This window comes from Pan paniscus, chromosome 6 (assembly GCF_029289425.2).
Source record: "Pan paniscus chromosome 6, NHGRI_mPanPan1-v2.0_pri, whole genome shotgun sequence".
Taxonomy (NCBI): domain Eukaryota; kingdom Metazoa; phylum Chordata; class Mammalia; order Primates; family Hominidae; genus Pan; species Pan paniscus.
In genome coordinates, this window is record NC_073255.2 from 79,665,595 (window position 1) to 79,809,773 (window position 144,179).

At 41.1% G+C, this 144,179-nt stretch overlaps 2 protein-coding genes and 2 pseudogenes across 7 annotated transcripts; 2 read left to right on the forward strand and 2 right to left on the reverse strand.

Moving 5' to 3' along the window:
• Window positions 1-17,880: 17,880 nt before the first annotated feature.
• On the forward strand, window positions 17,881-18,800 carry LOC134730781 (heterogeneous nuclear ribonucleoproteins C1/C2-like; annotated as a pseudogene).
• Window positions 18,082-80,492, reverse strand: ZNF680 (zinc finger protein 680). 6 transcript variants are annotated; one of them, XM_055114979.2, is made up of 6 exons: window positions 80,138-80,304; window positions 61,558-61,684; window positions 60,959-61,054; window positions 53,066-53,183; window positions 41,999-42,027; window positions 39,630-39,759 (listed from the first exon to the last, which is right to left on the reverse strand). In XM_055114979.2, the coding sequence occupies exons 1-5, from the start codon at window positions 80,165-80,167 to the stop codon at window positions 42,000-42,002; spliced, it is 399 nt and encodes a 132-aa protein (XP_054970954.1). In that variant the 5' UTR covers window positions 80,168-80,304; the 3' UTR covers window positions 39,630-39,759; window position 41,999. The 6 variants fall into 6 exon arrangements, 4 of the variants coding, with proteins under 4 accessions (XP_054970955.1, XP_014201162.3, XP_054970953.1 ...); XR_004672503.3 differs by lacking the exons at window positions 41,999-42,027; window positions 53,066-53,183 and adding an exon at window positions 18,082-18,444 and having other exon boundaries at window positions 38,323-39,759; XM_055114980.1 differs by lacking the exon at window positions 41,999-42,027 and having other exon boundaries at window positions 37,141-39,759; window positions 80,138-80,316.
• Window positions 80,493-86,506: 6,014 nt separating this feature from the next.
• LOC103785453 (igLON family member 5-like) lies at window positions 86,507-87,678 on the reverse strand. Its single transcript, XM_008967734.3, is given in 2 exon segments — window positions 86,507-86,935; window positions 86,938-87,678. Coding segments are annotated over 2 exon segments (1,008 nt in total). The 5' UTR covers window positions 87,635-87,678; the 3' UTR covers window positions 86,507-86,624.
• Window positions 87,679-98,661: 10,983 nt separating this feature from the next.
• On the forward strand, window positions 98,662-105,597 carry LOC103785448 (glycine cleavage system H protein, mitochondrial-like; annotated as a pseudogene).
• The last annotated feature ends 38,582 nt before the right edge of the window (window positions 105,598-144,179 follow it).

The following is a 144,179-nucleotide window of genomic DNA, read 5'->3' on the forward strand; positions in this document are numbered from 1 at the left end:
TGGAGGCAAATTTAAGCCTTGTCAGTTGATATTGGGCACTAAGCAGAGTAGCTTATGTCTGTGTTTTATCACACGTATTTTGCTCTGGCCAGAATGAAAAAAAATAATTTTCCTTTATGATGTGACTTGGCCCCCAGGGCAATGGTGCCACAAGCCTGATCACTGGGGCCACTCAGGGTAAAGGAACCCAGAAGCCTGGCATGCCGTCAAAAGGGTAAAAATTTCTTAGTAGTCAGATTTCTGGCTTCTCTCTCTCTGCGCAAATGGTTGAATGAATGGTTAAAAATAAAAATTAAAAATAAGTGTGGCCAGGTGCGGTGGCTCATGCCTGTAATCCCAGCACTTAGGGAGGTTAAGGCCGGTGGATCACCTGAGGTTGGGAGTTCAAGACCAGCCTGATCAACATGGAGAAACCCTGTCTCTACTAAAAATACAAAATTAGCCAGGCGTGGTGGCGCATGCCTGTAATCCCAGCTACTCAGGAGGCTGAGGCAGGAGAATAGCTTGAACCCACAGGCAGAGGTTGCAGCGAGCCGAGATTGCGCCATTGCACTCCAGCCTGGGCAACAAGAGCAAAACTCCGTCTCAAAAAAATAAATAAATAAGATAAGTGTTTATCTTCTCTGTAAAGCTTTGACTAATGCAAAAAAGAATTCTAAGGGTAGTCTTAAGCTGGTATATTTTGTGCTACAAATTCATTTTTCTGTGTCAAGGGGTACTTCAGGATAAAACAGGCTTAGAACACCTGGAAGCTGCCTTTTTTTTTTTTTTTTTTCTTTTTGAGATGGAGTTTCACTCTGTCTCCCAGGCTGGAGTGCAGTGGCACAATCTCAGCTCGCTGCAGCCTCCACCTCCCGGGTTCAAGCAATTCTCCTGCCTTAGCCTCCTGAGTAGCTGGGATTACAGGCGCCCGCCACCATGCCCAGCTAATTTTTTTTTTTAGTAGAGATGGAGTTTCACCAACTTGGCCAGGCTGGTCTTGAACTTCTGACCTCGTGATCCACCTGCCTCGGCCTTTCAAAGTCCGTGAGCCACCACGCCTGGACTGTAAGCTGCTTCTCAAGACATCCCAGCAAGCTGGTTAGTAACAAACTTGGCTGCAGGTCCCTGAAACAAACAAAAAACTGGATGAAGTCTCCAACTTGTTTTATGTCCTTGGGAGCTTGACCTTTTAATCACGTGGTGGTACTTTCTCTTGATCTCAACCTTCCAGGGAACAGGAATTTTAGGGTTCATGTCATAGTTAGCTCTAAAAATCATATTAAATAGTTAAAAAGCCTTTGCAAGCTCAAAATTAACTACTCTAGGCTCCTAGGAAAGGAAATGAAGACTGTCTTATGCTGTAGCTCAGTAGCTAAGGTTTTTGCACTTTCACAGTGGCGGTCCAGGTTTGATTCCCCACTTAGGAAGTAAGTCGTTTTTGGTTTAATATCTGCGTGACCTTGTCTATTCTCTTCTTCTCTGCAGACTGTCTTAAATTTTTCTTTCTCTAAGCACCTGGGCAGTTATCTTTGGTTCAGTTTAAAAAGCCAGAAATATCAGCCATTTGGCATAAAAAATCCTAAAAGGACTTTATTAAAGAGTACTATGATTAAAATCAGTTTAATTAAAAGTGAATGTTCAAGCTTTAACAGCCTGGACTCCTTGGGAAAAACAGGAGGCACCAGAGACCCCTTTCCTGGCCCTGTTCTTCCAAGGGCTCCACCCTAAAGTCAGTAATCCAATTAAGACTTAAAAACTGGCAAATGAAAAATCTTACAACTACTGTAGTAATCTTCTTCTGTCCTTCTGGGTAGCTATAGATGTGTTGTGTATAATGTTTATATAAAAGGGCTCTAATTAAGTGGTTGAAACAAAAATAAGTGCTTAAATGCAATATTATAAAAGCAAAATAAAAACTGTAATGTCTTTTAGTTCATGTAACTTTAGTAATCTTTGGGAAATAAAAATTTCCCAAATTTTTGTTTTTGTTTTTGTTTTTTGAGACAGAGTTTCATTCTTGTTGCCCAGGCTGGAGTGCAATGGAGCGATCTCCACTCACTGCAACCTACACCTCCCTGGTTCAAGCAATTCTCCTGCCTCAGCCTCCTGAGTAGTTGGGACTACAGGCATGCACCACCATGCCCAGCTGATTTTTGGGATTTTAGTAGAGACAGAGTTTCACCATGTTGGCCAGGCTGGTCTCAAACTTCTGACCTCAGGTGATCCACCCACCTCAGCCTCCCAAAGTGCTGGGATTACAGGCGTGAACCACCATGCCTGGCCTCAAATTTTTTTGGGGAAAAAAAATTATTGATAAATAAAAGTTATTGATAAGATAAAAACATTTAGACTAAATTATGCCGGTCAGATATTAAGTTTGTTAAATGCTTTAAGGTTATCAACTGCTTCTTTAACTTTTAAAAATTGTTCAATTTACTTACCCTAAAGCCACTAGATTCTAGATAAGGCCTGGGAACATGTTCTAGATAAGGCCTGGGAACATGTGGAATTACCCATTCCTCCTAGCTATACAAAGAAGATTATAAAGAAAGAGATTTTATAAGAAAGGATCTTGTATAGTAAATTCTTGTCCTAAAGTAAAATGACTGGTTGTTTAAAAGGAGGGATGTTTAGGGCAAGTCAAAAAATCCAAGAATGCCTCAAATGGTCTGTGTAACTCGTGAAAGGATTTGTGAAAGGGAATTTATGCAAAAAAATGTTGTACAATTCAAAGGTTGTTAGGCCTCCTAAATGCTTCATAAAATGCCAGTATAACTCTTACTGTACAACTTGCCTGCTTAATTGAGATAAGGCCTAGGGACATGTGGAGTTAGCCACGCCCCCTAGCTATGCTGGAGAGTCAACCCTTATTTGCACTTCTGCCTGGTGTGTCCTAGGCTAGGATCCACACCTAGTACACAATTAAAATCCCTTACTTACGAAGGTTTTCACCAAAAATAAAAGTTCCTAAGAGTTAACATTATAACATGTAATTGAAACTACTAAAGAAACAATTCTACATACAAGGTGTTTTTGGTGAAAGATTATAAGAGGTCATGGAAATGTGGATTTTTTTCTGCCTAGATTGAAGTGTTAAAAGATTGTTTTAAGTAAGAAAAAAATCTAAAGGTTTAAACAAGTTGTGGAAGGTTTATAAAATTAATTGTAAGAGATCCTGTGTGTGGACATATTGGCTAAAGTTAAAGGGGTATTGTTCAGTTTTCCATAAATTAAACATTGGAATAAAAGCACAATAGGTTTTTCTAAAAGTACTGATCTGCTCTTTCACACCAATCAATGTAAAGGTTTATAAAAGGTTTATAAGAATCTTACCTTATGGTTAAACATTAAAATTGGGTAAATATGTCTATTAGGTTTTATTGAGTTTGACATTAATAGTACATTAATGTAAAGATGAAATTTGGCTTATGTGGTATAAAAATCTTACAGGACGCATCAAATTTGAAATGGTGTTTTCCTTTTTTTGGACTATATTTGCATAAATTTGTTATTGGTATATGTTCCAAAGTTATGGGAAACTTCTATTCTAATATGACAGTGTATGTTATTAATAATTATCATTGTTATGTAAAATTTTGTGTGCCACAGAGGTAACCAAATTTCCTTATCAATTGTGGCTTTAATAGTGGCTATCCTAAAACTTTTTATTACCCATAGATAGTTGTTTAATCCTCTTTAGAAGATGGCTTATAATCAACTATAGAACTAGCAGGTGTTCTTAAATGCAGGTTTCTAATAACTTTGGAAATTGTAACATTGGAATAAAGGAAACAACTTTTAGAACTCTCATTAAGAGGTGGAGTGTTCATGAATGGAATGTTGAGTTAACAGGAGTTAACTGAATTAACTGAACCAATAGAAAACTGAAGTAATCTTTTTAACGTTGATTAAAACACTTCTGATCTTTTGTTTTGTTTTTCAGAGTCAAGGAAACTTTTCTTTTGAGCTAGTTACAGCTTTTAACAGTTGAGGTACTCGTATGAACAAAATTTGGAACATATTTATTTCTCTCTACCTGATTTCTTCAGAATTTGGAAACTAGTTTTGAATGTTCTTAACTTACAGCAATATAGTTATCTGCATAAGGGCAATAAGAATCTGTTTTCTTTTACAACAGGACACAATTGGAGAAACTGGTTATTTTACCAAGGCTTTGACTGGAATGTTGTGCTTTCCTTTAAGGAATCAAACTTGACTTGTAGAGCCAGTAAAAGCCCTTTGGGGAACTGGGCTCATACCTTGCCTACAACAGTCCCTGTACATGGTTTCTTATCTGTGGTAAGTAAATAATGTCACTTTCTGACAGGTCCAGAAGCCCCAAGTTATCTTGGGACCCCAAGAGGAGAAGAATTTACTCAACTCATAGTTATTGGAGGGTACAAACTGATGGCTGAGCTTGGCTTTAAAAAGTCTTATATAAGATTCCTTCTATGGAACAGAATTCCATCAAAGCCAATTTAAAAAGAGCTGATGTGAAAAATAATTATTCTTACTGCACTTTATACAAATAATCAGGCCAAGTATAATAAAGAAATTTGTCTTACCATGATTTGCCATTAGTAAAAATGGGAAACTGGAGAGAGGGATATTATGTTTCAAAAACTACAGTATACTTGTTATTAGATTCTAGTCTCATTAGTTGTTTTTAAGTTTGTTTCTGCAATTTAGGCTAACCCTGCTTATTCCTGTGAACCAACCAGTGATCTCTGACTGCTGCTCAGAAGAAACAAGAGGGATAGGTAATATAAAAATCTGGATCAATATTCTTATTCTGGGCACATTGCAATCAGCTAGCAACCCCATATCATCTTGGTTTCAACAGTTGCCCAGTTCACAGAAAGCCTTCTAATTTAGTTTACTTTGAATAACTTTACTTATTTTGTCTCACTCTTGTGAAATGTATTGCTGTTATACTCTGTGTAGAAATACAGGACAAGCTTACTGAATGTTTCCTTAAACTAAACACTCCTTAATGTTCCAGATACCACCTTTTGTTGAAACTCAAGAGTTATAAAGGGACCTTACCATACTGATACTTTCTTACTGAGCTCCTCTCTACCCTGAATGCAAGAGACCCTCATAGCTAGGCAGGAATATTATCACCCCTATTCATCCTGAAGAAGTTACAGAAGATGGCTCTTCATCCCTCTGAAACTCTTAGGGCTAATGGTTCTCTTATAAAAGGGAGGGGGGAAATATCAGAGGTGTGTGAACCAGAGCAACTCCATCTTGAATAGGAGCTGGGTAAAATGAGGCTGAAACCTACTGGGCTGTATTCCCAGATGGTTAAGGCATTCTAAGTCACAGGATGAGATAGGAGGTCACCACAAAATACAGGTCATACATACCTTGCTGGTAAAACAGATTGCAGTAAAGGAGCCAGCCATAATTCACCAAAACCAAAATAGCAACAAGAGTGACCTCTGGTCCTCACTGCTACACTCCCACCAGTGCCATTACAGTTTACAAATGCCATAGCAACATCAGGAAGTTACCCTATATGGTCTAAAAAGGGGAGGCATGAATAATCCACCCCTTGTTTAGCATATCATCAAGAAATAACCATAAAAATGGACAACCAGCAGCCCTCAGGGCTGCTCTATGGAGTAGCCATTCTTTTATTCCTTTACTTTTTTAATAAACTTGCTTTCACTTTGCATTGCAGACTCTCCCTTAATCCTTTCTTGCGCGAGATCCAAGAACCCTGTTTCAGGATCTGGATCAGGACACCTTTCCTGTAACAGTTTTAAGCTCATGGTTTATTAAATTAATCTCTCTCAATTTGTTCGTCAGGATAGAATATTTGGAGAGGTGAAACTTCTGTACTTCCTCAGAGCACCCCTAGTCTTCCTGAATTGCATTTTCCTGCCTTTTCTTTCATTTCAGCCTGAGAGAATCCCTTTTAAGGTGTCCTGATCCTTTACAGTAATAACAGACTGGGAGGGAAAGAGTTCTCAGACCAAGGGAGCTTAAAACCTTTCTACGGCTGACAGGTTTGAGAACTTAATTGCTTTAGCTGTAAGTGGGCACTCTTCTGCTTTTCTTTTTTTATCATAGTGTAGGATAATTGGTCAGCTAAGTTAACTAGTTTACTAGTTCTTACTGTGGCCCAGTTTGTTATGTGGCATTTTACAAGGCTGGCTAAATCATCATCTACTCCATTTAAGAAATTTACATTTAATAATGTATCATTTTATTGTTTTCAAAGCAATCAGCTCACATCCCACAATATTGTCTTAAAGTTTTATCAAAATGTGTGAAATAATCTAAAACTGATTTATTTGGGTTCTGGTGGCATTGTTGGATTTTTTTCCAATCCACAACCCTTTGGAACACTGAAGGAATAACATTTAACAGAGCAATCGCTCATTCCCATGCATCTTTACACCTGTCTTCTGGATTTTGGGGGCTGATTGTTGTGGCTCTATTGGACCTTCAGGGGCTAAATCAGCTATAGGGTCTGACCATTGTGCTTTTTTCCAGCCATTCTTTACCTTTAGCTTCTGAGACCAACATGTGAACTAGCAGATAAAGGTCTGAATGACCTGGGTCATAGGTTCTGATAATGAGCTCAAATTCTTGGGTACACCTGATTGGAACTTTATGGGAGTCAGGACTTTTTTTTTTTTTTTTTTTTTTTTTTTTTGAGATGGAGTCTTACTCTATAGCCCAAGCAGGAGTGCAGTGGAGCGATCTCAGCTCACTGCCACCTCCACCTCCTGGGCTCAAGCGATTCTCATGCCTCAGCCTCCTGAGCAGCTGGGACTACAGGCACACACCACCAAGCCCAGCTAATTTTTTGTATTTTAGTAGAGATAAGATTTCACCATGTTGCCTAGGGTGGTCTCGAACTCCCGAGCTCAGGTGATCCACCCATCTCAGCCTCCCAAAGTGCTGGGATTACAGGCATGAACCACCACACCCTAGCAGGAATTTTTTAAATTATGCTTCATAATTCAGTCTTTGACCAAGGTTAGTAGAAAATAACCTGGGTTCCCCTACCTGTTACTTTTTGTTCCTGAAATGGGGCAATCATGAGAGATGGTCCTTCTTTTTTACATCTTCCAGATGAGACACTGCCATTGGGGCTTTAAGGGAACTGTCAGTGGGTGAGGCCTTTTTTAAGTCAGATTCTGGACTGTCTTCTGTTGAGCGAGTGTGAAAGGGCACAGGTCTGGTCTGGGAAGTTCAGAGAGGACAGGGTAGAGTGGTGCTGTAGGTGGAGGTGAGGGTGGTGCGAAGGGGGAAGTAAGGGATTTTGAGTATTTTTTGAGAGATATAAGATTAGAGAGTTCCTGATGAGTAGTTCTAAGTTGCTTGTTCACCTCCTGTAGGGAGGTGAGGCAGTCTTTGCCCCGTTTGCTACTCTCCAAATACCGCTAAAAATAACTCTCCCATTCTGGCCGCTTAGATTTGTGCCTGAATTTTTCATCCTGGTTCACAGGTACACTAATTTAGGCATCTCAAAAGATCCCAATTTAGGCCATTGGAATTTAGAATCTGCTTTAGTTATAGTGGTCCACTTAGTTAAATATTTGCATGATGATTTACCATAAGCATTTTGCATATACCCAGCGGAGTTTCCAAAGGCAGAACCTTATTTTCTGCAGCACCCGGGGTCTTAGAGGCCTTGTTCCCCATAATTTAGAGCTCCTCTTCAGATGTGATCAAGTAGGGACATGTGTCAAACCCAAAATGTGCTGCTTTCAGACCTAGCTTTTCAGGGCCGTTACCCCCTGAACCGGTTCAATCCACCTGTGTCGAAGCTACTTGGCACAAATGTGTCAGGGGCTCAAGGTGCAGTAGGGTTTGGCTCGTTATATGCCCCTGCTAGATGAGATTGGATTCTAAATATGTTCTTCTGAAAGGGGAAACCTATTTAGAACATCTGCACGTTTTAGGGAGCATTTCTCCTAGACACCCTCACATGATTCCCAGTCATCTGAGAATGCCCCAAAAGGCTGAGGGGAGCAAGGTGCTGTATTTCTTCAGAGTGGAAGATTACAAACTCATGAGCTACAGGGTTCAAAGTTGGTCAAATCTGATAAGGGAAAGGACCAAAACACACACATACACAACACACACACACACCAAAAAACAAAAACAAAAACGTTAAGCATAACAACAATCACACAAAATATACAGTTTCTGAGTGCTCTAAGTGTAGGCAGGAAATTAACAACAGCTAGTTAATGCTATTATGCTATTTCAGTCATTTAAAAGAATTTGCACGTGGGTGTGGTGGCTCATGACTGTAATCCCAGCAGTTTGGGAGGCTGAGGTGGGCAGATTACGAGGTCAAGAGATTGAGACCATCCTGGTCAACATGGTGAAACCCCATCTCTACTAAAAATACAAAAATTAGGCCGGGTGCAGTGGCTTACGCCTGTAATCCCAGCACTTTGAGAGGCTGAGGCGGGCAGATCACAGGGTCGGGCGTTTGAGACCAGCTTGACCAACATGGTGAAACCTGTCTCTACTAAAAAAAAATACAAAAATTATCCGGGCATGGTGTTGTGCGCCTGTAATCCCAGCTACTCGGGAGGCTGAAGCAGGAGAATTGCTTGAACCTGGGAGGCGGAGGTTGCAGTTAGCCAAGATTGCACCACTGCACTCCAGGCTGGGCAACAGAGCGAGACTCCGTCTCAAAAAAAAAAAAGAAAAATTAGCCAGGCGTGATGGCATGCACCTGTAATTCCAGCTACTGGGGGGGTTGAGGCAGGAGAATCTCTTGAACCTGGGAGGCGGAGATTGCAGTGAGCCCAGATTGCCCCACTGCACTCAAGCCTGGGCAATAGAGTGAGACTCAGTCTCAAAAACAAGAACAACAACAACAACAAAAAAAAAAAAAAGGAAAGAGAAGAATTTGCAAGGCAGAATCCCAAACCAGTTTCTTACCTACTGATGGGGCCCATGCTGGAGAAGACTCTCTGCCGACGCAGAAGCAAAAGAGTCTTTTTAACAGCAAATAAACCTCCGACCCCCAGCTGAAAAACGCGGAAAATCAGGGATCCCTGGAGAAAAGGGGTCCCAGACTTCCGTAAATTTCCTGTCGGTTCAGGCCATAAGGTGCCCAAGCCGGTACCAAGCACTGAAAGGTGAACTGCCACAAGCCAGGTAAGTCACTTTCAGTCAGGATCCCTCTGTGGTTACCAGATGTCAGTCGAAGTAAACAACGAGACACATCTCAGTCATTTTAGGAAATTTATTTGCCAAAGTTAAGGACACACCCAGGAGACAGGTCTATGCCTTTTTCTGAAGATGATTTTGAGGGCTCCAAATTTAAAGGGGAAAGGGTGGGATATTGAGAAGCACACAGTTTTTACATAAAAGGGGGCAGAAGAAAAATGTGGGGAATCTGCATTTTACATAACAGACAAAATGGGGTAGGAAAAAAATCAGATATGCATTTGTGTCCGGCGGGCCAGGGTGACTGCACCTGTAAAGATAAGCTATCAAGTTGCATTGCCATGGTGAAGTTTTAACATCTCACCAGGAATTTTCTTGTGTGCAAAATATGGGGGAGGTGTGTAGCCTTTCATCTTGTAACCATCTTATTTAGGAACCAAAAGGGGGAGACAGATTTGTGAGACCCAGTTTCCAGCTTGACATTTCCCTTCAACTAAATGAGTTTGGGGTCCCAAAATTTAATTTCCTTTCACATTCTGTATAAAATAAGTAAAACCATGACTAAGATTATCTCAGGAGTACAGGATAAGTTGAACACTAAAATCTATACGTGTATATAAAATAGGCACAGAAAAGAGCTCGGTAAAAGCCTTCCAGCAAACTAGAAATAAAAGATGTTATTTTATATTGTAAATATACAAGGTATCTAAAATAAACTACAGCAAATACACATAATAAACTATTAAAAGCTTGCTTTTTAATGTCATAAACATGATAATGATGCTGCTGTAAACATTTTTGTTAACTATTGCATCTGTGGTTCCAGTCAACAGATTAAAATGAGAAATGAGATATACAATTATACTTGCAAAGAAGAATTAGTCAATAAACTAGTACCTAAACAATTGGTTCTACCTAGGTAGATTGGATACCTGAAAAGCAACTCACACAAAAAACTTGTTCACATAGATTAAGAAATTAAAACTTTTAGGAGAAAATACAGGAAAATATTATAACTGGGGTAAAAATTTTCTAAACATGGCACAAGATAAAAATAATGCATAAAAATATTTATAAATTAGACTATCAATTTTAAACTTTTGATTATTAATAATGTATAAAAACATGTTTTACTACAGATAATGCAAAGGCAAAGCAAAATTGGGAGAAAATGTTTTTAAAAGACATACTACAAAAGATTGATATTTAAAAATATATATATTACAGACCGGCGCTGTGGCTTACACCTGTAATCCCAGCACTTTGGGAGGCTGAGGCGAGTGGATCACCTGAAATCAGGAGTTCAAGACCAGCTGGCCAACATGTTGAAACCCCATCTCTACTAAAAATACAAAAAAATTAGCCAGGTGTGGTGGTGCGTGTCTGTAATCCCAGCTACTTGGGAGGCTGAGGCAGAAGAATCACTTGAACCCAGGAGGCTGAGGTTGCAGTGAGCCAAGATCACACCATTGCACTCCAGCCTGGGCAACAGGAGAGAAACTTCATCTCAAAAAAAAAAAAAGTTTATATATATATATATATATATATATATAACTATTATTTATTAGACTATTATGAATAAATAAGAAAAAGACATTAAATATAGGAGAGATGGAAAGTCTTAGATCTTATTAGATCAATAAACATGAAAAATTCCAACTTCATTAGTAACTATGAAAATGCTAATTAAAACTATAAATGATACACTTTTCTAATTCACCATTTTGTCAAAAATTATGTCTAGTAATTCTAAGTTGGTAAAAATATGGAGTAATTGGAATTCACAAATATCCACTGGCAATAAGATTGATTTATAAATTGATGTATATTTACACTATGCAGCAGTGAAAATGGACAACTACAGCTATGCTAAGCAACATGAAATAATAAAAAAATTATAAATAAAAAAGCAAGTCCCAGATATAAAATGGTAAAATTTATATAAACGCAAAAAACAGGCAACACTAAAATGTATATGGTTTATAGATAAAATTGCATAAATTAAAGAATAACACAAAATTCAGATGGTGGTTACTTTGGGTAGGAGGTTAATAAGAGACTTCAGAGGTATCCACTTCTCAGGAGTGTGTGAGAGTTTCATGAAGCCAGACTGAAAGTTTTATGAGAGTAGAGACCAATACTTTCTTTTCTTCATTTTATTTCCTAAGCCTAGCAAAAAGTATGGCACATTGTGTATGCTCAACACACATTTATTGGTTAAATGAATAAATACATGCCCTTTGTAAACTGTCAAGGTATGCAAATTGAGACTTTATTATTAGTTACTATAGCTTAGTTAATAGAATCAAATAAAAGGTAATAAACTGTAGCATTCAGAAAGCACTATTAAAAGTTTAAAGTTAACCCAGCACTGTTGGGTAAAATAAATTAAAATTTTTCTGTAATCCTAGCACTTTGGGAGGCCAAGCTGGGCGGCTCACTTGAGGCCAGGAATTTGAGACCAGCCTGAACAACATGGCAAAACCCCATCTCTACTAAAAATACAAAAATTAGCCGGGCGTGGTGGCGCATGCCTGTAATCCCAGCTACTCAGGAGGCTGAAGCCTGAGAATTGCTTGAACCCGGGAGTCGGAGGTTGCAGTGAGCTGAGATCGCGACACTGTACACCAGGCTGGGCGACAGTGTGAGACTCCGTCTCCAAATTAAAAAAACAAAAAAAGTTTTTAAAGTTGTGACCATTATGATTACATGTAAATTGCCACATGAAGATGGAACATGAAATCTGACTTCAGGTGAGCATAATTTGAAAGGAAAAGGCAAAACAAGAGAAAAGAGTTAAAAAGGACGAAAACTTAATTGGGTCAGATCTGCAGGTTCTACCCTGTGCTGCTTTTTAGGAAAGTTGTCTCCTCTCCTGGCACAGTAGGAAGGCTGGCTGGGGGAGCCTGGGCCCCTCTGTCCTCCCCGCGGTGACAGTGGCTGATGTTTGCTCAGGCCTGAGGCGCGCCGCAATGCCCTGGGCCTGAGACTGACGGGCCCCGCCCCTCCTCCTTCCCCTGGACACTTCCACGATGTCTCTGTGCCCCTGTGCCTTCCTGTGCGTCCCTCTAATGAAAGGGGGCAGTGGCAGCATGAAGCTGGTGGCAGGAACTGGCTCCGCAGGCTGAGGAGGGCTCGCCCAGCTGTGGGAAATGCTCCACTTGACATCGGCTTTCTGTGCACCGATCTGGGCCTCGACCCAGGGTTAGAGCCGTGGCGTCCCTGGCCTGGGCGACCCCGGGGGCTGGCACTCCGGCTGCTGCTGCCGTTCCCGCTGTGCTTGGCTGGGCCGCGGCTGGGACTAGCGCCCACTAGACGTGCAGGAGCCACCCCGCAGGAGGGAGGAGGTGGTATCCATGTTCCCTGAAAAACAGGCTCTGCTGACAAATCTCAGACGCCAGGAACAGAAGAACCGAAAGAAACTGCAAGAGTTTGAGCCAAAGGGATGGAATGTTGGAGTAGCTGAGGGTGAAGCTGCCGGAACTCCTCAAAGTGGAACAGCAAAGCCAGCACCAGAGATGGACAAGAAAAACAAACTATCAACGAAAATTAGCAGAAATCAAAGTTAGATGCTAAAGCAGCGAAAAACCGTTCACGCCACGATAGAAACAGAGTTGATGATGGAGTCTGAGAAACGAATCTTAGGGAGAGAAAGGACAGCAGTGAACATGGTCAGGTGCTGAGGATTCTGGTCCACTGGACCCCACCATCCCTAGGATAGTAAATACCATCCCAGTCATCACCCAGCAAGTTACCACCACAGCATTTCCTGTGTGTTTCAAAAAAATAAATAAAGGTGATTCTTAACATAAGTGCAAATAAAAAGTCATTCATCATAATCTAAACTGTCATAGTTTAGTTTACATTTTAACGTTCTTTATCGTGCTAAAACCTTTGTTTTTTTTTAATTTAATTTAATTTGGGATGGAGTTGTTGCCCTATTGCCCTGGCTGGACTGCAGTGATGCGATCTCGGCTCACTGCAACCTCGCCTCTCGGGTTCAAGCGATTCTCCTGCCTCAGCCTTCCGAGTAGGTGGGATTACTGGTGCTTGCCACCACTCCCAGCTAATTTTTGTACTTTTAGTAGACACAGGGTTTCATCATGTTGGCCAGGCTGGTCTCAAACTACTGACCTCAAGTGATCCGCCTGCCTCGGCCTTCCAAAGTGCTGGGCTTACAGGCATGAGCCACCATGGCCAGACAAACATTGTTTTTTAAAGTGGCAGCCACAATTTTTGTCTGTCTGGATATATTTTGGACTTTTGTATATTAAATATAACGTAAAATAGAAACTTTATTATGTTTTAGGTAATCTAACATTGATGTACACAAACAAACTTTACAGATTACTGTAGGATTCAGTAAACGATGTATATGACATTTATGTCTCTAGTTTTTGATGTATTAATTTTATTTTAGAAAAGATTGGCTTCTTTAAAAATGTCTCCAAAAATGTAGGCTTATTTTATAAAATGCCAAAATAGTCAAAAAATGTAAAATACCATATTGCATTTTACAAAAAGTAAAATACTATTTTGCCATTTTATACAATAAGCCTGAATTTGCCATACTGTATGAATACTGGTACTCAATTAAAACACCAAATATTTTAATCAAAATTATTTAAACTATGTTTATATAATATCTCAATTTTTAACTACAGCGATAGACATAAACAAATATTTCATAAATCAAACCTATTAGTATTAGGTTTATTTAGAAGTAATATATATAAAAGATCTGTTCAAAATGAATATTTTTCATAATAATTTGGTGTTTTCAAATATGCCGAAGTCTTATTTTGATCAGAGTAAGCCTGGGGATAGTTGACTTATTTCATTTTTTTTGTATAGTGTGTTCCAAATTTTCTAGTTTAACTTAATATCAACTGATGATGGGTAAACATTTTTTTAAATATTATAGGCCTATTATATTGTCAATGTTTTTAATTTAAAAATTCTGTCTTTTAATATTGTTTCAGGGATTTAGGTCTAGTTGAATCCGCACAACCTGTTAATCATTGTCACCTGCCAGATTACAATTCACTGTCAGTGTGCCTGTATGACTCTTCTTTCCATATTCTTTGAATTTGTATTACTTATTTGAAAGTTATATAATACAGCTCATACATTTCAAATCAAATCACCAGGTAAAATGAATTCGGGCTTAGTGTAAAGGAGCTGTTACAATCTTAGTGTTACATATATAGATGGATGTGGCTCAACGATTTAAACAAAAATATTGAACTATAACATGTGTTGCCATGAGTCAGCCTCTAATGAGTTTATAGATAAATCCAGATTTCACCACATTTATCCAGTGTGTTCAATACCTCTAAAGGTGGTAAATCAACAATTCTTATGCTACTGTCTGAGAAAACAGATTCTGCTGTTACCTAAGAAATCAGCTGGAAGGCATTTTTATAATCTTGCACCACATAAGGAAAAACTGAAAGGTAGTACTAATAAATGCAAACTACATCACCTGGAAAATGGGAATCCAGAATGTCACTTTAAATATTTAAGTGTTGTAACTTTGGGTAAAAAATAAATATGATAAAATAAATCTTTTGGTAAGCTTTGTGTAGCTTAACATCAGCATAAAGTAGAAAAAAAAATCTTAAAAACAATAGCCTACACTAAAAAACAAAACAAAACTAACATCCAATTCATACATATTGATCTTTGCATTGGGAGAGTCTAAAGCAGAACATTTGATGGACTTGATACAGTTATTTTTACCATATGGGCATACTGATAAAATCATCTGTATTTAATTTGAATAAAACATGTTGGCAGGGCGCGGTGGCTCACGCCTATAATATCAGCACTTTGGGAGGCCGAGGTGGGCGGATCACCTGAGGTCAGGAGATCAAGAACAGCCTGGCTAACATGGTGAAAACCTGTCTCTACTAAAAAAAAAAAAAATACAAAAATTAGCCAGGCATGGTGGTGCGCGCCTGTAATCCCAGCTAGTCTACTCGGGAGACTGAGGCAGGAGAATCGCTGGAACCCAGGAGGCAAAGGCTGCAGTGAGCCGAGATCATGCCAATGCACTCCAGCGTGGGCGACAGAGCAAGACTCCGCCTCAAAAAAACAAAAACAACATGTCTGCATCTTAAAAATTCTACTTTGTACTATGAGTAATAAATGTCAGTCTTTATCCTCAAGAGGATCCTGATTCTCAACCCAACATATATAGCAACCCATTCCCTGGTTTCTCCAAACTGAGGCCTCATTAAGGCTCAAATATGGAGTGAGAGAAATACAACAACAGAGCACGTGAAATAAGGATGAGGTAGGATGGTCAGCTCTGAGGCTCAGGAATTGCCTGGGGCATCCCAGTATAATGATGCCAACTGTGAAGTTTACTATGTAAAAATAAACATAAAATGAACATTGGTGAAAGTCTCTGGAATTATAAACAGTTGTGCCAAAAGGACTGAGCCAGAATGACATGTATTTAAGAAGTAAGGCAAATGTTTACTAGCACATAAATATTTGTTCCAAAGTTTATTACAGTAGCAATATTCTTTTCAGTAATGTCAGCTTTCTCAAGCTAAGGATGCCACAGACAAACTAAGTGCCTAATATATTGTAGGCAATTAGTTTCTAAATTCAACAAACTTGCAATAATTTTATAAATTTCACTGAACTCTGTTGCATGTATATATCTCACTGAAAGGCACTATCCAGTAGCTGTGTCCTTCACTTTTTTCTGGGATTTTCTGTTGCTGGATTCCAAACCAACTTTATTTGAATCCTAGTAATTTCTAAAATTCCAGATTTAATAACAGAAAGAAAGCAGAAATTAAGCCCAGAAATTAGGTTACCCCAAACAGTCCATATCTAATATATTTGATTCCCCAAAAGAAACAAATATTACACAAAGTAAACAAGTGGGTTTAAAATTCAACCTAAATTCAAAGGTAGCAGTTAACACCATATGCAAAAATTAGCAAAGTCACAATGTAGAAACTCTTAGTCTGTTATTCCAGAAAAAATAATAACATTTTTATTTCGGCATTTTTTGGAAAGAATAAATACATTAAATATAACAAAATATACCCACTAAACTATAATAAAGGATCTTTGAAATATAAATGATTTTGTTCTTATTTTTAAATATTTACTGTACTATATTCAGACAAGGCTTTCAGTGAAAAATACTTACAGCTACCATGTATGAATTAAAACAGCCCTGGGGGAAATAGTATTTTTTATTAATAATGAAGATTGAAGCTCCAAGTGATAGAGCAGGAGCACCATCAACTCAGACAAACACTGCCACTTTAAGTTCTAGCTCCCTTTCTAGCCTCATGCATTTCAAGGAAATCACTTCTCTTCTAATTACAAGCATCCAGAAAGAGCAGACAGTAAAATACAGGTAAGACAGCTCAGGTGGGCACGGTGGCTCACGCCTGTAATCCCAACATTTTGGGAGGCCGAAGCGGGCAGATCACGAGGTCAGGAGTTCGAGACCAGCCTGGCCATCATAGCGAAACCCCATCTCTACCAAAAACACAAAAAATTAACCAGGTGTGGTGCGCGTGCCTGCTCGGGAGGCTGAGGCAGGGGAATTGCTTGAACCAAGGAGGTGGAGGTTGCAGTGAGCGGAGACCACGCCATTGCACTCCAGCCTGGGTGACACAGCGAGACTCCGTCTCAAAAAAACAAAACAAACAAAAAACAGCCAGCTCGGGCACAGAGGGAGGTGGAAGGAAAGTCTCTTGAGTAACTGCCAATCTTCACCCTCATACAATGGGCCCCAGTAAAACAGTGGGCCTTAATAGGCACATTCTTTTCCCTTCGGGTGCACTAAGATTGGGAAGCTAAAAGCAGACTGGGGGGCTGTGCCTGCAGCTGCAGAAAGATGTATGGGAACAGACACACAACTCTCCCTCCCAGATAAGCACAACGAAGAGACACAGAAGCAGTCCAAGCCTCCGATAAACTCTCCCACCCTGAATCCTTAAAAATTTTTAGTCTGTAAAAGAGTGTGGCTCTGACCTAACTCGGCCAGCTGCCCCCCTAGGTTTATTCAAAATAAACCTGTCCCTGTTGACTGTCAAGCCACCCTTCGTGTTTCTCTTCTCTTTAATTCTTATACCAAGGATGTAAAATAATTTCCCCTGGGAACACAGCTAATGACCCAAATGAAGCTCAAATGAAGGCATTTAACATTCATAATTTATATTTTAAAAATAAAATACTCCTGGATATAAAAAAAGGAAAAAAGATATAAAAACAAATGAGAGAAAAGGAAGGAAATGGATTACTCACAATATCTAAGGTATGGAAGCAACCTAAGTGTCCATCAACAGGTTAATAAATAAAGAAAATGTGATATATTTACACAATGGAATGCTACTCAGCCCTATGGGGAAAAAAAAGGAACTCTTGTTATTTGCAACAACATTGATGAAACTGGAGGACATGATGCTAAATAAGACGGCACAGAAAAAAACTTTCATAATATCATTTCTATGTAGAGTATGAAAAGGTTTAAACTCATAGAAGCATAGAGTAGAATGATGATTGTCTGGGGCTGGGAGTGGAGGAGATGTTGGTCAGAAGTAATGGGGCTGATTTTGTGAAGAGACGAAGACTGAGCGGTTGTGGCCACGTTGCCGACCTCGAGCAGCAGTTGGCTTCTCCACGTAGAACCTGGGAGTAGGAGACTCAGAATCGAATCTCTTCTCCCTCCTTCCTCCTGTTTTTGGCTTTGTGGAAACCTTATCAAACACAATGGCCAGCAATGTTACCAACAGAACAGATCCTCGCTCCATGAACTCCCATGTGTTCACTGGAAATCTCAACACTCTTGTGGTCAAGAAGTGTGATGTGGAGGCAATCTTTTCGATGTGCAGCAAAATTGTGGGTTGCTCGGTTCATAAGGGCTTTGCCTTTGTTCAACAGGTGAATGAGAGAAATGCCCCGGCTGCTGTAGAAGAGAGAAGGGCAGAATAATTGCTGGCCAGGTTTTAGATATTAACCTGGCTGCAGAGCCAAAAGTGAACGGAGGAAAAGCAGGTGTGAAATGATCTGCAGCGATGTATGGGTCAGTAACAGAACACCCTTCTCCATCGCCTCTATTCAGCTCCTCTCTTGACTTGGACTATGACTTTCAACGGGATTATTGTGAAAGGATGTACAGTTGCCCCGCACATTTTCCTCCTCCTCCTCCTCATCCTCCTCCTCCTATTGCTTAGGCTGTAGTGCCCTCGAAACGTCAGCATGTTTCAGAAAACACCTCATGAAGGGGCAAAAGTGGCTTCAATTCTAAGAGTGGACAGCAGGGATCTTCCAAGTCTGGAAAGTTGAAAGGAGATGACCTTTAGGCCATTAAGAAGGAACTGACCCAGATAAAACAAAAGGTGGATTCAACCCTGGAAAACCTGGAAAAATTTAAAAGGAACAGAGCAAACAAGCAGTAGAGATGAAGAATGGTAAGTGAGAAGAGGAACAGAGCAGGAGCTCAGTGAAGAAAAATGAGATTAATGTGAAGTCTGAGGGGGGCGCAGATGACTCTGCTGAGGAGGGGGATCTACTGGATGATGATGATAATGAAGGTGGGGGATGGCCAGCTGGAGCTGACCAAGGATGAAAAAGAGGCTGAGGAAGGAGAGGATGACAGAGACAGCGCCAATGGCAAAAATGACTGTTAAGCACATAGTGGGGGTTAGAAATCTTATCCCAATATTTGTTTACCTAGGTGCTTCTCTAAGATCACATTTTTTTTACCTTCTTCTCTAGTATCTTCAGCACATGCTCATTGTCCTTGTCTTTCCCATGTTAATTCATATTGCCCTGCACCTAGGTCCCATTTCACCTCCTTTGACACTCCTAGTAGTTTTGTTAAGTCTTACCCTGTAGTTTTTGCTTTTAATTTTGAAACCTCTTTATGACTTAACAATAAAAAGGATGTATTTCTTTTTTTTTTTTTTTTTTTTCTGAGATGGAGTCTTGCTCTGTTGCCCAGGCTGGAGTGCAGTGGTGCAATCTTGCTTCACTGCAACCTCCACTTCCCGGATTAAGTAATTCTCCTGCCTCAGCCTCCGGAGTAGCTAGGATTGCAGGCGCGTGCCACCACGCCCGGGTAATTTTATTTATTTTTGTATTTTAAGTAGAGACGGTGTTTCACCATGTTGGCCAGGCTGGTCTTGAACTTCTGACCTCGTGATCCACCCGCCTCGGCCTCTCAAAGTGCTTAGATTACAGGCATGAGCCACCGTGCCCGGCCGGATATACGGTTTTTATCAACCGTCTCCAAAATTCTCTCATTGTGCAGAAAGTACAGTTTTTTTATTCATACATAGTTTCAGTAGTCGCCTCCCTAAAATCTCATTTAGTTGCATAGCTCCTAAAAGCAGCTGAGTTAGAAGTATGTGTGTTACACCCCCACATAGGTGTGATTTGTGGGGCAGTTCAACACAAATATAACAACGTATTTTTGTGAATGAGTTGCCATGTTAAATGCATCCTCTAGAAAAAGAGTGTTATAGTGTTAAGATTTGCTTTTTAAGGTTGATACTGTGGGTTATTTTGTTAACAGCCTGATGTTTGGGACCTATTTTTCTCAAAATAAACAAGTCTTTATTAAACCAGAAATTTGGAGGAAAAAAACAGTGTCTTCCCTACATTTCCCACCTTAACACATAAGTTATTCTCCTCTCAGTTTTGATTCACCAGAGGATTGAATCATATCCTGAAGAATCAAAACCGAATAATATATCTGTTAAGGCAATGCAGGTTGTACACTAAAATTTCACATGCTTAGAATAATATAGTTTTTGCTCACATCCCCATCGTCTGTGAACTTTTTTTTTTTTGAGATGGAGTCTCGCTCTGTCTCCCAGGCTGGAGTGCAGTGGCACTAGGTCTAGTTGAATCTGCTCAACCTGTTAATCAGTGTCAGGTGCCAGATTCCAATTCACTATCAGTGTGCCTGTATGACTCTTCTTTCCATAGTCGTTGAATTAAATTATTACTTATTTGAATGTTACATAATACGGCTCATACATTTCAAATGAAACCACCAGGTAAAATGAGTTGTGGCTTAGTATAAAGAAGCTGTTAGCAACTTAGTATTATATATAGATGGATGCGGCTCAACAAGAATTTAGACAAAAATAATGAACTATAATGTGTTGCCATGACTTAGTCTCTAATGAGCTTATAAATAAATCCATATTTCAGCACACATATACAGTTTTGTTCAGTACCTCTAAAAGTGGTAAATCAAGAATTCTTAAGCTACAGAAAAAACAGATTCTGCTATTACCTAAGAAATCAACTGGAAGGCTTTTTTTTTTTTTTTTTTTTTTGAGAAGGAGTTTCACCTGTCACCCAGGCTGGAGTGCAACAGCGCGATCTCGGCTCACTGTAACCTCTGCCTCCTGGGTTCAAGCGATTCTCCTGCCTCAGCCTCCTGAGTAGCTGGGATTATAGGCACACGCTACCACACCCAGCTAATTTTTGTATTTTTAGGAGAGATGGGGTTTCACCATGTTGGTCAGGCTGGTCTCGAACTCCCGACCTCAGGCGATCCGCCTACCTTGCCTTGCAAAGTGCTGGGATTACAGGCGTGAGCCACTGCACCTGGCCATCTGTGAGTCTTTTGTCTGCTTAAGAAGACTTAATCTTTCAGGGATTGTATCTTCTTTCATTTTCTATCTGCATCCTCCTTTTTCTTTAGCCAATGGATGAAAACAAGATGCAGAGAAGACATATTTGCGTCTTATCCACACATCACTTCCACTCACTACTAGTCAATGTGGGTAGAGCTGAGAATAGCAGTTTCCTGGCAGGACAGCCACTTCCTAGCAATAAAAACACACTAAAAAAATTATAAATCTTCTTTAAAAAGCTAACATATTTTAAACAAAATAAGTATATGCATCAATAATAAAGTGCTTGTGGTAAAATATTACTTTTATTTCTATTGAGCTCGGGTAATATTTGGCCAAAAGATAGCAAATATACAGCACAAAAATATTATTTTAAATAAGAATATTGTGAAGTTATTCTGTCAATAGAATACTATTATGACCTCATACTAATAGTCTCATCTATAGTTATGCAATACCAAATGCTTTTTATTAAAAGTTGCATTTTATATAATTATTCCATTTATATTACCCTCTTTCACTATTTCAATGCCTTCTTCCGTTTATATCAGTGGAAAACAGGCTAGCTGGTGCCAGGAAAGAACGTGCTGCTATCGCTATTTAACGATGATGATGAAGAGCACTTGTTTGGGTGGTATTCACGTGCCAAACACTGTTATTTGGCTTAAAGTACTGGTTTTCTATTTTTCCCTAAATTTATTGATAATATACAATTTTTTAGCTAAGAAGATTTTATCTCATTCATATGTTTTATGGAATTTGGTTTACGTTTAACTGTTTCTGATTTATCTGGAATGTGAAAATTTGCCATGAATCCAAATTGAGTACTATAAACAATCTTTTACTAAAAGCCTTTGTGAGGCAGAGTAAGATTCATACTTTTTATAATATGGAAGAAATGTGTTAACCATGTTCACAGTAATGACTCTGAATACAGCATTCTCAGTGCCCAGTATTCACCCTGAGTCACTCAGAAAAAACTGGTATCTCTGCAAAGACACAGAAAAAGGTGCCAAGAGGAAGTACACCACATTGCACATAAATGCTTTCCACATGCACCTATTAGGGTCTTAATTTAATCGGCTGTTATTTGCATGTCCAGATGCTTCCTGAATCTAGTCATACAAGTTTTTGGCAGCTAATGGCATCTTTTACCCATTAGTTTTATATGATGATTTGTGTGGCTGGGAAATAAATTTTTTGTCAATTTACTCTAAATTGAGAGACTAGATTTGCAATCTTCAATCTTTCAGTGTTAAGGCAAATCAGATAAGAGCAATGTGTTATGTAGCATGCATTTTTCTGCCTATCAAAATTCTTGTATTGCCTTGGAAACCCGAGGGAGCCATCTAAATAATACTCCCTTTGAAAATCCTTTAGCCAGAATTTTAGATTTTAAAAGGTCAAGAACATAATGATCGAGCAAAGCCAAAATCATGTCTTTGCTCCGTGTTAGTAATCAGGCCATTTCAAAAAAGCATGGCAATTATGCCAAGCCATTGAAAAAATGTGGTTTTGATTAATTTTATTCTACTTCAAATGTTTCATCTAATTGTTACTTTTATCATGTTAAACTAAGAAAAACTACATATATAACTCCATGCATTCTAGACATAATCATACTGTTTAAAGCTCAATATTGTATTACAGTATAGTAAAACCCTCTGTAATTAGATGTCAATTATTAATAAATTTATTATGTCTTCAAGGTATTTCAATTGTAAAAACAAATAATTAGGTATGCTTTTTCATAATAAGTTCAATTCTAGGAGGGTACACACTAGTCTCCATGGTATTTTTGTAATGAGTAGTGTAAAACTGGGCTACCAGAATGGTGCAGACATGCTGATTTAATTATAGTAAGAATGAGATCCCTTGTTGGTAGGCTATTGATGCTCCAGAGGCTGATCATTCACTACGGCTAAATGTCATTCCATAGTGCCAGTGACCCTTTCATCCAGGTTGTTTCTTCCTCCCATTGACGTCATCAGTGTTGTCTCCTCTGTTTATCTTAGGCTATCTCAGATGAGAGGTGATTTTTTTTCTTTTTGCATAAATTAGACTCCTTTTTTTTTTTCCTCTGCCATGAGATCCTTCTGTCCTCTCTACTGGAAGCACCATGTGGGAGGCAGGAATGATGACAATATACAAATATATTTCCTGCCATGTGGCCACCATAAGCAGCTTACAGCATGGCCCACGTAGAAATCACTTACTTCCAGGCCAGCTGAAGTGTTTTTGTGTCCCTTTCTCTTAAAAGCACCTCTGATTCAGTTTAGCCCAATCAGGATAATCTCCCTTTTGATGGCCACAAAGGCAACACATTAGTGACCTAATTTTATGAGTAATTTCACACCACAGTTACAGTTTTTTTACACTCAAGAGGAAAGGATTACACAGCAGGTGTGAAACAGGCTTGGAATCTTGAGGATCATGTTAGAATTTTGCCCACCCACCTGAATAGACTTTTAAAATAGTCTTTTAGATTTTTTTTTTTTTTTTTTTTTTTGAGACGGAGTCTCGCTCTGTTGCCCAGGCTTGAGTGCAGTGGCGCCGGCGCCATCTCGGCTACTGCAAGCTCCGCCTCCCGGGTTCACGCCATTCTCCTGCCTCGGCCTCCCCAGTAGCTGGGACTACAGGTGCCCAGCTATTTTTCGTATTTTTAGTAGAGACAGGGTTTCACCGTGTTAGCCAGGATGGTCTCGATCTCCTGACCTTGTAATCCACCTGCCTCGGCCTCCCAAAGTGCTGGGATTACAGGCGTGAGCCACCACACCCAGCCTAGTCTTTTAGTTTCTTTTGTTATCTAAGTAAACAAAGATAATACCTGCAAATAATAATTACTTTCCAATTTTATTCACAACAAATATTAACTAATTTTTTTTCTGGCTTAAATTATTTCTCTTTAATATACCATTTTATACATTCATGCACAGATATAACAATGCAAATGTATCCAATTATTCAATTTCTAAAAATTTTTTATTTAAAATGAGTTTAAAATAATTATTTTCTGTTTGAAGTTTTTTATTGTTGTACTCAAGAGTGTTACCTCTGTGCAGACAAAGTTGCCTGTGGTTTAATATTGGCTCTGCTATTGTGAGCAAGTCATTTCTCTCAGTAGCTCTGTTTCTTCCTCTGGTAAAATGAGGGTAATAATGATACCTATGTTATTAAGTTACTGTGAGAATTAAATTTATTAACACATATATAGTGTTATGGTCAGTACTCAGTAGAAATTAGGTAATTTTAATAAGATAATTATATGCTGAATTACATTAATACATGCTTTAACACAGAAATATTTTTCCCTAAGACATGACTTTTTCAACCAATAGACAAATATATATTTATATTAATTCTTTTAAAAATGTGGTATAAACAATGAAATACTATTCAGCGTCAAGAAAGGGTAAATCCCATTATTTGAAACAAGATAAATTTAGAAGACACTATGCTAGATGAAATAAGCCAGACACAGAAAGACAAATAGTGCATAATCTCGTTTATATGTAGAATTTAATAAAGTTTAACTCAAAAAAGTAGGAAGTGGAGTAATGGTTACCAGAGACTGGGGGTGGTTGGAAGGAAATAGAGAGTTGTTCATCAAAGGGTACAAAGTTTCAAATAGGGTAAATAGGTTTTGAGATCTATCGCACAGCAGGGACTATAGTAAACAATAATATATTGTGTATCATAAACAACAATATATTGTGTATTTCAAAATAACAGAGTAAATTTCAAATGTCTCACCACAAAGGATAGGTGAGTTGATATACATATGTTATTCAACTCAACTTAATTATTCTATTTTTTTTTTTTTGAGACGGAGTTTCGCTCTTGTCACCCAGGCTGGAGTGCAATGGCTCACCGCAACCTCTGTCTCCCGGGTTCACGTGATTCTCCTGCCTCAGCCTCCCGAGTAGCTGGGATTACAGGCGTGAGCCATCCATATTATATAGGTATATTAAAATATCACATTGTACCCCATAAATGTATACAACTCTGATTTGCCATTTAAAAATACTATTAATACTTTTCTTAGAAAAAAAGAGAGCAATAAACTTTAAGAACTGGGCCAGAGAAAAACGTGTTTTCATCTTAAAATTCCAGGAAACACACACACACACACACATATTTTTTTTTTATTTCGACTGGTTTGCTAATTTAGTGATGTAGGTTAGTAAACTTTTAATGTTATGAAAAGTATGAACCCAACACTCAAGAATAAATTTTCTTGATTTTTAATGTTCAAAATAATAAAATACTTTAAAAGGCTCTAAAGCTACTGTTTTGAGTAAAATTCTCTCTAAATGTCTAAGTAAATTATTTCCTTCACTTGTTAGAGAAACAAGTTATTTGAATATATATATATTTAAAAATGTGTATATATATATATATATACACATACTTTTTTTTTTTTTTTTTGAGACAGAGTCTTGCTCTGTTGCCCAGGCTGGAGTGCAGTCATGCAATCTCAGCTCACTGCAAACTCCGCCTCCTGGGTTCAAGCATGAATATGTATTTTTAAACTACATTTAAATTTACTGGAGTGCTAAAGAACAGTACTCAATGAGAAATGTTACCATAATATTTATATTTATGCTGTATGTGAATCTGCCAAGGATAGTATTAAAAACATTTAACTACTATTATAGCCCCAGATTGACTGATTAGAATTAACATGGGTTACGAACTACTGATGTGGCCAGCTTGTTTTCAGGCTTAACACTAATCATGATCTAACAGAATAAAAAATGAGAGCTAATAAATTTCCTGTACACTCGCTACGTGACTAAAAATGAAACAGACGGGAATTACTAATCAGTCACTTACAACGTGGTTTAACTTGAACCCTTTACTTTCACTTTTAGGACTTCTTGTCTATTCCAATCTAGCTACTTTTCACAGAGGACCTAAGCCATCACATGGAATTAAAAGGGGGTCCTAGGGCAACTAAAATTTTCTGGCTTGGGCTATACCTCAGTGTTATCTAAAGGCCTTTGGACTAACTCTAGTCCCCAACAGCCTGTCAGGGTGTCAGCACAAGGACTTCCAGTCTTTTCCTATTGCATTTTCCTTTTCTATGGTGGCTATTATGCCTCCTATCCCTTCTTTGTATACAATGTCATGGATGTTTCTGCAACCTAAAGATATAATCTTGTTGGGTAGAGTTAGTCAGTGTCTTAGGAATGTAACTTAAAAAAAATGCCATTTTTGTGATTCCTTGAGATAGGGGGACTTTGGGATTTCAGTCTAAATTTTCTAGTAAGGGCGTTTTGTCCCCAGTAATAGACATTTATGGCACTGTATAGGGGAAGGTCACCTCATGTAAATACCCTCCCCCTCTCCATTTGTTTCTTCCCTCCATGTAAAAGTTCAGCATTGTCCAATGAGTTTGAACAGTTGATTTTCTTATGCTGGGGGGCATACTATAATAATAGCCTATCCAAACCCAAACCTAACTTTTGCCTAAAAAGAATTTGGAGTCAGAGTTTTTACCTAACACTTCTAATCCTGCAGTGCCACATAATGGAATAGAATTTTTCTCCATGGGGAGCCTTGTCAGCCCTTTGCCCAAAACCTCTCATCTTCCATTCTTTTCCCTTTTATGTCTATCAGTAATCAGGCCCCACATCCTACGTGTAAACAGAAAAACTCCACTTTCAACAGCCAGGAGGAAGCCATCCTAATAAGACAAATCTTAGCTTCAATACTGTCCCCAACAAAGAAAGGCAGCCATTCAATTTTTACACTTTTAAGGCATCTGTTCTGCATTCAATTACATTGGCATTCAAACGAGACAGAAATTTTATGTATAAAAGTTAATCAGTCTTACTTTGTGCTTTTTTAATTCTTCACTGGGGCCATAGCAAGGAAAGCCAAAAATAGTATTAAAACCTTCCCTTCATTAAAAAATCTTGCCCAAATCCAACTACTACATACTTTCTTCCAACATCTGGGGTACCCTGGGAGCCTTTTGGGCTGAGTGGGTCTAGAAATCCAGCAGGGCAAAAGGCTAGAATTTTAAGCAGGTAAGTGTAACTAAATCCTGCCGACTAGCTTCTCCAGGAACATGGGTAAAGGTCATGCTTGTATCCATGTTGCAGCACCTATCATGGTAGCCTGAACCCAAAGGAGAGAGAGAAGGAGGAGAAAGAGGATGCCCCTTCTCTCTTGCTCTCCACCCTGGGTCACACAAAAGGGAGAAAAGGAACTAAGGAAAGCTTTGTTTCTCCCTCTTGTTCTAGATGGGCAACAGACCATCTGCAGTCTATACTCCCCTCAAGTGTATTCTAAATTACTAAAGCTCCTTTAACCGTAAAACTCTAAAAAAAAAAAAAAAAAAAAAAAAAGACATATTCTCTTTCATAAGGGCACAGCCATCTTACAAATTGGAGACCTAGCCAGTCAAAAAACAACAACAACAAAAAAGCCCCAAGGAAAAAAGGGTAGAACAAGATCCCCATTCCCAATTAAAATAAAACAATGCCCCTTAAAAACCTAATTAAAGTCTTGGTGATCCCATAAATACATAATAAAAAAAAAACTTTCTAATATGCATTTTAAAAAGCTTGCAAAAAACCAAAACCAAACCTCTTAGTAACTCTAAACTGTCCTTGCTAAATCAAAAACCAAATAACACACCCCCGCCCCGCCACCTTTTTAAATAGCCTAAAAAAAGCTTTAGTAAAAACACCTACCTGTATCCCAACTCAATAAAAAAAACAGGTTTATTATTCAGGCAGCCCTTAATATTAAAAAAAAAAAAAAAAAGTTGCAAAAACAGGCTGTTTCCAAAAATCTAATTTTGCTCAGCCTCAATTTAAAACTTTGCAGTATGTAAATAACACTCTCCTCTGTGCCCCAACTGAGGGGGTCTTTCAAAAAGGCACTAAGGTTCTTTTTAATTTTCTAGCAGGTAAAAAATATAAAATATCCAAATCTAAAGCTCAGTTCAAACTTCAGTAAGGTACTTAAGTCCAGTCTTGTAAAAAAAAAAACTAAAGCAGACAGGCGCGGTGGCTCACGCCTATAATCCCAGCACTTTGACAGGCCGAGGCGGGCGGATCACAAGGTCAGGAGTTCGAGACCAGCCTGACCAACATAGTCAAACCCTGTCTCTACTAAAATACAAAAATTAGCCTGGCATGGTGGTGTGTGCCTGTAGTCCCAGCTACTCGGGAGGCTGAGGCAGGAGAATTGCTTGAACCTGGGAGGTGGAGTTGTGGTGAGCCAAGATCACGCGACTGCACTCCAGCCTAGGCAACAGAGTGAGACTCCATCTCAAAGAAAAAAAAACAAAAAACAAAAACTAAAGCATGAAGCAAAATAAATAAATAAATAAGCCTATTTCCTTCTTTCCTCTTTCCCAAAACCCTCAAAGAGCTAAAAGAATTTTAAGGCATTACAGGTTTTTGTAAATTATAAATACCTGGGTATGGTAAAATAGCTCATCCTTTGTATCACCTCATAAAAAACAAACAAACAAACAAAAATGTAAACAGCTAAAACTCACTTCCTAACTTAAAAACCTAAAACACAGGCCAGGCACGGTGGCTCATGCCTGTAATCCCAGCACTTTGGGAGGCCAAGGCGGGTGGATCATGAGGTCAGGAGTTCGAGACCAGCCTGGTCAATGCAGTGAAACCCCATCTCTACTAAAAATACAAAAATTACCTAGGCACTGTGGCAGGTGCCTGTAATCCCAGCTACTTGGGAGGCTAAGGCAGGAGAATTGCTGAAACGCAGGAGGCAGAGGTTGCAGTGAGCCAAGATTGGGCCACTGCACTCTAGCCTGGGTGACAGAGCAAGACACCGTCTCAAAAAAATAAAATAAAACCTAAAACACAAAAACTTTTAACCTAAAACACAAAACACAAAACCTAAAACACAAAAACTTTTAAAGCACAGTCTCTATGGGAAGACTGAGGGCTGATGCCCTCAGGTATTTAATTTCTATGTATCAAAAGAAAAAAGAAAATAGCCCTAAAAGTTTTGGCTAAGGCTCAAGGTCTGACTCAACAGCAAGTGGGCTAACCATGGAAAATAACTTAACTGTTTACACCTCACACAGTACTGCAAAACTGTTGTCCTCTAAAAAATAGTCTCTGGCCATCACTGCCTCAAATATCAAGCTTTGCTGCTAAAAAAAATCTTTAGTAAAACAAACAAACAAAAAAAAACACCTTGCCCTTGCCCAAACCCAGACACTTTCTTCAAAAAAACCCTCTAAAAAAACCTAAACATAATTGTAAACAGGTAGTGGTGCAAACTAGGGAAAAAATGGTAAAATTACTGTTTATATTCTCTGTGAAGTTTTAATTAATAAAAAAAAAATTCTTAAAAAGCATTATTGGCTAGGCACAGCGGCTCACGCCTGTAATCCCAGCACTTTGGGAGGCCAAGGCAGGCAGATCACCTGAGGTCAGTAGTTTGAGACCAGCCTGGCCAACATGGTGAAACCCCGTCTCTACTAAAAATACAAAAATTAGCCAGGCATGGTGGTGGGCACCTGTAATCCCAGCTACTCGGGAGGCTGAGGCAGGAGAATCACTTGACCCTGGGAGGCGGAGGTTGCAGTGAGCCAAGATCGCGCCATTGCACTTCAGCCCAGAAGACAAGAGCAAGACTTGGTCTCCAAAAAAAAGAAAGCACTATTAAAAATAAATATCCAAGCTATAAATATATTTTAAAAGGCTTCATGTTTTTCTCTTCATAAATCTTTTCTAAAAAAAGTTTCTTAAGGGGCTGGGCACAGTGGCTCATGCCTGTAATCCCAGCACTTTGGGAGGTCAAGGCAGGTGGATCACAAGGTCAAGAGATCGAGATCATCCTGGCCAAGATGGTGAAACCCCTTCTCTACTAAAAAAAAAATACAAAAATTAGCTGGGCTTGGTGGCGTGCGCCTGTAGTCCCAGCTACTCAGGAGGCTGAGGCAGGAAAATCGTTTGAACCCGGGAGGCAGAGGTTGCAGTGAGCCGAGATCGCACCATTGCACTCCAGCCTGGGCAACAAGAGCAAAACTCCGTCTCCAACAAAAAAAAAAAAAAAAAAAAATTTCTTCTCAGTCAACTAAATGACTTTTCTCCACTGTGCCTTGCCATTCTTGGTCCATTCATAAAAGGTCCTAAAATAATTTCTGGTGGCCCAAAACTTCTTAAAAACAAGAACACCACAAATCTCATTTAAAAAAAATTTTTCTCATAAAATCCCTAAAAACTGTATTCCTAGCCCTGTAAATAAAAACTGTATTTCTAGCCTTGTTCCTAAAGGGCTTTACCCAGAGGCCAATAATCCAGTTAAAAACTGGCAAGTAAAAAATCTTGTAACTACTAAATCTTTTTTTTTCTGTGTGGTTATACATGTGTTGTGTGTGTAATGTCTATTTTAAAAAGCTCTAATTAAAAATAAGTGCTTAAATCAATTTTTTTTAAATGAAGGCTGTGGTACCTTTCAGTTTATGTAACTTTAATCTTTAAAAAATAAAATCAGCCTTAAAACTTATTAATAAAGTATAAATGTCTTCAAAATGTAAATAGGTAATCAAAATTATTCTGGCCAAATATTAAATTTGCGAAATGTTTTAAGGTTGTAAACTGCTCCTTTGGCCTTTAAAAATCGTTCTATTTGCCTGCTTCACAATGAGTAAGGCCAAAAAGCGTATGTGCCCCTAACTATGCTAAAAAAAGTCAAAATTCATCTGCACCTAGAACATAACTAAAACAATTTACCAGGTTTTACATTCAAGTTAAAAATTGCTGAAAGTTATCATTATAACATATAATTAAAACTACTAAAAAAAAATTTACATGCAAGATAGGCAAAAGCAGTAAAATGTGTTTTTAGTAAAATCTTTTTTAAAAGTACGTTTTGCCTAAAATAAAAAAAGTCTTAAGGCAAAAACTTTAAGCAAATTGTAAAAAAAATTGTAAAAATTAATCTTGCAAAAAAATTCTGTATGTAAACATATCAACTAAAATTCAAAAGGATATTATATAGTTTTTCAAATTAAGCATTAAAATACAAACACAAGGTTTTATTAAAGCACTAATCAACTCTTAGCAAAATTTGTAAAGGGTTATAAAAGGTTTATAAAACTCTCACCTCATGGTCTAATTAGTTAAAATTGAAGAAAATTGTTTATAAGGTTTCATTAAAATTGGGGTTAACATTAACAGTATGCAAAAGTAAAATTTAGCTTTCTTTCTTTTAATTAAAGACAATTATTATATATATATTTTAAGATAGAGTCTCGCTCTGTCACCCAGGCTGGAGTGCAGTGGCGTGATCTCAGCTCACTGCAACCTCCACCTCCTGGGTTCAAGCTATTCTCCTGCCTCAGCCTCCTGCGTAGCTGGGACTACAGGTGCTTGCCACCACACCCAGCTACTTTTTTTATTTTTAGTAGAGACGGGATTTCACCATGTTTGCTAGGATGGTCTTGATTTCCTGACCTCATGATCCACCCTCCTAGGCCTCCCAAAGTGCTGGGATTACAGGCGTGAGCCACCACACCTGGCCAATCAAAATTTTTATGTAATAATAAGAGCTAGTAAAAGGTTTTGCTTTTTCAAATTTTAAGTCATCATTTTAGCAAAACAAATAACTTACGGTAATTTAAAATTTTATTTCAGAATATCAAGTGTTTTAAACCTCCAACATCTTCAACAAACTTCACAAAATCAAATTTCAGTTTCAAAGTTGTCTTTTCTAATGTCTAGCTCTTGAGTTCTGCAAGGGGCTCCTGGGGCATCCAAAACAGAGGTTAACAAAATTATTTAACAAGTTTAGGCAATATAAAATTGCCAAATTAATATCTAATCTTCTTCAGGTTATATTTTAGTAAGTATCATTAACATATGTTCCAAAACCATATAAAATATCTAAGATTCTAATGTCTAAATGTGCACCATCAATCACAATTAAGGTTATGTTATTATAAGCCACAAAAATAACCACATTTCTTTGTCAGTTGTGCTGCTAACTGTAACCACCCTAAACATTTTGTCATTTATAAACAATTGTTATTTTAATTTTCTTCAAAAAATGGTTTACAATTAGCTGTAAAACTTTAACAAATGTTCTCCAATGCAGGTTTCTCATAACAAAACAAAACTCATAAATAGCTCATAATAAAAAAATTCTATAATAATAAAACTCATAATAAAAACTCATATTTATAAATATCAAGCAAAACAAAAGTTAACAAAATAAACTAAACTAATAAAAAACAAAAGCAATGTTTTTAACTTTTGCTTAAACCATTGCTAATCTTGGCTGGGTGTGGTGGCTCATGCCTATAATCCCAGCACTTTGGGAGGCCATGGCAGATGGATCACCTGAGGTCGGGAATTCAAGACCAGTCTGACCAACATGGAGAAACCCAGTTTCTACTAAAAATACAAAATTAGCCGGGCGTGGTCGCGCATGCTTGTAATACTAGCTACTTGGGAGGTTGAGGCAGGAGAATCGCTTGAACCTGGGAGGCGGAGGTTGCAGTGAGCCAAGATCGCGCCATTGCACTCCAGCCTGGGCAACAAGAGCAAAACTCTGTCACACACACACACACACACACACACACACCCCCACACACAAATTGCTAATCTTTATTTTGCTTTTCAAAGTAAGTAAGAATTTCTTAAAACCTTTTAACAAGCAAGGTACACTCCTGTAAATAAAATTTAAAATGCATTTCTTTCTCTCAGCCTAGCTCCTCTAAAATCTAAAAACTAGTTAAATTATTCTTGACTTACAACAATATAGTTGTTTGCATCAGTGCAACACACACACACACACACATAAATGTGCACCTCTTCCAAAAACCCTTAAACTAGCACCCCACCCCCCAAAAAATCCTAGCTACTGTTCCCTACACAATGCCCCTTTCAAGCAAAAAGCAGTCCAAAAAAATCCAATGCCTAATCTCTATAAAAATAGTTAGGGTTTCCACTCCTGAGTGGAGACTGAAAGAAGTTTGCTTGCCTTAGGTAAATAGCAACAGAAAGGTCCCTGAAAAGTCCCCAGCCCATGAGTCATTGCCTCCACCCCACATAATGTAAAACGCAGCCTGGAAAAAAAAATTCAAGCTGCAGGCACCAATAAAAAAACAGGCACAAAGTATTGTGCCTAAAAACATGCCCACAACTGCACAAATAAAAAAACCCTCCAGCCTATTTACATAAAAACTTGCACAAACCTCTAGCTCACTCAAATAAAAAACAAGGCCTGGTATAAAATGCCTTTATCCTTTATATAATCAGAGGGCTCCACAAAAAGTTTCTTCTCCTTTTGTGGGCATAAACACAGTGGGCTCCAGTGGGCACTCACCTTTATTTAAACTACACAGTGGCTCCTATAAATCATCATTTCAGACCCTAATTGGTCCCAGGCCAAGCTTTCACTTCAGCTTCTAATAGGTCCTGGGCCAAGCTAAGCAGCATCTATATATCATCATTTCAGCTTCTAATTGGTCCTGGGCCAAGATCTCAGCCCAAGCTTTCTAATTAGTCCCAGGCCAAGCTAAGTCACAAGATCTCCAAAACAGCCCACAAACTAAGCACATTTCTTTTTATTCCTAGTCCATAATAACCCTGAACCCCAGCCTCACAGGGGGAACTCCTATTCAGAAACCCCTCTCTGCTAGCAAAAAGCTTTCTTCTTTTGCTTATTAAACTTTCACTCCAACCTCACTTTTGTGTTCATACTTTTTAATTTTCATAAAAATAAAACAAAAAACTCTAAGTGTTATCTCAAACAAAAGAAAACCTGTTAAATCTTGTTGCATTGCTAAAACTACATAGAACTACTCTAGGAATATACCAGGAAAGGCAGGATAATTCACAGTCCCTTTAAAAGAAGCAAATAGCTCCTGTAGGACCTGGGAGACAGCCCAAATATTCTGAGTGCCCAAACTGTAAAAGTGGAAAATGGGGCTTTATAAGCTCCCAAATTTATAAAACAATAACTATTAGACCTAAGAAATTAAATAGACAGAAACATAAAAATAGTGTGGGGGACTTCAATACTCCACTGACAGTACTAGACAGGTCATCAAGATAGAAAGTCAATAAAGAAAAAATGGATTTAAACTACACCCTGGAACAAATGGGCTTAACAGCTGTTTACAGAACATTCTAGCCAAAAACCACAAACTATGCATTTTATTAATCAGGACATGAAACTTTCTCCAAGACAGAACATATGATAGGCCAAAAAACAAGTCTCAATAAATTTAAGAAAATTGAAATGATATCAAGTACTTTCTCTGAACACAGTGGAATAAAATTGAAAGTTAACAACAAAAACCTTTAAAACCATTCAAATACATGGAAATTAAATAAACTGCTTCTGAATGATCATTGGGTCAGCAATAAAATCAAGACAAAAATATTTAAAAATTTTAATGGAATGATATAGTGACAAAACCTATCAAAACCTCTGAGATACAGCAAAGGCCGTGCTAAGAGGAAAGTCCATAGCTTTAAATGTCTACATCAAAAAGTCTGAAAGAGCACAATATACTAAGGTCACACCTCAAGGAACTAGAGAAACAAGAACAAACCAAACCCAAACCCAGCAGAAGAAAGGAAACAACCAAGATCAGTGCAGAACTAAATAAGATTAAAAAGAAAAAAGACAAATGAAACATAAACCTGGTTTTTTAAAGGATAAATAACATTGATGGATCATTAGCAAGATTAAGAAAAAAAGAGAGAATATTCAATTAAGCTTAATTAGAAACAAAACAGGAAATATTACAACTGACATCACAGAAATACAAAAGATCATTCAAGGCTACTATGAACACCTTTACACACATAAACACGAAAATCTAGAGGAGATAAATTAATTCCTGCAAATGTACAACCCTCCTAGCTTAAATCGGGAAAAATCAGAAACCCTGAACAGACCAATAACAAGCAGTGAGATTAAAATCGTAATTTAAAAAATTAACAACAAAAGAAGTCCAAGACCAGACAGACTCACAGCAGAATTCTACCCAACATTAAAAGGAAAATTGGTACCAATCCTATTGACACTATTCCACACGACAGGGTAAGAGGGAACCTCCATAATTCATTGTATGAAGCTAGCATCACCCTAATACCAAAACCAGAAAAGGACATAGCCAAAAAAGAAGACTACAGACTGACCTAATGAACACAGAGGCTAAAATCCTTTAAAAAAAAAAATTAGCTAACTGAATCCAACAACGTATCAAAAAGGTAATCCACTATGATCAAGTGGGTTTTGTATCAGGGATGCAGGGATGATTTAACATATACAAGTCAATAAATGTGATACACCAATAAACAGAATTATAAACAATGATCATCTCAATAAACACAGAAAAAGCATTTGACACAATCCGGCATTCCTTTATAATTAAAACCCTCAGCAAAATCTGCATACAAAGGACATATCTCAATGTAATAAAAGCCATCTATGTCAAACACACAGCCTACATAACACTGAACAGGGAAAAGTTGAAAGCATTCTCTCTGAAAACAGGAACAAGACCAGGATGTGTACTTTCACCATTTTTATTTAACATAGCACTGAAGTCCTAGCCAGAGCACTCAAATAGGAGAAAGAAATAAAGGGCATCCAAAGAGGAATTTAAGCTGTCACTATTTGTTGATGATATGATTGTATACCTAAAGAACCATAAAGACTCCTCCAAAAATCTCCCAGAACTGACAAGTGAATTCAGCAAAGTTTCTAGATACAAAATTTATGTACACAAATCAGTCACTCTGCTATACACCAACAGTGACTGGGTTGAGAATTAAATCAAGAATGCAACTTTTTTTTACAATAGCTGGAAAAAAAAATACTTAAAAATATACCTAAACAATGACATGAAAGACCTCTACAAGGAAAACCACAAAACACTGCTAAAAGAAATCACGGACGACACAAACGAATGGAAACACATCCCATACTCATGGATTGGTAGAATCACTATTGTGAAAATGACTACATTGCCAAAAGCAATCTAGAAATTCAATGTAGCTCCCATCAAAATAGCAACATCATTCTTCACAGAATGAGAAAAGACAATCCTAAAGTTTACATAACTTTATACTATAAAGCCATAGTCACAAAAACAGCATGGTACTGATATAAAAATAGGCATATAGACCAATGGAACAGAATAGAGAACCCAGAAATAAAACCAAATACTTACAGCCAACAGATTTTTGACAAAGCAAACAAAAACATAAAGTAGGGAAAGGAAACCCTATTGAACAAATAATGGAGGGATGTTTAGCAAGCCACATGTAGAAGAATAAAACTGGAAACTCATCTCACAACTTATACAAAAATAAACTCAAGATAGACATAAGACATAAATCTAAGACCTAAAACAGTAAAAATTCTAGAAGATAACATTGGAAAAATGTTTCTAGACATTTGCTTAGGCAAAGACTTCATGAATAAGAACCCAAAAGTAAATGCAACGAAAACAAATATAAACAGATGGGGCTTAATTAAACTACAAAGCTTCTGCAGAGCAAAAATAATCAGCAGAGTTAACAGACAACACACAGAGTGAGATAAAATATTCACAATCCATACATCTGTCAAAGGACTAAGATCCAGAATCTACAAAAAACTCATACAAACCAGCAAGAAATAAAAACAATCTCATTTAAAAGTAGGCTAAGGATATGAATAGACAATTCTCAAAAGAAGATATACGAATGGCCAAGAAACATATGGAAACTTGCTCAACATCTCTAATTATCAGAGTAATGCAAATGAAAATCACAATATGATACCACCTCACTCCTGCAAGAATGGCCATAATTAAAAAATAAAAAAAAAATAAGAGGTGTTGGTGGGGATGTGGTGCAAAGGGAACAATTTTACACTTCTGGTGTGAATGTAAATTAGCACCATTATGAAAAATAGTGTGGAGATTTTTTTAAAGAACTAAAAGTTGATCTATCATTTGATCTAGCAATCCCACTACTGGGTATCTATCCAGAGGAAAAAAAGGCATTATATGAAAAAAGATACTTGCACACACGTTTATAGTCTATGTGCCTATTTGTATACCAGCACCATGCTGTTTCAATGACTAAAGCTTTATAGTATAGTTTAAAGTCAGGTAATGTGATGCCTCCAGATTTGTTCTTTTCTCTTACTCTTGCTTTTGCTATGTGGAATCTAAAAGAAAATTTTATTATTTTTGATCACATCAGTTAACCTGGAGGACAGCATATTAGTTGAAATAAGCCAGGCACAGAAAGATTAACATCTCATGACCAAATAACATATTGTTACTCTCTTTTACCTCCCTCCTTGAGTAAAGTGAAAAAGGTTAAAGTTAATGGCATAATAACGCTTCATTGAATGCACAATAGTCTTAAAATGTTAAAGAAATGTTTAATTACAAAATTAAGCTTATACATAATCTAAAAATTTTCAAATGTACTGTATTTATAGCATAAAAGTACAATTAGTAAAATGATTCACTAGTAATTTAATTACATTTAATTTAAAGTTAAAAATGCTTTTCTCTATGATGCAGAACATTACTCTGAACACCTACCTCATGCATCACTTAATATGAAAAGTAAACTAACAAGGGCCTCTCCACTTAGATTTTCATCATAAACCTTACATTTTAATACCCATACTCTTCCACAGAAAAAACCATAAATAATGCCCATCTAATAAAAAAGAATCTCTCCTATATCTGACACAGCAACAATTTATCACATGCTTTCACATGTGAATACAATAGGAATGAAATAAAGTAATTTGAGAGTTGAATTTCATCATTATTTACTTTTCAAATAAGCTATAATTTTTTCAAGAAAAAAAGTATACTTTCAATGTAATTATAACTCTCCAAAGAATCTTCTACTCCTTTTAAAGTTCTTTACAAATAATCTAACAACTTATAGATTTTTTTATACTCAACACTCTGTTTTAGTGTAATGTCTAAAGTGTCAGTGCCTTACTTATTTCTACTGTAAATTATTTAATATTTACATAGACTCAATTTTGGATTAAATATTTTTCATACTTACTGCATCTGCAAAAACACATTTCAATATAAACTCGTGTTTTCTACGCCGTAGTTTTTGAAAAAAAATGTTTTTCCAAATTCATTACATTTGCAGGATTTTTCTCCAATATAAATTCCCTGATGTTGAACAAAGTTTGAGCAACTGCTTCGGTGTTTTTCTCTAGTACAAAATGTGTACAATAAGATTTGTAATACAAGTAAAGGTACTACAACCCTCCTATGCTCCTTATATTTGTTATGTTTGTCTTCAAAATAAACATGCTTCTTCACTTTAAAGTGTTATATTTTCTGAAATTTCTTTTGACAGTAATTGCATTTATAATGCTTTTAATAAGTATAAACTCTGGTGTTGAGTAAGATGTGAAAAGATATCAATGACTTTTTCACATTCTTTATACTTGTACAATCTTTCTCAAGTAAAAATGCTTTCCTGTGCAATAAGATGTGAGTATTGGTTAAGTTTTGTCACATTCTTTACACTTATAAAGTTTTCTCCAATATAAATTATCTTACCTACAAGCAAGTGTAACAATCATTGGAAGGCTTTGTCAAATTCTTCACATTTTTAGGGTTTCTCAACAGGATGGTGTCTTTTATGTTTAGAAAAGTTTTAGGTGTTATCAAAATTACTGTCGCATTTTTCAGGTTTGTAGAGTTTCCCACCAGTATGAATTTTCTTATGTCTAGTAAGGTGTGAGGACCGGTTAAAAGCTTTGCCACATTCTTCACATTTGTAGGGTTTCTCTCTAGCATGAATTCTCTTATGATTAGCAAGAGTTGCAGGCCAGTTAAAAACATTGCCACATTCATCACATTTGTAGGATTTCTCTCCAGTATGAATTACTTTATGGTTAGTAAGGGTTGAAAATAAAGTAAAGCCTTTGCCACATTCTTCACATTTGTAGGTATTCTCTCTAGTGTGAATTCTCTTATGTCGAGTAAGGCTGGAGCACCCATTAAAAGCTTTGCCACATTCTTCACATTTGTAGGGTTTCTCTCCAGTATGAATTCTCATATGTTCAGTAAGGTTTGAGGACTGTATAAAAGCTTTGCCGCATTCTTCACATTTGTAGGATTTCTCTCCAGTATGAATTTTCTTATGTCTAGTAAGGTTTGCAAACTGGTTAAAAGCTTTGCCACATTCTTCACATTTGTAGGGTTTCTCTCCAGTATGAATTTTCTTATGTTTAGTAAGGTTTGAAAACTGGTTAAAGTCTTTGCCACATTCTTCACATTTGAAGGGTTTCTCTCCAGTATGAATTCTCTTATGGTTAGTAAGGGTTGCAAACCAGTTAAAGGCTTTGTGACATTCATCACATTTGTAAGGTTTGTCTCCAGTATGAATTATCTTATGTTTACTAAGGATTGAGAATAAACTAAAGGCTTTGCCACATTCTTCACATTTGAAGGGTTTCTCTTCAATATGAATTTTCTTATGTTTAATAAGGGTTGAGGATTGGTTAAAGGCTTTGCCACATTCCTCACATTTGTAGGGTTTCTCTCCCATATGAATTCCCTTATGTTTAATAAGCTCTGAGAACCAGTTAAGAACTTTGCCACATTCCTCACATTTGTAAGAATTCTCTCTAGTGTGAATTCTTATATGTTGTGTTAGATGTGAAAGCATGCAAAATGATTTGCCACATTCTTTACATTTGAAAAACTTCTTTCCAGTATTTCTTTTCTTATGACTGTTTGAATTTGAAAATTTATGAAAGACTTTCACGTATTTATCACATTGAAATATTTTGCTCTGGGTAGTTGTCAAACATTGGTTAAGTTCATTATAACCTTCTTTGAACACCTTAGACTCATCCACACTTTTACAACTTATTCTTAATTGTAAATTCTCATGTCCACATTTTCCGTATCCTCTCAGTATCACTTTTTGAAAAGAATCTTTTATGCTATGCTCTGGCCAAAGGTCTTCAGTGAAATAAGAATATATAACTGAAAGACACAAAAGTAACAAATTACGCCACTTCCTAGACTCAGATGAATATATTTTACAAATCAAATTTATAAAATTACACAAACTACATAAGCAAAATACAAAAATAAATAACTAAAAAATCCTAAAAGTAAAAAAAAAAAAAGTTATGTACAAATGAAGAAGCTCAACAAATTAGGATACACACAATGATATTTATAACAAACACATATATAAACACAATTTCAAAAGTCACAGACAAGAAGATAATCTTGTGAATTGCAGTATAAAAATGATATGTCATTTACAAGCATAGTCTTTTTAAATAACCAGTGAATTTGTCAAGAAAATTTTGTAGGCAAGAAAAGAAGTGTGTGATATAGTCAAAGTCATGAAAAAAATAGATATCAAATGAGAATAATACCATCAGCAAATCTGTCCTACAAAATGGAAAAAAAAAAGAAAAAACTTCCAAAATAACCAAATTCTGAAAAAGTATATTGGCACTGCAAATTCCCTACATATAAAAGATGCTGAAAGCAGTTTCTTCCACTGAAAATAACATGACAGAAAACAACACATTATTATATAAAAATACATAACTTTATGAAAAAGATATGCACATACAAATAGAATTCCTTAACATTATAATGGTGCACAAAATGTTAATTATTCTCTAAAATTTGAAAGATAAAATCATAGAAAGTATTATAAATGTCTATTAATAAATATACAACATAAAAAGAAATAATTAGCAACATTAATAACAAAGTTCAGGGCAGATGTAATGAAATAGAACTTTTATATGCAAGGGAAGTTAATTTTTCTACCAGATTATAATGTATTATTGTATCCTTTAGAGGTTTTATGTAATCCCCAAGGTACCACAAAGAAAGTATTTTGTATATCTGTATAGATATACAAAAGAAAATAGGAAGGAAGTGAAAGCATTTCAATACAAAAATCAACAAGACACCAAGGATGACAGAGAGAAAATCAGAGACAAAAGTAAAAGAATCAAATAAAACATAAAATAACATTCTTTCTCTTTCAGAAAATTATCCAAATATATATATATGTAAAATATATATGTAAAATTAACTTTCCAATCAAGAGATATACTTTCATTAAAGGGATTTATTAAAAGAATTTTAAGGCCGGGCGCGGTGGCTCACACCTATAATCCCAGCACTTTGGGAGGCCGAGGCGGGCGGATCACGAGGTCAGAAGATTGAGACCATCCTGGCTAACATGGTGAAACCCTGTCTCTACTAAAAATACAAAAAATTAGCTGGGCATGGTGGTGGGCGCCTGTAGTCCCAGCTACTTGGGAGGCTGAGGCAGGAGAATGGTGTGAACCCAAGAGGCGGAGCTGGCAGTGAGCTGAGATCGCGCCACTGCGCTCCAGACTGGGCGACAGAGCGAGACTCCATCTCAAAAAAAAAAAAAAGAATTTTAAAAACCAAGATCCAACATGCCTTTTTACAAGGGCCAGGATAGATCTAATGATAAACAGACTGAAAGTAGCAAGACAAAAGTACACATTTCATGTAAATATTAATCAAATGAGAGAAGAAGAGGTCAAAATATTACACAAAATACATCTTAAGTCAAAAACTGTCATATTTTATGAAATATACTTGAAGTCAAACTCCAAAGAGACAAAGAAGAATTTTTTTTTTTGAGATGGAGTTTCGCTCTTGTTGCCTAGGCTGGAGTGCAATGGTGAGATGTCAGCTCACTGCAACCTCTGCCTTCCGGGTTCAAGCGATTCTCCTGCCTCAGCCTCCCTAGTAGCTGGGATTACAGGCACCCACCACCATACCCAGCTAATTTTTTGTATTTTTAGTAGAGACGAGGTTTCACTCAAACTCCTGACCTCAGGCAATCCACCCACCTCAGCCTCCCTAAGTGCTGGGATTATAGGCATGAGCCACCACGCCTGGCTCACAAAGAAGAATATTAAACAGTAATAGATTCATTTACTGGGAACCAATGACAAATTTGTATATAGCAGTGTGTGTGTATCTCACATTAAGTTTCCAAATATATAAAGCAAATACTGTCAGAATGAAAGAAACACATACAGAGCAATATAACTATAGTAGAATATTTTAATGCTTCACTTTCTGTAATAAAGATTTTAAAAAGACAAAATATTGGTGAAGAAACTGGACTTGAAGGGAGTATAAAACAATTATTAATAACAGAGGCATAAAGAACACTCAACAACATAATGATAAACAGCCTTCTCAATACCTCATACGAAATTCTCCTTGATAGAAAACCTGGTAAACCAAAAAAGAAGTCTTAACAAATTATTTAAAACTAAATTTTTATGGATTACTTTCTATGACCAAAATGAAATGAGTATAGAACAGTAAGAAGAAAAAACTGAAAAATTCACAAATATATAGAAATTAAAACAATACACTCTTGAGCATGCTTGTTGAAATGTTAAAATAATTAATCTTGTGAAGATGTCCATCCTGCTCAATGTAATTTACAGATTTAAGGCAATGTTGTTCAAATTTCTCACGCATTTTTGAAGAAATAGAAACAGCAACCCCCAAAGTATATAAAGTCTTAAGAGATAATAAAGTACCCAAAAATCTGCAATAAAATAAACAATTTTGAAGGCATTACAGTTTCTGATTTTGAAACACATTACAGAGCTACAGAATTGTAACAATTTGGTATGAGTACAAAGGCAAAAACGTACACTAGTAGAACAGAATGCGGCACATATATAAACTTACACATATATGATCATATAGGTCATTTGCATACCTGTAATTATAGCAGCATTGTTACTGAAAGCCAATAGGTAAAAGCAGTGCAAATTTGTCACCAAATTACTCAGTAGATATAATCTAAAATACAAAATACTTAAATATCACCCAGTATTTAAAAAGCAGAAAATATTCTAACAACTATAAAGCTTGATGATATTGTGCAAAATAAAATGAGCCAGTCACAAAAAGACACAGATTGTATGAGATATATGAAGCAGTTACACTCTTAGAGAAAACAGAGTGGTGTTTGAAAAGTGCCAGGAAATACCCAGTTTTTCAATGGGTATTGATATTTAGCTTTGCAAGATAAAAACATTTTAGGAATATGTTGCATAACAATGTCAATATAATAGGACTAAAATAAACATTTTAAAATATTCTATTGTAAATATTATGTGTTTTTGACAAGTAAAAATAGACATACCTAAAAGAGATTATGATCGTTTGTAAATTATCTTTAAATAGAAAAGTTTTTCTCCCACACAAAAATAATATAGATCCATGAATAAATAGATGTTGAAATTAGGAGAATTTCTATGACTTCTCACCTAGTCAAGATTAAATAACCATTCGCAATAAACCTATACCAGAAATATACAAGTCATAAAAAGAACAGGGAAAAGATTTATACAGGTAAACACACAGATCGTTATATTGGTAGTAGACATATGGCTGATTAATATTTGACTTTGTTCCACACTGTCTTAAATTTTACAGAGTTAAATACTGGCATACTCAATTATAATATAAACTAAAAAACCAAAACAATTAACTCATGTGAGGTGGCATATCCTAAAATATATAACACAAAAATATAAAATTCCAAAAGAAAATTAAAACATGAAATGTAAAACTTATTGGACACCATCAAGTACATCAATATATTCATTAAAAAACTCTTAGAAGAAGAATGTAGGGAAAAAGTAATGTAGAGGTTACTTGTAGATGAAAAAGGCTAAGAACTTCCTAAATTTTGATGTAGTAATAAAATTCCTAACCAAGAATACTTGATTCAAGATTAGTGTACTTTAAAAACAGATAAAAATAAAGACTTTTCAAAATAAAAGGTGACAGTGTTACGATTCATTATGACTAGCACAGTTCTACATGAAGGGCTACATAGTAGCCTGGTAAAGTGGATTATTTCTGTAATCCCACATCTTTAGGGAGGCTAAGGCAGTAAGATAACTTGAGACCAGGAGTTCAAGATCAGCCTGAGCAACATAGTAAGACTCTGCATATAAACAAACAGAAATGCTAAAATGAGTCCATTATTTAAAAAAAAAAAAATGATGCTGGACAGCATCATAAAACTATATATAAATATAAAGCTATTAAATGTAAATATACACACACACATACAATTCTTTGCTCTCATAATGATGGAGCATAAAACCTTTAAAGTTATTCTATATGAGAAACTAAAAATAAATCTGCATAAATCTGTCGATACCCAATAAAAAATAATAGTTTTTAACATCAACAAAAAACTGGAAAACATATTAGTTTTTGCATTAAATTGAAGTTGTTATGAAATTAAAATATATTGTTTTAACTTTAAGATGTTTTATGTAATCTCCACTTTTCAAGATAATTACATTGTATTTCCAGAAAGTATGTGAAACAAATTTTAAAATAATCAAAGTATGTCACAACAAACTTAAACAAAAATTGGCAGGGCAAGGTGGCTCACACCTGTAATCCCTGCATTTTGGGAGGCCGAGGTGGGCCGATCACCTGAGGTCGGGAGTTCGAGGCCATCCTGGCCAACATGGCGAAACCCCTTCTCTACTAAAAGTACAAAAATTAACTGGGTGTGGTGGCAGGTGCCGGTAATTCCAGCTACTCAGGAGGTTGGGGCAGGAGAATCACTTGAACCCAGGAGGCGGAGGCTGCAGTGAGCCGAGATCACGCCATTGCACTCCAGCCTGGGCAATAAGAGCAAGATTCTGTCTCAAATGAATAAATAAATAAACAAACAAAAATAAGCACTAAAATGAACAATGAAAAAGAAAACATATCTACAAGAAACACATAAAACAATAACAATAAACTGATAATAGTAACTTTCTTTAAGCAATCATTTAAAAAATACATTAATTAAACTAATTAATAAAAAAAGGTGCTGGGCACAGTGGCTCACGCCTGTAATCCCAGCAGTTTGGGAGGCCGAGGAGGGTGGATCACCTGAGGTCAGAAGTTCGAGACCAGCCTGACCAACATGGAGAATCCCCGTCTCTACTAAAAATACAAAATTAGCCGGGCATGGTGGCACAGGCCTATAATCCCAGCTACCAGGGCAGCTGAGGCAGGAGAATCACTTGAACCCAGGAGGCGGAGGTTGTGGTGAGCCGAGATGGCACCATTGCACTCCGGCCTGAGCAACAACAGCAAAACTCTGTCTCAAAAAAAAAAAAAAAAAAGTGATCCCAGGACTTTGAGAAGCCAAGGTGGGCTGATCAGTTGATCTCAAGAATTTGAGGACAAATCTGGGGGCATCATGGTGGATGGGAGGCAGGACTAGATTGCAGCTCCAACTCAGGCGAACAAAGCAGTGTGTGAAGGCTTGCGTCATAAATTTTAGCTTCAGAATAACTGCAGGAATAAATCAGGAAACCTGAAATGACCCACAGATCCTCTGAATGAAGCAGACTGCTCCTACAGGACTCAGGAGACACCCCAAATACTGTGAGTATCCAAACTGCAGAAGTGGAAAAGGGAGATCCTTCACCTCTGAACATGCACCCCCACTGGGGAAACTGAAGGTCTAGTTTGTGGGAGAAGATGCCGACCTTACCTGGAGGTGAGTCAATTGAGAGCCAAGTGAAATATGGGGGTGGAAGAAGCAGCAGAAAAGGCCCTAGGAGCTCACTGGGTCCCCAAGCAGGCCATTCCTTCCTGGCATCACAAGGATCTTTTTGGAGGGCAGCTACAGGCATGAGAAAAACACCACAGGGAGAAGAAAACCTCCAGCTGAACTTTGTGACAATTTGAACCAGCTGAGAAGCCTCCGGGCCAGAACTCGGCAAAGGGCGAGAATCCATCAAATCCATCCTGCAGACTCCACAGGTCACAGGTCACAGGTCACAGGTCACAGGGCCGGGGAAGAACTAATGCCCTTTTCTTTCACAGCTAGGAGGTGGGTAGCCTGGGGCAAGTTCTTAGCCCTGCTTGCTAACTGCGTGAAAACAGTCTTGGTGCTGTTAGGTGGGGCACAGTAGGAGTAAAGACCAGCCCTTTGGATTGTGTAGAAGTTGGGTGAGGCAGGTGACTGCCAGCTTTTCCCCACTTCCCTGACAACCTGCATGACTTGGCAGAAGCAGCCATTATCCTCCTAGGTACATAAATCCATTGACCTGGGAACTTCACCCCCCATCCTCAAAAGCAGCCAAAGCAGTATGTACCCAAGGAGAGTCTGAGTTCAGACACACCTAGCCCTGCCCCTACCCAGTGGTCCTTCCCTACCCACCCTCGTATCTGAACACAAAGGGCATATACTCTAAGAAGTTGTAAGGCCCCACCCACTGGGTTCTTCTCCACACTACCACAGCTGATGCTCTCTGGAAAGCACCACTTCCCAGAAGGAGGCAAATCAGCACAATAAGAGAGCATTAAATCACCAGTGCTAAGAACACTGGAAGAGTCCATTTCACCCCCGCTACCACCTCCACTGAAACAGGTGCTGGTATCCACAGCTGAGAAACCCATAAACAGTTCACAACACAGAACTCTGGGCAGACAACCCTTAGTTCCAGCCCAAAGTTTGGTAGATTTGCTGGGTGGCTATACCTAGAAGAGAGACAACAATCAATACAGCTCGGCTCTCAGGAAGCCACATCCACAGGAAAAGGGGAGAATACCAAATAAAGGGAACAAAAGAATCTGAAAAACAGCCTTCAGCCCTAGACCTTCCTTCTGACAGAGCCTACGCCACTGCGAAGGAACCAAAAAACCAACTCTGGTAATATGACAAAACAAGGCTCTTTAACACCCCCAAATTATCACACTAGCTAACCAGCAATAAATCCAAACCAAGAAGGAATCCCTGTTTTACCTGAAAAAGAATTCAGGAGGTTAGTTACTAGGCTAATAAGAAAGGCATCAGAGAAAGGCGAAGCCCAGTGCAAGGAAATTCAAAGAACAATACACAAAACAAAGGGAGAAATATTCAAGAAAATAGATAACATAAAGAAAAAACAATCAAAACTTCAGGAAACACTGGACACACTTACAGTAAAGTCTCAGCAATAGAACTGAATGAATAGAAGAAAGAAATTCAGAGCTCAAAGACAAGGTCTTCAAATTAACCCAATCCAACAAAGACAAAGAAAAAATAATAAGAAAATATGAACAAAGCCTCCAAGAAGTCTGGGATTATGTTAAATGACCACACCTAAGAATAATTGGCATTTGTGAGAAAGAAGAGAAATCTAAAAGTTTGGAAAACACATTTGGGTTGATAACTGAGAAAAGCTTCCTCAGCCTTACTAGAGACCTAGACATCCAAATACAAGATGCACAAAGAACACCTGAGAAATTTATCACAAAAAGAGTATCACCTAGGCACACTGCCATCAGGTTATCTAAAGTTAAGACAAGGAAAAACATCTTAAGAGTTGTCAGACAAAAGCACCAGGTAACCTATAAAGTAAAAACTATCAGATTAACAGCAGATTTCTCAGCAGAAATCCTACAAGCTAGAAGGGACTGGGGCCCTATCTATCTTCAGCCTCCTCAAACAAAACAATTATCAGCCAAGAATTCTGTATCCAGTGAAACTAAGCATCACATATGAAGGAAAGATATAGTCTTTTTCAGACAAACAAATTCTGTGATAATTCATCATTACCAAGCCACTACTACAAGAACTGCTAAAAGAGCTCCAAATCTTGAAACAAATTTTGGAAATACACCAAAACAGAACCTCTTTAAAGCATAAATCTCACAGGACCTATAGAACAAAAATACAATTTAAAAAGCAAAAACAAAAAAACAAAAACCAAGGTACACAGGCAACAAATGGCACGATAAATGAAATGGTATCTCACATCTAAATACTAACATTGAATGTTAAGTGGCCTAAATCTGCCACTTAAAAGATACAGAATGGATAAGAATTAACCAACCATCTGATGCCTTCAAGAGACTAACTTAACACATAAGAACTCACATAAAATTAAAGTAAAGGGGTGGAAAAAAACATTTCATGCAAATGGACACCAAAAGTGAGCAGGAGTAGCTATTCTTGTATCAGACAAAACAAACTTTAAAGCAGCTGCAGTTTAAAAAGACAAAGAGGGACATTATAGAACAATAAAAGGCCTTGTCTGGTTCAATCCCAGCACTTTGGGAGGCTGAGGCAGGTGGATCACAAGATCAGGAGTTCAAGACCAGCCTGGCCAAAATGGAGAAACTCCATCTCTACTAAAAATACAAAAATTAGCCGGGTGTGGTGGCGGGCACCTGTAATCCCAGCTACTCGGGAGGCTGAGGAGGAGAACTGCTTGAACCCAGGAGGCGGAGGTTGCAGTGAGCCAAGATCGTGCCACTGCACTCCAGCCTGGGCAACAGAGCGAGACTCCATCTCAAAAAAAAAAAATTTAAAAAAAAAATTAATAATAGTAATAATAATAATAATAATAAAAGGCCTTGTCCAACAGAAAAACATCACAAACCTAAACATTCATGCACCTAACATTGGAGCTTCTAAATTTATAAAACAATTACTAATAGACCTAAAAAATGTGATAAACACAGTAAGAGTGGGGAACTTCAATAGTCCACTGACAGAACTAGACAGATCAAGACAGAAAATTAACAAAGAAACAATGGACTTAAACTATACCTTGAAACAAATGGACTTAACAGATATATACAAAACATTCCATCCAACAACCGCAGAATGCACATTCTACTCAACAGCGGGTGAAACTTTCTCCAAGATAGACCATATGATAGGCCACAAAACAAGCCTCAATAAGTTAAAGAATATTGAAATTATATCAAACACTCTCTCAGACTACAGTGGAATAAAACTAGAAATCGGCCAGGCGCAGTGACTCACGCCTGTAATCCCAGCACTTTGGAAGGCCGAGGTGGGCAGATCACGAGGTCAGGAGATCGAGACCACCCTGGCTAACATGGGGAAACCCTGTCTCTACTAAAAAATACAAAAAAATTAGCCAGGCATGGTGGCGGGTGCCTGTAGTCCCAGCTACTCAGGTGGTTGAGGCAGGAGAATGGCGTGAACTCAGGAGGTGGAGCTTGCAGTGAGCCAAGATCGTGCCACTGCACTCCAGCCTGGGCAACACAGTGAGACTCCGTCTCAAAAAAAAAAAAAAACACCTAGAAATCAACTCCAAAAAAACCTTCAAAACCATGCAAATACATGGAAATTAAATAACCTGCTTCTGAATGATCATTGGGTCAAAAATGAAACCAAGATGAAAATTTAAAAATTTGTCTAACTGAATGACAATAATGACCCAACCTATGAAAACCTCTGGGATACAGCAAAGGTAGTGCTAAGAGGAAAGTTCATAATAGCCCTAAACGCCTACATCAAAAAGACTGATAGAGCACAAACTGAGACTGTAAGGTCACACTTCAAGAAACTAGAGAAACGAGAAAAAACCAAATCCAAATGCAACAGAAGAAAGGAAATAATCAAGATTAGAGCAAAACTAAATGAAACTGAAGCAAAAAAATACAAAAGATAAATGAAACAAAAAGCTGTTTCTTTGAAAACATAAATAGGCCAGGCACGGTGGCTCACGCCTGTAATCCCAGTACTTTGGGAGGCCCAGGGGGGCAGATCACAAGGTCAGGCGACTGAGACCATCCTAGCTAACACGGGGAAACCCCATCTCTACTAAAAATACAAAAAATTAGCCGGGCATGGTGGTGGGCACCTGTCGTCCCAGCTACTCGGGAGGCTGAGGCAGGAGAATGGCCTGAACCTGGGAGGCAGAGCTTGCAGTGAGCCGAGATCGTACCACTGCACTCCAGCCTGGGCAACAGAGAGAGACTCAAAAAAAAAAAGAAAAGAAGAGAGAAAATCTAAATAACCTCAATAAGAAACAAAATGGGAGATATTACAACTGATACCACATTAATACAAAAGATCATTCAAGGCTACGATGAATACACACATAAACTCGAAAACCTAGAAGAGATGAATAAATTCCTGTAAAAATAAAACCCTCCTACCCTGAACAGACCAAAAGCAAGTAGCTTTTAAAATGGTAATTTTAGAATTACCAACAAAAAAAGTCCAAGACCAGACAGATTCACAGCAGAATTCTACCAGACACTCAAAGAAGAATTGGTACCAATCCTATTGACACTATTCCAGAAGACAGAGTAAGAGGGAACCCTCCCTAATTCATTCTATGAAGCCAACATCATGCTAATATCAAAACCAGAAAAGGACATGATCAAAAAAGAAAACTACAGACTTATATCCCTGATGAACATAGATGCTAAAATCCTTAACAAAATACCAGCTAACTGAATCCAACAACATATCAAAAAGATAATCCATCATGATCAAGTGAGTTTCATACCAGGGATGCAGAGATGGTTTAATATATGCAAGTCAATAAGTGTGATACACCACATAAACAGAGTTAAAACTCACATGATCATCTCAATAGATGCAGAAAAAGCATTTGACAAAATCCAGCATCTCTTTATGAGTAAAACTCTCAGCAAAATTGGCATACAAGGGACATACCTCCACGTAATAAAAGTCATCTATGACAAACCCACAGCCAACATAATACTGAATGGGAAAAAAGTTGAAAGCATTCCCTTTGGAACAAGACAAGGATGCCCACTCTCACAACTCTTCTTCAACATAGCACTGGAAGTCCTAGCCAGAGCAATCAGACAAGAGAAATAAAGGGCATCCAAATCAGTAAAGAGAAAGTCAAACTGTCACTGTTTGCTGGTGATATGATCTTTTATCTTGAAAACCCCAAAGACTCCTCCAAAAAACTCCTAGAACTGATAAAAGAATTGAGCAAAGTTTCCAGGTATAGGATTAATGTACACAAACCAGTAGCTCTTCTATACACCAACAGTGACCTAGTGGAGAATCAAATCAAGAACTCAACCCCTTTTACAGTAGCTGCAAAAATAATAAAATACTTAGAAATATACCTAATCGATTACATGAAAGACCTCTACAAGGAAAACTACAAAACACTGCTGAAAAAAATCATAGACAACACAAACAAATGGAAACACATTTTATGCTTATGGATAGGTAGAATTAATCTTGTGGAAAATGACCATACTGCAAAAAGCAATAAACAAACTCAATACAATCCCCATCAAAATACTACCATAATTCTTCACAGAATTAGAAAAAACAATTCTAAAATGTATACAGAACGAAAAAAGAGCCCACATAGCCAAAGCAAGACTAAGCAAAAAGAATAAATCTGGAGGCATCAGACTACCTGATTTCAAACTATACTATAAGCCATAGTTACCAGAACAGCATGTTACTATTATAAAAATCGGCACATAGAACAACGGAACAGAATAGCGAACCCAGAAATAAACTCAAGTACTTACAGCCAACTGATCTTTCAGAAAGCAAACAAAAACATAAGTGGGAAAAGGAAACCCTTTTCAACAAAAGGTGCTGGGAAAATTGGCTAGCCACATGTAGGAGAATAAAACTGGATCTTTATCTCTCACCTTATACAAAAATAAACTCAAGACAGATTAAGGACTTAAATCTAAGACCTGAAACTATAAAAATTCTGTAAGATAACATTGGAAAAACCCTTCTAAACATTGGCTTAGGCAAGGATTTCATGACCAAGAACCCAAAAGCAAATGCAATAAAAACAAAGATAAATAGCTGGAACTTAATTAAACAAAAGAGCTTTTGCACAGCAAAAGGAACAGTCAGCAGAGTAAACAGACAACCCACAGAGTGGGAAAGGATCTTCACAATTTATACATCTGACAAAGTACTAATATCCAGAATCTACAATGAACTCAAATCAGCAAGAAAAAAACAAACAATCCCATCGAAAAGTGGGCTAAGGACACAAATAAACATTTCTCAAAAGAAGATATACAAATGGCCAACAAAAATATGAAAAAATGCTCCACATCACTAATGATCAGGGAAATGCATATCAAAACCGTAATGCAGTACCACCTTACTTTTGCAAGAATGATCATAATCAAAAAATCGTAAAACAGTAGATGCTGGCACAGATGCGGTGATCAGGGAACACTTCTACACTGCTGGTGGGAATGTAAACTAGTACAACCACTATGGAAAACAGTGTGGAGATTCCTTAAAGAACTAAAGGTAGAACTACCATTTGACCCAGCAATCCCACTATTGGGTATCTACCCACAGGAAAAGAAGTTACTATCTGAAAAAGATACTTGCACACGCATGTTTATAGCAGCACAATTTGCAATTGCAAAATCATGGAACCAACCCAAATGCCCATCAATCAACAATGGGATAAAGAAACTGTGGTATATATATAGGATACTACTCAGCCATAAGAAGGAATGAATCAATGTCATTTGCAGTGACCTGGATGAGATTGGAGACTATTATTCTAAGTGAAGTAACTCAGGAATGGAAAACCAAACATTGCATGTTCTCACTGATATGTGGGAACTAAGCTATGAGGATGCAAAGGCATAAGAACGATACAATAAACTTTGGGGACTTGGGGGGGCTCGGGTGGGAGGGGGCAAGAGATAAAAGGCTACAAATAGGGTGTAGTGAATACTGCTTACGTGATGGGTGCACCAAAATCTAAAAAATTACCACTAAAGAACTTACTCATGGAACCAAACACCCTATAGAAAAATAAAATTTAAAAAATAAAAGAGAATTTGAGACCAGTCTGGACAACATTGTCTCTATGAAAAATACAAAAAAACTAACTGGATGTGATGGTGCATATTTGTAACCCAGCTACTGGAGACGCTTAAGTTAGAGAATTTTCTAAGTTTAGAAAGTTGAGGATGCAGTGGGTCATTAAGTATCACGCCACTGCAAACCAGCCTGGTTGACAGAGCGAGGCCACAAGAAAGAACAAAAGAAAGAAAGGAAGGAAGGAAGGAAAGAAGGAAAGAAGGAAGGGAGGGAGGGAGGGAGAGAGAGACAGAGACAGAGAGAGAGAAAGAGAAAAAGAAATAAGACGCCTGAATGGCTTAAGTAAAAAAGCATACAATATGTTCTCTATACGAGACTCATTTTAGCATTGAGTCAAATAGGCTGAAAGTAACAAAATGAAAAAAATCTTATTTCATGCCAATAGTAACCACGATTGGGTGGGATGGTCATCATTATATTAGATATAATATACTTTAAGTCAAGTACTTGGCCAGGCACGGTGGCTCATGCCTGTAATCCCAGCACTTTGGGAGTCCGAAGCAGGTGAATCACTTGAGGTCAGGAGTTCGAGACCAGCCTGGACAAAATGATGAAACCCCATCTCTACCCAAAATACAAAAAGTAGCCAGGCATCGTAGCACACACCTGTAATTCCAGCTACTCGAGAGGCTGAGGCAAGAGAATTGCTTGAACTCGGGAGGCAGAGGTTGCAGTGAGTCGAGATCACACCACTGCACTCCAGCCTGGGCGACAGAATGAGATTCTGTCTCAAAAAAACAAAAACACAAACAAACAAATAAGTCAAGTAGTAGCATTAATCAAAGATTGATATTATATAATAGTAAGTAAAATGGGTCAATTTACCAGGAATCTATAACTATCATATTTATCTATCTATATGTATGTGTATTAATAACATCAGGTCTCCAAAATATATAAAGCAAATATTGACAAAGGTGAAGAAAGAAATACATAGCAACATAATAATTGTAGATATCAAGACCCCATTTTCAGTAATAAAAAATTAAGAGAAAAGATTAATAAGAAAACAGAAAACTTAGACATTATAGACTGTATTGATTATTTTGCATATAGAGGAATAGCTAAGAGTGGATGATTTATAAAGAAACATGTTTATTTGGCTCACACTTTGGCAGACTGTACAAGAAGTGTGTGCCAGCATCTGCTTCTGGTGAGGGTCTCAGGAAGCTTACGATCATGGAGGAAGGCAAAGAGTAACTGGACATATCACATGGTAAGAGACAGAGCAAGTGTGAGGTGAAGGAAACACGTTGTTTTAATGAAGCAGCTTTCATTTGAATTAATAGAGTGTAAACTTTCTGATTACCACGAGGATGGCGTCATGCCATCCATGAGGAATTTGCCCCCATGACCCAAACACCTCCCACCAGGTCCCACATCCAACATTAAGGATTACATTGCAACATGAGGTCTGGAGAACACGGACATCCAAACCATAGCATAGAACAACTAGGCTTAACAGACTCATAAAAAACTTCTCAGTCAAAAGCAACAGAATATATGATATTCTTATTTGCACCTAGTGTATTCTGTTAAAACACATCATGGGTCTTATTAAATTTAACAATAACAACTGGGTGCAGTGGCTCATGCCTATAATTCCAACACTTTGGGAGACCAAGGTGGGAGTATCATTTGGGACAAGAAGTTTGAGGCCAGCCTAGGTAACACAGTGAGGCCCTGTCCCTACAAATAATAAAAAAAAATAGCCAGACATGATAGTGCATGTCTGTAGTTTCAGCTACACGGGGAGCTGAGGTGGAAGGATCACTTGAGCCCAGGAGGCTGAGGCTGCAGTGAGCCAAAATTATGCCACTGCACTCCAGCCTGAGTGACAGTAAAATCCTGTCTCAAAACAACAATGATGAATAAATCTAAGAACACCAAAATCATACACTGTGTGTTTTCTGACAAAAACTTAATAAAACTAGGAATTAAAAGCAAAGGTAAAATTGGCAAATCCAAATATATATGAAAATGAAACACACAGGCTGGGTGTAGTGGCTCAAATGTGTAAACTTAGAACTTCAGGAGGCCAAGGCAGAAGGATTACCTGTGCCTAGGAGTTTGAAAGTAGCCTGGGCAACAAGGTGAGACCCTGTCTTTAAATTTAATTTAATTTAAAATAAAATAAAACATACTCTTTGACATAGTTTTGCTCAAGGGTCAAAAAATTTAATTTTGTTAAGATGTCAATATAACCTAAAGTGGTAAAAAAATTCAATATGATCTCTATAAAAATCCCAATAGCACAGTTTTTTTTACAGAAATGTTTAAAATTTTTTAATTTGATTATGACCATAACTAGCTAAACAACCATGAAAAAAAAGCATTATACTTCCTGATTGAAAAACATATTAAAAGCTACAACAGCAAAAACAATGTGGTACTGACACAATGACATATAAAGAGATAAAAAACAGAATAGACGGCCAGGTGCGCTGGCTCACGCCTGTAATCCCAGCACTTTGGGAGGCCAAGGCGGGCAGATCACAAGGTCAGGAGATCGAGACCATCCTGGCTAACACAGTGAAACCCTGTCTCTACTAAAAATACAAAAACAATTAGCCGGGCGTGGTGGCGGGCGCCTGTAGTCCCAGCTATTCGGGAGGCTGAGGCAGGAGAATGACGTGAACCCGGGAGGCAGAGCTTGCAGTGAGCTGAGATAGCACCACTGCACTCCAGACTGGGTGACACAGCAAGACTCCATCTCCAAAAAAACACAAAAAAACAAACAAAAACAGAATAGAGAGCCCAGAAAAGAACCCTTTTGTGTATGATCAAATGATCTTTCACTAAGTCACCATTAACACATGATAGAGAAAAGATAATCTTTTCAAAAAAATAACGTTGAAATCAGGTTATCTACACTGATAAAGCTGAATTCTTTCCTTGAACTATATACAAAGAATATTTGAAATAAAATATTTAGAAATTTAAAAAATAACAATCTCTTAGAAAAAATATAGGAAAAAAACATGACATTGGTATTGGCACCATTTTCTTAGATACAACATTAAATGCATGAGCAACAGAGAGAAGAACAGAATAACTGAACTACACAGTACTTCAAAATTTCTGCATATCAAAGAAAACACTCAAAAGAGTAATGATGCCTCCTAGGAAATGGGTGAAAATATTTGCAAATCACATGTGATAGGAGTTAATATTCAGAATATATAAACAACTATTAAAACTGAATTATAAAGTTGAATAACGACTTAGAAGTGGGCAAATAATTGAACTAAATTTTCATCAAATTGATACAAATGCAAAAAAGCATTTGAAAGGATACACAAAATACTAATTTGTAGACAAATGCATGAAAATCACAATGAAAAACAGAATCCTCTCACACCCATTATAATAGCCACTATAAGTTTTCTAGAAAACATCAAATCAGTTGATGATGCAATGAAAATTTGCAACAAAAACACGTTAATTGTTGGTGCAAAACAAGGATGCAACCATTATTTACAAATGTTATAAATGTTCCTCAAATAATTAAAAATGGAATTATTAAATACAGCAATCCCACTTATGGATCTACATCCAAACTATGCAACACAGGACCTGGAAGACATATTTGAACATTTATGTTTCTTGTACCAGCATCACAAAAGCCAAAACGCGGCCAGGCACAGTGGCTCACACCTGTAATCCCAGCACTTTGGAAGGCGGAGGCGGGTGGATCACCTGAGGTCAGCAGTTTGAGACCAGCTTTGCCGACATGGTGAAACCTTGTCTCTACTAAATATACAAAATTTAGCCAGGTGTGGTGGTGGGTGCCTGTAATCCCAGCTACTCAGGAGGCTGAGGCAGGAGAATCATTTGAACCTGGGAGGCGGAGACTGCAGTGAGCCAAGATTGTGCCATTGCACTCTAGCCTGGGAGGCAGAGCAAGACTCCATCTCCAAAAAAAAAAAAAAAAAAAAAAAAAGCCAAAATGCTGAAGCAATCCAGATGTTGATTTATAAATACATAAAAAAGTAACATATGCATACAATGGAATATTATTCAGCCTTAAAAAAAATTTTTGGGAAGCTGAGGGAGGAGAATTGCTTGAACCTGGGAGGTAGAGGTGAGCCAAGATGGCACCACTGCGCTCCAGCCTGGGCAACAAGAGCAAAACTTCGTCTCAAAAAAAAAAAAACAAAAAAAAAAAGAGAAAATCTTGTCCCATTTTAATATAAATGTTGAGAATTATGTCACCTAAAATGAGCCAGTAACAAAATGATGGGTACTGTATGATTCCACTTATGAGATATCTTAAGTAGTCACACTCATAAAAACAGAAAGTGGAAGCGTGTCTGTCAAGGGCTGAAGAGAGGGTAAAATGGGCAGTTGTTACTTAATGTGTACTGAGTTTTAGTTTTACAAGATGTAAAACTTTTAGAAGTATTTTGTCTAACAGTGTGAATACACTTAACATGCTTGAAATGTACAACTTTTATTCAGACAGGATCTCACTCTGTCACCCAAGCTGGAGTGCAGTGGCACAATTATGGCTTACTATAGCCTTAACCAGGCTGAAGTAAATCCTCCCCCATCAATCTCCCAAGTAGCTGAAACCACAAGTGCACACCACCATGCCTGTCTTTAAAAATAGTTTTTTTTGTAGACTGGGTCTTTATATGTTGCCCAAGCTGGTCTCCAAATTTTGGGCTCAAGTGATACTCCTGTCTTGGCCTCTCAAAATCCCTGGATTACAGATGTAAGCCACCACCATGCCTGGCCCTGAAATGTACACTTCAATGAATTTAAGATGGTAAATTTTATGTTATATTTTCACAATTAATTTTTTAAAAGAAAAACTGAAAAAATAAAGATTTATAAATCTTTTCAAAAATTATCTTCAAATCACAAACGTGTTTCTCTCATGCAAAAGAAATATATATTCATCATTAAACACATGGTGAAAAGAAGGCGATTTCCATGACTACTCATTTAGATATGATCGGACAACCATTGAAAATCAGCTAAGAAAGAATACCTACAAAATAAGCCATTACCAAAATTGAGGTCATATTTGTAGATAAAAGCACACACATATACAAACTGATTGTGATAGACATATGGCTGATTTATCCTTTTTTTTTTTTTTTTTTGAGATGGAGGCTCGCTCTGTCGCCCAGGCTGGAGTACAGTAGTGCAATCTCAGCTCACTGTAACCTCTGCCTCCCAGGTTCAAGAGATTCCCCTGCCTCAGCCTCCCAAGTAGCTGGGACTACAGGCACCCGCTACCACACCAGGCTAATTTTTGTGTTTTTAGTAGAGATGGGGCTTCACCATATTGGCCAGGCTGGTCTCGAACTCCTGACCTTCTGATCCACCTGCCTTGGGCTCCCAAAGTGCTGGGATTACAGGCGTGAGCCACTGAGCCCGGCTGATTTATCTTTTAATTAAACCCCATGTTGACTTAAAGTTTACAAACAGAATTGCAAAATGTCTAAATATATAAGTAAAACAAAAAATCACAATAAACTGATGTTTAAAAACGTACACTAAATAAAACACTAATATGGAACTGCAAAACAATAACTAAAGAAATGTTTACTCACAAAATCTGCTTTGCAATATTTATGTGCCATTAAAAAATTTGTCTAGATAATTACAATATTTGACTATGTGTACTCATGGAAAGCAGGTATTTCAAATCATTGGCATGCGCTGTGTTGCAATAAAATTTCAGAAAAAAACAGTATAATTATAAATAAAAGATTCTAACAATAAATTTATAATAAACAAAAATTTATAAGAAATTAGTATTTATGTTTTAAATATATGCTATTCTTACACAAAATAAAACTACTGTAATCCAACTTTAGAAGCAAAACAATAGTCTTGCATTGCTAAATTTAAAAATTATACATTTTGCAGAATATGGTTAGCACTTCTTATATATAAAACAAATATTTAGAAATTAGTTATGTTGTTATTTAGATATATGCTTAAGTGGGTGAAAATCCTATAATTCCTGTTTGCCTGAAGCAAACTTAAATTTATAAGTAACATCAGCCATATCATGTAAATTCTAGCATATTGTCCTAAATGTCTGAACCTAAAGTACAGAAAAATTTGAAATAGAAAATAGAAAGTAAAAATGTATAGGGAGAGTGACATCAGTAAGATGGAAAAATAAAAGGTTCCTTATTTGCTTATCATCCCACAGCAAGAAAATTTATCAGCCATCCCTGTCAAAAATGCATTTATGTGAGCCATGGCTCACACCTGTAATGACAGCTACATGGTACATTCAGGTTGGGGAACTGCTTCAGGCCAGGATTTCAAGACCAACCTGGGTTATGAAGCCAAAACCCATCTCAAAAATAAGTGCCTTTAAGAGAGTTTTGAGATCCAGAGAGGGTGTTGTGAAACTGCTACAGTCTAAGATTAAGGAGTGTTCTTTTCAGAAGGCAGGTCCTCATTCAGGTGGAAAAATACAGGACCCCTGTTCTAGGCTGCAGACCAGGAAATGGCCCACCAAATTTGGTCCCACTGAGAATTCTGAACTTACTCTCTAATCATCCCAAACTCCTCCCAGCCACAGTCTGGGAGAGACCGTGCCCTTCCAGAGGCCTGGAGGAAGACAGCCATTTATAGCCACGCAGGCAGGCCTGCAGACCTTGTCCTTTATACCGTGGTTTCTGAAGCAGTTCGATGACTCAGTTCCAGCTCCCTGAGCCACAGTTCACGGCCAGTTCTGCCTATAAAGGAACCCACACAGTGACCTGAAAAAATTCTCTCTGATACTCAGTGAAAGCCATACTCATCCACATTCTGATATAAGGCCCACCATATATAGACCCAATTACAAAAACCTGCCCTACTGTCTGCCCTACAGAGCAACATCCAGAAAAATATTTAGTCTGTCCCAAAATATAATGAAAATTACAATTACCCAAGCCCCTGTTAAGCCAACTAAAGGTGAGCCCTAGTGCAGACCCAGCAGCCTTGTGACCAAGCTACGCCCCTCTCCACTACAAACCCAGAGGACATCCCATCACCCTGAGAACCCAACAAAAAAAAACTTTACCTTCTAAACCAGTTTATAAAAACTTAAAGAGGTGTTTGCTCCTTTAAATTCAGACACCAATGCAAAACTATATTGTACCCACTGTAAATACTTTATTTTAACATAGAACTGCAAGTATGTGGCAGAAGAATTAGTCAAAAAAAGTTTTTAAACTCACTGAAATTGAAGACAAATGAGTAAAAACTTGCTGCTTATCGATCATATGCTCGTATATATAAAAAATTATAAACAGTATACTAAAACCTGTTTAAATTAATAAATACATTCAGTAAATTAGCAAAATATAAAATTAACATACAAGTTTAAGTTATGGTTCCATACACTTAAAGCAAACTGATTATTAAGAAAACAATCTTATTTACAGTAGCATTAAAATAATTTCTGAGAACAAATTTAAACAAGGAGGTAAAAAAATCTTTACAATAAAAATATATTAATGAAATAAATTAGAGAAGAGGCAAATAATTATTTTTTGAGACAGAGTCTCTGTCACACAGGCTGGAGTGCAGTGGTACAATCTCAGCTCACTGCAGCCTCCACCTCCTGGGTTAAAGCAATTCTCCTGCCTCAGCCTTTTGGGTAGCTGGGATTACAGGAACCTGCCACCATGCCAGGCTAATTTTTGTATTTTTAGTTGAGATGGGATTTCACCCTGATGGCCAGGCTGGTCTCAAACTCCTGACCTCAAGTGATCTCCCTGCCTTGGCCTCCCAAAGTGCTGGGATTACAAGTGTGAGCTACTGTGCCTGGCCAACGCAAATAAATTTTAAAGTATTTTATGTCTATGGATTGAAAGCATAAATATTGTTACAGTGCCATATTATCCAAAATAATCTATGGATTCAATGAACTCCCTATCGAAATTCCAGTGGCATTTTTTTACAGCAATGAAAAATAAAATCCTAAAATTTATATGAAACTACAATAAACTTTGAATAGTCAAAGCAATCTGGAGGAAAAAGAACAAAGAAGGACATTATACTTTGTAATTTCGAACTATATTTCGACTATCAAAAAAAGACTATAATAATAAAAAGATGAAATGTGCAGAAAAATGAACCAAAAAAAGGAAAAGAAACCACTAATCACACACATTTCAGACGTGATGTAGAAAGAGAACTTAAAAAATAACAGTTTCTCAAAATTTTGCAGATATTTGTGTGTCCCTAAAACAATGGAACATCAGTCAGATTGTGCAGTCTCTTATAAGCCATGAAGAGGACTTTGGCTTACAGTAAACTTGAAGGAAGATCACTGATGGGAAAGTAGAATTTTTAGAGAATTTAAGAGCATAAAGAAGATGCCCCTATGTGAGAGCAAGAGAAAAGAAACTGAGCTTCCCAAAAACTATTTTCTCTGGAACATAGCTTCCCAAATCCCATGTCAAGAACTGACTTTCTCTTTGACATCTGGACCTCTCATCTGTGTCATCTGTTGTATTCACTATCACTCTCACCTACCTGGGGGTTTGGCTACCATCTCCTGTCTCTTCCTATTCCAGGGCTCTTTTCCTTGCTCCAAACAGGTTATCAGGTGAGGCTTAGAGACAGCAATACCTGTTTTATTAAAAATAAATAACATGAATCTTGCTCATATTCTCCAATTACCAAACTACTAATGTGCTCAGTAAAGAGAATGTCATAGCATATTCTAGTAAATTAATCCCAAATTACTAATTTATAACAGACATTTCTAAATATTTAGAAAATACTTTAAATTTTTAGGTCTTTAATTTCACTACCCAGTACTACTGAATCAAAAATTGGTGGGGGCAATTAAATTTTAAGGTGTGGGCAACAACATTTTATGCCATCAAATTTCTGTAATTACCACTAATCTAGAGTGAAGGATATACATCAGCTCAGGAATGTGGAAAGTTCAGGTCAAGATGAAACGTACTGAAGAAATTTTTTTCTACACGGACAAAGCTCAAAGATTTTCTTGAAAACAGGGATCTGAAACTCATTTATGCAAAGCACAAATTACCACAAGTTATGCAAAAAAAGAGAAATAAAACCTTTAGGGCATATTAGGAATTGTGTGTTGAAGTTATCCTCACCCAGGAAGACCAGGTTTCTGTAGTTCTCAAACATCACTTTCCTATATAAATTCCGTTGTGCAGTGTTCAGGCATTGCCACTCCTCCAGAGAGAATTCTATGGCCACATCCCTAAATGTCAGTGGTCCCTGAAAAACACACACACACACACACACACACACACACTTATATATTTACTAAATGACCATGGGCAGAATTTTTATTTTGGCTCAAGGCAAAGTAAGACAGTATAGAAAACTGATTCTGACTTATAGGAGTGAGTCAAATTATACAATAAAATAAATTTCAATGCAGAAATATTCTCTAATATATTAACTCAGATAAGAGAACAGCATAAGATCCACAACATCAGTGTATATATACTTTTTTGAAGAAAAACTATAACAGGACATGAATACAAACATGTAAATTTTTGAGTGCTATATTTACATCATACACAATGAGTTGTGTACATTTTTCAGATAGAAAAGACATGTTGAGTTAGAAGGTACATCTCAAATGTGTACAATAAACTGAAGATCTTATTATGCGGACTGTTTTTAGAAAATCTGGAATAAAGTTTGAATTTCTGAATTTCTAACAAGCTCACCAGTAATGCCAATGTTTTTGGCCCAAGAAGAGTATTTTGTCAAACATCCACTAAGTAAAAGAGCCTGTGTTGGCCAGGCACGGTGGCTCACACCTGTAATCCCAGCACTCTGGGAGGCCGAGGCAGGCGGATCACCTGAGGTCACGAGTTCGAAATCAGCCTGGCCAACATGGCAAAACCCCATCTCTACTAAAAAAAAAATACAAAAATTAGCTGGGCACGATGATGTGCGTCTGTAATTCCAGCTACTTGGGAGGCTGAGGCAGGAGAATTGCTTGAACCTGGGAGGCGGAGGTTGCAGTGAACTGAGACTGCGCCAGTGCATTCTAGCCTGGGCAACAGAATGAGACTCCATCTCAAAAAAAAAAAAAAAAAAGATCCTGTGTTTTCCCAGTTTTTCTGTAAATAAAGATGAGAGCCTTCATCTTCCAAAGACATATATGCAAATAAAACCTAAGGAAGAAAGGCAGCTGCCAAATCAAATGTGATAATTTATGCACATCAGCTGCATAAAGATACTTACTAATGAAAAGTAATTAACTATAAAAAAAACTTGTCAGACAGCTCTTTAGCCAAGTGAATCATTAACATCAACTGCACTAGGAACAAATTTTTATGATGTGCTGATGCACAAAGAACACAGCATCACTGCTGGAATACTGCCCCCAAAAAGTAAATTATAATCTAAATTTAACCATAAAGAAACATCACTTTTATGCAAAGTTCAAAATACAGGTATCTCCTATTTACTGTACTATTAAATAGTGATTTTAAGTAGTCTTTCTTCAGCACCCTAGAAAGCAGGAATCTCCTAAAATTTTTTTCAGAACTTCATGGGTGATAAATGCCATTCTGTTTAAATAAGCATTTTCTTGATCCTTTTCTGTATAGAGCTAATAGAGAACACAGATGGATCCTCAACATTACATGTTCTTTTTCTTTACTAAAGACCCCAGCTTTTCCACAGTAGAAATCTTGAGTATCCACACGTTCCCATAATTCAACAGCTACAAAGGAAATATTTTTAATATTGCAGATTCTAAATTCATAATGAGAATTCTGCATGGCACATAAGAAGCCATGATGCAGAGAATGTAAAGAAGGCTCTGGTACACAGGAAAAATATTTTTCTGAGACCCTTGACTATTACAATGAATTTTTAAAGTAATTGAAACTAGCTCATTAGGGAGGAAAAGATTGAGTAGAGAAGTAAAGGTTTGCAAGTACTAAACACATGGCATTCCAGGAGGAAGAGTGGACACAGCTCTTGATCTGAGACAGGTTTAAGTAAAAAAAAGAACCAATTCTTCCTCTTTCTCCTTTTTTGGAATTCCTTCTCAGATGAGATTCTCTGGACAAATTACACTTGTATCTTGAGAATATGCCTCTAAAGGTGTCAGCACCCCCTGTTTACCTGCTACCACCACACCCACAGGCAGAAAAACCAAAACCTGGAGAAAAGTCCACCCACTTCTGTCCTTTATACAAGAAGAGATTCGGGAACAATGAGACGCTCCATGAAGATAAAAATACAAGTTTCTCGGCCAGGCACAGTGGCTCAGGCCAGTAATCCTAGCATACCGGGAGGCCGAGGCAGGTGGATTGCCCGAGCTCAGGAATTCGAGACCAGCCTGGGCAAACATGGTGAAACCCCATCTCTATTAAAATACAAAAAAATTAGCTAGGCATGGCAGCATGAGCCTGTAATCCCAGCTATTCAGGAGGCGGAGGCAGGAGAATTGCTAGAACCTGGAAGGCAGAGGTTGCAGTGAGCCGAGATAGCACCACTGCACTCCAGTTTGGGCGACAGAGTGAGACTCCATCTCTTAAATATATGTTTCTCTTTTCCTGTTCTCAGGTGCCCTCCCCAGGCACAGACACCAGCAATTTCTGCTACAATAATGGCAATATGGGCCACACTGACCTGTCTCTACCAAACCCGAACAGAACAGGCCCTGTGATCAACCTTCAATGCAAAGGTGGAACTTAACTCTCATGAATGTATCCTGAACCCCTCATACTTGACTCTGTCCTCATTTTGAGTCACATGAGGCCCTTACTTAAAACAATACGGATGCTTCCACCAAGAACAATTAACAGAACCTGTGGAAAAGACACAAGTAAGATTTTTTAAATTGGCCATGTAATCCTAATTAGAAGACTGGGCTGATAACCACTTAGCTAAGCATTGTCTCTCAAGCTTTAATGAGCTTATAAATCACTTGATAATTTTGGTCTCACTCTATGTAATGTGATTCTGCAGGTTTGGAAAGGGTCCATGAATAGGTGTTTTAAACAAATCCTCTGTCAATGCTGATGTTGCTCTTCCTGGGCTCATTATTAGCATTAGTTGGAGAAAGCAGGCACAGCACAGACTCCCTTAAACTCAGCACTCTTGTCACAACACAAATAAAGACAACCAATCTCCATTCTCAAGTATCATATTCTTTGCTGGTCCTTTAAAGTTTACAGAGGAAACAAAAGGGAGCAATGTTTGAATGAGTCTGCATTTGGAAAACAACACGTACACATGTACTAGCGTAACGTTTATTAAGCAGGTACTATGTCCTCAAGTGTTACACAGCATTGTGCTGGGAAAAATACACTATTTGATTTAATCCTCATAACACCCTGGGAGTTGGTATGAGGTGTTCAATAAATCTCAGGATAAAGAGCCCAGGATTTTTATTTCTTCTGTTTCTCTGTCATTGATTTTTTCTTGAAGATGTATAAAATAAAAGCTAAATATAGACAGATGAGAGGGATACCGAAAAGCTTAATGTAATTTAGAAAAAATTTTTATTGTGTTTATATTTACTTTTTTGTGGCTTATGGAGCAACTACTAAATCTGCAGTAATAGAAAACAAGTTGCTACATGGAACATTTCAGCAAGTACTGGTTTTTATAAAAATAAAAAATAAAAAATTAAGGCCCTAAAATAAATATTTTTCCCATTAATCTGCTTCTGAGTTTCAAAGAATTATGGGCACCAGTTCTAAAAAGGCTGCAGGACTCACCAGCCAAAACTAATTTCTTCTAATCAGTTTGGTGAGGCAAGACTCCACAGTGGGGTCAGACCTAAATAAGGCCTCCAAAAAGAGTGAATCTTAGCAGAACTGGGGCAGAGAGTGGACCCTATGTAGAATTCTGCTCTCTATGCCACTGAGGTATTTCCAGTTCTGATTTTTCTAAGCTTACCTAAGAGAAACTTACATTACAGAGTTTGTGTTAACTAATTTCTTTTAGCCACTGCCATGTCAATTTTATAATGTATACTAATAAATAATTTAAACAAATTCCTTAAGGTTTTCTAGGGTAATTTATTAGGACATAAATATGTATTAATAGGAAAGTAAAAAAGAATACAAACAATAACAACTCTTCTGTTCATAAATATCCTTTCAGGTGATGACATCAGAAGTCACAACAATGTAAAGAAAGTGGCCAAAGGCCAAGTTTTTTTCTTTTCCACACATCTATACATTGTACCAACCATATAATGCTTCAACCATTTATCCAGTTACTAGTCTAGACTTAAAGTTCCTGCATGGTAGGAACCCTGACTGCTTCAACTATTTTCTAATGGCCACATAAAATGGAAGCAATTAGTTTATCTATTTGAGTCTCCAGACCCTTTCCTTTTTTTTCACCCAAGCACCAGGAAACTTAAGAAACTCTCATCTGGGTACCAACCAAGACATCTCTTGTATGAGGGGAGGAACAAATGCAGACTGACTCATTTGTCTTACACTGAGACAGAAGCATAATTAACCACTCTTGTCAGCCTGACACAGTTCTGCTCTGGACAACCTCAAATGTCTCAAAGATGCCTAGGTGATTGTGAGAGGGTTCCCAATGACCCTGGGCTGATGACCCAATGATGTGCCAAGCAGGAGAGACTCAGGGTGATCCTATATAAAAAATGAAACTGGCCGGGCGCGGTGGCTCATGCTTGTAATCCAAGCGCTTTGGGAGGCCGAGGTGGGCGGATCACGAGGTCAGGAGTTTGAGACCAGCCTGGCCAACATGGTGAAACCCTGTCTCTACTAAAAATACAAAAATTAGCCTGCGTGGTGGCATGTGCCTGTAATCCCAGCTACTCAGGAGGCTGAGGCAGGAGAATCGCTTGAACCCGGGAGGCAGAGGTTGCAGTGAGCTGAGATCACGCCATTGCACTCCAGCCTGGGCAATAGGGTGAGACTCCGCCTCAAAAAAAGAAAAAAAAAAAAAAAACAATGAAACTGCCCTGGTGGAGCTCCAGAATTTGGATCACCTGTCCTGATGAGCCAGCTCTTGGGTAAGAGGAAGGACAAGAATACTCCAGTACCACATTTTACAGGTAGATACAGCTGTGGTCATGGCTTTGGATACTCTGTGGCCTTGATCTCTCACTCCTAAGATGCTTGTTTACACTTAGGGATTCTCCCATGAGATTCTATGTATACCTGGTACCTCTCACATAACTGTAGCAGGTCACTGAACAAGATCTGAAAAGCTCAAGAAGCCATACTCTCAAAAGGGAACTTTAAGATGTCTATGTTGACAACTCACAATGCAGAACATGCCTCCTGTTGGTTTTCTGTACATTCTCAATCCTAAGTCTGGCCCTGTATTGTAAATCCCAGGCAGAGGCCAAACCTTATGTGCAGATTCTAGGTGGGATCAACCTAGCTCTGCATTCTTGGGTGTTACAGCAAATGGGGTACAACCAAAGGAGAGATCCCCTTATAGAGGATGCTCTAGCACATTCTAAATGATATGTCTACCTAAAAAAAAAAAAAAACTGAGACACTGGACGCAGTGGCTCACACCTGTAATCCCAGCACTTTGGGAGGCCGAGGCAGGTAGATCACCTGAGGTCAGGAGTTTGAGACCAGCCTGGCCAACATAGTGAAACCCCGTGTCTACTTACAGTGCAAAAAAAAATCAGCTGGGCGTGGTGGCACGTGCCTGTAATCCCAGATACTTGTGAGGCTAAGGCAGGAGAATCGGTTGAGCCCAGGAGGCAGAGGCTGCAGTGAGCAGAGATCGCACCATTGCACTCCAGCCTGGGCGACAAGAACAAGACTCCCTCTCAAAAAAAACAAAAACAAAAAACTGAGGCAACATGAATATAAGTAGACAGTTTATTTGGGTCAAGCTTGAGGATTGTTAACTTGAGAGCAAAGATTCAAATTGTCAAAAATCTACACTTTGCTTAGCAGCAGTTACAAGTGGATTTGTAAAGGCAAAAATAGAGGGACAGAGAGTGGACTGATACAAAGTTGTTAGAAATTCTTATTTATTTACAAAAATAAAATCGATTACTAATTGGCTATACATTGTTAAGCTATAGGGTGTGGGTTATAGTGTCCAGTGTGGAATTATTAGTTTAATTTATAGCTACTTATGGCTATAGTAAGCAGTTTTAAGAGATAAATCAATAGCTAAAAGAAGGAAGAAAGACATAATTGTGGTCTCATTTTAATGTATCTTTGAGTCTTATAACTAAATGAACATGCATTTCTCAGATAAAATGTTTTATTTTTTCCCAAAATCTCAAGATCCCGATTCAGAATCTGGAGCTGCAGATTTAGGTCCTGAATAAATGGAGTAGTAGCAGGTGTCACCTGCAGATTTATGGACATTTTAGCAACACGAGGAAAGAGAAAGCAGAGATTCTCATTTCTACTCAATGCACACGTTACTCTAAGTTTGTGAGCCTTATGGTCTCTGAATCAGTTTCAGGTCTGAAAATACAAGAATCACTGAAAGAGGTAAAATGGTTGATTGCTGCCCTGTGAAATTTGGTCTAACCTCTTTAAAAGTGACTATAGAGGACTACAGATTATCAAACAAGCAGAGAAACAATTCTGCCTGCATATTTAGGGGAGAGTATGCATTCTGCAGCACAACTGTGAGCTGACTGGAAGCCTGAGAGGGAAAGGCCCCTCTAGAGTAAAGCTTGGTTGGCGCCTTATATGTTTATGTCATGTCTGGTAATTCTAGACAGTTCTTGGGAAATATAATTAAAAGACAAATTTTCTCCAGCCCTAGAGCAACTCCACAATGACTGAACAGAAATAAAACTGTTATATTACACAATTAAACCAGAATTTGACATGCATCAAGGTCAATCTGCTTAACAGATTGCAAAGACAGAAAGATGGTCACCATAATTAGCCCATGAGTAGAAAAACTTACAGCACCATGTCATGCATAGTTCACTCTAAATTCACCTGGTAATTGGGGAGGCCATCCGTGTATGTTAATTTGTTATATATAATTACAAAATAAACTTTTAAGATCTTCATGACAGAGGGTAGTTGTGCAATATAAAACCAGGTGCCTGCTAAAGGTAGGCTCTCAGTCTCCTACAGAAACATTTGAATAATGTGCTATCATTTTGGCTATTTACATTTTGAAGCAATGGCTCTCTACTCCCCAAGCGTTGGACTACAGCACTTCTGCTTGCCCTCTCCTGGTGGCTGGAGTTTTCTCTTGACTCCTACCTCCTGCCACTGAGGTACAGCCCACAATACAGGGTGAACAGCCAGGAGGTCACATCTCACATGAACCCCAATTGCCACAGCAGCACTCCAGCGCCACATCGGAGAGTGAAGCCTGAGCTGCAGGAGGAGAGCCTGCAGGCCTCCTGGGTAGGAATGCACCTTCACAATAATGAGAACGGGAACACTGTTTCAGGCTCAGTTTCTATTTATAATGGTGACATGGAAAACATTCTGCTGGATTTCCAGCATGAGTCTGTAAAGAGATAGCTCCAAGAGTTCCATTGTGACAGCCCACCTCATTCACGGACACTGTGAAATGCTAAAATGGCTTCTGAAACAGACACTCAAAGCATTGGAGAGAAAAACAGCTCTCAGTCTCAGAAAGACTATATTGAGAGAAAAAATAAGTTAAATGTATCTTGAGAAAAAACTCAGATTACATGTAAGATTGAGGAAGTCAACCAGAAAATATTTCCCTATAAAATATTTCTCTCTAAATACCCAAATTACACAGCTACTCTCAGCATGAGAAACATGAGCATTATGAAAAAGGGAGCATATTCTCAGCAGAATTTTATAAGATTCCTCCATCTCTGCTGCTCTCTCATCTTTTAGCCATTGAAAGGGGGATTCTATTGGAATACATCACACTACATCCACCAGCACTTTTTTTTCTGAAATGGAGTCTCGTTCTGTCACTCAGGCTAGAGTGCCGTGGCATGATCTCAGCTCACTGCACCCTCCGCCTCCCAGGTTAAAGCAATTCTCCTGCCTCAGCCTCCAGAGTAGATGGAATTACAGGCACCTGCCACCATATCCGGCTAATTTTTGTATTTTTAGTAGAGACAGGTTTCACTGTGTTGGCCATTCTGGTCTCCAACTCCTGACCTCAAGTGATCCACCCGCGTTGGCCTCCCTAAGTGCTGTGATTACAGGCGTGAGCCACTGTGCTCGGTCACCACCAGCACTTTTTGATGAAAAATTAGAATCTGATTTTGTTTATATGGTGGAACATATTTGAGCTTGCAACACAGCTAAGAGGAGAGCTATTATAGTTTTCTGGTGGTCACATCATTTGTGTTTATTTGTCCTTTAATAGCAGCATTCTAACTTACTGAAATAAAGACACTAAATTCATGCTTACTTATAGTTATCCCTACCGGATAAGGTAATAAGTATGTAAGACTAGTATCTACTGTAATAATTTGGTAATAAGTTTTATTTGGATATTAGAGATAAGTATCTAAATATAAATAATTTTAATGTACTGGTCATAATGTATGTAGGATTTGTGAAAATTTTCTTTAACCATAATTCAGTTAAAACACTTTATATTTAAAAAGTAGAAATAACAATATTAAAATGACTAACGGTTTCATTCAAAGTAAATGTTGTGGCCTTATATTTATATTATTGTAGAAAATACTCTTTAATTTATATGAATGTTGACCAGGCACGGTGGCTCACGCCAGTAATCCCAGCACTTTGGGAGGTCAAGATGGGCAGATCACCTGAGGTCAGGAGTTCAAGACCAGCCTGGCCAACATGGCAAAATCCTGTCTCTACTAAAAATACAAAAACTAGCCAGGCGTGGTAGCACATGCCTGTAGTCCCAGCTACTTGGGAGGATGAGGCAGGAGAATTGCTTGAACCTGGGAAATGGAGTTGCAGTGAGCTGAGACTGCGCCACTGCACTCCAGCCTGGGAGACAAAGTAACACTCTATCTCAAAAAAAAAAAAAAAAAAGTATATGATTGTAGGTTGTCTACCAATGCTTCATGTGACAATGCTAATTGTTCTGAAGTAATAAATAGAAGCCAAGGTTCAACTCCAACTCCACTATTATATACTGAATCGTTTATTTAGCTACACCTAGATTAATATGATTTATATGATTTACATGTATTTCAATAAAGCAGAGAAAAAAAGTACACATAATCCAAATGCTTTAAGAAAAGAGAGATGAGGATAATAGCCTTAATAGCCTTCCTTATTTTCAGGTAGGAGAATAGAGCCTCTTATTTTTATTTTCTCCTATAACAGCCAAGTCTTTAGACATGCTCTTGAAGTCTTGGACATCTGAATTTCAGTAGACACTGGATTCAGGCATCCAAGGAGTGGCCTTGGGCACACTGTGTGCACTTGAAAGAATGTTTACAGAGAGAAAAAGCAGAATACAGAAAGGTGTTATAAAAAAAAAATCTGTGCCCTCTCCCTCTCCTGTCTCCCTCTGATGCCAAGCCGAGGCTGGACTGTACTGCCGCCATCTCGGCTCACTGCAACCTCCCTGCCTGATTCTCCTGCCTCAGCCTGCCAAGTGCCTGGGATTGCAGGCGCGCGCCGCCACGCCAGACTGGTTTTCGCATTTTTTGGTGGAGACGGGGTTTTGCTGTGTTGGCCGGGCTGGTCTCCAGCTCCTGACCTCAAGTGATCTGCCCGCCATGGCCTCCCGAGGTGCCAGGATTGCAGACGGAGTCTCGCTCACTCAGTGCTCAATGTTGCCCAGGCTGGAGTGCAGTGGCGTGATCTCGGCTCGCTACAACCTCCACCTCCCAGCCGCCTGCCTTGGCCTCCCAAAGTGCCGAGATTGCAGCCTCTGCCCGGCCGCCACCCCGTCTAGGAAGTGAAGAGCGTCTCTGCCTGGCCGCCCACCCTCTGGGATGTGAGGAGCCCCTCTGCCCGGCCGCCCAGTCTGGGAAGTGAGGAGCGCCTCTTCCCAGCCGTCATCCCATCTAGGAAGTGAGGAGCGTCTCTGCCCGGCCGCCCATCGTCTGGGATGTGGGGAGCGCCTCTGCTCCGCCGCCCTGTCTGAGATGTGAAGAGCGCCTCTGCCCGGCCGCAACCCCGTCTGGGAACTGAGGAGTGTCTCTGCCCTGCCACCACGCCGTCTGGGAGGTGAGGAGCGTCTCTGACCGGCCGCCCCGTCTGGGAAGTGAGGAGCTCCTCCGCTCGGCAGCCGCCCCGTCCAGGAGGTGGGGGGCAGCCCCCACCCGGCCGCTGCCCCGTCTGGGAGGTGGGGGGGCGCCTCTGCCCGGCTGCCCCGTCTGGGAGGTGTACCCAACAGCTCATTGAGAACGGGCCATGATGACGATGGCGGTTTGTCGAATAGAAAAGGGGGAAATGTGGGGAAAAGAAAGAGAGATCGGATTGTTACTGTGTGTGGAAAGAGGTGGACATGGGAGACTCCATTTTGTTCTGTACTGGGAAAGATTCTTCTGCCTTGGGATGCTGTTAATCTATAACCTTGCCCCCAACCCCGTGCTCTCTGAAACATGTGCTGTGTCCACTAAGGGTTAAATGGATTAAGGGCGGTGCAAGATGTGTTTTGTTAAACAGATGCTTGAAGGCAGCATGCTCGTTAAGAGTCATCACCACTCCCTAATCTCAAGTACCCAGGGACACAAACACTGCGGAAGGCGGCGGGGCCCTCTGCCTAGGAAAACCAGAGACCTTTGTTCACATGTTTATCTGCTGACCTTCCCTCTACTATTGTCCTATGACCCTGCCAAATCCCCCTCTCCGAGAAACACCCAAGAATGATCAATAAATACTAAAAAATTTTTTTAAAAAAATCTGTGGATGTACATGAATAAAGCAAGTTCTCAGAGACCTATGAAGAGACTTAGATTCTGACACAATAATAGTGGGATACAACACCCCACAGACCCTGTTAGATTATTAGGGCAGAAAATTTACAAAGAACTCAGGATCTAAACTCAACACTTGGACAAACAGTCCTACAAAACTCTTAATCTAAAAACAACATACTATACATTCTTCTCATTACCATGTGGCACATACTCCAAAATTGACCACACAATCAGAAATAAAACAACCCTCAGCAAATTCCAAAATTACACCAACCACACACACAGAGCACAGCTTGATAAAAATATAATTCAATACCAAAAAAAAAAAAACACTTGAAGGGATACAAATACATGGAAATTATGCCACCTGAGCCTAAATGACTTTTGAGTAAATAATGAAATTAAAGCAGAAATCAAGTTCATTGCAAAAAATGAGAACAAAGATACAACATACCAGAATCTCTGCAACACAGCTAAGGCAGTGTTAAAGAGAAATTTATAGCACTAAAAGCTCACATCCAAAAGTTACAAAGATCTCAATTTAACAACCTAACATCATGAATAAAAGAATGAGAGAAAGCAAGAGCAAACCAACCCCTAAGCTAGGAAAAGACAAGAAACAACCAAAATCAGATCTGAACTGAAGATTTAAACAGAAAAAAAATACGAGACCAAAAAATCCAGGAGTTAAACCTTTGTAAAAAAAAAAAAAATACATATAATAAGATAAACCACTAGCTACAATAATAAAGAAATAAGAGAAGGTCCAAATAAACACAATTAGAAATGACTACCACTGACCCCACAGAAATACAAATAACTATTGAAGTCTACTATGAACACTTCTATGCACATGAACTAGAAAATCTATGCACACAAACTAGAAAATAGAAGTTTCAGGATACAAAATAAGTGTACAAAAATCAGTAACATCTCTGAACATCAACAACATTCAACCTAAGGCCAAATCAAAAAAAATCCCATTCACAATAACCACAAAAATAATAAAATGTCTAGGAATACACCTAATCAGGGAGGTGAAAAATCTCTAAAACAAAAATTACAAAATGCTTCTTAAAGAAGTCAGAGATGACACAAGCCAATGGGCAGCCATTTTATGCTCATGGATAGAAAAGACTGATATCATTAAAATGGCCATACTGCCAAATGAAATTTACAGAATTAATGCTATTTCTATCAAACTACCAACAACATTCTTCATGGAACTAAAAAAAAAAAAAAAAAAAAAAGTATTTTAAAATTTATATGAAACCGAAAAAAAACCAAAAACCTGAATAGCTAAGGCAATCACAAGCAAAAAGAACAAAGCAGGTGGCATTACATTACCTGACTTCAAATTATACAACAGAGTAACCAAAGCAGCGTGATACTGGTACAAACACAGACTACAGAACAATGGAACAGAATAAGAGAGCCCAGAAATCATGCCACACACCTACAACCATCTGATCTTCCACAAAGGTCACAAGAGCAATGCAGGAAGAATTCCCTATTTAATAAATGGTGCTGGAATAACCAGCTAGCACTATGTAAAAGACTGAAACTGGATGCTTTCCTTACACCATATAAAAAAAAATCAACTCCAGGTGATTAAAGACCTAAATGTAGAACATAAAATTGTAAAAAACCCTGAAAGAAAATCTAAAAAATACCTATGTCAATTGGATAAAGAAAATATTATTGACATAGGAACTGGCAAAGATTTTATGATGAAGATACCAAAAGCAATTGCAACAAAAGCAAAACTTGATAAATGGGACCTAAATAAACTAAAGAGCTTCTTCACAGCAAAGCAAACTATCAATAGAGTAAACAAACAACCTACACAATAAAAAGAAAATATTTGTAAAATATGCTTCTGACAAAGGTCTATTATTCAAAATTTGTAAGGAATTTTAAAAATTTTACCATAAGGCGGGCTGGGTACAGTGGCTCACGCCTGTAATCCGAGCACTTTGGGAGGCCAAGGCGGGTGGATCACGAGGTCAGGAGATTGAGACCATCCTGGCAAACATGGTGAAACCCCGTCTCTACTAAAAATACAAAAAAATTAGCCAGGCGTAGTGGCAGTCACCTGTAGTCCCAGCTACTCCGGAGGCTGAGGCAGGAGAATGGCGTGAACCTGGGAGATGGAGCTTGCAGTGAGCCAAGATCGCGCCACTGCACTCCAGACCGGGCGACAGAGCGAGACACTGTCTCAAAAAAAAAAAAAATTTACCATAAGGCCAGGCGCAGTGGTTCATACCTGTAATCTTAGCACTTTGGGAGGCTGAGGCAGGCAGATCACAAGGTCAGGAATTCGAGACCAGCCTGACCAACATGGTGAAACCCCGTCTCTACTAAAAATACAAAAAGTAGCCACGTGTGTTGGCACACACCTGTAATCCCAGCTACTCAGGAGGCTGAGGCTGGAGAATCGCTTGAATCCGGGAGGCAGAGGTTGCAGTGAGCCAAGATCGTGCCACTGCACTCCAGCCTGGGTGACAGAGCAAGGGTCCGTCTCAAAAAAAACAAAAAAACAAACAAAACAAAACAAAAAAAACTTACCAAAAAGACCGGGTGCAATGGCTCATGCCTGCAATCCCAGCACTTTGGGAGGCTGAGGCAGGCAGATCACTTGAGGTCAGGAGTTTGAGACCAGCCTGGCCAATGTGGTGAAACCCCTGTCTCTACTAAGAATACAAAAATTAGCCAGCCGTGGTTGCATGCACCTGTAGTTCCAGTTACTCAGAAGGCTGAGGCAGAATTGCTTGAACCCAGGAGGCGGAGGACAAAGAGAGGAAAAACAGACATAGGCCTAGTTGAGGGTGGTGGGTAGGAGGACAGAAAGGACTAGAAAAAATACTTGTTTATGCTATGCATAGTACCTCATTAACAAAATAATCTACACCAAACCCCTATGCCACAATTTTGCTTATATAACAACTCGCACGTTTACCCCCGACCCTGAAACAAAAATAAAAGTTAAAAGGAATAAAATCCACAGGTGGAGGATAGTGCAATGTAGGTGGAAGGACTAGTTTGCCCTACAGATAGTGGCCCAGGTGGGGCTGTACTTGTTTATTTCTGTGTCCGGGCAGGCAGATGAGATTATGAACAGGTGGTACAGAACCGTTGGTTGGTGGAGGAAAAAGGTTGCTGCTGCAGATTCAGTGTCTGGGGGTGGGGATATGCAGGAGACTATAAACACTTCTGTGGATTTTTGGCAAAAAAAAACACTAGGATCAAAAATGCTGTGGTGAAATTCCTGATGGTGGTGCCTAGTCCTGGGAGGAGTGTGGACACATCAATTTATGGGTATGTTTGTGAGTGGGTGGGAATCCTGGGGTGGCAGCTGTGGGAAAAGGGGGTCTGTTATCAGAGCTAATTTCCTGTAAGTTTTCAGTCCTCTCTCACCCTGGGAGGAGATTATTAAAGACCCAGCTCTTTCTAGGGAGCCTCCCCTGCAGATGTCTCAGGCTGCTCACCCCAGCCATGGAAGAAGCCTTTATACTGAGAAAAGCTACAGGGCCCTGGAAATCTGGGGACCCACAGGCAGATGTAGTTAAGGTTAAGACGGAAGGGGATTGGGAGGGTCTTACTGAAGATGAAGTTGTTACTGTTTTGAGGCAGTTTCTAGACTTTGTAAAATAAAACACAGATTTATGTAATAAAAATTTGAATTCCAAAGGAGGAAGCACCAACTATAAATCTTTAAAGATTGCAAAGTTTAGGCAGAAAAGGGGTGGCTTTTTTTTTTTTCCAATCAATTTTGAGATTTATTTTGTTAATGTTGAGGACACACCGGGGAGAAAGAAACACAAGTCGCAATAGGATCTGTGTCCTGTGTTTTTTCCAAAGAATGTTTTGGGAACTTCAGTATTTAAAGAGGAAAGAGCAAGTGGGAGGGGAAGAAAAAAGGCCGGGTGGGGGAAGCAAGAGGGAGTGTAGGTGATGAGGCTATTGGCTACATTCCCATGAGGCTCTGATTAGCACTCAGTGAATCTATATTTTACATGTAGAAAGAAAGGGGTCGGAGAAGTCAATCATGCATTCCCCCTTCTCTCTCTCCCTCAGTAACTCTACATTTTATACAAGATAAAGTAAGCATGTGAAATTACAGCTGTTTGGGAATAAAAGGAAGCCAATCTTTGCATGACCCAGTTCCCAGCTTTACTTTTGGCATAGTGAGTTCAGGGTCCCAAGAGTTTATTTTCCTTCCACATATATCTGCAATTTTTGATATTACCAAAGTCAAGGGCAAAGTTTTCATTAGGAAGTTGGCAACTTCTAGGAAAGGCTTTATTCATTTGGGGGGCTGTAAGGTACATGGATATGCTTTGGTCAGAAACAGGCCGAGGCAGACAGCCGGGCCAGAGTGACTCAGCAAGTCTGGAGCACAGGCGTATAAATCCACTTTTTGTTTTATTTGTTTGTTTAGGTTTTTTTTTTTTGCTGTTGTTTTTGAGACAGAGTCTCGCCCTGTCACCCAGGCTGGAGTGCAGTGGTGTGATCTCAGCTCACTGCAACCTCTACCTCCTGGGTTCAAGCAATTCTCCTGCCTCAGCCTCCTGAGTAGCTGGGATTACAGGTGCCCACTACCACATGTGGCTAATTTTTTATATTTCTGGTAGAGACGGGGTTTCACCATGTTGTCCAGGCTGGTCTCAAACTCCTCACCTCAAGTGATCCACCCACCTTGGCCTCCCAAAGTGCTGGGATTACAGGCTTGAGCCACTGTGCCTGGCCAGGGAGGACTTTTTTGAAGATGCTTAACATTTTACATCTCAATAAGAAAAGCAAAAGTATTCCTTTTAGATAATAAATGTATTATTTTATTATTTCCATTAAAAATTATGTAGTAAACAATTATTCATTTGGAAACACTTCTAGGAGGTACCAAGTTTCATCTCATAAAATTTAGCATAAAACTCAGAAATCAAGATAACAGGGTATAGACTAGAAATATTCACTGTCACAAATTTACCATGCAAAAAGAGGTACTAATGTTTTCAAGAATCTCTGTAACTTCACCAATTACCTACCACATTTTCTGGTGGAAATGTATTCATTTTCTTTTCTTTTCTGTTTTTTTTTTTTTTTTTTTGAGATGAAGTTTCACTCTTTCGCCCAGGCTGGAATGAAGTAGCACAATCTTGGCTCACTGCAACCTCCGCCCCCCGGGTTCAAGCAATTTTCCTGCTTCAGCCTCCCAAGTAGCTGGAATTACAGGCATGTGCCACCACGCCCGGCTAATTTTTGTATTTTTAGTAGCGACAAGGCTTCACCATGTTGGCCAGGCTGGCCTCGAATTCCTGACCTCAGGTGATCCACCCCTCTTGGCATCCTAAAGTGCTAGGATTACAGGCGTGTGCCACTGCACTCGGCCGGAAATGTATTCATTTTCTAAAGCCAAAATGGAGAAGAGATTTTCTCTATTTTTTCCCTAGATAGCTAGCATTCTAAAAGTTAAGGCTTGGAATTCTGTTTGAAATTACCCAGCTAGGCTGGGTGCGGTGTCTCATGCCTGTAATCCCAATACTTTGGGAGGCCAAGGCGGGTGGATCACCTGAGATCAAGAGTTTGAGACCAGACTGGCCAACATGGTGAAACCTCATCCCTACTAAAAATACAAAAATTAGCTGAGTGTGGTGGCTAGCGCCTGTAGTCTCAGCTACTCAGGAGGCTGAGGGAGGAGAATCGCTTGAACCCAAGAGACAGAGGTTGCAGTGAGCCAAGATCATGTGACTGCACCCCAGCCTGGGTGACAGAATGAGACTGTCTCAAAAAAAAAAAAAAAATTACCCAGCCATAAAAAAACTACCTGTGACAATTACTAAACTCAGTCTGGAAAACAAAATAGTAAATGAGAATTTTTAACAAATGGAATATACGTAGATATTAATTTTTTTCTGAAACTAACCTCTTTTACACCATTCGTAAATATTTTACCTTTTAATTTCCTTTACAAATTTTTCACTATTTGTCTTTCACTCTTTTTTCATCATTTTTTTTCACTATTTTTCTGCCCCCTTAGAGAATCCAGAAATTATTTCTATGTTTTTCCCTCAATACCAGCATCTGATTGACCAGCAATGTGTCCCAAAGAAACGGAAGCTGAGTTGGGTGAAGACAATCTTAATGTCTCAAGGTGTCAGCCTTTCCAAGAAAGAGTACACCAGGAGATTTCTCTCAGCTCCAGGGCATCCACCTGCTCCCTCGAGAGGCTACACTTTGTACCTCAGGCAGTCCTGTGGGAGAAAATGACCCAGGAGCTGATATTCATTAGGCACTCTAGCAGACATAGTCATGGTGGGTATCATGGTTTATTCCCAGACAGTACTGAAACCCAGGACCAGGAAAAATCTGAAGGGTAGCTGAGGACACATCACCCCATAAAGTTTCCAAAGGGAAACTGTGACCCCCCAAAATTCTGATAAGATCTCTGTGCCTAGGGAAGATAAAAGGAAAAGAGGCGCAGAGATTTTTTACAATAGTGTCCGGGGATTACTCTTTGCTTTCTTCTTACAGAAAATTTTTACAAACGGAAAACAAATCTTTTAAAAAGTACCATCCAATGATTTCTCAAAAAATGATTAATTAAAATACAGTATCAAAAATGTACACTAGGGCCGGGGGCGGTGGCTGACGCCTGTAATCCCAGCACTTTGGGAGGCCGAGGCGGGTGAATTACGAGGTCAGGAGATCAAGACCATCCTGGCTAACTTGGTGAAACCCTGTCCCTACTAAAAATACAAAAAAATTAGCCAGGCGTGGTGGCGGGCGCCTGTAGTCCCAGCTACTCGGGAGGCTGAGGCAGGAGAATGGCGTCAACCCAGGAGGCGGAGCTTGCAGTGAGCCGAGATCGCGCCACTGCACTCCAGCCTGGGCGACAGAGCGAGACTCCGTCTCAAAAAAAAAAAAAAAAAAAAAAAAAATTTACATTAGGCACCGTGGCTCACGCCTGTAATCCCAGCACTTTGAGAGGCCGAGGCAGGCAGATCACAAGGTCAGGAGTTCAAGACCAGCCTGTCCAACATGGTGAAACCCGTCTCTACTAAAAATACAAAAATTAGCCGGGCGTGGTGGCGAGCGCCTGTAATCTCAGCTACTCGGGAGCCTGAGACAGGAGAATCACTTGAACCCGGGAGGCAGAGGTTGTAGTGAGCCGAGATCGTGCCACTGCACTTCAGCCTGGGCGACAGAGCGAGACTCCGTTTCAAAAAAAAAAAAAAATCTAACTCAAATACATTGTTTTTTGTAAAGTACTACATTGGGGGAAATAAAATTCTTGCTTAACCAACTATAAACTGCCAAGTACCCTCCGATTACATAACCAGAAAATTTCCACTTTGATCTTACAAATTAAGAAGTTATGTAACTGTACCTAACCGATTATTGAATTTGGTTTTATTCATCATACACCACTTAAAAGTCTTTCCTTCAAGCCCCTCCCATGGACCACAAATTACAAATCATAGCTGGGTGCTCTACGATTTTTGAACCACTCTTCTATTACATTTTTAAATATATTTGCAGTGACTTCCATGAATTTTTAATAGAAAAAAGGAGGGACTGGGACCCCATGGACCAAAGCTCTTCCCATTTATGAACCCTGCACCCCGAGTTATCGGCAGAGATGCGGCACTGCGGGTGCAGAGCTGCCCAGCGAGGGCTCCAGGCCAAGGCACAGTCACTGCGCAGGGAGGAGACATGACGCCCGGGGTCCGGCTGTCAGCCCAGCCGCCATCTTATGGCTGAAGGGGACTGAGGGCCGAGCTGCGCCAAGGACAACTCGGGCCGCGGATTTTGGAGCCCAGTGCTTGGAGCCTGGAGTCCTGCCACAGCCACTTCCGACCGGTTCCAACCAGCCCCTCCCCCTCTCTCGGGGTGTCGGACCGCACTCTCACCATTTCTAGGCTTCCAGGTGGTCCTGGCATCTTAGCTGTGCATCTCTCAATACCTGCAGATAACGGAGCCACAGAGGCTGGGCCTCTAGGAGCAGAATACACAGAGCAGTAAAGACTAGACCTGGAGCTCCCGCAGCAGCTAGAGACAAAGGCCCCGCCAAATCCCGGAAGCCGTCCTGTCCGCTCCAGCTGCGTGCCTGATTGGACGGGTCCCAGCCCAGCGTCCCTGATTGGATAATGTTTAGGGCGCCACCCCCTAATGCCCTGAGTGACAGAATATGTGCTCAGCGGCTGGGCTGAACGTAGAAAGAGTGAAATCCAAGCTGCAGGGTTCTCAGGAAGGGCTTCCTCCCTGAGCGGACCAGGCTCACACCAGAGAGTATTTGCATATAACCCTGCGTATAAGGTCGTATGCCTTTATAAATAATATATTATGTGGCTATTCACACATGAAAATAATGCAATAACAATTATTTAAAATTTTCCAATTTTATGAGCTCCCTGGCTTCTTGTCCTTTGAGCGGGTAGCCTGACATTTTTTTTTTAAAAAGGCAGTCCTCTGAAATTGAATGTGAGCCACATGTGAATTCTAAATTTTCTAGAAGGAAAATTTTAAAAAGAAAAAAAACAGGAGAAATTCATTGTAGAAATTTAATTAACCCAATATGTGACCAGTATGTAATTATTAACAAAGTATATATATTTTGGAAAAAAAATTAAAACTATGTATTTTACCTTTCTACCACATCGCAGTTCAGACCAGCCACATTCCACGCACCCAGTAGCCACAGGTGGCCAATAGCTGCCACATTGAAGTACAGCTCTGATGGGAGAAGATGAAATCCTGAACATCCCTTTTCTTTTTTCTTTTCTTTTCTTCCTTTCTTTTATTTCCTTTCTCTTCTCTTCTTTTCTTTCTTTTCCTTTCTCTTCTCTTCTTTTCTTTTCAAACAGAGTCTTGCTCTTATGTCCAGGCTGGAGTGCAGTGGTGCAATCTCGGCTCACTGCCATCTCCACATTCCGGATTCAAGCAATTCTCCTGCCTTATTTTCCCCAGAGTAGCTGTGATTACAGGCATGTGCCACCATGCCTGGCTTATTTTTGTATTTTTAGTAGAAATGGAATTTTGCCATGTCAGCCAGGCTGGACTTGAACCCCTGACCTTAAGTAATCCTTCTGTCTCATCCTCCCAAAGTGCTGGGATTACAGCCATGAGCCACCACACTGGGCTTGAACATCCTTTTTCTGCCATAAATAAGGGGAAAGTCTTTCCCTACCAACACCTCTCTTCAGTTCCAAGGGTAGAACAGATAGTGGCCATAGAAAGAGCAGAGGACAGCAGGAATAAAATAACAACAGGAAGACCACCTGTTGCCCACCGTTCTTCCAGAGATCAGACAGTGAACAAAGAACGATGGGGCCACAGAAGAAGAATGCTCTATGTCTACAGATCCCTCCCTGGTCTTTCTTTTTCTTTTTTTCTTTTTTGAGACAGAGTTTTGCTCTTGTCACCCAGGCTGGAGTGCAATGGCGTGATCTCAACTCACTGCAACCTCTACCTCCCGGGTTCAAGTGATTCTAGTGCCTCAGCCTCCCGAATAGCTGGGATTACAGGCATGTGCCACCAAACCTGGCTAATTTTGTATTTTTAGTAGAGATGGGGTTTCTCCATGTTGGTCAGGGTTGTCTCGAACTCCCAACCTCAGGTGATCTGCCCGCCTTGGCCTCCCAAAGTGCTGGGATTACAGGCATGAGCCACCACGCCTGGAAAACATTTTTATCTTCTAAACAAAACTCAATACCCCTGAAACAACTGCCCAATTACCTATTATTTATCTTTTTCAAAATATCATTTTGGTTTCTGTTTCTAGCTATCTCATGTAAGTGGATTCAGACAGTATCTGTTGTGATTGTATACTTTATTTATGTTATTAAGATTCACCTCATTTTTTAATGTTACATTTCCGGATTTTGAAAAGTTGAGTTTAATATCTTCACTTATATCTTATTGTACACAGGAGAATTTATACTGGAGAGAAACCCTCAAACAGTTGTTGACACTTTCTTCAACTTTAGGAAATTTGTATTTTAGACAGACCCTATGAATAATATAATAAATAGAGAAAAACCATTTGTTCTAAGAAGTATACCTTAGAAAACACCAGAGTGTTCACATTAAATAATATTCTTCAAATTCAGTAAATGTAAAAAAAATTAGAAATCAAGTAGAAGTAATCATCAGGTAATTCGCAGTAGAAAACTCTAAGACACTAACACTTTAGACATTACTCTAAACAGTGTTTATTATACAGAGTAATCCAAAGTTAAAATATATCATTTACTTTTGTGTAAGACTAAAAGAAGCAAGGATTTGATCTTTTGAGGCGTTATAGTTATATTTGACTTTTCTTATTTTGCATGGAAAGAATTTTAAATTTTCAAAATATGAATGTTGAGGTAATTTAACTCTCAAATCACTTGATGTTATGCCTTCGTTTGTAGCATTTATAGAAAAGCATTTGATCAATTGTTGGCTGCATTAAAACTATGAAAAATGCTTCTATGTTAGATTTGCTTTATTTATTTATTTATTTATTTATTTATGAGATGGAGTCTTGCTCAGTCACCCAGGCTGGCGTGCAGTGGAGTAATCTAGACTCACTGCAACCTCTGCCTCCCAGATTCAAGCAATTCTCCTGCCTCAGCCCCCCGAGTAGCTGGGGCCACAAGCGCACACCACCATGCCCAGATAATTTTTGTATTTTCAGTACAGATTGGGTTTCACCATGTTGGCTAGGCTGGTCTTGAACTCCTGACCTCAGGTGATCCACCTGCCTCGGCCTCCCAAAGTGCTGGGATTACAGGTGTGAATCACCACGCCCGGCCTCATTTTTTTTTTTTTTTTTTTTTTGAGATGGAGTTTCGCTCTTGTCACCCAGGCTGGAGTGCAATCGCGCCATCTCAGCTCACTGCAACCTCCGTCTCCTGGGTTCAAGCGATTCTCCTGCTTCAGCCTCCTGAGTAGCTGGGATTACAGGCACCTGCCACCACGCCCGGCTAATTTTTGTATTTTTACTAGAGACAGAGTTTCACTACATTAGCCAGGCTTGTCTCGAACTCCTGACCTCAGGTGATCCACCAGCCTCGGCCTCCCAAAATGGTGGGATTACAGGCGTGAGCCACCATGCCCAGCCTCTCATATACTTTTTTATGGAGGATTATAGATACTGAAATTTAAGATGCAAGGAGAAAATTTAAGTGTAGACTCTCTTTGTGATTGACTCTATGATAAGTCATAATACCCACAAAATGCATGAGGGAAATGTTTAGAGTCATAGTCTACTGCATTATAGTCAGAAAAATTTGAAGTTTAAAGAAGTAAATTGGTTTTACCAATTGCACATTAAGACAATAAAATACAGTTAATTCTAAGATGCTTGTTTTATTTTTTGCTTCAGTGAAAACTCAAACTTAATTGACAGTGTTTTCAAAATTTCAGTCAAATTTTCAATGTGACATCATCTCTGTGTGTGTGTGTCTTCTTTTTTTTTTTTTTTTTTTTTTTTTGGCAGAGTCTCACTCTGTCACCCAGGCTGGAGTGTGGTGGCACGATCTCGGCTCACTGCTACCTCCGCCTCATGGGTTTAAGCAATTCTCTGCCTCAGCCTCCCAAGTAGCTGGGATTACAGATGCTCGCCATCAAGCTGGGCTAACTTTTGTATTTTTAGTAGAGACTGGGTTTCACCATCTTTACCAGGCTGGTCTTGAACTCTTGACCTCGTGATCTACCCGCCTTGGTCTCCCAAAGTGCTGGGATTACAGGCGTGAGCCACTGCGACCAACCACTTCATCTTCTTTTAATTTATGGCTGCCCATCTCCTGCTTCTATAATCTTAGCACGCTTCAGATTAGGTGGAGTCTTCTCTTTTACATCAGGGCCATCTTTGCACTTACTCCCAGTCTTTTCCAGATGCAATTTCCAGCAATCAGCTTCCAATTTACGTTGCTCAATCACAGGTGTTTATTCTTTCTCTTGTCCAGGTTTAATATCCTAATTCTCAGTTAGTGTTCTTTTTTTTTTTTTTTTTTTTGAGATTGGGTTTCGCTCTTGTTGCCCAGGCTGGAGTGCAATGGCATAATCTCGGCCCACTACAACCTCCACCTACTGGGTTCAAGCAATTCTCCTGCCTCAGCCTCCCAAGTAGCTGGGATTACAGGCATGCACCACCACGCCCGGATAATTTTTTTTAAATATTTTTAGTAGAGACAGGGTTTCTCTATGTTGGTCAGGCTGGTCTCGAACTCCTTACCTCAGGTGATCCACCCACCTCGGCCTCCCAAAGTGCTGGGATTACAGGCGTGAGCCACCGCACCAGCCAGTGGTTTCTTTTATTGAGATTCACGGTGCTTCTGGGAAGCCATGAATGCAACCAAATCAGATTCCTCTTGACCATCTCCTCTTCCTCTGAATCTTGATCTTACACATGCACTCATCACTGCAACTAGAAGACAGTGAACTGAAGACCACCAAGTCTCAGTCTCAGGTGAAAGAGTCTCAACCATTGGAATGCAAGCCACATCTAGCCTGTGTGAACATAATTTTTTTCTTTTTTTTTTTTGAGATGGAGTCTCCCTTTGTCGCCCAGGCTGGAGTGCAGTGGCGCAATCTCGGCTCACTGCAAGCTCTGCCTCCCGGGTTCCCACCGTTCTCCTGCCTCAGCCTCCTGAGTAGCTGGGACTACAGGTGCCCGCCACCACGCCCGGCTAATTTTTTGTATTTTTAGTAGAGACGAGGTTCCACCGTGTTAGCCAGGATGGTCTCTATCTCCTGACCTCGTGATCTGCCCGTCTCGGCCTCCCAAAGTGCTGGGATTACAGGTGTGAGCCACCGCACCTGGCCGTGAACATATTTTTTTTTTTTTTTTTGGAAAAAGGCGTTTATTGGTGTGGTGGTCTCAACAATCCCCATGAATTGGAACGCACGGCCCCCAGGGCCTCCCACCCCCTCCCTAGAATCCCTCCCCAGTCCCACCCCATCCCCTGGACCCTGGGAATGGAAGACAATGTGGGATGGGGCCCATGCCCCCGTCTGAGGTACAGTCACTGAGCCTTGCCCTCTCCTCTTCTCCACCAGACTCTGAGTGGTGTGGTTTGGGGTGGGTGTTTATATAGAGGGTCTCCTGGGAGTCGCAGTTGGTGACATGGCATCTTTATCTGGGCTCAGGATGTCTGTGTGATGCCTCTCTGTCCCCCACTTTGTGTGGTGTGGTGTACCAGTGTGGAGTATTCCTACAATCAGAGCTGAGGCTGCAGCCTCTCAGCGTCCCTTCCTGACAACAGATGCCTACCCAGGGGGAAATACAGCTAGTCACCAGCTACAGGACAGCTGGAGCCAGGGGGCTATTGCTGGTCACAGTCGCTGGTGTGTGTGTGTGTGGTGCGTCTGAGTGTGTGTGAGGGCAGTCAGGTAGCCTTTGGGAGGTACAGTTGGTGGAGAGGCCAGGAAGTGATAGACCAGCAAGCCCACACCTGTGGGCCAGCTGCAACGGCCCCAAGGGCAGCTGGCTGGTGCCACAGGTGGGGAAATCAAGGCCAAGGGGAGTGGTGGCAGGGGTAGGGCAAAGCACTGAAACAGACAGGTGACTCCTGCCACCAGTCTGACAATTGGATGGAAGCACCGATTGGCCCAGGAGGGGGCCAGAAAATCCAGGGTAGGGAGGGACAGGAAAAGTGGGAAGGTCTCAGGCCACTGAGCCAGCGATGGAGCCTCTGGCTACAGGAAGCTGGTGGTTGACAGCAGGGAAGCCCAGAACCCAGATGGAGGTCCCCCACTTACTCGCAAAGGCTGAATGACAGCTTGACAGGTGAGTGCGATGCCCCTCCTCACTCCCAACCTGCCAGGAGTTGTCCTTTCGACAGGGGGAGGGGTCAGTGTGCCTGCATATATTGGGGAAGCAGGGAGCCTGGTAAGCCTCTCTTCACAGCTTCCACTGCAGATCCTCATACCTACCTCTAGCCAGAGGTGAGAGGCAGTAGGGTTGGGGACAGTGGACATGGGGGTTTCGGGGGTGGGAGGACGGTTGAGTCCTTTCCCCCAGCCCACACACACACACACACACACACACAGAGACACAGACACCTACACACGCATACAGGCTTACACTCACACACCCACACCCACACAAGCCAGTTGACAGCCTGAGCTAAGAGAGAGGGGTATGGGGTGGCGGGAGTGGGTCACAATCGGAAACGTGAACGGGTAGCGAGAATGGCTGTAGAAAGATACATAACTTTGCGTTACCCCTCACAGTGATGGGTTCTCTAAAGATCTTTCTTCCTCTGCCTCCTCCTCTTTCTCCTCTTCTCTTCTTCCTTGGTGGCCGAGAGCCCTTCTGCCCCCACGAGACCCAGGGCTCTTGCTCCCCCTTTTCTCTCACTCTTGGCCTGAGGCCTCCTGCAGGGGGAGGCGAGCTCCATTGGGTTGCGCCTACATTCTCCACCACAGCCAGCCCAGGGCGGAGAGGAGGGCCAGGGGCCCTGGGGGCCTCAGGGCTGAGTTCTCCAGGGATCCTGGGCACAGGAGCCGCGTGGAGGCGCTGGACGCTCCCAGCCGGTTGGCGGCGCAACACGTATAGTTGCCGTAATGCCGGGCGCTCATGTTGGCAAAGAGAAGCATCGAGCGAGTGCGCTCCGTCTGCACCTTCAGGCCCTCGACCGTGCCGCTGCTCAGCAGTCTGTCATCCTTATACCACTGGAAATCCGCGGGGGAAACCGCCATGGCTTCGCAGCGCAGTAGGCGGCCCGGCCCAGCGCGGTGCGGGCGCTGGTCACGTCCGTGATGGTCGGAGGATAGTTGACTGTGACCAGCACGCGGCGGCTGTCGGACGCCGAGTTAACCCCGTTGTGAGTCACGCACTCATACTCCCCGGCCTGGCCCCGCTGGATGTCAGAGATCTCCAGGATCTCTCCCTCCGAGGTGAAGCCGTCTCGGAGCTGTCTCCAGGTGACCGTGGGCTCTGGCCGCCCCACGGCCAGGCAAAGCAGGTTCACATTACCCCCCTCATTCACCGTCACAGGCGACGAGATGTTTACAACGCGGGCAGGGACGTGGACAATGAGGTAGACCTGAGTGGTGTACGGCTGGTGGCGGGTCTGGAAGGAGCAGGTGTAGAGGCCCTCGTCGCCGAGCCCCACCTCGGTGATGAGGATGGAGAACTCTTCGGGGGTGTTGATGAGCAGCCGCACCCGCGGGTCGCTGGTCCTGCGGTCGTTGCCGGCGTACAGGATGTTGGAGCGGTTCAGCCAGGCCACGCGGGTCACATGCTCGTCCATGAAGCAGCTGAGGGTGGCGTTGTCACCTTCACACACTGTGTAGTTGTCGGCAGGAGAGTTGAACTCCAGGCTCTGGGAGAGCAGCCCTCGGCTGATGACGGCCAAGCCGGCCAGGGCGGCGGCGGCGAGAAGCCGGAGCCGGGCCCCGGGAGCAGCGGGGGGCATCGCTGCAGAGGCGGCACGGAGGGGGAGGGGAAAGGGGGGGCCGGTCCGGGGCGCGCGAGGCCTGGGGGTAGAGGGGCAAGGGGGAGGGGGAAGGGGGAGGGGGACCCCGCCTGCGGCTGCACCGGCCCGGGGTCGGGGGAGGGGGCTGGGGGGCGCGACCCATAATTTTTAAAATCAAACAAAAGTGGCTTTAGTATGTTTAAATTGTTGTGCATTGAATGAAGTATATCCTGTCACCATCTGTAACCTATCCTACCTTAATCAAGGCTGCAGGTAACAAATGGTAATAATACATTATTGGGTAACATAGTAAAATGACATCTCTAGTAATCCCTTTTCCCAGTGCCTTTAAACTTCAAATAATTTGAAGAATGTTGTTCTCATAGATAACAACTTTATTTTTTCTATTATTTTTGTAGCTACAGGGCTATAATCTTAGTTATTATAAACACTTATTCAGAAGGATTTAATCATTCTTGGATCTTTCAAAGTTGAAAATACTTTAGTATATTTATGCTGATTGGAACCATTTACAATTAACATGTAATAAAGCATAAAGTCATTATCCAATTTTTCTAATTAATTAGCTTGTAGCAGATGACCATAAGAAATATTTATTTAATTCTGTTATGGCAATTGCTAATTGCCATAGTACATAGTACCATAGTAAACTGAACCTAACTGGATATATAAATAGACTGTAACCCATTCTTGTACCAACTACTGTGTTTATGCCAATAAAAGGACATCAACTTTTCAAACTATGTTCAAATAAGACATATCTCAAGCTGTAATCAATCTGGCTGTTTCTGTACCTCACTTTCTTTTTCTGTATGTTACTTTGCTGTTTCTGTCTATAAATCTTTTTTTACTATGTGGCTGTGTTGAAGTCTGAGCCTACTCTGGGCCCACAGATTGCCTGATTTGCAAATAATACTTTGCTCAATTAAACTCTGTAAAATTTAATTTCTCTAAAAGCTTTTTTCTTTGAAACGTTTTCAAATTTTTTTCTATGAAAAAATAAGTAATGTGTTGTTGGACTTTGATTTCTAAACTCATCTCTCAGCTGTTTTCTCCACATTATTCTATGTCTTTTTTTTTTTTTTTTGAGATGGAGTCTCACTCTGTCGCCCAGGCTGGAGTACAGTGGCGCAATCTCGGCTCACTGCAAACTCCACCTCCTGGGTTCACGCCATTCTCCTGCCTCAGCCTCCCGAGTAGTTGGGACTACAGGCCCCCACCACCGCACCTGGCTAATTTTTTGTATTTTTAGTAGAGACGGGGTTTCACCATCTTAGCCAGGATGGTCTCGATCTCCTGACCTTGTGATCTACCCGCCTTGGCCTCCCAAAGTACTGGGATTACAGGCATGAGCCACCACGCCAGGCCAATTAATTTATTTGTTTTGAGACAGAGTTTTGCTCTTGTTGCCCAGGCTGGAGTGCAATGGTACGATCTCGGCTCACTGCAACCTCTGCCTCCCAGGTTCAAGCGATTCTCCTGCCCCAGCCTCCTGAGTAGTTGGGATTACGAACATGTGCCAACACTCCCAGCTAATTTTTTATTTTTAGTAGAGACGGGGTTTCTCCATGTTGGTCAGGCTGGTCTCCAACTCCCGACCTCAGGTGATCTGCCCACCTCAGCCTCCAAAAGTGCTGGGATTACAGTCGTGAGCCACCACGCCCAGCTATTTTATTTTCTTTTGAGACAAGGTCTCACTCCATTACCCAGGCTAAAGTGCAGTGGTGTAACCAATCATGGCTCACTGCAGTCTTAACCTTCCAGGCTCAAGCAATCCTCCTGCCCCAGCCACCCGAGTAGCTGGGAATACAGGCATGCATTGTCATGCCTGGATAATGTCTTTTTCATGGAGACAGGATCTTACTATGTTACCCAGGCTGCACTTTAACTCCTGATATCAAATAATTCTCTCATCTCAGCCTGCCAAAGTGCTACGATTACAGGTATGAGCCACCATGTGCTTATGCAATTTATTGAGATTATTTCCAATAATAAACAGTACTATTTGGGCACAAATCTAAAAGGAATCTGGCTTCTATTTTAGAAGCGTTACTCTCCAGGATTTAGAGCCCTGGAGAGTGAGTCTCAGCCCAGTCACTTAATAGCTGTGGGTGTTTGGGCAATTTCTTGATGTGGAAGAGTTCTATAAGCCACATATATCCAAAAACAAAGCAAAACAAAACAAAAAGCCGAAAAACAGAATGATTCTGATTGCATAAATGGTAGCAATTTTTTGTTCTCCCTGTTCCATGCTCATTGCCAGGTGCTTTTACAGGTGTTCCCATGGAGATCCAGAATCTGTTTTCCAAACCCCAGATCTGGCTGGCCTTATTTGTTCAGGGTGGTAGACACCTGTGAACATGACAGTGTGCTAGTTTGAGGCCTAGGCTCAAGTGGTTTTAAATGCTTCTAATTGTTTTTTAGAATGCTGCCATCTCCATGAAAAAAGCCCATGTTCGCCAGCTGGAGGATAAGATACAACAGGGAGGAGAAGCAAGGTGCCCCTTGTTGACAATCCCAGAAGCAGAAGCTCATGCCCAGAAGCACAGCTGCCTAGTTGACAGGCTCAGCTGAGACCAGAAGAATGGCCCCACCAAGCCCAGCCTAAATGGCTGACCATCGCAATTGTGAACTAAGAAGTTTTGGATGGTTTGTTATGCTGTAAGAGCTAACTAATACGTGCACCCAGTGCAGATAGGATGCCAAAAATTAATGGCAAGTTGATTACTAATTACCTTCTAACAGTGGGCACCCTAAAAGTGCTGACTTTTTTCCCTGATTTAAAGTTAGATGTTTTGTAATACTGAGAAATGAATAAATACATGTAGACATGTATGCATGTGATTGGTGCTTATACTCACACATTCCCATAAACCACAGGAGAAAACAGATAACCACAGCCTGACCATTAGGGCCAAGGCCAAATGGCAAAATAAGTTTACCTTTAATCTGTTTTCTCTATATTTATACACTGGAGGTCAAGACTGTGGACATATCTGAAGACATAGAGTTTTCTTCTCCTGTGGACCCATCGTCCTTTGTTTACTGTCTGATCTCTGGAACAAAAATGGAAAACACGTTGGCAGCAGTGGTCTACCTGGGGTTATTTTATTTCCGCTGGCCTCTGTTCTTTCTTTTTTTTCTTTCTTTTTTTTGGAGACAGAGTCTTGCTCTGTTACCTGGGCTGGAGTGTAGTGGCATGATCTCGCTCACTAGAACCTCCACCTCCGGGGCTCGAGCAATTCTTCTGCCTCAGCCTCCCAAGTAATTGGGATTACAGGCATCTGCCACCATGCCCATCTAATTTTAGTACTTTTAGTAGAGATGGGGTTTCGCCGTGATAGCCAGGCTGGTCTCGAACTCCTGACCTCAAGTGATTCACCCGCCTCAGCCTCCCAAAGTGCTGGGATTATAGGCATGAGCTGCTGTGTCCGGCTGCCCTCTGCTCTTTCTATGGTCACTATCTTTTGCACCCTCGGAACGAAAGAGAGATGTTGGTAGGAAGAGGCTCTTCCTTTGCCTCTGGCAGAAAAGGGATTTTCAGGCCCTTTGCCCACCCTGACATCACAGCTGCACTTCAATGTGACAGTTATTGGGTATATGGTGCTTCTGGGTGCTTGGAATGTGGCTGGTCTGAACTGCGATGTGCTAGAAAGTTAAATTAGAGTAAAAATTATATATATTTCATTAATAATTACATATTGCTCACATATTAAAATGATAGTATGTTGGATATATTGGGTTAATTAAATGGTTACCATTTATTCCACCTGTTGCTTCTTTCTTCTTAAAATTTGACTACTAGAAAATTTAGTATTCACATGTGGCCCACATTTTATTTCAGAGGATTGCCTTCTTTTTAAAATCTCAGGCTGCCTGCTCAAAGGACCAGAAGCCGGGAAGGTAATAAAATCTGGAATTTTAAAATAATTGTTATTACATTATCTTCACTTGTGAATAGCCATATAATATATTATTTATAGATGCACATATGATCTTTTACACATGGTTAAATGCAAATGCCCTCTGAGGCAGGCCTGGCTCAGCTCAGGGAGGAAGCCCTGCCTGAAAAAGCTGCAACTCTATTTTCATTCCGCCGTGCACCTGAGCACGTCTTCTGTCACTCAGGGCCTGAAGGGGTGTGGTGTTAAACGTTATCCAATCAGGGACTCTGGGCTGGGATCCATCCAATCAGGCACGCAGCTGGAGTGGACAGGACGGCTTTCGAGATTTGGCGCGGCCTTTGTCTCTGGCTGCAGTCGTAGCTCCAGGTCTTTTCTTCTCTGTTCTGTGTCTTCTGCTCCTAGAGGCCCAGCTTCGGTGTCCCTGTGACCTGTAGACATTGGGAGATCCACAGCTAAGATGCCAGAACCCCCTGGGAAGCCTAGAAAAATAGTGAGTCTGCTGGGTCCGACACCCTGAGAGAGGGGGAGGGGCTGGTTGGAACCAGTCTGAAGTGGCTGTGGCGGGACTCCGGCCTCCCCGCTGTCGGCTCCAAAATCCTTGGCCAGAGTTGTCCTTGGTACAGCTCGGCCCTCAGTCCCCTTTAGCCATAAGATGGCGGCTGAGCTGACAGCCGGGACCCCGGGCGTCCTGTCTCCTCCCTGCGCGGTGACTGTGCCATGGCCTGGAGCTCTCGCTGGGCAGCTCTGCACCGGCATCGCCGCATCTCTCCCCATTGTGCCGGGACCACGGGACGGTAGTCAAGGGAAAATCCTGACTCGGGGTGTGGGGTTCATGAATGAGAAGAGCTTTGGGCCGTGGTGTTTCCAGTGCCCCCGCCTTTTTTTTTTTTTTTTTTTTGATTAAAAATTTATGGGAGTCGGGCCGGGCGCGGTGGCTCACGCGGTAATTCCAGCACTTTGGGAGGCCGAGGCGGGTGGATCACCTGAGGTCAGAAGTTCAAGACCAGCCTGGTCAACATGGTGAAACCCCGTCTCTACTAAACATACAAAAATTAGCCGGGCGTGGTGGCAGCCTCCTGTAGTCCTAGCTACTCAGGAGGCTGAGGCAGGAGAATGGCGTGAACCTGGGAGGTGGAGCTTGCAGTGACCCGAGATTGCGCCACTGCACTCCAGCCTGGGCGACAGAGCGAGAATCCGTCTCAAAAAAAAAAAAAAAAGAGTAATTCAAGAATTGAAGAGCACCCAGCTAGCAGCTATGGTGTGTAGTTTGTGGTCCATGAAAAACTTTATATATAAAAGTTTATTTATTTTTATTTATAATGAGATTTTACTGCTTTTCTTATATCTCTACATAGTACTTTCTATAACGATTCCTTTTTTTATTTTTTAGGTTTTTTTTTATACTTTAAGTTCTAGGGTACATGTGCACAACGTGCAGCTTTGTTACATATGTATACATGTGCCATGTTGGTGTGCTGCACCCGTTACCTTGTCATTTACATTAGGTGTATCTCCTAATGCTATCCCTCGCTCCTCCCCCCACCCCACGACAGGCCCCGGTGTGTGATGTTCCACACCCTGTGTCCAAGTGTTCTCATTGTTCAATTCCCACCTATGAGTGAGAACATGCGGTGTTTGGTTTTCTGTCCTTGCGATAGTTTGCTCAGAATGGTGGTTTCCAGCTTCATCCATGTCCCTAAAACTTTAAATATAAAAGAAAAACTTTATATATAAAGTGCATGATGGAGAAACCCAAATTCAATAACTGATTTAGTAGAGTTATGTAGTTTCTTAATTTGTACGATCAAGGTGGACATTTCCTGGTTAGGTAATCATTGGTTAATTGGCAGTTTATAGTTGGTTAAGGCTGAATTTTGTTTCCCCAAAGAGTAATTTACAAAAAAAATGCATTAGATTGCCGGTCGCGGTGGCTCACGCCTGTAATCCCAGCACAATGGGAGGCCGAGGCGGATGGATCACCGAGACCAGCCTGACCAACATGGAGAAACCCCCTCTCTACTAAAAATACAAAATTAGCTCTCCCTCTCCCTCTCCCCTTCTCTCTCCCTCTCCCCACGGTCTCCCTCTCCCTCTCTTTCCACGGTCTCCCTCTCCCTCTCTTTCCACGGTCTCCCTCTCCCTCTCTTTCCATGGTCTCCCTCTGATGCCGAGCCGAAGCTGGACTGTACTGCTGCCATCTCGGCTCACTGCAACCTCCCTGCCTGATTCTCCTGCCTCAGCCTGCCGAGTGCCTGCGATTGCAGGCGCGCGCCGCCACGCCTGACTGGTTTTTCGTATTTTTTTGGTGGAGACGGGGTTTTGCTGTGTTGGCCGGGCTGGTCTCCAGCTCCTAACCGCGAGTGATCGCCAGCCTCGGCCTCCCGAGGTGCCGGGATTGCAGACGGAGTCTCGTTCACTCAGTGCTCAATGGCGCCCAGGCTGGAGTGCAGTGGCGTGATCTCGGCTCGCTACAACCTCCACCTCCCAGCCGCCTGCCTTGGCCTCCCAAAGTGCCGAGATTGCAGCCTCTGCCCGGCCACCACCCCGTCTGGGAAGTGAGGAGCGTCTCTGCCTGGCCACCCATCGTCTGGGATGTGAGGAGCCCCTCTGCCTGGCTGCCCAGTCTGGGAAGTGAGGAGCGCCTCTTCCCGGCTGCCATCCCATCTAGGAAGTGAGGAGCGTCTCTGCCCGGCCGCCCATCGTCTGAGATGTGGGGAGCGCCTCTGCCCCGCCTCCCCATCTGGGATGTGAGGAGCGCCTCTGCCCGGCCGCGACCCCCTCTGGGAGGTGAGGAGCGTCTCTGCCCGGCTGCCCCGTCTGAGAAGTGAGGAGCCCCTCTGCCTGGCAGCCGCCCTGTCTGAGAAGTGAGGAGCCCCTCCGCCCGGCAGCCGCCCCGTCTGAGAAGTGAGGAGCCCCTCCACCCGGCAGCCGCCCCGTCTCGGAAGTGAGGAGCGTCTCCGCCCAGCAGCCGCCCCGTCCGGGAGGGAGGTGGGGGGTCGGCCCCCGCCCGGCCAGCCGCCCCGTCCGGGAGGTGGGGGGGCGCCTTTGCCCGGCCGCCCCTTCTGGGAAGTGAGGAGCCCCTCTGCCCGGCCACCATCCCTTCTGGGAGGTGTACCCAACAGCTCATTGAGAAGGGGCCATGATGACAATGGTGGTTTTGTGGAATAGAAAAGGGGGAAAGGTGGGGAAAAGATTGAGAAATCGGATGGTTGCTGTGTATGTGTAGAAGGAAGTAGACATTGGAGACTTTTCATTTTGTTCTGTACTGGGAAAAATTCTTCTGCCTTGGGATCATGTTGATCTATGACCTTACCCCCAACCCTGTGCTCTCTGAAACATGTGATGTGTCCACTCAGGGTTAAATGGATTAAGGGCGGTGCAAGATGTGCTTTGTTAAACAGATGTTTGAAGGCAGCATGCTCGTTAAGAGTCATCACCACTCCCTAATCTCAAGTACCCAGGGACACAAACACCTCGGAGGGCCACAGGGTCCTCTGCCTAGGAAAACCAGAGACCTTTGTTCACTTGTGTATCTGCTGACCTTCCCTCCACTATTGTCCTATGACCCTGCCAAATCCCCCTCTGCGAGAAACACCCAAGAATGATCAATTAAAAAAAAAAAAAAAAAAAAAAAAATTAGCTGGCGTGGTGGCACATGCCTGTAATCCCAGCTACTTGGGAGGCTGAGGTGCGAGCCTGAGGCAGGAGAATTGCTTGAACCTGGGAGGCGGAGGTTGCGGTGAGCAGAGATTGCGCCATTGCACTCCAGCCTGGGCAACAAGAGCAAAACTGTCTCAAAAAAAAAAAAAAAAAAAGCATTAGATTTAGAATGCATTTAAATTTTTGCCATTCAGTATGCATTTTATATTTCGTATTTTAATCATTTTTTGATAAAGCGTTGGATGGCACTTTGTTTTCTGTTTGAAATTATTTCCCATGAGAAGAAAGCAGAGAATAATTCCCCTGACGCTTTATTGTAAAAAATCTCTGTGCCTCTTTCCTTTTATCTTTCCTAGCCACAGAGATTTTATCAGAATGTTTTTGGGTGAAGGTTTCCCTTTGGAAACTTTATGGAGTGATGCGTCCTTAGCCACCCTTCAGTTTTTTTCTGGTCCTGGGTTTCAGTACTGTCTGGGGATAAATCAAGATATCCACTGTGGCTATGTTGGCTAGAGTGTCTAGTGAATATCAGCTCCTGAGTCATTTTCTCCCATAAGACAACCTGAGGTATGGAGTGTAGCCTCTCAAGGGAGCAGGTGGGTGCCCTGGGGCTGAGAGGAATCTCCTGGTGTAGTCTTCCTCGGAAAAGCAAACCTTTTTAGATTTTTTTTTTTTTTTTTTTTTTTTTTGAGACAGAGTCGCGAAAACTGGAGTGGAGTGGTGCGATCTTGGCTCACTGCAACCTCTGCTTCCCAGCTTCAAGCAATTCTTCTGCCTCAGCCTCCCAAGTCGCTGGGATTACAGGCGCCCACCACACCCAGCTAATTTTGTTGTTGTTATTGTTGTTTGTCTCGCTCTGTCGCCCAGGCTGGAGTGTAGTGGCGCGATCTCCGCTCACTGCAAGCTCCGCCTCCCGGATTCATGCCATTCTCTAGCCTCCTGCCTCAGCCTCCCGAGTAGCTGGGACTACAGGCGCCCGCCACCACGCCCGGCTAATTTTTTGTACTTTTCATAGAGATGGGGTTTCACCATGTTAGCCAAGATGGTCTCGATCTCCTGACCTCATGATCTGCCTGCCTCGGCCTCCCAAAGTGCTGGGATTACAGGCGTGAGCCACCGCGCCCGGCCTAATTTTTGTGTTTTTAGTAGAGATGGGGTTTTGTCATGTTGGCCAGGCTGGTTTCGAACTCCTGACCCCAGGTAATCTGCCCATCTCGGTCTCCCAAAGTGCTGGGATTACAGGCATGAGCTACCGTGTCCAGGCTTTTTTAGATATTAAGATTGTCTTCGCCCCACCCAGCTTATTTCTTGGAGACACATTGCTGGTCAGCCAATCAGATGCTGCCATTGAGGGTGAAGCACAGAAATAATTTCTGCCACCTGTATTCTCTAAGATTTGTGAAAGAAAAAGTAGTATCCCCAAAGACAAAAAACCCAAACATGACCCCAGTGAAATGGTGCAAGAACTTGCAAAGTAAAAAGCATCTGGGGCACTCACTGAGGCATAGGGCAGTGTCTCCTGAGAGAGTGGTCTTTGAGAACTTAAATAAGTAGGATGGGGTGGGAGAATCTTTCAAGTGATTAGATGGCCTGATTTGACACGTGAGTCAGACACATTTGTTTTCTCATCAGTACTGCCACTCTTTAGGTTTGTTACCTTGAAAAAATTTGTTCACTTATTTTGACTTCAGCTTTTAAACTGTAACTTGCATTTTATTAGTGGGACTTAAAAGGTAAGAAAATGTTCACAAAGGGTATCAAAGAGGTGGGTTTCAGAGTAAATTAATACCTAATTTCATACTCCATTTGTTAACAATTCTCATTTACCTTTTTCTTGGCCAGAGTGAGTTCTGGAATTTTCTCAGGTGTGTGTGTCTTTTTTAAATGGCTGGGTGATTACAAACAGAATTCCAAGACTTAGCTTTTAGAATGCTACCAAGGAAAAGAATAGAAAAAAACTCTCTTTCATTTTGGCTGCAGAAAATAAATACATTTCCACAAGAAAATGTGGTAAATAATTGGTGAGTTACATAGATTTATGAAAACATCAGTTCCTCCTTTGGCAGAGTAAATTTGTGACACTATCTATGTTCTATATCCTATCATCTTGATTTCTGAGATTTATGCTAAATTTTATGAGCTGAAACTTGATACTCCTAGAGGTGTTCCCATATGACTAGTTGTCTACTACATAATTTTTTTTTTTTTGAGACAATCTCGCTCTGTCGCCTAGGCTGGAGTGCAGTGGCGCAAGCTGGATTCACTGCAACCTCTGCCTCCCACATTGAAGTGATTCTCCTGCCTCAGCCTCCCGAGTAGCTGGGACTACAGGTGTGTGCCACCATGCCCGGCTAATTTTTTTTTTTTTTAATTTTTTTTATTTTTAGTAGAGATGGGATTTCACCATGTTACCCAGGATGGTCTCGGTCTCCTGACCTCGTGATCCTGACCTCGTGATCCACGCGCCTCGGCCTCCCAAAGTGCTGGGATCACAGGTGTGAGCCACCACGCCTGGCCTACTACATAATTTTTAATAGAAATAATAATGGGGCCGGGCGCAGTGGCTCAAGCCTGTAATCCCAGCACTTTGGGAGGCCGAGGCGGGCGGATCACGAGGTCAGGAGATCGAGACCATCCTGGCTAACACCGTGAAACCCCGTCTCTACTAAAAATACAAAAAAATTAGCTGGGCGTGGCGGTGGACGCCTGTAGTCCCAGCTACTTAGGAGGCTGAGGGAGGAGAATGGCGTGAACCTGGAAGGCGGAACTTGCAGTGAGTCGAGATCGCACCACTGCACTCCAGCCTGGGCGACAGAGCAAGACTCCGTCTCGAAGAAAAAAAAACAAAACAAATAATAACGGGTTTATTTTCTGAAAGGAATAGATACTTTTGCATTTCTTATTGAGGTATAAAATATAACTGTCAGCCGGGTGCGGTGGCTCACTCCTGTAATCCCAGCACTTTGGGAGGCCGAGGCAGGCGGATCACCTGAGGTCAGGAGTTCAAGACCAGCCAGGCCAACATGGTGAAACCCCGTCTCTACTAAATATACAAAAATTAGCTAGGCGTGGTGGCGGGTGCCTGTAATCCCAGCTACTCAGGAGGCTGAGGGAGGAGAATCTCTTGAACGTGGGAGGCAGAGATTGCAGTGAGCCGAGATTGTGCCACTGCGCTCCAGCCTGGGCAAGAGAGCAAGACTCTGTCTGAAAAAAAAAAAATTTCTTCTCTTATATTAACACCAAGTTTGAGTAATTTTGCTGGATTTTTCAAACACTTAGTTTCAAAAACCAAATGAATAACTGACATGGAAATTAAGGCTTGAGCCCTGTGACTTCAGGCTAAGGCGAATATTGAGTCTGCAAAAGGAGGTTATTAAAAGTCCCAGTTAGTTCTTTCTGGGGAGCCGCCCCTGCAGATGTCCCAGCTTGCTCACACCAGCCATGGAAGAAGCCTTTATACTGAGAGAAGCTACAGACCCCTGGAAAGCTGGGGACCCACAGGCAGATGCAGTTAAAGTTAAAATGGAAAAGGAATGGGAGGGTCTTACTGAAAATAAAGTTGTTATTGTTTTGAGGCAGTTTCTAGATTTTGTAAAATAAAACAAAATTAGGTTTCTATTAAAACATTTGAATTTTAAAAGAGTATTGCAACAGAAGGAAGTACCAACTATAAAGTCTTTAAGGATTGCAAAGTTTAGGCAGACAAAGGCTTTCTTTCATAGGGAGGAGAAAACAAGATTAGAAAGAAGGTGGAAGGGGAATGGCAAATGGAGTGAGAAAATATCAGATTTTGGATTAGGAAATGTTGTACCCTGAAGTCAGCATGTTCTTAGGAAGGACATAAAATGGAATTGTATGTTGGCTCAGACTGGTGGGAGGGATCTAGGCAGTATGGCTTGCTGCCTGGATGGATGTTGATAAGATGTTCTTGTGGTCAGGCAGTTTGGCCCTTTATCCGGCAAGATGTAATAAGGAGGTTGCTTGGACTGTTACACAGACGGGTGTGATAAGAAAATCCTGTGGTTGGGCAGGATGTTTGGCACCGCCCGAATCCCCATGGAATGTTTCATTCTGACCATGCTCTGCGAAATGGTGGTGGGGGGGGGGCTTACAAAATGGTGCAGCTTGGACTAACAATCAGAATTCAAGTTTTAGACAGTGCGTTGGTGTTGGAGAATTACTTGATATTCAGCAAACTACAGATTTGGTGCCAGAAGAAAGATATCTCAGAGGCCTGGCCTGGAATGTAACTCTAGGTATCTGGGAAAGGGAGGCTCTGCTCTCCTGTACACAGGCTGTCACACTGCCCATTGTCCTGTGATTCAGGTCACCTCCCAGGGTGAGAGAGGACTGAAAACTTAAAGGAAAGGAGCGCTGATAACAGATCCCCTTTTCCCCACAGCTACCACCACAGGATTTTCACCCACTAACAAAGATACCTACTAGAGGCCCCGCCCCGCCTCCCCGCGCCGTTGGCTGAGGCTTAGGGCTGCGACCCCCAGCACCCCTGCGAACGTGGCGCTGACAGTGGCGCTGCGAGTGGCGCGGAGCATGTGTGCGGGCGCACCCTTCACGCGGCCCTGTCACCCCTCGCGCCCTGCCCGCCGAGGCCCTGGCAGCTGGGGGTGGGCGCTGTTCGGACGCTGCGCGCGGGACCACCTCTGCTCTGGGTGCGTAAATTCACAGAGAAACATGAATGGATGTCAACAGAAAATGATATTGGAACACTGGGAATCAGCAGTTTTGCACAGGAAGCGTTGGGAGATATTGTTTACTGTAGTCTGCCTGAAGTTGGGACAAAAGAACAAACAAGATGAGTTTGGTGCTTTGGAAAGTGTGAAAGCTGCTAGTGAACTCTATTCTCCTTTATCAGGAGAAGTAACTTAAATTAATGAAGCTCTTGGAGAAAATCCAGGACTTGTAAACAAATCTTGTTATGAAGATGGTTGGCTGATCAAGATGACACTAAGTAACCCTTCAGAACTAGATGAACTTATGAGTGAAGAAGCATATGAGAGATAGAGAAAATCTATTGAGGAGTGAAAATGGAACCCCTAAATAAACTAGTGTGAAATAACCCAGCAGAGTTGTCTTAAATTAGTGGTGGATGGAAGACTTAGAACAGCAACTTTCAGCATTACCAATGGGGGGGAAAAAACTACTGTTAACACTGCTAATGAAAGAAAATGCCCTTCAACTTTCTAATGATTATAGATAAATATAATACACGTCTTTTTCACAATATCCTATGATTTTTAGTCTAGGCTCTGGTATTCAGAATTCATGAGATTATCTATGGTAAAAACTGGTTATAAAAATTACATAATTCAAAGATAACGTTGTTATTCTTAAGCTTTATATAATATTGTAACTTGCATATATCCATACCTGGATTTGGCCTGAAATACTTAATGATCTTTCAATTGGAAATAACTGGGAGCGAAGAGGTTTTTGTTGCTCGTACAGTGTCAGATGAGGAACAACACTATCTTAATTTTGCAATACACTGCATTTGCTGATGCTATTTTTACACAGTGAAGCAACAGCTTTGCAGCAAAATAATAAAGTATTTTTTTGTTAATCATGTTTTTTTGTTTTGATGTTGATATTTCATTTAGTGACTCTGCTAGTATTTGTGAAAGTGCTAACTTTAACTTTGTATTTTTAGTAGAGACGGGGTTTCACTGTGTTAGCCAGGATGGTCTCAATCTCCTGACCTCCTGATCCGCCCACCTCGGCCTCCCAAAGTGCTGGGATTACAGGCGTGAGCCACTGCGCCCGGCCGGAAAGTTACTTTTTAAAAGGAAATTTAAGCCAGAACAATGAAAAGCTCCAAGAAAATGTTTCCTTTAGTCACAAATCTAGTTTTTCTTAAGCCAAGATTTGTCACCTTTAACATAATAAAAAATAAATCACTGACTTTGAGTTTCTGGAAAAAAAAAAAAAGATGCTAGACATTGAGGCGTTCACACCCCTCCCAGGAATAGACACCATCCCCAGGAATTTCACCACAGCATATTTTATCCTGGTATTTCTTGCCAAAACCCTCAAAAGTGTCCACAAGGCTCCTGACATATTCCTATACCAAGACACTGAATCTGCAGTACGAACCCGTTTTCTCCACCAGCCTGGGATTCTGGACCATCTGTTCATAATCTCATCTGCCTGCATGGACACAAATACATGAGAGGACAGCGGCACCTGGGCCACTATCTGTAGCATAGACCAGTCCTTCCACCTACATTGTACTGTCCCCCACCCATGGATTTTTTTTCTTTTCTTTTTTTTTTTTGAGATGGAGTTTTGCTCTTTTTGTCCAGGCTGGAGTGTAATGGTGTGATCTTAGCTCACTGCAACCTCCACCTCCTGGGTTCAGGTGATAAGTGATTCTCCTGCCTCAGCTTCTTGAGTAACTGGGATTACAGGTGTGTGCCACCACACCCAGCTAATTTTGTGTTTTTAGTAGAGATGGGTTTCACCATGTTGGCCAGGCTGGTCTCGAACTCCTGACCTCAGGTGATCTGCCCACCTTGGCCTCCCAAAGTGCGGGATTACAGGTGTGAGCCACCATGCCTGGTTGATTTTTTTTTTTTCTTTTAACTTTCATTTTTGATTCAGGGGTACACGTGCAGGATTGTTTTACAGATAAAACTGTGTTACGGGGCTTTGGTGTGCAGATTATTTTGTTGCTGAGGTACAAGCATAGCACTAAACAAGTATTGATTTGATCCTTTTTGTCCTTTCATCCTCCACCCTGAATTAGGCTTTAGTGTCTGTTGTTCCTCTCTTTGTGTCCATGTGTTCTTATTATTTAGCTCTTATAAATGAGAAAATGCATTTGGCTTTGTTTCTGCATTAATTTTCTAAAGATAATGGTCTCCAGCTCTATCCATGTTGCTGCAAAGAAAATAATCTTGGTCTTTTTTATGGCCACACAGTATTCCATGATGTTTATGTACCATATTTTGTTTTTATTAAGCCTTTTATTTATTTTTGGAGGCAGGGTCTAATGCTGTAGTCCAGGCTGCTGTGCAGTGGTGTGATCTTGGCTCGCTGCAGCCTCAACCTCCTGGGCTCAAGAAATCGTCCTACCTCAGCCCCCCAGGTACTTGGGACTACAGGCATGCACCGTTATGCCTGGCTAATTTTTCTTTCTTTCTTTTTAGACAGAGCTTCCCTCTGTTGCCAGGTTGGAGTGCAGTGGTGCAATCTTGGCTCACTGCAACCTCCGCCTTCTGGGTTCAAGTGATTCTCGTGCCTCAGCCTCCTGCGTAGCTGGGATTATAGACACACTACACGACACCCAGCTAATTTTTGTATTTTTAATAGAGACAGGGTTTCACCATGTTGGCCAGGCTGGTCTTGAACTCCTGACCTCATGATCCACCTGCCTCAGCCCCCCAAAGTGCTGGGATTACAGGCATGAGCCACCGCGCTCAGCCTAATTTTTCATTTTGTATTTTTTGTAGAGATGGGGTTTTTCCACATTTCCCAGGCTGGTCTCGAACTTTTGAGCTCAGGCAATCCACATCCCTTGGCCTCCCAAACAGGTGTGATCCAGTGTACCCTGCCATATTATATTTTCTTTATCCAGTCTACCATTGATAGGTATACCAGGTGATTCCATGTTTTTGTTATTGTGAATAGGGCTGCAGTGAACATCCATGTGCATGTGTCTTTATGATAAAATAATTTATATTACTTTGGTTATATATCCAATTATGAGGTTGCTTAGTCAAATGGTAATTCTCTTTTTAGTTTTGTGATAAACACACTGCTTTTCACAGTGGTTGAAATAATTTATACTCCCACTAATAGTGTATACCGTTCCCTTCTCTCTTCAACCTTGCCAGCATCTGTGATTTTTTGACTTTAATAATAGCAATTCTGACTGGTGTGAGATGCTATTGTGGTTTTTCTCTGCATTTCTCTAATAACTAGTGATGTGCATTTTTTCATATGCTTGTTAGCCACATGTTTGTCTTTTTTGAAAAGCATCTGTTCATGTCTTTTGCCTACTTTATAATGTTGTTTTTATAAATTTATGTATGTTCCTTATGGATGCTGGATGTTAGACCTTTCTCAGAAGCATAGTTTGCAAATATTTTCTTTTAGTTTGTAGGTTGTCTGTTTACTGTGTTGATAGTTTTCTCTGCTGTGAAATACCTCTTTAATTAGGTCCCATTTGTCAATTTTTGCTTTTGTTTCAATTGCTTTTCTTACCTTCATCATAAAATCATTGCCAGTTTCTATGTCCAGAATGGTATTTCCTAGGTTATCTTCCAGGGTATTTTATAATTTTTTTTTTTTTTTTTTTTTTTTGAGATTCAGTCTCGGTCTGTCGCCCAGGCTGGAGTGCAGCGGCACGATCTTGGCTCACTGCAAGCTCTGCCTCCTGGGTTCATGCCATTCTCCTGCCTCAGCCTCCCCAGCAGCTGAGACCACAGGCGCATGCCACCATGCCCAGCTAATTGTTGTATTGTTAGTAGAGATGGGGTTTCACTGTGTTAGCCAGGATGGTCTCGATCTCCTGACCTTGTGATCCACCCGCCTCAGCTTCCCAAAGTGCTGGGATTACAGGCACGAGCCACCGTGTCTGGCCGGATATTTTATAATTTTAAGTTTCACATTTAAGTCCTTAATTTATCTTGAGTTGATTTTGGTACATGGTGTAATAAAGGCATTTGGTTTCAATCTTCTACATAGTGTTAGCTAATTATTACAGCACTATTTATTAATAGGGAATTCTTCCCACATTCCCCTTGTCAGCTTTGTTGAAGATCAGATGGTTGTAGATGTGTGGCATTATTTCTGGGCTCTATTCTGTTGCATTGGTCTATGAATCTGTTTTTGTACTAGTGCCATGCTGCTTTAATTACTGTAGTTCTTTAGTATAGTTTGAAATCGGGTGATGTAATGTCTCCAGCTTTGTTCTTTTTGCTTAGAAGTGCCTTGGCTATTTGGGCTCTTTGTTGGTTCCATGTGAATTTTTAAATAGTTTTGTTGTTGTTGTTGAGCATGTTTTTGGTAGTTTGGTAGGAATAACATTAGATCTGTACATTTCTTTTTTTTTTTTTTTGAGACAGAGTCTCGCTCTTTCACCCAGGCCAGACTGCAGTGGCACTATCTTGGCTCACTGCAAGCTCTGCCTCCTGGGTTCACGCCATCCTCCTGCCTCAGCCTCCCAAGTAGCTGGGACTACAGGTGCCCACCACCACACCTGGCTAATTGTTTGTATTTTTAGTAGAGATGGGGTTTCACTGTGTTAGCCAGGATGGTCGCGATCTCCTGACCTCGTGATCTGCCTGCCTCAGCCTCCCAAAGTGCTGGGATTACAGGCGTGAGCCACTGGGCCCGGCCTATGGATTGGCTTTTTGATGTGCTGCGGGATTCAGTTTGCCAGTATTTTGTTGAAGATTTTTGCATCCGTGGTCATCAAGAATATTGGCCTGAAGTTTTCTTTTTCTGTTTTAGCTCTGCTAGGTTTTGGTATCAGAATGATGCTATTCTTATATAATATGTTGGGGAGGAATGCCTTCTTAATTTTTTGGAACAGTTTTAGAAGAAATGGTAGCAGCTCTTTTTTGTACCTCTGGTAAAATTCAGCTGTGAATCTCTCTGGTCCTGGGGTTTTCTTGGTTGCTAGGTTACTTATTAGTAATTCAGTTTTGAAGCTTGTCATTGGTCTATTCAGGGATTCAATTTTTGTTGTTGTTCAGTCTTGTTAGGATGTATTCAGAAATTTATTCATTTTAGATTTTCTAGTTTGTGTGCGTAGAGGTGTTCATAGTAGATTTCAATAGTTATTTGTATTTTAATGTCTAAATCTCCTTTAGTACAGATCTAATTTTGGTTATTATTTGCCTTCTGCTAGCTTAGGGGTTGGTTTTCTCTTGCTTCTCTCATTCTTTTATTATGTTAGGTTGTTGAGAACTTTTTAACTTTTTTTTTTTGAGACAGAGTCTCACTCTGTCTCCCAGGCTGGAATGCAGTGGCGTGATCTCGGCTCACTGCAAGCTCTGCCTCCCAGGTTCACGCCATTCTCCTGCCTCAGCCTCCTGAGTAGCTGGGACTACAGGCACCCGCCATCACGCCCAGCTAATTTTTTGTATTTTTAATACAGACAGGGTTTCACCATGTTAGCCAGGATGGTCTCGATCTCCTGACCTCGTGATCTGCCCACCTTAGCCTCCTAAAGTGCTGGGATTACAGGCGTGAGCCACCACGCCCGGGCCCACTTTTTAACTTTTTGATGTGAGCATTTAGTGCTATAAATTTTCCTCTTAACACTGCCTTAGCTGTGTTGCAGAGATTCTGGTATGTTGTACTTTGTTCTCATTTGTTTCAAATAATGTTTTGATTTCTGCCTTAATTTCATTATTTACCCAAAAGTCATTCAGGTGCAGCTTGTTTAATTTCCATGTAATTATATGGTTTCAAGTGGTTATCTTTGTATTGAATTATATTTTTATCAAGCTGTGATCTGAGTGTGTGGTTGGTATGATTTTGGGATGTTTGAATTTGCTAAGAATTGTTTTATTTCTGATTGTGTGGTCAGTATTTTAGAGTATGTGCCACATGGTGATGGAGAATAATGTATATTATGTTGTTTTTAAATAAAGTTCTGTAGATGTCTATTTAGGAGAGTTCTGTGGATGTCTATTAGGACCATTTGTTCGAGTGATGAGTTTGGGTCCTAATATCTTCATAAAATTCCTGCCTCAGTGATCTATTAGTGTTTCTGGGGTGTTGTCTCTTGTTATTGTGTGAGAATCCAAGTTTCTTCATAAATCTCTAAGAATTTGCTTTTTAAATAACACCTTTCTCTCTTCTGCTTTTCTCCCCACAAACATTCTTTCAGTGTGCAAAATTCAGATGTCCTGGAGTTCAAGAACATGTCCAGAGACCTGGCTATTGTAGGAGAAAATATAAATTAGAAAGAAGAGGCTTTGGCTGGGCGTGGTGGCTCATGCCTGTAATCCCAGCACTTTGGGAGGTCAAGGCGGGTGGATCACAAGGTCAGGAGTTTGAGACCAGCCTGGCCAATATGGTGAAACCCCGTCTCTACTGAAAATACAAAAATTAGCCAGGTATGGTGGTGCGCGCCTGTAGTCCCAGCTACTTGGGAAGCTGAGGCAGGCAAATCGTTTGATCCCGGGAGGCTGAGGTTGCAGTGAGCCAAGATCAGGCCACTGCACTCCTTCCTGGACTACAGAGCAAGACTATGTCGCAAAAAAAAAGAAACGAGTCTTTATTCTCCTTTGTTAAAAATAAGAGAGGATATTTTGCCAATCTCTCTTTTCTTAAAGCATTCAGATTATATGTAGATTTTTTCTTTGTTGTTTTGAAAGATATGTAAATCATAGTAACAGCCATAGAAACCTTTTGTTACTATTTTTGACTCAAGATTGTCTTTATCTAGGACCTCAGATTTATTTGTTTTTGTTTTTTTTATTTTTGGTCTTTTAAAGTAGACAGATTTGTTTAGATTAAAGCTCATTTTAAGACACACAAAAGTTGAGCACAAAGATAGGATTAAATTTAGCAGTACAGAATGATAGACTTTACTATACTGAGTAAGTTCTTTTGACAAAAAATACTGATTATCCAAAGTAGTTATGCAATATTTGCAGGCTGAAGTACTTAACACTGCAAAAGGTTCAGTGTATGAAAAGTGAAGTCTGTAGTTGTACTTTGATTTCTGTTTATTTCTTCAGAACAGTAAGAATAGTTATGCGTAGTGTTTGTAGAAAAAATTAAACAGTATTTTCTACAATAGTATGAATATAAAGCCACAGTATTTACTTTGAATAGATCCCTTAAATAGTCATTTTAAATCGTTATTCATACTTCTGAAATATAAAGGGTTTTAATTGAATTATGGTTACAGACAACTTAAAAAAATTTTTATGTACATTATGGCTAGTACACAAATTATACTTAGATATTTACATCTAATATCCAAAGAAAATTCACTACCAAATTGTTACAGTAGATATTAGTCTCACATGCTTATTAATTTATCCAAAGGCATAATTATAGGTAAGCATGATTTTAGTGTCTTTCATTTCACTAAATTGGAATGCTGCTATTACAGGACAAATAAACAAGGGCAATATGGGCACCCAAAAACCATAATACCTCTTTAGTTAGCCATGTTGCAAACTCAAATATATTCCACTGTATGAACAAAGTCATATTTCAATTCTTCATCAAAAAGTGCTGATGGAAGTTGTCAGATGTATTTCAATATAAATCCCCTATTCAATGGCTAGGAGATGAGAGCCCCAGAGATGGGAGAGAAACCTTACTAAATTCTGCTGAGAATATGCCCCCTTTCTTCATAACACTCATGTTTCTCATGCTGAGAGTAGCTGTGCACTTTGAGTGTTTAGAAATTTCGTTTAGGGGAATATTTTCTGGTAAACTTGATCAATCTTTAATCTGAGTTTTTTAAAGAATGCTTTTAACTTCTTTTTCTCAATATAATCTTGCTCAGACTGAGAGCTGTTTTTCTTCCAATGCTTTGGGTTTCTGTTTCAGAAGCCCTATTAATATCCCATGGTGTCTATGAATGAGGTGGGCTATCATAGTGAAAACCCTTGGAGCTATCTCTATCTGGACTTGTCTTGGAAATCCAGCAGTATTTTTTCATGTCACCTAGAAAGTGAGGCTGAAACACTGCTCCCGTTTCCATTCTTGCGAAGGTGCAGTCCTACCCAGGAGGCCTGCAGGCTCTCCTGCAGCTCAGGCCTCACTCTCTGATGTGGCACTGGAGTGATGTTGTGGCAATTGGTGTCCATGTAATATGTGAGCTGTATGCTGTGGGCTGTGCCTCAGTAGCAGATGGTAGGGGTCAAAAGATGACACCAGCCACCAGTAGAAGGCAGGTAGGTGTGCTACATACAGCCCAGTGCTCAGGGAGTAGACAGCCGTTGCTTTAAAATGTAAATGATCAAAAAGATAGTGCCCTTTTCAATCATTTTTGTAAAAGAGTGAGAGCCTACCTTCAGCATGCACCTGGATTCAAGTTGTAAAATTACCACTTGTCATGAAGATGTGAGTTTATTTTGTCATTGATTATATCAATTAGCACACATGCATGGCCTCCCCCAATTGACAGGTGAATTCAGGATAAACTATGTATGACATGGTGTGCAGATTCTTCTGCTTGTGGATTAATTATGGTGACCATATTTTTCTCTTTACAATCTCTTAAGGAGATTGACTGATGCATGTCACATTCTGATTTAATTGTGTAGTAAAACAGGTTTTTTTTTTTCTATTCTATCATTGTGAAGTTACTCTGGGGCTGGGGAAAATTTTTATTTTAATTATATTTCCCAAACACTGTCTAGAATTACCAGACGTAATATAAACATGTAAGGTGACAACCAAGGTTTACTCTAGAGGGGCCTTTCTCTCTCAGGCTTCCAGTCAACTCACAATTGTGCTGCACAGTGGATTTTGTTTCCTAAATGTGCAGGCAGAATTGTTTCTCTGCCTATTTGGTATCTATAGTCCTCTACAGTCACATCTGGAGAGGTTAGACTAGATTTCTACACACTTCATTAGGCACCAGTCAACCGTTTTACCTCTTTCAATGAATCCTATATCTTTTTTTTTTTTTTTTTTTTTTTAAGAGGAGTTTCACTCTTGTTGCCCAGGCTGGAGTACAATGGTGCAATCTCAGCTCACTGCAACCTCCGACTCCTGGATTCAAGCAATTCTCCTGCCTTAGCCTCCCAAGTAGCTGGGATTACAGGCATGCACCACCATGCCTGGCTAATTTTGTATTTTTAGTAGAGACAGGGTTTCTCCATGTTGGTCAGGCTGGTCTTGAACTCCCGACCTCAGGTGATCCATCTGCCTCGGCCTCCCAAAGTGCTGGGATTACAGGCGTGAGCCACCGCGCCTAGCCAATGACTCCTATATCTTTTTTTTTTTTTAGATAGAGTTTCACTCTTGTTGCTCAGGCTGGAATGTAATGGTGCAACCTCCACCTTCCAGGTTCAAGCGATTCTCCTGCCTCAGCCTCCCAAGTAGCTGGGATTACAGGCGCCCAAAAAATAAAGACATATACACACAGAATGTGTTTCATGGGTTTGTTTAGGTAATGCCCATATATGCATGTTTGGTAATAAAGCCTCAGAAGAAAAGTAGATCAGAGGTCATGTCTCTTCCCAACCAAGGCAGAATTCAATAAGCCAACTTTAGGAAAAATGAAGACAACTGATTTTCATATTTTTTGCTGGCTCTTTAAAGTTTACAGAACAAACAAAAAGTAGCCATGTCTGAATAAATCTGCATTGGGAAAACAACATTTTCACATGTACTAATGTAATGTTTATTAAGCAGGTGCTATGTGCTGAAGAGATTGTTACAGGACGCCCGCAACCACGCCCAACCAATTTTTGTATTTTAAATAGAGATAGGGTTTCACCATGTTGGTCAGGCTGGTTTTGAACCCCTGACCTCAGGTGATCCACCCGCCTTGGCCTCCCAAAGTGCTGGAATTACAGGCGTGAGCCAGTGCCCAGCCAGTGTGTATATGTTTATCCACAATCTTATATTTAAATGTAAATTTAAAAATCCCCCACGAATAACTAGGTCAGAGGTTCTTTCCGTAGCCTTTACCTCCAGGCCAGGTGAATCCAATCAGCCAACTCACTTTGTGAAGATTTATCTAATCCAAGCCAAACACTAAACCACATTTTTTAATGTGAAAATGTCCTTGATACTGGCTCCAAGGTGTTTTAAATTTAGTTTTTCATTAAACGAGCCCACTTGTGGTTCTAACCATTCATCTATAAACAGTCAGAGATGCCTAACAACAGTGGGCCTAGACTTTGTCACAAACAAGCTCTGGCCTGCTTAATAAAATCCACCTTTGACACTTCAGCACATGTTCACTATTACCTGGTAGAAATGTGGTCAGGTAGGCTGGGCACTGTGGCTCACGCCTGTAATCCCAGCACTTTGAGAGGTGGAGGCACGTGGGTAAACTGAGGTCAGGAGTTCGAGACCAGCCTGGCCAACATGGTGAAACCCCGTTTCTACTAAAAATATAAAAATTAGCTGAGCATGGTGGTGCACACCTGTGATCCCAGCTACTTGGGAGGCCGAGGCAGGAGAATCGCTTGAACCTGGGAGGCAGAGGTTGCAGTGAGTCAAGGTCATGCCATTGTACTCTAGCCTGGGTGACAGAGTGAGACTCTGTCTCAGGAAAAAAAAAAAAAAGTGGTCAGTTACCATCTACCATAATTTTACTTTTAGTATCACAGTATATCTTCTGAAAACAGACCTAGACTTTCTTTTCTTTACCATGAAGACCCTACTCTAGCCACAAAGATGTAAATACAAAAGTGTACTTTTACATCCCACACTCATAGAAACAAATTAACCCCTATCTTGACAGAAGCTATAAGAAGAAATAAGCATTCTGAAATTTGGGTGAGTGCTTTTATACTGAGGCTGGTTCATATGCGAGCCCATTTTTACCAGAAAAGAAGAGTCAACCTTGACCTGGCAGTGAATGATTCCCATGACCTTTTAATTTCAATTTTAGTCTCACATAATTCCCATTTTAGTGTCACAAAATTGAGCAAAAAAGACCAATGCTTCCTTTATATATATTAAATGCAACAGGATGTTGTACTATTGTAGATATAATTTTTAGGGTATAGAAGTTTATACCTGCATGAAAGTTTTTTAAATTTCAGTATCAATACTTCTACCACCTATATCTTTACTCTGTATAAATATGGATACAAAATTGCATCAAATACATCTGCATATAAACATATTTAAGTAGATAAACACAAACAGGATTATGTGGGTATGTCTATATAAATATTTATGTATAGAAAGCATGTATCCAAAAGACATTTTCAATACCCAACTATATACTAAAAATGCAGATGTATACTTACCATTCTACTCTATGGCACGATAGCATCCCAGAATGAAACACAATTTGTAAAAAACATAAGCAAACTTCACCTTCAAGGGTAAGGTCTGGAAAGGAAGCTGCCAGTACAGAAATGTATTGCTTTATGTCCAGGTTAACACTTCAGGGTCCTGCTTTCTTTCTAGGACCTATTCCTAGAACTATGTGAATAGGATGCTATTCACATCTAGCATTTGGAGCCTGAGTTGAGGAATCTGCAGTTCCTATTTAGATAATTGACTGGATGTACCCACCTAGGCTGAGCTGATTGGCTGATAGAAATCATCTAAGGTGAGCTAATTGGCTAATTAGATACACCTGGGCTGAGGTAACTGGCTAGTTGAAATCACCTAATTTTACTCCCTTTAAACGTCAGGCGCCCACTTGGGTTTCTCCCAAGTGCACTTTCCTTCTTGCCCACTCCTGCTCTGGGGAAAAAAAAAAAAACCTAATTTTTTTTGTGTGTGTGTGTGATGGAGTCTCATTCTGTCACCCAAGCTGGAGTGCAATGGCGTGGTTTCAGCTCACTGCAGCCTCCGCCTCCTGGGTTCAAGCCATTCTCCTGCCTCAGCCTCCTGAGTACCTGGGATTACAGGTGCCCACCGCCACACCCAGCTAACTTTTGTATTTTTTTTTTTTTTTTTTTTTTTTTTTTTTTAGTAGAAACGGGGTTTCACCACTTTGGCTAGGCTGGTCTTGAACTCCTGACCTCATCATCCTATGGAATGAGACCACCACTTCTCCTGTTGTCCTTCCCAGTTTCTCCCCAACCTCCCCTTTTCCCTAGCTTATAAGACAGGAGAAAAGGGAGAAAGCAAAAAGTTGGAAAGAAACAGAAGTAAGATAAATAGCTAGACACCCTTGGCGTCACCACCTGGCCCTGGTGGTTAAAATAATAATAATAATATTAACCCCTGACCAAAACTACTGGTGTTATCTGTAAATTCCAGACATTGTATGCAAAAGCACTGTAAAACTTTTTGTTCCGTTAGCTGATGTATGTAGCCCCCAGTCACGTTGCTCACCTTACTTGATCTATTATGACTTTCACGTAGACCCCTTAGAGTTGTAACCCCTTAAAAGGGCTAGGAATCTCTTTTTCGGGGAGCTCGGCTCTTAAGACGCGAGTCTGCCGATGCTCCTGGCCACATAAAAAACCTCTTCCTTTAATCCGGTGCCTGAGGAGTTTTGTCTGTGACTCGTCCTGCTACAATCCGCCCACCTCGGCCTTCCAAAGTGCTGGGATTACAGGTGTGAGCCACCTCGCCCCCCTCTGAAAGAACCTAATTTTATAATTTGCTGATTGGAATCATCTGGGCTGAGATAATTTGCTAATTTTAGAAAAACTGTCCTGGCTGGGCGCTGTGGCTCACTCCTGTAATCCTAGAGCTTTGTGAGGCCGAGGTGGGTGGATCACCTGAGGTCAGGAGTTTGAGACCAGCCTGGCCAACATGGTGAAACCCCATCTCTACTAAAAATACAAAAATTAGCCAGGTGTGGTGGCGCACGCCTGTAATCCGAGCTACTCAGGAGGTCACTTGAACCCAGGAGGTGGAGGTTACAATGAGCTGAGATCACACCACTGCACTCCAGCCTGGGCGACAGAGCCAGACTCCGTTCCCTTCCCCCTGCGCCACCCTCCCACTTCCCCCCAAAAAAACAACCAACTGACCTGAGCTAATTAGCTAGTTGGATTTACAAGTACTGAGTGGGTGGGATGAGTAGAGAGTTCACATCTGACTCAGTTTTATTTCAAGGCTTTATTACAAGACATAATAGACATATTTATATAACCCTGTGTGTTTGTATTTTTAACCTATCTACATTTTTATACTGTATCTAAATCCATAGAGTAAAGCTTCCAAAATAAACTGAAATGTGCTTTTAATATCATAGTCTATCTTTAAGTAACAACTCTTGGCTTTTCTTTTTTACCCCATAATTCACTTTTCCAGCCAAAGAATCCCACATAAATATGATATGCTATTCCTATGTCACATTTTCAAAAAAACAGATACCCTATACTGATGAAAGCTGTAAAGAAAAATTTCTAGCACTTTCAAATTTGAGGGAGAGCTTTTAAGCTGAAGCTACTTTATCTTTAGTTCTGTGTTCACCAGAATTAGAGTGGTCAGCCTTGACCTGGCAATAAATGTTTCTTGTGGCCTTAGTGCATTTTCTTTTTGTTTTAAATCTTATTTTACTTTAAGTTCCCGGATACACGTGCAGAACGTGCAGGTTTGTTACATAGGTATACATATGCCATGGTGCTTTGGTGCACTGATCAACCCGTCATCTAGGTTTTAAGCCCCACATGCATTAGGTATTTGTCCTAATGCTCTTCCTCCCATTGCCCCCGACTCCCCCGACAGGCCCTGGTGTGTGTTGTTCTCCTCCCTGTGTCCATGTGTTCTCACTGTTCAACTCCCACTTATGAGTGAGAACATGTGGTGTTTTGTTTGCTGAGGATGATGGCTTCCAGCTTCATCCATGTCCCTGCAAAAAACATGATCTCATTTTTATGGCTACATAGTATTCCATGGTGTATATGTATCACATTTTCTTTATCCAGTCTATCATTGATGGGCATTGGGTTGGTTCCATGTCTTTGCTATTGTAAAGTGCTGCAATAAACATACATGTGCATGTGTCTTTATATTAGAATCATTTATATTCCTTTGAGTATATATCCAGTAATGGGATTGCTGGGTCAAATGGTATTTCTGGTTCTAGATCCTTGAGGAATTACCGCACTGTCTTCCACAATGGTTGAACTAATTTACACTCCCATCAACAGTGTAAAAGCATCCCTATTTCTCCACAGCCTTGCCAGCATCTTTTATTTCTTGACTTTTTAATAGTCACCATTCTGACTGAATCCTCACTATTTCTGCTTCAAGCAAACCTCCATGACCGGGGTGAACCCAGGTTCTGCCTGTTCCCAAACCCTAGCCTTGGCTTCTTTGTCTCTGGGCTTAGCATCCTTACCTGGCACAGAAAGCTCAAAGCTCCTGGCTTGCTCACATCATTAAAATGCCACATTATGAAGACTTAGTGAAAGCATGAAGCTGGATAATTGTATGTTCAAATACTTTCAACAAGTGCAAATGTATAGGCTTAAAGAAATAGAACTGGCCAGGTGTGGTGGCTCATGCCTGTAATTCCAGCACTTTGAGAGGCTGAGGTGGGTGGATCACTTGAGGTCAGGAGTTCAAGACCAGCCTGGCCAACATGGTGAAACCCCATTTCTACTAAAAATACAAAATTAGGCTGGGGTCTGTGGCTCATGCCTGTAATCCCAGCACTTTGGGAGGCCGAGGAGGGTGGATCACCTGATGTCAGAAGTTTGAGACCAGCCTGGGCAACATGGCGAAACCCCGTCTCTACTAAAAATGCAAAAATTAGCTGGGCATGGTGGCGCATGCCTGTAATCCCAGCTACTAGGGAGGCAGAAGTTGCAGTGAGCTGAGATCACGCCACTGGACGCCTGGGTGACAGAGCGAGACTGTCTCAAATAATATATATACGTATATATACACACACATATGTACATATGTATAAATATGTATATGCGTATATATGTATGAATGTGTATATATGAATATATATACACAATGTATGTATATATGTGTATGTGTGTATATATGCATGTATATATGTGTGTGTATGTGTATATGTATGTGTATATGTGTGTGTATGTGTATATGTATACATGTATGTATACATATGGGTTTATATATATATGTGAAATAAAACAATTATGTGCACTTTTTAGACCCAAGAGTTGAATCCCTGGAACTTAACAGCACAAGGATTTTTCAGGCAATACAGAGAGTTGCATGAATACAATAATCTTTTTAAATTCATAATTTGAGTTAACTTTTAGATAACTCTTGAATTAGACAAAATTATTCATTTTTCAATGAGAACCTATCTTTTTGGCACATTTAATATAAACCTATGAAGCAAAAATTTGTGAACTGCCCATCAGATATGAGCATTTCATAGATGAGGACCATTCCACAATTTTGAAACAGATTTTCAAAATACTATTTTTTATCTTATCTATGTACCCAATTTTTTCATTTTTAGCCATTTATTTAGACTACTTCTGAAAACAGATATTACACAAAGGTAGTTATTATTTAAAGTTATTTGTTAACCATTTTAAAGCTTGAGAACATTAGGTGTTTATGTAAAAACCTTTAAGTTAAATACACGGACATTTTGTTGATAACTCAGAATGTGTAGCTTTTTAAATGCACCGTATTAAATGTCTCATTTATTAAAAATCACAAAAAGATTATTCTGCCTTGAGCTGGGTTTATAGTTTTATAATTTTCATGCTAAATGTTGACACCTAATGAAATATGGCACAGAGGTGATATTGTGACTGTTGCACACCCAGATGACAGTAAAGATTGTCATTCTTTAACAGTAACACAGCCCACCACTGAGGCTCTGAATCTCACATTAGGAAGCTGACAAAAGTTGGAAAATTGCCTCTCATAGGTGAATCCTGTCCACAGGTGGGTTGGTGACTCTCAGACCAAGATTCAGCACAGCTGTGAGGCTGTGACTTCACTAAGGGTACACAGTCTGCAGGAGGGACTGAGGCTGTCATGCGTGGATCCAGTCCACTGTTGAGATTGTGAGTCATATACTGAGACCCAACATATAGGAAGTGTTGCCTCATACCTATAACTGGGAAATGTACAGGATTGTTCATTTTATCCCTGGACTTCCCTGCAGGTGTGACTGAGAAATAAACCTCTGCCCAGCCTTTGACTTATTTGACTTTTCTGCCTCAGACCAGCCCACCTATGGGATTGTGATATGTCACTAGACCGCACAACTAGGTATTGTGACTCTATTCTCCTTCCTTGGCACTGTCTAAAGGGGGCATAGGATATATTGCTTGTCCTTAAACTCAGGTGATGTCAGTCTCTTCTGCCTTGGCACTGCTTATAGGGGGCATTGTGACTTATCATTGGGCTCTACACCCATAACCCACATTATGTAACTCTCCATTCCTGGGCCCTGCTCATAGTGGCCATTGTGACATATTGCTGACTCCGAAACCCAGGTGATGTAACTCTTCTGCCTTGGCCCAGCCTGCAGAGGGCATTGTGACACACCTCTGCAAACATCACCAAGGTGATTTGACTCTCTTCTGACAATTCCATGTCCCAAAAGGTAATTGTGACATATCACTGAGCTCAGCACCTAGCTGATGTGACCTTTTTCTTCCTAGGTTCTGCCTGCAAAGAAGATTGTGACATATTGCTGGTTGCAACACCACGGTGATGTTACTTTTTGCCTTCTCACTGCCCTCAGAAGGCATTGTGATATGTTGGTGGTCCCAGCTTCAAGGGAATGTAAGTATCCTCTCTGGACCCTTCCCACAAAGGGCATTGTAACATATCTCTGCACCCATCAACTATTTGATATGACTCTCTTCTCTGACCTGGGCTCTGCCCACAGGAGTCATTGTGACATGTTTCTGGGCCCATCACCTAGTTGATGTGACTCTCCTTCTCTGCCTAGGCCCTATCCATGATGGGGATTGTGACATACTGCCTGATCAAGCACCTAAATGGTGTGACCCTTTTCTCATGCCTGGACCCTGCCCAATAAAGCAATTGTAACATATAGCTGAACCCATCTTCTAAGTTATGTGACTCTCTGCTTTGATTTGAGCCCTATAAACAGAAGGCATTGTGACATATCTCTGCTTTTCTCACCTGGATGATGTGACCTTCCTACCTGGGACCCCCTTAGGGAGTATTGTGACAATTTGCTTGTCCCAACACCTGTGTGATGTCACTCTCCTCTACCGCTTGGCTTCTTTCCACAGAAGGAATTGTGATCTATCACTGGGCCCAGCACGCAGGTAATACAACTCTCCTGCATAGGCCCTGCCCACAGGGATGATTGTGAAAGATTGCTGATCCCAGCCCCCTACGTGATGTGACTCTTCTCTTCTGCGTGGGTCTTATTTTCTAAGCACATTGTGACATAATGCTGAGCTGACAATCAGGTTAATGTGACTTTTCCTTTTTTTGTGGTTTGTTGAGATTTAGGGCCTAATTTTTATTTATTTTTTCAAAAAGAATTTACAAGATACAAAGGTCTCACAATACATTATCACTGATGATTGCCAACTTTTTTGTTTGTTTGTTTGTTTGAGACAGGGTCTCCCTCTGTCACCCAGGCTGGAGTGCCGTGGTGGGATCGTAGCTCACTGCAACCCCCGCCTCCCGGGCTCAAGCAGTTCTCATGCCTCAGCCTCCTGGGTAGCTGGGATTACAGGCACCCACTGCCACAGCCTGGCTAATTTTTGTATTTAATAGAGATGGGGTTTCACCATGTTGGCCAGGCTGGTCTCAAACTCCTGACCTCAGGTGATCTGCCTGCCTTGGCCTCCCAAAGTGCTGAGATTACAGGCGTGAGCCACCGTGCTTGGCTGACCAAAGGGATTTAACTCTTCCCCCTCTTGCCTGGGATATATCGCTGGGTTCAACATTTAGGTAATGCAACTTTCCTGCAAGGACCCTGCTTACAGAGGCATTGTGACATATTGATAAGTCTATCACCGAGGGGATGTAACTCTCTTCTTTGAGACCTTTCTACAGCGGGCATTGTGACATATCTCTATGCCTATTACTCAGGTGATGTGATTCTCTTTTACTGCTTGTTTTTGGTCACAGAAGCGATTTGGAAATATCATTGGCCCAGCACCAGCTGATGTGACTCTTCCATTTTTCCTATATTCTGCCCACAGAAGAGATGTGACATATGGCTGGACCCAGTACCTACATGATGTAACTCCTCTTCTGCCTGGGCCTTGCCCTCAGGAGATATTACAATATATTACTGGACCCAGCAACTAAGTGATTTGACTGTCCTATTTTGCCCTGCTTTCTGGGAGGATTGTGACATAATTGCCTGGTCCAGTACCTAGGTGATGTGACTCTTCTCCTGCCTGGGCCTAGTCCACAAAGGACATTGTGACATATTGCTGGACCTAGCATCCAAGTAATTGTGACCTTCCTGCCTGGTTGTGACATATTGCTGAACCCAGCACCCAGCTGATGTGACTCTTCTGCCTGGGCTTTATTCTTAGGGGTTTGTGACATATCTCTGCGTTCATCAACTGTTTGATGAGAACTCTCCTCTCTGACCTGGGCTTTGCTCAAAAGGAAGACAGTGAAATATCTCTGGACCCAGCACCTAGGTAATGTGTCTCTCCTCTATTGCTAGTGCTCTGCTCAGAGTGAAATTTTGATGTATTGCTGAGTCTAGCAGCTAGGTAATAAGATTCTTCTATATGGGCCCTGCCCAAAGGGGTGTTATGACATATCCTTTTATTTATCACCTAGGCAAAGTGACTCTCTTTATTTGCCTGGACCCTAACCAAAAAGAGAATAGTGACATAGCACTGGATCCAGCACCTTGGTGCTTTTTTTTTTTTTTTTTTTGGCCTGGAGCCTGCATATTTTGGGTATTACGACATATTGCTGAGCTGAACACCCAAGGGATGAGAGACTTTTCCTGGGCCCTGTCTACAGTAGCCCATGTGACATATGTCTGCATCTATCACCTTGGGGATGTGATTTCCCTCTTTTTCATGCATGCTGCCCAAATGGAAGATTGCAGTATATCGCAAGGCCCAGCAACCAGGTGATGTGTCTCTTCTCATTTGGCCTTGCCCACAGGGAGCATTGGAATATATTGCTGGGCCCAGTATCCAGGGGATTTGACTCTTCTGCTGCCAGTTCCCTGCTCTCAGAAGGGGGTCATAACATATCTTTGGCCAAGCACCTGGGTGATGGGACTCTCCATCTGGGTTCATGCTTTCAGGGAAGATTGTGACATATCCCTGGCAGAGAGGCAGTCGATGTGTCTCTGCTTGCTCCATGCTCACAGATGGGATTGTGAAATACATCTTAGCCCCACTCACATATGCAATGAGGACTCTCATACCTTGAGCCAGCCAATAAGAGTGATACCATCTATGTTAGGTAACCTTAAGGAAATGGGTAAAATTCTGGGTCTTCTCTTTATACTAAGGTCATAGAGGATTACCACTCTTCTGCATATTGTATACAACCTTCGTTTTGTGCACAGAATGTTATCACAGAGCCCAGCAAAAATATGAGACTGAGGTTTTAGTATGCACACTCCACCAAGTGTTAGGATTGTCACCCTTTAAACATGGAAAGAAACCACTGGTGAGGTCCTTAATCTCACACGTGGGCACAGTCCATAGTTGGAATAGTGACTGTCATAAGTAATCATCTGGCTAAAGTTGGGATGGTGACTCATTTCTAGATCATAGGCAGGCAAGGACTCTCATATCTAGACCCAGCCAATTGGAGGGATGTTGACTCTCATACTTGGGCTTAGTGCCACAGGTTCAAACATGGGTCCATACCAGCAAGAAGGTCTCGGTGGATTTCCAACTCTCATGCATACCATATAAAGCCCTCAGATAATACAGAGAGTGTCTTAACAGGGCCCCACACACAGGCAACATTGTGACACTTGTATGCACACCCAGGCAACAGTAAAGATTGTTATCCTCACACATGAATGCAGCCCCCTATTGAGGTTTGGAATGTGACACCCAGAAAGAGTCAGAAGTTGGAAAATTGACTCTTGTACATGGATTTCATCCATAGATGGATTGGTGTCCCTGAGTCCAACACTCAGCATACCTGTGAGCCTGTGACTCCACTAAAACAGTCTGCACAAAAAAATTAAGGCACTAATTCACAGATCCAGTCCACTACTGAAACTGTGACTCTTGTACTTAGTCTCAATATGCAGGTGGTGTTTACTCTCATATTGAAAACTGGGATGTGTCTGGGAGTGTTAATCTCATCTGTGGACATTTGTGCAGATGAGATTGTAACATATACCTCTGCCCATCACCTGATTTGACTCTTCTGCCTGGGACCAGACAACAGATGGGACTGTGACATCACTGGACCTAGCATTTAAGTAATGTGACTCCATTTGTCTGCCTTGGTGCTGTGTGGCAAGGGGCATTGTGACATGTTGCTGGGAATTGCACCCAGGTGATGTAAACCTATTCCCCTGCCTTGGGGCTGCCCCCAAAACACATTGTAACATATCACTAATCTCTGCACCCAGGTTCCGTGACTCTCCTGTCTGTGCCCTGCCTACATGGATTATTGTGACATATTGCTGGGTCCAACACCCAGGTGATGTAACTCTCCTGCTTGAGTCCTGCCTTGAGTCCAGGGGGGCATTGTGAAATATCTCTGCACTCATAATTCTGGTGATTTGACTCTCTTCTTGCCAGGTCTCTGCTCACAGGGGGGATTTTGATGTATCGCTAAGCCCAGCACCTAGCTAATGTAAGTTTTCTCTTCTTCTTAGGTTCTGCCTGTAGAAAAGATTGTAACATAATGCTGGGCCCAACTTCAAGGTGGCATTACTTTTTTGACTTGGCCTTGCTCTCAGAAGACATTATAACATACTGCTGGGCCCAGAACCAAGGTGATGTTAAGTCTTCTGACTAAAACCTACCCACAGAAGACATTGTGACATATCTCTGGGCCCATCAACTATTTGATGTGACTCTACTCTTATCTGAGTTTTTTTAATAAAAGAGATTTTGACATATCTTTGGGCCCAGCACCTAGGTGATTTGACTCTCTTCTGCTGCGTGAGCCATGACCAGAGATGGAGAGTGACTTATCGCCTGAACCAGCACACAAATGTAATTATTCTGACTGATTTCTTTCCAAAGAAGTCATTGTGACATATTTTTGAGGCCATCGCCTAAATGATACAATTTTTTTTTCCTGGGCCTTGCCCACTGAGGTGATTGTGAAATACAGCTGGGCTTAGCCCTTAGGTTATGTGACTCTCCTCTTTTTTTCTGAGCCCTATCCACAATGGGCATTGTGACATATCTCTGGGCCCATCACCTAGGTGATGTGACTCTTTTCTGGGCCTTCACTCAGGGTATATTATGATATATACCTGTATCTAGCACCTAGGTAATGTGACTCTCCTATTCTGCCTGGGCCGTGCATATATTGTGTACTGTGACATATTTCTGGGTCCAGCACCTAGGTGATTTTGCCCTCCAGCACAGCCCCTGCCATCAGGGTTATAATATATCTTTCTATTCATCACCTACATGATGTGACTCTTTTTGTTTGCCTTTGTCCTGCCAAAAAGGGGATTGTGACATTTCACCCAGCACCCAGGTGATGTGACTCTCCTCTTACGATTGGGACTTAGAATTTTGGTAGTGTGACATACTGCTGAGCTTAACACCTTGGCAGTTGGAGGCTCTTGCCTGGGCCTGGCTCACAGTTGCCCTGTGACATAATTTTGCATCAATCATCTGGGAGATGTGACTCTTCTTTTCTACCTTCACTCTGCCCAAAGGGAAGATTGTCACATATCGCTGGGCTCAGCAACCAGGTATGTGTCTCTCCTGCTTGTGACTTGCCAATAGAGAGCATTGTGACATACTCCTGAGCCAATCACACTGGTGATGGGACTCTGCTTCATGTGACTTGCTTTCAGGAAGAAATTGTAACATATCTCTGGTCGAGCACCCAGGTAATGTGACCCCTCCTGCCTCACCCCTGCCCTCTGGAAAGATTGTGACATAACTCTGGCCTATCACTGAAGTGATGTGACTCTTCTGTTGGCTCTCTGTGGACAGTATCTGGGATTACAGGCACGTGCCACCACCCCCAGCTAATTTTTTGTATTTTAGTAGAGACGGGGTTTCACCATGTTGGCCAAGATGGTCTTCATCTCCTGACCTTGTGATCCGCCCATCTCAGCCTCCCAAAGTGCTGGGATTACAGGCGTGAGCCACCACGCCCGGCCCGGGATGGTGACTCATTTCTAAACCCAGCTTATAGGCAGGTGAGGACTCTCCAATCTAGATCCATCCAGTTGGAGACATATTGATTCGCATATCTAGGCTTAGAACCATTGGTATGATTATTTGTCTATATCATCACAAAGGTTGCAAAGAAGACTGCGGCTCTTATGCATACTGTATAAAACACTTGAATAGTGCTGAGTGCTGAGCTCAGCATACAGGTGACATTGTGACATTTAGATGTACACCCAACAGACAGCAAAGATTGTCATCATTCTACATTAACAGTCCACTGTTGCGTTTCTGAATCTCACACTCAAAGTCAGTCGAAAGTTGGAAAACTGACTGTATACATGGATGACTGTCATACGTGGACTCAGTCCACAGGTGGGTTGCTGACTTTCAGACCAAGATTTAGCACACCCATGATGTTGTGAATCCACGGAGGAGATAAAGTCTGCAGGAGAAGTTTAGGCTCCCAAACACATGTCTAGTCCACCAATGAGATTGTGACTTGTGTACTTACGTTGCGGGAAATTAAGGAACCGGAGAGACCGAATGGAGGGCAGGAAGTGTTTATTTAAGGTGTACACTGGCTCAGTGGACATGTGTCCTGAAAGTCTGAGCCCCGAACAAAGAAAATGAGTTCCTTTTAATTATTTTGAGGCGGGCACTATGTGAAGCAGGAAGCAGGCTTACAGAAGCAAGAACAAAGGCTGCTGTGATATTTTTGCGACATGTCTTACATCTTTGGGAAAACTTGGTTTGTAGCTTATGCTTATTTGTTTTGTGACCTTGCAGCTGTGCAAGGAAGAAAGGAACAGGAGCTTATAGAGCCTACAAAATATGTGGAGAGTGGATATGGTTAATGTTTCTTGGGACAGGCAGTTAATTTTTTTTTTAACTTTAACTTCGTGGGGGGCTACTTAAATTTCTTTCAGCCTTGGTTAATACAGCAGTTCATTCTATGAGCTATTATTATTTGTCTTACTATTACTATAATCTTTACTATTATTACTTACGCTATTATTTTGTTATTTTCTTAATTTCTTACTTCACTTATACCCAACCTACAGTGAGCAGTGACTCTCATACCAAGAGCCAGGAAAGGTGTGAGATTGGTAGTCTCATCCCTGGACCTCCTGCAGGTGTGATTTTGACATACACCTCTCCTCAGCACCTGAGTGATTTGACTCTCCTGCCTGAGTCCAGCTTACAAATGAGATTGTGACATATCACTGGACCCAGCACCTTGGTAATATGACTATCCTCCTGCTTTGGCACTGCCCACAGAAGGTATTGAGACATATTGCTGGGCCTAGCACTTCTATGATTTGACTCTGCTGCCTGTACCCTGCTTTCAGGAAGGGATTGTAGCATATCTGGCTGAGCATCTAGGTGATGTGACTCTCTTGCCTGGTGCCTGCCCTCAGGAAATATTGTGATATATATATATATTGCCCTCAGGAAATATTGTGATATATATAAAATATATGATCCAGATCAAGGTGCAATAGTAACTATTGTAACTTGAGTCAGCAAATAGGAGAGATACTGTCTCTTGTAGCTAGGCTTAGGGTAATAGGTAAGATTCTGGGTCTCCTCTTTGTATGAAGGTCATAAAGATACCTTATAAAGATACCTTACTTTATAAGGTATGTGAGGTCACTCACATACCTTATAAAGCCCTCAAATGTTACAGACAGTGTAATTACAGGGCCCAGCACACAGGTGAGATTGTGTTTTTTCTATGCATACCCTGCCAACTGTTAGGATTGTCACCCTCACACATTGAAAGAGCTCACTGGTGAGGTTCTAAACTACACACATGTATGAGGTCTACAGTTGAAATTGTGATTGTCAAATATCAACATCCTGCTACAGTTGAGACGGTGACTCATTTATAAACCCAGCTCATAGGTAGGTGAGAACTCTCATATCTGGACCCAGCCAATTGAAGGGATGTTAACTCTTGTACTTGCTCTTAGGTCCACAGGTACAATCATGGGTCCATACCAGCATGAAGGTCTCATACTAAATTTATTTTTTTGTTTTTTTATTATTTTTTTTTTTGAGACAGAGTCTCTGTTACCCAGGCTAGAGTGTAGTGGCGTAATCTTGGCTCACTGAAACCACCGCCTTCCGGGTTCAAGCAATTCTTCTGCCTCAGCCTCCTGAGTAGCTGGGACTACAGGCGTGTGCCACCACACCTGGCTAATTTTTGTATTTTTAGTAGAGATGGGGTTTCACCATCTTGGCCAGGCTGGTCTTGAACTCTTGACCTCGTGATCTACCCACCTCGGCCTCCCAAAGTGCTGGGATTACAGGTGTGAGCCACCACGCCTGGCCAACAAATTGCCACATTCTAAAGCCCTTGGGTGGTACTGAGTGTGTTTTTAACAGGGCCCAGCACACAGGTCAGATTGTGTTACTTGTATACATACCCAGCCAATTGTAAAGATTGTCATCTTTTATGAACTATGTTTATAGGTGCTCAGGTTCTGAATGTGCTCAGGTTCTGAATATCACATCTGAAGGTGGTGGAAAGTTGGAAAATTGACTCCCCTACATAAATTCCATTCACAGAATGATGGGTGACTCAGGACCAAGATTTAGCACATTTGTGAGGCTGTGACTCTGCTACAGGTACACAGTCCATGGGGAATTGAAGATTGTTAATCTCATCCCTAGACGTTTTTGCAGGTGTGATTATGACATATGCCTCTTCTTAGCGCCTGAATGATTAGACTCTTGCTTGCGCCCAGCCCACAAGTGGAAATTGTGACATATTGCTGGACCCTAACCTAGGTGATGTGACTCTATTCTTTTTCCTTGGTACTTCCCACAGGAGCATCTTGACAGATCGCTGGGCCTTGCACCCAAGTGATGTGAGTCTCCTCTGCTGCCTTTGTGCTTTCCACAGGGAACACTGTGACACATCGTTGGGCAGCACACCCGGGTTATGTGACTCTCCTGCCTGTGCCCTGCCCACATGAGCCATTGTAACATTTTACTTGGTCCAACACCCAGTTGATGTAACTCTCCTGCCTGGGCCCTGCCTACAGGGTCATTGTGTCATATCTCTGTTGCCATTACTGTCGTGATGTGACTCTCTTCTCCTCTTGGGATTTTATGTGTTGGCATACTTCCGGGGTCTTGCATTACTTCTCCTAACCCACCCAACTCTTGAGATCTCACTGGGAAGCTACTGATGACCAGTTTTAGGTGTTTCGTATTTATTAGGAGACTGCCTGTCCCTGGCAACAGCTGTCACCAATTATTACTTTAGAGAGATAGTTCACTGCCTGGCCATTACCTGATTGCTGCCTGACATTTCTGATGTGTGTGGAGTGGGGCGCCCTTTCTTGCCCTGCTATGCTGGACTAGCTACCTACTGTCACACTGCATGCATTTGTTTTGTGACATATGGCTGGGTCCAATACCTAGGTGAGGTGACTCTCCTGCATGGGTCCTGCCCACAGGGGTATTATGATATATTTTTACATTCATGATTTAGGTGATGTGGCCTTCTTCTTCTGCCTGGTCTCTGCCAAAATGTAGGATGGTGATGTATCACTGGACCTAGCACCTAGGTGATGTGACTCTCCTCTTTCATGGGCCCCACATATGAGTACTGTGACATATCACTGGGCCAAACATGTAGAAGTTGGGAGGTGCCTGCCTATGCCCTGCAAACAGGGCTCTAGCCCTACAACGCTCAAGAGCCTTGTGACATATCTCTGTATTCCTCACCAAGGAGATGTGACTCCTCTGCTGCTGCCTGCACCTGGCCCACAGGGAAGATTGTGACAATAACATTGACTCAGCAACAGGGTGATGTGCTTCCTTTTCCTGGGCCTTGCTCCCAGGGAGCATTGTGACATGTCACTGGGCTCAGCACCCAGGTGCTGTGACTCTGCTGCCCATGCCCTGCTTTCAGAACAGGATTGTAACATATCCCTGGCTGATCACCCAGGTGATGTTACTCTTCTGCCTGGTTCCTGCCATCAGGGAAGATTGTGACATATTCCTGTCCTAGCGACCAGGTGATGTCACTCTCCTGCTCACTCTCTATCGACAGGTGGGATTGTAAAATATATCCTTGTTCAGCTCGTGGGTGAGATGATAACTCTCATGCCTCAAACCAGCCAATAGGAGAGATACTATTTTTTGAAGCTAGGCTTAGGAAAATGAGTAAGGTCCTGGATCTCCTCTGTATGAATATCATAGTTGATTACCAGCCTCTCACATATATAAATTTTTCAAGTGGTACAGACAGTCTCATCACAGGACCCAGGACCCAGGTGAGATTGTGTTTTTCATATGCACACTATCAGCCATTAGGATTTTTGCCCTCACACATGGACAGAGCCTACTGGTAAGGTCTTGAATCTCACACGTGGTTGGAATTGAAATTGTGACTGTTATTTGTGAACATCTGGCTGCAGTTGGGATGGTGACTCATTTCTAATCTAGCTCCTAGGCAGGTGAGGACTCTTATTTTTCATTTTTATTTTATTTATTTTTATTTTTTTGGAGACAGTATCTCACTCTGTCACCCAGGCTGGAGTGCAGTAGTTTAATAACGGCTCACTGCAACCTCCACCTCCTGGCTTTAATCAATTCTCCTGCCTCAGCCTCCTGGGTAGCTGGGATTACAGATGTGCACCACCACACCGGGCTAATTTTTGTATTTTTAGTAGAGATGGGGTTTCACCATGTTGGCCAGGCTGGTCTTGAACTCCCAACCTAAAGTGATCCACCTGCCTCGGCCTCCCAAAGTGCTGGGATTACAGGCGTGAGCCACCATGCCTGTCCTCTTTTACGTGGAACCAGCCAGTGATAGAGATGCTGACTCTCATACCTGGGCTTAGAGACACAGGTACAATCATGGGTCTATACCTTCAACATGAAGGTCATAGAGTGGTTTGCAACTCTCGTTAATACTGTAGAAATCTCTCGTGTGGTACTGAGAGAGCCTAGAACACAGACAAAATTGTGACACTCATACACCCACCCAGCCAACAGTAAAAATTGTTATCTTTCCACATGAACACAGCCCACTGTTGAGGTCCTGAGTCTCCCTCATGAAAACAGTCAAAAGTTGGAAAATTGACTTTATTATTTTTTTTTTTTTAGAGTCTCACCCACTCTGACACACAGGCTAGACTGCAGTGGTGCAATCTCAGCTCCTGCAACCTCCACTTTCTGGGTTCAAGCAATTCTCGTGCCTCAACCTCCTGCGTAGCTGGAATTACAGGCATGTGCCACCACACCCAGCTAATTTTTGTATATTTTCTACAGACAGGGTTTCACCATGTTTCCCAGACTGCTCTCAAACTCCTGGCCTCAAGTGATCCAGGCCTGCCTCGACCTCCCAAAGTGCTGGGATTACAGACATCAGGCACCACCCCCAGCCTGGAAACTTGACTCTTATATGTGGATGCATTTCACAATATTTAGCACATCTGTGAGTCTGTGACTCCAGTAAGGGTACACAGTCTGCAGGAAGACTTCAGGCTCTCATAAACAAATCGAGTGCACCATTGAGATTGTGAGTCTCTTAGTTAGACCCAACATACAGGAGGTGTTGACTCAAATTTAGAACTGGGACATGTGTGAGATTGTTAATCTAATCTCTAAGCCATCCTGCAGGTGTGATTTTGGCATATGTCTCTGCTCAGTACTTGAGTGATTTGACTCTCCTGTCTGGGCCCAGTCTATAGGCACAATTGCGACATATCACTGAACCAGCACATGTGACTCCATACTCCTGCCTTGGTGCTGCCCACAGGGGAGATGGTGGAATATCACTGGGCCTTGCATCCAAGTGATGTAAGTCACCATTTCTTTATTGGCACTGCCTACGGGGGACACTGGCGTATCTCTGGGCTCAAAACCCAGCTTATATGATTCTCCTATCTTTTCCCTGCCCACATGGGCCATTGTGACATACTGCTTAGTGTAACACCCATGTAATATAACTCTTCAGCCTCAGCCTTGCCTACATGGGCGTTGTGATGTATCTCTGCACTCATCACCCAGGTAATGTGACTCCTGTCTGGTTTCTGTTCAGATGGGATATTTTTGCCTATTGCTGGGTACAGCACCTAGCTGATGGGACTCTTCCCATCTTTCTAAGGCCCACCCGCATGGAAGATGGTGACATTTCACTTTGCCCTACACTAAGGTGACATTAATCTGTTGCCTTTGCCCTACTTTCAGAAGACATTGTGACATATTGCTGGGCCCAGCACCCAGGTGATGTGAGTCTCCTGCCTGAGCCCTGCTCACAGAGGGCATTGTGACATACTTCTGACTTCATCAACTATTTGATGTGACTCTCCTATCTTACCTGGGCTTTGCCCATAAGAAAAAATGTGACATATCTCTGGGACCAAAACCTAGGTGATGTGACTCTCTTCTGACAGGGTCATGCCCACAGAAGAAAGATGGCTTATTGCCAAACCCAGCACACAGGTGAGGTAATCCTGTCTGGTCCCTGCCCGCAGGGGTTATTTTGACATATCTCTAAGCCCATCAGCTAGATTATGTGACTGTCTTCTTCCTGTAAACTGTACAGAGAGAATATTGTGACATATCACTTGGTCCAGAACCTATGTGATGTGACTGTCATGACTGGGCCCTGTCATTTGGGGTGATTGTGAAACAGGTGGCATGAGCACCTAGGTTATGTAACACTTTTCTTCTCTCTTAGCCCTACACACAGATGACAATGTAGCATATCTCTGGGTCTTTCACATAAATAATTTTACTTTTTTGCCTGGGCCATGTCCGGTAACATGTTGCTGGACCTAGAAACTGGGTGATGTGACTCTCCTCTACTGCTTAGGCTCTGGCAAAAAAAAAAAAAAAAAAATTGTGGTGTATCGCTGGGCCAGTACCTAGGTAATGTGACATTTTTCTATTGCCTGGGCCCTGTGTATTCTGGGTATTCTGACATATCGCTGGGCCCAACATGTAGGGAATGGGAGTACCACCTGGGCCCTGCTCACATGGGGCCTTGTGACATATCTCTTTATCCATCACCTAGGAAATGTGTCTCTCCTCTTCTGCCTGCACCTTGCCCACAGAGAAAATTGTGACATATTACTGAGCCTAGCAACCAGGTGATGTGTCTCTCCTGCCTGGGCCTGGCTGACAGAAAGCAGTGTGATATATTCCCGGGCCCAGCAAACAGGTAATGTGACTCTCCTGCCTAGTCCCTGGCCTCCAGGAAGATTTTGACATATTCCTGGCTCCAAAAAACAGGTGATGTGACTCTACTTATCATTCCCTATCCACGGGTGTAATTGTCACATTTATCTTGGCCTAGCTCACAGATGGCATAAGTCTCATACCTTGAACCAGCCAATAGCAGAGATCCTGTGTCTCTTAGCAAGGCTTAGGCAAATAGGTGAGTTCATGGGCCTCCGCTTTATAAAGATTGTAAATGCCATTCTCTTGCATATTGTGTAAAGGTCTTGAATGGTACAGAAAGTGTCATTACAGAGCCTAGCACACAGGTAAGGTAGTGTTTCTCATATGCTCACCCTAAAAACCCTTAGTATTGTCAACCTCCCACATGGATGGAACTCACTAATGAGGTTCTTAATCTCACAAACACAGTCCATAGTTGAAATTGTGACTGTCATATGTGAACATTCAGCCAGAGTTGAAATGGTGAAACATTTCTAAACCCAGCTCCTAGGCAGGTAAGGCATCTTCTTTCTGGACTCAGCCAATTGGAGACATGTTGATTCTCATACCTGGGCTTAGGGCCGCAAGTAGAATCATGGGTCCATACCAGCATGAAGGTCTCAGACAAGATTGCACTCCCATGCATACAGTACAAAGCCCTCAAGTAGGACAGAGAATGTTCTAATAGACCTCAGGACACAGGTGAGATTGTGACACTCATAAGCACAGCCAGCCAACAGTAATGATTGTCACCCTCCCACATGAACACAACCCATTGTTGAGATTCAGAACCCCACAATAAAAAAAAAGTGCCAAAAGTTGAACAATTGACTCATCGTTTATTTCAGTCCACAGGTGGGTTATTGACACTCAGACCAAGATTCAGTACACCTGAAAGACTGTGACTCCACTAAGAAAACAGTCTGTGAGAGGAATTGAGGCTCTCGTCCATGGATCTAGTCCACTGTTGAGATTGTGAATCATGTACTTAGGCCCAACATAAAAGAGGTGTTGATTCTCATACCTGGAACCTGGACATGTGCAGGATTATTAATCTCATTTATGAACATTCCTGCAGCTGTGATTGTGACATATGCCTCTGCCCAGCACCTGAGTGATTGAATTCTTCTGCCTGGGCTCAGCCCACAGATTGGATTGTGAAACATTGCTGAACCCAGGACCTAACTAATGTAAATCTATTCTCCTGCCTTGGCACTGCCCACTGGGAACCCTGTGACATATTGCTGCACCCAACACCCAGGTTATGTGGCTCTCCTGCCAGTGCCTTGCCCACACGGGCTGTTGTGACATATTGCTGGGTCCACACCCAGGTGATATAATTCTCTTGCCTAGGCCCTGCTTACAGAGAGCATTGTGACATATCTTTCTGCTCATCACACAGGTCATAAGACAGTTTCTGCCTGGTTTCTCCTTACAGGGTGTATCAAAACAGATTGCTAGGCCCAGCACCTAGCTGATGTGACTCTTCCTAGGTTTTGCCCACAAGGAACATTGTGACATATCACTGGGCCCAACAGCAAGGTGATGTTGCCCTTTTGCTTTGGCCTGGCTCTCAGAAAGCATTGTGACATATTGCTGAACCCAGCACCAAGGTGATGTGAGTTGGTATGCCTGGACCCTGCTAACAAGAGGCATTGTGACATACTTCTGGGACCATCATCTATTTGATGTGACTCTCCTTTTACCTGGGCTTCTGTTATAAAAGAGATTGTGACATAACTCTGGGCCTAACAGCTAGGTAATGTGACTTTTCTTTTGCTTGGACCATGCCCAAGGAAAGAGAGTGATGTATTACTAAGCTCATCACATACGTGGTGTAATTTCTTCTGCTCGGTCTTTGCCCACAGGAATCATTTTGCTGTATTTCTGATTCATCACCTAGTTGATGTGACCCTTCTTTTTTTCAGACTTGTCTGCAGCGGAGATTGCTACATATTGCTTGGCCCAGCTCCTATGTGATGTGACTCTCCTGTCATACCTGAGTGCTCCCCACTGGGGTAATTGTGACATATAGCTGGGCTCTGGCCCTAGTTTATGTAACTTTTCTTCCTGACCGCTACTCACCTGGGGGCATTGTGACATATCTCTGAACCTCTCACCTAAGTGATGTGAATCTCCTGCTTGAGCCCACTTCTCAGGGAGTATTGTTATATATTGTCACACACAGCAACTAGGTGATATGACTCTCTCTACAGCTTGGACTCTGCCCAATAAAAAACTGTGATGTATCACTGGACCCAGCACCAAGGTTATGTGACTCTGCTGCCTGGGCTCTACATTCATTGTTTTTGTGACATACGGCTGGGAATAATGTCTAGGTCATGTGACTGTCCTGCATGGACCCTGCCCACAGGGGTATTATGACACATTTTTTTAGTCATCTAGGTGATGTGACTCACTTCTCCTGCCTGGGCCCTGCCAGAAAGAATGATAGTGACTTATCACTGAACCCAGCACTTAAGTGATGTGACTCTCCTCTTTTGCCTGGACCTTGCATGTTTTTGGTATTGTGACATATTGCTGGGCCCAACACCTAGGAAATGAGACATTTTTGCTTCAGCCCTGACTACAGGCAGCTTTCTGACATTACTCTGTATCCATCACATAGGGCATACGTCTCTCATCTCTTCTGCCTGCACCTGCCCACAGGGAAGATGGTGACATAACACAACAACTAGGTGATGTGTCTCCAGCCTGGGCCTAGCCCACCAGAAGTATTGTGACAGCTGGTTTCTGAGCCCAGTGATATGTTACAATGCTCCCTGTGGAGCCCCCTGTGACACCTGGTCTCAGAAACTAGGTGATGTGACTACTGCCCAAGCCCTGCTTTTAGAAAGGAATTGTGACTTATCACTGGCCAAATGTGACATGAGCCTCCTGCCTGGTCCTTGCTTTCAGAGAAGACCATGACATATCTCTGTTCCAGCACCCAGGTGATGTGATAATACTGCCTGGGCTCTCCCCTCAGGAAGTATTGAGACATATTTCTGGACCCAGCCCATAGGTGGTATGACTGTCCTCTACTACTTAGACTCTGCCCAAGAAGCGACTGTGATGTATCAATATTCCCAGCACTTAGATGATGTAACTCTCTTATGCTTGGGCCCTGTTCACATTGTATATGAAACATATGTCTGGGTCCATCACCTAGTTGATGTGACTCTTCTGCATGGGCTCTGTCCATGGAGATATGAAATATTTTTTCATTCATCCCCTGCCATTTCTCTTTTGTGCCTCTTTTGCCTGGGCCTTGCCAAAAAGAGGATTATAATGTATCACTGGACCCAGAACCTAGGTGAGGTGACTCCTATTTTGCCTGGGGCTCACATATTTGGGTATTGTGATATAGGGGATGGATGGGAGGCACATGAGTGGGCTTTGCTCACAGAAGGCCTTGTGACGTCTCAGCATTCATTACCTAGGAAATGTGACTATTGTCTTCCATTTGCACCCTGCTTACAGGGAAGATTGTGACATATTGCTGGACCTAGCAACCAGGTGATGTGTCTCTCTTGCCTGAACCCTGCCCACAGGGAGCATTGTAACATATCTCTGGGCTCAGCAGCCAAGGGATGTTACTATCCTTCCCGGTCCCTGCCCTCAAGTAATATTGTACAAATCTTTGGCCCAGCACCCGGGTGATGTGACTCTCCTGCTTATTACCTACCTGCACGTGGATTTGTTACACATATGTTGTTCCAGCTCATAGGTGTGATGATGACTCTCATATATTGAACCAGCCAATAGTTGATACAGTCTCTCATAGCTAGGCTTAGAAAAATGGATAAGATTCTGGGTCTTCTGTTTTTATAAAGGTCAGAAAGGAGTATCACACTCTCACATATGGTATAAAGTCTTCAGGTTGTACACAGTGTGTCATTGCAGAGCCCAGTGCACAGGTGAGATTTACTTGTGTGTATGCACACCCTACTATCCATTAAAATTGTAATTCTCACAGATGGACAGACCCTACTTGTAATCTCACATATGGATGCAGTCCACATTTGGAATTGTCATATGTGAACATCCAGCCAGATATGGGATAGTAAAACATTTTTAAATGCAGCTCATAGAAAGGTGAGGGCTCTCCTATCTAGACACAGAAAATTAGGGAGATGTTGACTCTTATACCTGGGGTTAAGAACACAGATAAAATGATTATAGGTTCATACCAGCACAAATGTCTTAGAATAGATTGTGACTCTCATGCAAAACATAAAGCCCTAACGTAGTACAGAGAGTGTCCTAACAGGGCCAAGCACACAGGTGAGATTATGACACTTGTATTCACACGCTTTCAACAGTAAAGATTGTCCTGCACCCACATAAACAACCCACTGTTGAGGTTCTGAACCTCACACACAAAGCCAGCTGAAATTTGGAAAATTGAATCATGTGGATCTGGCCCACAGCTGGGTTGGTGACTCTCAGATAAAGATTCAGCACTCTTGTGAGCCTCTGACTCCACTAGGGGAAAATAGTTCACAGGAGGGATTGAGGCTTTCAGACACAGATCTAGCCACCTTTAAGACTATGACTCACGAAATTAGACCCAAGATAGAGAAGGTATTGACTCTCATACCTAGAACCAGGACGTGTGTGGGATGTTTAATATAATCCCTAGACCTTGCAGATGTGATTGTGACATATACCTTTTCCCAGCACCTAAGTGATTTGACCCTTCTGCCTGGGCCCTACAGATGGGATTGTGGCAAATGACTAAACCTAGCACCTGGATGATGTGAGCCTATAATTTTGTCTAAGCACTTTTCACAGAGAGAATTGTGAAATATTGCTGGCCCTAACACCCAGGTGAAGTGACTTTCCTCTATTGCTTGATCTCTCTGCCCAAGGACAGATTGTGATATATGACTGGGCCCAGCACCTAGGTAATGTGACTTCCTTCTCCTGCCTGGGCCCTGCATACATTGAGTATTGTGACATATGGCTGGGTCTAACACTTTCATGATGCAAATCTGCATGGGCCCGGCCTACAGAGGTATTAGAACATATCTGTTTATTCATCACCCAGGTGACGGAGAAGAGGTGGTGATTGATTTCACTCTCCTCTTCTGCCGGGGCCCTGCCAAAATCAGGGATTGTGACATATCTCTGATTTTGCATCTAGCATCTAGGTGATGAAACCTGGTAGCATCTAGCATGTAGGTGGACCTAGCATCTAGGTGATGAAACTCTTCTGTTTTCCCTGGGCCCCACATATTTTGGATATTATTACACATATCTGGGACCCATACCTATGGGATGGGGTGCTTCTGCCTGGGCCCTGCCCACAAGGGACCTTGTAAAATATCTTTTTATTTATCACCTAGGAAATGTGACTCTCTCTTACCTGTATTCTGCCCATAGAAAATGTTGTGACATATTGCTGGGCCATGACAGGTGATTTGTCTTTCCTGCTAAGGCCATGCCCAGAGGGAGCATTTTGACATCACTGGACTTAGCATACAGGCAATATTAATACAGGAGTTAAATCAAAATTATTTTAGGGAGTTAGTAAGAGTAAGCGTTCTCAATGGAATTTTTCTTTAATAAAAAGGAGCCCCAAAGCTATTTGTTTTCCTAAAAGAAAGCAGCCTAAAACGTGAAGCTGTAAGCATAGATCAGCAAGCTGGAAGCTTGCATATGCAAATGCCAGGAGCTATACTAAAAGCCAGGTACACCACACATGACAATTTTCCCTCCTTTTTCTGTCATCACGTGTGCAGGTGTCATGGCATCGGCCAGGTAGAGATTACATTTACATAATAAAAGATTAGGGTAGAAGGGACATTTTCTTTGTGGGCAATGTAAATGGCACACCTGGTCAAACCAATCTCCTGGGCCCTGTGTAAATCAATCACTGCCTCCTCAATCCAATCCTCTATAAAATTGAATCTATTCTGCCCCAAACTCAGAAACCCCCTTGGGTGACCCACTTTTTCTGAAAGAGGAAGCTCTGTCTCTCCCTTTCTTCTATTAAACTTTCTGCTTCTTAAACTCACTCCGTGTGTGCGTGTCCATGTCATTAATCTTCTCTGTATGAGACAAGAAACCTCAGGTATGTCCCCACAGAACAAAGCCACTTCATTTGGGGGCTCCTTCAGAATCAGAAATGGAATGAAAGGTATAAACATCAAAGCAATAAGTATGGAAGTGAACCTCAGAATCTGTCCTTTAATTTTGAGGCTATGGGCCTTTATTATAAAATCAAATCAAATTAATAATGGGCATCCAAACAGCCATTTAAAAATGTGATTAGCATGGCTACTGTTCTTGAAGACTCAAATGTGAGGGTTACTGGGGAGAGGATGAATCCCCCGCAATACACACATTGGCCATGCTTTAAACCAGTTTTCTTTCATGGAGGACCTAGCCATTACATGGGGCTGGGAGAGGTTTTGGAGCAACTGAAAATTTCGGGCCAGGGCATACCCTGGTGTTATCCAAAGGCTTCTGGACTAAAGCCAACTTCTGACCACTCATCCAGGTGTTAGCAAAGAGAATCTCCATCTATCCTGTTGCAAAATTTCTCCTTTTCTATCTGCAGTCACCATGTCTTTTATCTTCTCTGTGTATGAAATGTGCAGGAATTTTTACAATTCAGGGGAACAGTTCTGTTAGGAAAGATCGGCAAATGCCATACTAACCCAATAAACATCTCTACACGTCCTCCGTGAGTACATGGTATTTCTAAGCCAACAGCACCACCTAGTGGAAATAGAAATTATCTCCATGAGGCACATTGTCAGTCTTTTGCAATACACTGTAGCTTCCCAATTCTCCCTTTTTGCACCGCTAAAAATCAGGCTGTATGCCCTTCTGTGAATGGGAAAACGCTGCCTTTAACAATTAAGAGTAAAATGTCTTCCATAGCTAAATTTTAGTTTGAATACTGTCCTATCAGCAGGAAAAATGCCATTAGGTCCCTTCTGTTCTTTAAGGCACCTATTCTGTCTCTAATTAAAATAGTACTTAATTAGTAAGAGAACTTTACATCCAAAAGTTAACCAGAATCATTTTCTAAGGGTAAATGATTTAGCATGAGGCATAAGAGTAGAATACAGAGTTCCATCTAGCACAATCCCTCCATTAAATGAGCCTTGCCCAAAGGCAACTATTACATATTCTTTCCCAAAATCCATTTTTTGGGGTGGCACACAGATCACACAAGTCTAGAAAGTCAAAGGGAAATCACAAGTGGACAAATAAGGCTATGTGGGTAATTGTGGCTAAAACCCATCACCTAGTTCATCTGGTTTCATGGCTTGGAGAGGTCACACCCACAACCATGAGTGACACATTTAACATGGTGACAGGACCCAGGAACCAAGGATAGAAAAGAGTATAGGTGACACTCCCACTGTTTTCCCCTTCACCCTTGGTCATACCAAATAAAAGGGAGACTAAAAGGACCCTTTTATTCTCACTTTTTCTAGATGGGCAACAGACCAACTTCAGCTTGCAACCCTCTGGAGTGCATTCTGTAACACTGGAACTTCTTTAACCTCTGGACTTTGAAGAAGAAAGCAACCATTTTCTTTTGCACAAGGGCATGACATTTATACTACACCTTTGCAGGTAGTGTAAGATCAACCCAGCTTTTTAAAAAGTCATATCAGGCAGGCTTATAGAAAATTATTCACCAGAATTAGAAAAGCAAGTTCCAGGGAAGCCATTTGAGAATCCCCCTTATTTAGAGCCATCTCAAGTTCTCTTATTACAAGACCTTAGCCAAATAAAGGAAGACTTAGGCTGATTTTCTGACAACACCCAATAGGTATATAGAAGCTTTCCAAAATTTGACTCAGGTGTTTCACCTCACATAGAAGGATGTTGTGCTGCTCCTAAACCAAACCCTAACTGCAGCTGAAAAGCAGGCAGCTCTACAGGCAGCAGAGAATTTCAGAAATGAACAATATGTCGCCTATAATGCACCAAAATTTAAAAAGGAGAAAGTGAAGAAATAACAGAAACACCATTCCCAATAGGAAGGGAAGCAGTTCCTCTTTACAACCCTGGTTGGAACTCCAATAGCTCTGCAGATAAATGGGAAAAAAAAACACTTTAATATGCATATTAGAGGGTTTATGAATAGGGACAAATCTCTTACTCTAAACTGTCCATGATAGACCAAATGCCAGATAAGAGTCTTGCAGCCTTTATGAAAAGGCAGAGAGAGGCACTAATAGAGCATATCTCCTTTTCTTCTGATCCAATCAACAAATAGTGCATTCTAAAGGACAGGTTTATTACGCACGAAGCTCTCGATATTTTTTTTTTTTTTTTTTTTTTTTTTTTGAGACGGAGTCTCGCTCTGTGGCTCAGGCTGGAGTGCAGTGGTGCGATCTCAGCTCAATGCAAGCTCCGCCTCCGGGATTCACACCATTCTCCTGCCTCAGCCTCCCGAGTAGCTGGGACTACAGGCGCCCGCCACTGCACCCAGCTAATTTTTTGTATTTTTAGTAGAGACGGGGTTTCACCATGGTCTCCATCTCCTGACCTCGTGATCCGCCCGCCTCGGCCTCCCAAAGTGCTGGGATTACAGGCGTGAGCCACCGCGCCCGGCCAAGCTCTTGATATTAAAAAAGAAACTACAAAAGCAGGCTATAGAATCAGATAGCACCTTAGAGAACCTCCTGAAGGTAGCCACTTCAGCCTTTTATAATAGGGACCAGGAGAAAACCCAAGAGAAAGCGAGGAAACTCAGGAGAAGGACAAAAGCTCTAGTAGTTGCTTTGCAAGCCTGCAATGTCCAGGATTTCCAAGGTACATCTGCTCATTGCTATCAGTCTGGCAAGTCAGGGTACTTTAAGAAGCAGTGCCCAAGCATCAAGAAGAAGCCACCTCAACCCTCTGCAGTCTGTGGCAGAGACACTAGAGAGCAAACTGCCCCCAGAGATGAGGTCACTAGATTCAGAACCAGTCTCACAGATTGTTTGGCAGGAATAATGGGTCCTAGGGGCCCAACCCCCAGCTCCAGCAGCTCAAACTGCCATTATAGCCTAGGATCCCAAGGTGATTCTGGAAATTAAAAGAAGGAAGATAATCATCCTTCTAAACAATAGAGCCATTCTCCCTCTTTTCTGTTCTCTAATTCAGGTCTCCCCTCTTCCTGTAGCCACTGCCATGGTGGCTCTACTACTTAGAAAAGTCTCCAAATTAACCCTGGAAATTATAATCATAATTCTCTTTAATTATACTAGAGAATTTAACTTACACCCCACATAGCATGACACAATTACTGTCCTCTAGGGGGACCTCTTAGGTAACAAATAGCCAGTAAAGCAAAAAATACATAAGGCAAGATACTCAGTAGTCACTCTAAACAACGTTATTAAAAGTGTGTCTCTCTCCCCAGCACAAACGCTCAATTAGCTGAACTGATAGCTCTTACAAGAGGACTTGAATTAAACAAAGGAAAGGTAGCTAACATTTACACAGACTAAAAGTATGCTTTCTTGGTTCTTCATGCTCATGCTGCCATTTGGAAGAAAATACATTTTCTTACCGCTAAGGGATCTCTTTTAAAGTATCACCAGAAAATTATTCTCCGTTTTTCTTCCATGAAAAATAGCAATGATGCATTGTAAGGGACATCAAAAGGGAACAGATGAAGTAGCCGAAGGAAATACGTTAGCTAATCAGGCAATTAAGTCAGCAGCAAGGAAGCCTTGACGCATCAACACACTTCAAGCCCTTCTAATCTGGGAAGGCTCCATAAGAGAAATTAAGCCTCAGTACTCCCCTGCAGAAATAGAATGGGCCACTTTTTGAGGGTATATTTTTAGCCCTCAGGATGGCTACAATCAGAGGATGGCAAACTCCATTCGCCAGCCTTCAGCCAAAGGAAAGTCCTTAGAATCTTTCACCAAGTTTTTCACTTAAGAAAGGATAAAACTTATCACTATGCCCAGAGATTGTTTTCAGAAGAGAACTTACTAAAAACAGTCAAACAGGTTGTTAATTCCTGTGAAGTCTGTCTTAAAAATAATCCCCTGAACAGGTGGCTCCTTCCTCCTAAAACCCAAAAAATAGGAAGCTATCCAGGGGGAGGACTGGCTGATAGACTTCACCCGCATGCCAAAGACAAAGGGTATCCAATACCTTCTGTTTTGGGTATATACTTTTACTAACTGGGTGGAAGCATTTCCATGCCATACAGAAAAGACCTCTGAGGTAATAAAAGTGTTAATTAATAAAATAACTCCAGCCAGGCGCGGTGGCTCAGGCCTGTAGTCCCAGCACTTTGGGAGGCCGAGGCGAGCGGATCACGAGTTCAGGATTTCGAGACCAGCCTGGCCAACATGGTGAAACTTCGTCACTACTAAAAATACAAAAAAATTAGGCATGGTGGTGCACACCTAGCTATTCAGGAGGCTGAGGCAGGAGAATTGCTTGAACCTGGGAGGCGGAGGTTGCAGTGAGCTGAGATCATGCCACTGCACTCCAGCCTGGGTGACAAAGCGAGACTCTGTTTCAGAAAAAGATAAACAAACAAAAAAACCCCCTGCTTTGGTCTACCTAAATACCTTCAAAGTGACAATGGCCCCTCATTTAAGGCAGCTGTCACATGGGAGTCTCAAATGTGCTAGGCACAGAATATCGTCTCCATTGTGCTTAAAAACCCCAATTCTCAGTAAAGGTATAGAACAAATGATATTATCAAGAGACACCTTAAAAAACTTGTCACTCTTCTTCCCATGGCCTTACTATGGGTAAGAAATATGCCTTCCAAGTTAGGTGTAACCTGGGTGCGGTGGCTCAGGCCTGTAATCCTAGCACTTTGGGAGGCCAAGGCTGGTGGATCACAAGGTCAGGAGATCAAGACCATCCTGGCTAATACGTTGAAACCCCATCTCTACTAAAAATATAAAAACAAAATAAGCCGGGTGTGGTGGCGGGCGCCTGTAGTCCCAGTTACTAGGGAGGCTGAGGTGGGAGAATGGCATGAACCCGGGAGGCAGAACTTACAGTGAGCCGAGATCGCGGCACTGCACTCCAGCCTGGGAGACAGAGTGGGACTCTGTCTCAAACAAACAAACAAAAACAAAGTTAGGTCTAAGCTCTATAAATGGCCTTTTCTTAGCAACGATTTTTCTATTAAAGCAGAAAACCTAATTTGGTTAAGTATGTAACCTCTCTAGCTCACTTCCAACAAAAATTAACACAACTAGCAGTAGCCCAACCCCAAGAAATAAGACCACCTTTATTTAACCCAGGAGATTTGCTATCAGTAAATCTCATGCCTCTCTCTTTCCCTAAGCCCAAGCTGGGAAGGACCCTACACTGTTTTTTTTCAACCCCCTCTTCCCTTGGCAATAAAATTTACAGGTATTTGCTGGGCGTGGTGGCTTATGACTGTAATCCCAGCACTTTGGGAGGCCAAGGTGGGCGGATCACCTGAGGCCAGGAGTTTGAGACAAGCCTGGCCAACATGGTGAAACCTCGTCTCTACTAAAAATACAAAAATTAGCTGGGCTGCATGGTGTGGGGCTGTGATTTCAGCTACTCAGGAGGCTGAGGCAGGAGAATGGTTTGAACCCAGGAGGCTGAGGTTGCAGTGAGCCAAGATCGCACCACTGCACTTCAGCCTGGGCGACAGAGCAAGACTCCATCTCAAAAAACAAAACAAAACAAAACAAAATTACAGATATCAACTCTTGGATACATCACACTCAAGTCAAGTCCTGAAGAGCTGAGGGAGCAACCCCTTACAAGCCCAGAGGAATGTCCTGAATATCAGTGTGAAGAAATAGAAAATCTTAAGCTGAAAATCATAAAAGATAAGTAACTTAGGGCTACTCATCTTGCTCACTACTACGTCATCGGACACTTTTTGTCATTTCTATTTTTTCTCTCCAAGTTTGCCGCCAACTATTAAAACTTCTCTTTTAACACATATTTACAAGAAAATTTTAATTATTCATAGGATTGCATTTATAACTTCATAGAACCCCAAAGGGAAATTCTATACCTTGGCAAATAAAATTTATAAATAAAAATTACTACATCACTCTTGTGGGAGTTGCTAAATTCACTCTACTATTTGTAGTAGAACTATACACTATGGAACTCACAGTGTGGAATTCTAGTTGTAAAATTCTAATTGCCGTAATACTTTGCCTAATTATCATCTTTATAAGAGGAATAATAATTGAATAATTGTAGAAAAAATTTAGTCAAGGTTGTTTTGCTTAATTATTATCCCTATAGCAAGGGTAATAGTTACAGACAAGAAGTAAGCATGAAAGTTATACTATCACTGAGCTTGACAGGACTTTTTATTAAAGATTGGCAATATGGTGCACTCCAAGCTGTGGAAAGAAGGTTATAAAAGAGATTTTATAAGCAAGGCTTTTATGGTAAATTCTTGTCCTAAAAAGACTGGTTGTTTAAAGGAAGGATATTTAGGACAAGTCAGAAAGTTTAAGAATGTTGTAAGATAATCTGTGGAAGTCATGAAAGAACTTAATAAAGGAAAGAAATGGCCAAGATTAACACTTAAGTTACTTTAGTCACTGAATAACGTATTTCTCTTAATCACATCACAAGTTATAAAAAATTGCCCGAACCTAAAATTATCTCCTGACGGCAAGCCAAGGGGATAAATGTATGTGTTTCTCAAAGAAAAATGTTACTTTTACAGTAACGTTTCTGGTAGTCTACAGCGACATCTAGTGGAGGTCTACCTGTATTACAACTCATTGAAATAGTAACAGGTATCAAACTCTGCTGTCATAGTTATGGCCTATAGTACTCTCACTAATAATAATAATCTTAATACTCATGTTAAAACCCTATATTCTAAAACTTCTTGTAAAATTTATCTTTTTACCTAGGAAAAAACTCCAAATGGCGCTGCAAACAGAACCACCCATAGACATGCCATTCTTCCGAGAACACTTAAATAAACCTCAGGAGGAGCCCCAGCTGCTGTTCCCCCACATGACACGCCTTTTCAGCAGGAAGTAGCCAGGAAGATTCGTCGTCCAACACCCCCAACAGCAGTTAGAATACTATCTTCTGAGAGGTGAATAACATAGGAGTTTAAAAAAATATATTTTAGGCAGTTAGCAAGGGTAAAAGAGTTCTCGGTGGAATTTTCCTTCAATGAAAAGCAGCCAAAAAACCATCTCTTTTCTAAAAGAAAGCAGCCTGAAAAGTCAAACTGCAAGCACAGATAAGCAAGCTGGAAGTCTGCATATGTAAATGCCAGCAGCTATACTAAAAGCCAAGTACACTCAAAGTGGCGATTCCCTCTCCCTTTACTTTGTCACCATGCATGTGGGTGTCCACATTTGCATAATAAGATTAGTGTGGGAGGGCCAGTTTCCTCGTGTGCTATGTAAATGCCACACCTGGTCAAACCAATTTCCTGGGCCATATATAAATCAATCACTGCCTCCTCAAGCCTCTCTATAAAATTGATCACATTCTGCCCCAAACCTGGAAACCTGCTATGGTGACCCACTTTCTCCGCAGGAGGAAGCTCTCTCTCTCCCTCTCTCTCTTCTGTCTTTTGTCTATTAAACTTTCTGCTCCTGAAACTCATTACGTGTGTGTGTTCGAGTCATTACTCTTCTCAGTGCAGGACAACAAACTTCGGGTATTTCCCCAGACAATGAAGCCACTTCACTATTACTCTGCTGCGTGTGGTCTGTTTTCAGGAGAGGATTGTAACATATCTGTGGCTGAGCTCCTAGGTGATATGACTCTCCTGCTTGATTTCTGCCCTAAGGGAAGACTGTGACATATCCTTGGTCAAAAACCTACATGGTATGACTTCTCACTCACAACCCACAGGTGGGTTTGTGACATATATTTTATCCAGCTCACAGGTATATTGATTACTCTCATACTTCAAATCAGCCAATAGAAGAGATACTGTCTTCCATAGCTAGACTTAGAAAAAAAGTAAGATGATGAGTCTCCTCTTTGTATGAAGGTCATAAAAAATTACCATTCTTTTACATATCATATAAAGCCCTCAAGTGGTAGAGAGAGTGTCACAGTAAACAAATGAGATTGTGTTTCTCATATGTACACCCCACAAACTATTAATATTGTCACCTCACACATATGGACAGTGCCAACTGGGGAGGTCCTTAGTCTCACATGTTGACACAGCTCACAGTTCAGACTGTGACTGTCATATGTAAACATCCAGCTACAGTTGAAATGGCAACTCATTTCTAATTCTGGCAGGTTTGAGCTGTTCTATGTAGACATATCAAATTGGAGAGATGTTGACTATCATATTTGAGCTTTGGGCCACAGGTAGAATCATGGGTTCATACAAACACAAAAATCTTAGAGCAGATTGTGACTTTAATGTATATTGTATAAAGCCCTCAGGTGTTACAGAGGGTGTCCTAACAAAGCATGGCACACAGGTGAGATTATGACACTCATATACACACCCAGCCAACAGTAAAATTGTCATTCTTCTACATGAACACAGGCCACTGTTGAGGTTCTGAATCTCACATCCAAAAAAAGTAGAAGTTGAAAAATTAACTCATACATTGCTTTGGTTCATAGGTGGGTAAGTGACCTTCAGACCAAGATCGAGCATATCTATGAGGCTTTGACTCCATTAGAGGGACACAGTCTGCAGGAGGGATTGAGGCTCTTGTGGATGGATTCAGTAAAGTGTTGAGACTGGGTCACACACTTAGACCCAACATACAGGAGGTGGTGCCTCTCATACCTGGAACTGGGACATGTGCAGCATTCTTAATTTCATGCCTGGACCTTCCTGCAGCTGCAATTGTGACATACACCTCCGCCTAGCACTTGAGCAATTTTACTTTCCTGCTTGGGCTCAGCTGACAGACTGAATGGTTATATATTGCTGCAGCCAGCACTTAGTCGATGTGAATTTATTCTTTTGCCTTAGGTTTGCCT

Coding starts and splice junctions, on each gene's coding strand:
- ZNF680 (XM_014345676.5), bottom strand. CDS start 80,167: ATGCCAGGACCACCTGGAAGCCTAGAAATG. Junction 61,055..61,557: donor CAGAAACCTGGTCTTCCTGG/GTGAGGATAACT, acceptor TTAATAAAACAG/GTATTGCTGTCTCTAAGCCT. Junction 39,760..60,958: donor GATGGTAGCCAAACCCCCAG/GTAGGTGAGAGT, acceptor TGTGTCTTTCAG/TTATATATTCTTATTTCACT.